The sequence below is a fragment of the Callorhinchus milii genome, unplaced genomic scaffold (assembly GCF_018977255.1).
Source record: "Callorhinchus milii isolate IMCB2004 unplaced genomic scaffold, IMCB_Cmil_1.0 Scaffold1, whole genome shotgun sequence".
NCBI classification, from domain to species: Eukaryota; Metazoa; Chordata; class Chondrichthyes; order Chimaeriformes; family Callorhinchidae; genus Callorhinchus; species Callorhinchus milii.
The window spans coordinates 87,663,312-87,795,380 of NW_024704742.1; the positions used below are offsets into that span (position 1 = coordinate 87,663,312).

The 132,069-nt window shown below is 40.5% G+C and overlaps 4 protein-coding genes across 4 annotated transcripts; all 4 read left to right on the forward strand.

The window, feature by feature from the left end:
• The first annotated feature begins 1,431 nt into the window (after window positions 1-1,431).
• Window positions 1,432-15,456, forward strand: LOC103172405 (very low-density lipoprotein receptor-like). Its single transcript, XM_042346790.1, has 17 exons — window positions 1,432-1,490; window positions 1,762-1,856; window positions 3,189-3,325; window positions 3,670-3,892; window positions 6,461-6,580; window positions 7,885-8,256; window positions 8,931-9,053; window positions 9,137-9,259; window positions 9,982-10,101; window positions 10,212-10,337; window positions 10,951-11,122; window positions 12,298-12,522; window positions 13,349-13,467; window positions 13,553-13,692; window positions 14,320-14,461; window positions 15,138-15,287; window positions 15,428-15,456. Exons 1-17 carry the CDS (start codon window positions 1,432-1,434, stop codon window positions 15,454-15,456), a joined length of 2,475 nt encoding a protein of 824 aa, XP_042202724.1.
• Window positions 15,457-16,175: 719 nt separating this feature from the next.
• On the forward strand, window positions 16,176-60,443 carry LOC103178122 (low-density lipoprotein receptor-related protein 2). The gene is given in 51 exon segments (XM_042346794.1): window positions 16,176-16,212; window positions 17,073-17,192; window positions 19,163-19,534; window positions 20,210-20,332; window positions 20,416-20,538; window positions 21,804-21,923; window positions 22,034-22,159; window positions 22,772-22,943; window positions 24,803-24,843; window positions 24,846-25,026; window positions 25,851-25,969; window positions 26,055-26,194; window positions 27,162-27,303; window positions 27,490-27,639; window positions 29,458-29,580; window positions 30,112-30,480; window positions 31,070-31,192; window positions 31,269-31,391; window positions 33,171-33,290; window positions 33,842-33,967; window positions 34,938-35,109; window positions 35,635-35,859; window positions 36,311-36,429; window positions 36,518-36,651; window positions 37,102-37,243; window positions 39,484-39,630; window positions 40,032-40,154; window positions 41,282-41,404; window positions 42,481-42,852; window positions 46,325-46,651; window positions 46,749-46,868; window positions 46,946-47,071; window positions 47,440-47,611; window positions 47,898-48,110; window positions 48,466-48,584; window positions 48,661-48,800; window positions 49,832-49,973; window positions 50,778-50,924; window positions 51,490-51,612; window positions 52,107-52,475; window positions 52,743-52,865; window positions 52,999-53,118; window positions 53,654-53,773; window positions 53,849-53,974; window positions 56,344-56,515; window positions 56,961-57,182; window positions 57,779-57,900; window positions 57,977-58,116; window positions 58,510-58,651; window positions 59,957-60,106; window positions 60,418-60,443. Coding segments are annotated over 51 exon segments (7,968 nt in total).
• A 44-nt stretch (window positions 60,444-60,487) lies between these two features.
• LOC121852901 (very low-density lipoprotein receptor-like) lies at window positions 60,488-72,867 on the forward strand. Its single transcript, XM_042346803.1, is given in 17 exon segments — window positions 60,488-60,514; window positions 61,009-61,099; window positions 61,102-61,131; window positions 62,140-62,262; window positions 63,508-63,879; window positions 65,108-65,230; window positions 65,321-65,440; window positions 65,521-65,646; window positions 66,003-66,122; window positions 66,212-66,337; window positions 67,980-68,151; window positions 69,241-69,462; window positions 70,421-70,539; window positions 70,624-70,763; window positions 71,132-71,273; window positions 71,385-71,528; window positions 72,701-72,867. Coding segments are annotated over 17 exon segments (2,364 nt in total).
• Window positions 72,868-75,509: 2,642 nt separating this feature from the next.
• On the forward strand, window positions 75,510-119,370 carry LOC103178095 (low-density lipoprotein receptor-related protein 1-like). The gene is made up of 43 exons (XM_042346809.1): window positions 75,510-75,546; window positions 82,168-82,278; window positions 84,574-84,696; window positions 85,601-85,723; window positions 86,689-87,060; window positions 87,985-88,101; window positions 88,650-88,772; window positions 90,428-90,547; window positions 90,623-90,748; window positions 91,146-91,317; window positions 93,183-93,395; window positions 93,912-94,030; window positions 94,108-94,247; window positions 94,870-95,008; window positions 95,429-95,575; window positions 96,288-96,416; window positions 96,503-96,871; window positions 97,271-97,399; window positions 97,474-97,590; window positions 98,621-98,740; window positions 98,836-98,961; window positions 99,490-99,661; window positions 99,899-100,123; window positions 101,163-101,281; window positions 101,367-101,506; window positions 102,502-102,643; window positions 104,325-104,474; window positions 106,068-106,190; window positions 107,134-107,256; window positions 107,984-108,355; window positions 109,344-109,466; window positions 109,679-109,801; window positions 110,499-110,618; window positions 110,695-110,820; window positions 111,666-111,840; window positions 112,324-112,548; window positions 113,465-113,580; window positions 113,659-113,798; window positions 115,120-115,261; window positions 116,114-116,263; window positions 117,051-117,155; window positions 119,009-119,086; window positions 119,264-119,370. The coding sequence occupies exons 1-43, from the start codon at window positions 75,510-75,512 to the stop codon at window positions 119,368-119,370; spliced, it is 6,468 nt and encodes a 2,155-aa protein (XP_042202743.1).
• The last annotated feature ends 12,699 nt before the right edge of the window (window positions 119,371-132,069 follow it).

The following is a 132,069-nucleotide window of genomic DNA, read 5'->3' on the forward strand; positions in this document are numbered from 1 at the left end:
CTTATTAAATGGCACCTCTTCACAAGTCCCTATGAATGCAGACTATGTTTAATGCCGGCATCAATAAATCACATGTCCGGAACAAAAAATCAATCTAGGTAATTTTAAAACGAACAATCCTACAACTTATGAAAAAGCTAAACCAATAACAGACAGAGTACTTGCAATGCATAACATAGAAGGAGAAGCTGCACTATATTCATTCAGATTCAGTTTCATGCATTATGCAGGAAGGGAAGCCTTTCTAGGCAGTTCACACACAATGGCAACAGTAATCTTGAGAAAGCATATCGACGCTATAAAGATTTGCAATTTTGCCTGTTTCAGTAATTTTGCAGTACAGTATTCTAAACTGCAGCTTCATGGTTTGATGCAAATGGTACAGTCAGCAAATACAACCAATCATTATATTGGCTCTAATTAGAAAACAAATTGTATTCTTCCCATGTAATTGGTTTATCAACATAGTGTTGTTAGGTTTCTCCACTTGATGTGATAGTTGACAAGTCAGACATCAATAATATAAATATAATCAATAATAATCCTTACATTTAATGTAGCGCCTCATCACCTTGTTGAGGTACCACAAAGTGTTTCACAAGATTTTCTGTAAAGTGGAGTGACTTTTTTTTGCAGGTGAACCCAGCAGCCAACCTACACACAGCAACAACATTCCACAAATAGCTATGAAGCAAAAGACCCATTTTGTCTGGGAGATTGTTGGTCAGAATACTACAAATATGTAGGAAATTAACTATTCCCACTGTTCAGAAGAATGTAAACTGTATCTAACTCAACAGTCAATCAATCCCCTCTGCCTAACCCTCCACCACAGACATTGATCACAACATAGACATTGCCCTAACACTGCATTGGGGACAGATTTAATATTTGTGTTCAGTTGCTCAGCAGCAGCTTGCTTCCAATTGCCCTAAAGTTTTTAACAAGGTATTTGGGTTCAGGACAAACCAGTCCACCAATTGTCCCAGACATGAGCCTGTTTCCTATCAGAGGAATAAAAGAACACATCAGTCAGTTGGGAGATGTTTGTCTGCTCCCCTTCGGTACTGTTTTTAAAAAAAAGTTAATATACTTTACAGTAATTGATTTGCAGTTTAGACTTCTGCTTTTGGCAGAATCAGTGATATGTTTCCTTTGCAATTGGCCACACTGCTGCTATTGGCATTATGGAAGCCATCTACCCAACTAAATCCCCATCAGCCAGGAAGGTACTGGCTTTGATTACTGTCAGTCAATGGTACCTGAGGAAGCTGCAGGGATGGTGCAATTGGCTTTTAAATCCATTGTTGCTGCTATAGCCTGCACTTGTAGTTTTATACTAGTCTTTTGTGCCTTGCAAAATCTCTTGCAAAAGCCCTTGAAGACCAGATATATGGGGATATCTTTCAGTGCATACCTCTTTGAAACACGATGCTGATCTGCAGGCAATACATCACTGATTTGCAGCCACAGCAGCTCTTGTGGGCAAAGTAAAATAATCGTTGCATTTGATAACAGTTCAGTATCACGGTGACTCTTCAACATAATGCATGCTTTGTGCTGCTCCAGTTATGTTTGGTAGTCTCTGATCCTCTTTATTGTGTGATTATCAGATTTTTCACCCAAAGAGGCGCACTGTTTTTTAGATGGCCTTTAAGTTACCAATTTTCTGATGGGCTTAAAAACTATCTAAGCAAATTCTAATTTGGGCTGAGAGCAGATCTTTCTTCTTAGTATTCTTAGTATTGTTTTGAAATACAGAAGTGCTGTAAAGCAACTCTATGGACCACCAGCTTCAGAATGGAAATGTGATGGAGAGGAAGACTGTAGTGATGGAAGTGATGAACATTTCTTTGGTAGGTGACTTGAGGGTTAAAGGTGTTCAGACTGACTGGCTGCTTGTATGTTTGAACTCTACATCCATTAACCAGCTACCAGCTACAACTACTTTTAAATTAGATTGGATTTTCTGCTAATTCAATACAATTTATCAATCAATCTGGGCTAAAAAGTTGCAGCGAAACGTATTTGTATAACCAACTCTTTTAATATGATCTGCAGCACAACAGAAGATGCTTGTAAATAAAGCTTATTCTTTGTGGAGGCGGGTGGGCATCTCGTGGAGCTGGTTTGAAATTGTGGAATTAAGACAACTCTTGTTGATGGAACTGGAAAGGGTAAGGTTCTTCCCACTTGCTCTTGTGAACCAACCCTGCAAGCCAAAGTACTAGCAGCTGCAAGTTTGCCAGCCAGCACTCTCAATGATGAGTTTGCTGTTTTAGATGACTAAGCTCCAGCAGTACTTCAACCACACTCTGGGGTCCCCAAGTCTTGGCTCTCACCAAACTGTATCTAATGCACTGGAGAATTGATTAAGTGACGTGTACCTCCAGAGAGTGCATTACTGGTTCCAGATGGAAATTTCCATTTGTAGGTGGCATGCATACGACATTCTGTCTGATTTGGTTACTAGTAATGCATTTCTAATTGTGCCAGACACCCAGCTGACCAAAAAAAGGATACTTACAAAACTAATAGAGAAGGCTTTCATAACACAAAGCGAATTAACAGGAAGTGTGGAAACGTGGATGTGAGAAGAGAGTTTTGCTCCCAGGGACTAGGATTGGTTGGGATGAAGTGATGTTCCTGTGTGTTTGCACCATAAACACATGATTGAACACGATGAGTGTTGGGGTGACATTTATGAAACAGTAGTAAAAATGTAGGCTTTAGAATAGGGGTGGAGGGATGACAGAGTTGGTATTGTTTAACTGGTCATTGTAAGAAGGGCAAAGAATTGTTTTGGAAGCACAACGTACCAAGATGTTGAATCTGTTAGAACAGAAATAGGCCATGCAGACAATTAGATTGGCAGTAGAGATGCTATGAATGTCTTTACTTCAGTTTGCGCATTAAATTAGACCTTTCCAGAAAACTTAAACTTTATCTTTATTAATGCGGAAAATAAGTAAATTTTGCAGCTTCAATTTAACTTTTAAAAATTTTAAAAATCGTAATGTGGAACCTCTTTAAAACTAGAATTAGTGTGTGGGGGAAGAAGGGAGAAGGAGAGCGGCGAATTAGAGGAAAGAAAAGGACTGAGTCTTGGGTGTTTCCAATTGAGACAAGTTGTCAAACGAGCGGAGCCAACAGATCTCAACGTTAAATGGTGATTTTGTCTTTTCCAGCCCAGTCCACTTGCAGTTCTCTAGAACTCACATGCTCCAGTGGCCGATGTGTTTCTCAGACTTTTGTGTGCAATGGGGAAGATGACTGTGGTGATGGAAGTGATGAACAAGGGTGTCGTACATCTATCTGGAGTCCTGTAGCTCAGTGGTTAGAGCACTCGCTTTGCAAGCGAGAGACCTGAGTTCAATTCCAGGCAGGTCAGGGCGAAACCTTGGGCAAGTTTCCTTACTCCACACAGAGCCTAATAATAATCCCTCCAAAATAAAAAACAATAATAAATTGGTCATTTTTCAATCTACGACTGTTTGTGGGACATTGCTGTGCGCAATTGGCTGCCGCGTTCGCCCACAAATATACAGTCAATTCACTTTACAGTCTATTCTGTGAAGCGCTTTGGGACGTCCTCCCGACGTGAAAAGCACTACATCAAATGCAAGGATTATTATTATTATTATTATCTGTGGGCCACATGAGTTTCAGTGCAAGAACTCTGAGTGTATCCCACTGACCTGGGTGTGTGACAACAATGCTGACTGCACTGATCGATCTGATGAATCTCGAGACAGCTGTGGCCATACCCTTCCTCCTCCTGTGACCTGTTCTCTGAGTGAAATGCCATGTGATTCAGGAGAATGTATCCACCACCTATGGTACTGCGATGGTGGGATTGACTGCAAAGATGGAAGTGATGAAGCTAATTGTTGTAAGTCGAAAATTCTATAAGCTTTAGGTATGTACATGTGGGAAGGGGCACATGAGGACAGATTTGTGGGTCTCCTAATTATCACAAGCCAGTTCTTTCTGCTCTGAATTCCATGCTGTTTGATGGGGTTGTTGTGCCAACAATCTGGTGAAAATCTTTCTGAGGAACTATTTGAAGGCTCTAGAACCTCATTTCATATCTTAGATCTTCATGGGAGTGAGTGGCTTTTACTCAGTAAAATACTGTAANTTTTTTCTGACTTTAGGACAATCGCTATAGCATAAGATGTTTTCTGCAAGCGAGGTAACTTCTGGGGATTGCATTATACATTGGGGATTTTGAGCCTTTCTTTGTTGAAACATGGAGGGAATGGTTGTCGTTCAAAAAGAATGGGGCAAATTGTGAACATTGCTAACCTATCGGAGCTCTTGTGGCTAGTTTTATAATAGTCAAGTCTTTACATTCAAATCGTTTGCATGCTAAATATTAATGTGAGAAGATTTCCTGCAACATTTCACTTCCATTTTTGTATCTGCTGCTCAAACGTGTAGACCAGGTCAGTTCAGATGTGGTAACAGCAGCTGCATCCCTGAAAGCTGGGAATGTAACAAAATGATGAACTGCATTGATGGCAGCGATGAGGTCAACTGCACGAAAGGTAGGTGTCCGATCTGAATTATAGGCTTCAAATGTTCAATAAATGTTCTCTCCTTAAACGTTTATCATTCTTTCCTCCACAAGTCAGACATCAATAATATAAATATAATCAATAATAATCCTTGCATTTAATGTAGCGCCTCATCACATTGTTGAGGTACCACAAAGTGTTTCACAAGATTTTCTGTAAAGTGTAGTGACTTTTTTTTGCAGGTGAACCCAGCAGCCAACCTACACACAGCAACAACATTCCACAAATAGCTATGAAGCAAAAGACCCATTTTGTCTGGGAGATTGTTGGTCAGAATACTACAAATATGTAGGAAATTAACTATTCCCACTTTCCTCACTGTTCAGAAGAACGTAAACTGTATCTAACTCAACAGTCAATCCCCTCTGCCTAACCCTCCACCACAGACGTTGGTTCCAACATAAACATTGCCTTAACACTGCATTGGGGACAGATTTAACGTTTGTGTTCAGTTGCTCAGCAGCAGCTTGCTTCCAATTGCCCTAAAGTTATTTAACAAGGTAATTGGGTTCAGGACAAACCAGTCCACCAATTGTCCCAGACATGAGCCTGTTTCCTATCAGAGGAATAAAAGAACACATCAGTCAGTTGGGAGATGTTTGTCTGCTCCCCTTCGGTACTGTTTTTAAAAAAGGAGAAGTTAATATACTTTACAGTAATTGATTTGCAATTTAGACTTCTGCTTTTGGCAGAATCGATGATATGATTCCTTTGCGATTGGCCACACTGCTGCTATTGGCAGTATGTTTATCCAAGTCAATAGATGGTGAGTAAGTGTTGGGTTTAAGATCTGATGTCTAGCTCAGCTGTGAGGGCTGTGCTGGAAACTCCTTTCCTACAGAAAGTAACCCTTGAACGTCTAAATATTTTGTTGCTCACAGGCTCCTGTCTGCTCTCATTCTTGAGAGTAAAACTAGTCCTGATCACTTGACCTGTTCAAGTCTCCACCTTCCTGCTGTGTTGTGGCTTCTTTCCCACCCATTTTAAAATGGTGAGATATTTACATGATTCTTGGGTTCAGTGGTTGTCGAGCACACGTCCCCATTGTTGTCCATCGCCACCTCGCCTGGGGGGGTGACAAACAACCAGCTGATCCGAAGTACGTTTAAAAATAGTTTTGTATCTCCAGCAGTGGCTCAATTGTAAGCCCCCTCCCCAGCTGAATCTCCATCAGCCAGGAAGGTACTGGCTTTGATTCCTGTCAGTCAATGGTACCTGAGGAAGCTGCAGGGATTGTGCAATTGGCTTTTAAATCCATTGTTGCTGCTATAGCCTGCACTTGTAGTTTTATACTAGTCTTTTGTGCCTTGCAATGCAAAATCTATTGCAAAAGCCTTTGAAGACCAGATGTGCAGGGATATCTTTCAGTGCATACCTCTTTGAAACACTATGCTGATTTGCAGGCAATACACCACTGATTTGCAGCCACAGCAGCTCTTGTGGACCCAATAAAATAGTAGTTTTTGCATTTGATAACAGTTCAGTATCATGATGACTCTTCAACATAATGTATGCTTTGTGCTGCTCCAGTTATGTTTGGTAGTCTCTGATCCTCTTTATTGTGTGATTATCATATTTTTCACCCAGAGAGGTGCATTTTTTTTAGATGGCCTTTAAGTTACCAATTTTCTGATGGGCTTAAAAAACATCTAAGCAAATTCTAATTTTGGCTGAGAGCAGATCTTTCTTCTTAGTATTCTTAGTATTGTTTTGAAATACAGTAATAATAATAATATTATTAATAATAATAGTGCTGTAAAGCGACTCTATGGACCACTGGCTTTTGTGACAATGAGCCTGATTGGAGTTCTGATTCTGTTAGGATCCTAGAACATAATCAAGTATGCATTTTTTTTTTAAAAATCTTTTTTTATCCCGAGGTTTACAAATTACGTGTGAGGAATATCAGTTTCAGTGCAAAAACAGACTCTGCATCCCTTCAGAGTGGAAATGTGATGGAGAAGAAGACTGTACTGATGGAAGTGATGAACATTTCTGTGGTAGGTGACTTTAGGGTTAAAGGTGTTCAGACTGACTGGCTGCTTGTATGTTTGAACTCTACATCCATTAACAGTGCTACCAACTACAAACTACTTTTAAATTAGATTGGATATTCTTCTAATTCAATACAATTTATCAAGCAATCTGGGCTAAAAAGTTGCAATGAACCGTATTTCTATAACCACAACAGAAGATGCTTGTAAATCAAGCTTATTCTTTGGGGAGGTGCGTGGGCATCTCGTGGAGCTCGACCACTGTTTTTTGCGACAATGAGGTTTGGATTTGTGGAATTAAGACAACTCTTATTGACAGAGCTTGAAAGGGCAAGGTTTCTTCCCACTTGCTCTTGTGAACCAACCCTGCAAGCCAAAGTACTAGCAGCTGCAAGTTTGCCAGCCAGCACTCTCAATGATGAGTTTGCTGTTTTAGACTATTGAGCTCCAGCAGTACCTCAACCACAATTTTAGGAACCCAAGTCTTGGCTCTCACCAAACTGTATCTAATGCACTGGAGAACTGATTAAGTGACGTGTACCTCCAGAGAGTGCATTACTGGTTCCAGATGGAAATTTCCATTTGTAGGTGGCATGCATACGACATTCTGTCTGATTTGGTTACTAGTAATGCATTTCTAATTGTGCCAGACACCCAGCTGACCAAAAAAAGGATACTTGCAAAACTAATGAGAAGGCTTTCATAACACAAAGCGAATTGACAGAAAGTGTGGAAATGTGGATGACAGAAGAGAGTTTCGCTCCCAGGGACTAGGATTGGTTGGGATGAAGTGATGTCCCTGAGTGTTTGCACCATAAACACATGATTGAACACAATGAGTGTTGGGATTACATTTATGAAACAGTAGTAAAAATCTGTGCTTTAGAATGGGGGTGGAGGGAGGAAAGAGGAGAGAGTTGGTATTGTTTAAAAGGTCATTGTAAGAAGGGCAAAGAATTGTTTTGGAAGCACAAAGTATCAAGATGTTGAATCTGTTAGAACAGAAATAGGCCATGCAGACAATTAGATTGGCAGTGGAGATGCTATCAATATCTTTATTTCATTATTAAATTAGACCTTTTCAAAAAAATGAAACTATCTTTATTAATGTGGAAAATAAGTAAATTTTACAGTTTCAATTTTAACTTTTAAAATCGTAATGTGGAACCTCTTTAAAACTAGGATTAGTTGGGGGGGGAAGAGGGGAGAAGCAGAGGGGCGAATTAGAGGAAAGAAAACAGCTGAGACTAGTTGTCAAACGAGCGGAAGCAACAGATCTCAACCTTACATGGTGAATTTGTCTTTTCCAGCCCAGTCCACTTGCAGTTCTCTAGAATTCACATGCTCCAGTGGCCGATGTGTTTCTCAGACTTTTGTGTGCAATGGGGAAGATGACTGTGGTGATGGAAGTGATGAACAAGGGTGTCGTACACCTATCTGTGGGCCACATGAGTTTCAGTGCAAGAACTCTGAGTGTATCCCACTGACCTGGGTGTGTGACAACAATGCTGACTGCACTGATCGATCTGATGAATCTCGAGACAGCTGTGGCCATACCCTTCCTCCTCCTGTGACCTGTTCTCCGAGTGAAATGCCATGTGATTCAGGAGAATGTATCCACCGCCTATGGTACTGCGATGGTGGGATTGACTGCAAAGATGGAAGTGATGAAGCTAATTGTTGTAAGTCGAAAGATCTATAAGCTTTAGGTCTCTACAGGTAAGAAGGGGCACATGACGACAGCTTTGCATAAGAACATAAGAAATAGGAGCAGGAGTAGGCAATTCGGTCCCTCGAGCCTGCCCCGCCATTTAATAAGATCATGGCTGATCTTCTAACCTAATTCCATTTACCCACCCTATCCCCATATCCCTTTAAGGGGTTGTTTGTGGGTCTCCTAATTATCACAAGCCAGTTCTTTCTGCTCTGATTCCATGCTGTTTGATGGGGTTGTTGTGCCAACAATCTGGTGAAAATCTTTCTGAGGAACTATTTGAAGGCTCTAGAACCTCATTTCATATCTTAGATCTTCATGGGAGTGAGTGGCTTTTACTCAGTAAAATACTGTAATTTGTTTCTGTCTTTAGGACAATCGCTATAGCATCAGATGTTTTCTGCAAGCGAGGTAACTTCTGGGGATTGCATTATACATTGGGGATTTTGAGCCTTTCTTTGTTGAAACATGGAGGGAATGGTTGTCGTTCAAAAAGAATGGGGCAAATTGTGAACATTGCTAACCTTTCGCAGCTCTTGTGACTCGTTCTATATAGTCAAGTCTTAACATTCAAATCGTTTGCATGCTAAATATTAATGTGAGAAGATTTCCTGCAACATTTCACTTCCATTTTTCTATCAGCTGCTCAAACGTGTAGACCAGATCAGTTCAGATGTGGTGATGGCAGCTGCATCCCTGAAAGCTGGGAATGTAACAAAATGATGAACTGCATTGATGGCAGCGATGAGGTCAACTGCACAAAAGGTAGGTGTCCAATCTGAATTATAGGCTTCAAAAGTTCAATAAATGTTCTCTCCTGAAACGTTTATCATTCTTTCCTCCAGAAGTTCCAACATGCACAGGGCCTACTGATTTCAAGTGCCAAAGCGGAGAATGCATACAAATACACCAAGTGTGTAACCGCTATCTGGACTGCAAGGACTGGAGTGATGAACCCTTCAAAAGTTGCCGTAAGTGTCTTGGGAGTGCTACGGATGTGCATCTAGTTTAAAATGTCAGCATCTGTTTTACAAGCATTTGTTTCTGACTAAGCCAATCAGTTTGATTATCAGTGCCTGAGATTCCATACAAAGGTGCTTTTCCTGAGTATCTATTGGGGTTTTGTGCACTGTTCCAATGTAACTCATGTAAAATGCCTGGATTGCCTTAACTGCTGATAATTACAGTCAGTGCAAGGTTCTCTTCCCAAGGGAACCTGTATTGAATGACCTTTGTGGGATTTGTCATAAACAGTGCAATGTGCATTTTAATCTTCCAAAACTGAAAACGATGTCTTGTGTTTCCTCTAAATTCCAGGAAGATTTGGAGTTTTTTTTGGGGGGGTGGGGGAAAGGGAAGAGAGGAATCCTTAAGGATTCCGATATGGTCTACTTCCAGAGCAGCCTTCTCATGGGTCCGTTTACCATGAGTTTCAGTGTGCATTAGACTCAAATACGTGCACTAGTCAGTGCACAGTTTCCACAAGCATTAACCTTTTGCTGTAATTCAATTCTAGAACTCGTTTGGGCTTTCATTCCCTTTCCTTGTGCCCCCCTTCACCGGGTGTAAAACCAGTTGTTTGAGTAAAGAGGGAGTATTAATTTGACCAAAGTGCTGCTTGGGTCATGTGGTAGGTATATGATGGGTCAAGCAGTGATCAGCTTTATTCTTCCTTGATCCTTTTAATCTGCAGATGTGAACGAATGCTTGGACAACAATGGTGGCTGCTCTCACCTGTGCAAGGATCTTCCCATTGGGTATGAATGTCATTGTCCTGATGGCTTTGAGTTGATTGACCAGAAAACATGTGGAGGCAAGTCAACTAACCCTTTGTTGTTGTTGTTAACTAATGGTACAAACTTACTTCTTTTCATGACGATAATGTTATAAACTTGCTCCTTTCATGAACCTCTTCCATTATAGATGTCGATGAGTGTCAGAAGCCTGGAACTTGCGGTCAAATTTGCATCAATCTGAAAGGAAGCTATAAATGTGAATGTCATACAGGCTATCACATTGATCCAACCACTGGAGTTTGCAAGGGAATAGGCAAGTAGAAAGTTAAGGAAAGTCCAAGTTCTCCCTGCCAGGATATTAGTGGGTAATCTGTTGTTTTTAAGGTAAGGAATGGAAACCTCTCTAGCCTTCTCCTCTTCCCCAAAGAAAATGTACTTCTGTGCCTGAAAACCGTGCAGTAATTAATCTTAGCATTCTTCTCTTCTCTCCCCCGAAATACTCTTCACTGTCTGCCCCATACCCAATGGTTCTCCCACTGATGGTGGGGGCGTGAAACAGTCTGCAGTCTTGTTCCCACCCCAGCTGTAGTTTCTATTTAAATCCTCAACTCCAAATGCTACAAAATATTCAAACCATACCCTTTCTGTATCTCCAATCCTTTAATACCATGGTACTTGCAGCTTTTGTCTTTTGATCTTCAATCCTTCTACCATGTAGATTTCCTTCTACCACATAAGATTTCAACACTGTCATCCTCTTTCTTGTCCAACTCCCTCATAGAATTGTATTTGACATGTAGTGTCCCAAACAAATATGTAGGACGGTGGAAGATGAACTGAATGGATCTTGATCTTTTGCCTAGCAAATTCTTATGTTATGTATTTCTCCATTCAAAGTTTGACTTCCTGTTGTATTACTCTACTAGGAACAGAGCCTTATCTATTCTTTACTGATCACCACGATATCAGGAAACTAGGACTTCACAGCAAGGAGTACACAAAGGTAGCTCTGGAACTGAGAAATGTGATATCGCTAGACACTGATATTGCTGCACAAAGAATCTTCTGGGGTGATTTGGGACAGAAGACAATTTTCAGGTAATGCAAACACTGTGGATTTAAGAATTACTATAAACTGTAACGCAGAGATAATTTATAAACCTGTTAACCTTCTCAGGTGCAGTAGTTGATACAGGTAGATACTGGCCAACACTCACCAGTTAGTTCTTGTATTACCCTAACCTAATTATCTGCCTATCTGCTGTTGGACCGACTTATCTTAATTTTTGGATGCACTGTCAACTGCTTCCCTGACCTGTTTTTCAAATATTGGCAAATCTAATTTGGAACCTGTCTTGTGACAGACGTCAAGATCCCTCATAAAATTTGTTAGCTATTTTCTTTCTAGAGAATAGTTAATGGAAGGTTAACTGAATGGACCCGAGCTCCTGTGGATCCAGTAGAAAGGCTTCCTCCAGCTCATGTGCAAAGTCCAGGATCAAGCAGTGAGGTGGATTTGTGGCAAACACGGGAATCATTTGCAAGGAGGAAGGGTGGGCTCTGTTCTATACAGACCCTGGAGGCTGTTGACTTTCCAGTGGGCACAACTGCTTGCCAAGGCTCCTCACAGTATTGCAGGTGCCTGGCTCATCAGCAAGACCTGGAAGGGCAGACCAGTCACTGGTGACAGGGACTCTTCCCACTCAGCTCCAATTAACCCCTGCAAGCCAAAGCCCTAAGACGAAGGGTGGTTCTAGCTAGCAAGAAGCAGACAAGCTTGCAGTGCTATCAATGGCATACTATGGGGTTTTAGCTGATTGTACCCAATGCACACTTTGAGGTCTCCAAATCTTGGCTCTTGCCAGAATGTGCCTAATGCTTTCTGGAATTAGGTAAGTTGAATTAGGTAAGGAGGGAGAGAGAGCGTATTCCCTTCCAAAAGTCTATCTCTGGAATTTCTATGTGGAGGTGGGATGCTTGGAGCTCCATTTAGTTTGGATATTCATAAGCACGGTGATTGGTTTCCACATGACACCTGGCTGACCCCAAAACAATCTTTCTAGAGAAGATATGGCATAATTATGTGTCCTCATCTTAGAAAGAGGTTACTATCTGATAATGGCATGGTCATATGTAACTCATTTCAACAAACTGATCAAATACGGTTCTGTTGTAGCAAATGCACAAATAGCTTTGCCATTAACTTTGGTTGACTCCATCTTTTCATTGAAGTCTGAGACTCCTAATTTAATGTGAACATCTCAATCTTTAAGTATGTCCATAGATAAACAAGAAGACAATCCCAGTGTATTCCAAGTTCTTAAGGGTTCCCATATTCCTGTGGGCATTGCTGTGGATTGGATCTACAAGCACATCTACTGGACTGATGCCAGCAATAAAACCATATCCGTGGCTACCTTTGATGGAATCAAAATGAAGATTCTCTTTGACACTGACCTCAGGGAGCCATCTTCTGTGGCAGTTGATCCACTATCCGGGTACTGATGGTTTATATCAAATTATGTATCCACAACCTGTCTTTCAACATATATGATGGTCTCTATATTAGAGGCAATTAAGCACCTTGGGCAGCCAGGTGGCTAATTGAGAGCAAGTCTAGTATACAGTCACAAAAGCTTTTATACTAGTTCTCCTTTCTTGCCATATTTTGTTCATACTGTTTATCTCATCTTTTCTTCCACCACAAAAATACCAAAGTGGAGAGGAAAATGTGCCGCATTCATTACTTCATTATATAAGACAATGAATTGGTGGCTCTAGAAAGGCCCACACTTTTATATTGTTATAGTTCTATATTGGCTAGGTATACACTATAGGCTGTACATACACTGTACTGGTTGCTCTGCCTGTATATACACTGTGTGCACAAGGGAATAACTAGATAAAGATGTAATAAGTAAATGTGCAGTTGCTGAACAAATTTCCCAAAGTTTTATTGCTGCAAGTGATTGGTGCATTGTTCTCTTNAAAAAAAACTAAGTGGCTAGTTAAATTAATGGCTAATCTCATGTGGAATGGTCCATTCCACCTAAATCTAGGGCTCTTTTTGATGTAAGCTCATCTGTGTATACCACTGAACTGTAGTCCAGGCAGTCATTGGCTTCCTCTATATATAATGGAAGGTGCTTAAGCATCCTTTATTCGTCTTGCTACTAGTTGTGGGGAATTTGGGTTTATTTTAATGTATACATCAATGTATCCTAAAATTAAGTCTGTGTGCCCCATGATGTTTGTCAGTTTAGATGTGGGGAAGGAAAACACCTGGAGTTTGTGCTAATTCACTGATATACTTTTATGTCGAAGGTTCATTTACTGGTCAGACTGGGGTGAACCAGCAGTAATAGAAAAAGCAGGGATGAACGGTGTTGATCGTCAGCTCCTGGTTACCCAAGATATTCAGTGGCCAAATGGCATTGCACTAGGTGAGCAGAGTGCTAAAGGTCCATTTTTTTCCCAACATTTGGATTGTCAAGTTGTTTCTTTAAGTGATTGCTCCCTTGTCTACAGACCTTGTGAATAGCCACCTTTATTGGGTTGATTCAAAGGTACACAGCCTGTCATGTGTAAGCTTAAATGGCCAGGATAGAAGAACCGTGCTACAGTCTCAGGAATTCCTTGCTCATCCTTTCAATCTCGCAATATTTGAGGTAAGGTTCATGTCCTTCAGGTGTGAATGTATGTAACTTTGAATTGAAGTAATATTCCTGGTGAGTGTTGGATGAGCAGAATACTTATTCCTTTGCACTGGTCTCTGGTCAACTTTAAAAGATAGTGGACCATTTATGTTCATTACAGAAATTTGTCCATCAATACTTCAATATATTGAGTAGATCACAGCATGCTAGAAAGCCACCCGATGCTCCTTCAAGCCTCTGGTTGTCTATGTGTCCAAGTTGTTAATGTTTAAAGTATATTGGTTGTATGGTGAAGGAAAACCCAAATCACTCCCTGTATAATGAAGGAAGTGGTCTGATATCTTAATAGCCATGAGAAGAGTAGAACTGTGTGGATCTGAAGCATGAGACACCATTACCCATACTTTACAGATGAATTTGGAACTAAACATGTAGATATAAAAGCAGCAACGTGAAACGCGACTACAAATGTAATCTTGTTTTTTGTTGTTGTTGTCATAGAGGGGTTTAATGGACCATAATATACACTACTTCAAATGCAATACTTCCTGGCAGTCTATAGAGCTGATATACCACTTCAATCAAAGAAGGAATGTTAGTGGGTGTTAGGTCTTGAAATGAAATTGATTTTGTTCGCAGGATCATGTCTTTTGGATTGATGGAGGGAATGAAGCTCTCTTTCGAGCCAGTAAACTAACAGGAGAGAATGTGGTGACTTTAGCTTCCAACCTGAAAGAACCTCGAGACATCATTGTGTACCATGAACTAATTCAGCCACCTGGTAAGAGCTCGAGCTGAAACATTTAATGGAATCAAACTTGATTAAAAACATCTCAATTTGTAAATCCTTGACATTTCCTCATTGTAGCACATTGTGTGGCTCTTCCTGAAGATAACCTGTTGAAATGCTATTATCTCAACTGTGCCTGGCTTCAGATCACACTTGCAAGACATTCCTCTTTGACTGTGCCTGCAGTCACCTGTTCCCTCCTCTTCTGGGCTCATCTTAAACTCTGCCATTGTTGTACACTCTGGCACTGACCCGTGTGATGAATGCTATCCAACTGGAAGCTGTATCAATACTGTAAATCAACTTAACTCAAACTCTTAATAACTAAGGTATGAGGGCACCTTGCTCCAGATGTACTTGAAACCCATACAGTATTTCTTGTATTTATTGATCATCATAGCACTTCTTTCCCTTTTTCTTAGCCCCCCCCCCCCCCCACACACACACACACAATTCACCCTTTGTCCACATTAATAGGACAGTTGTTCTCTCCAACCACTTTAACCAGTGTTTCATGTCTTCACTATGGGAACATCCATCGAGTAGGTTATAGCAGATCAGTTCTTGTTTCTGCAATCTATTTTTGTTCGGGCACAAATTTAGTTTACATTATTGAGCAGTTTGATTAGAACGGTGCTCCAGACAATCTATTGATTTTTGTCCACAGGCATAAATTGGTGCAATGACGGTGTTACGAATGGAGGCTGTGAATACCTGTGTCTCCCTGCTCCTCAGATCAACACTCAGTCCCTAAAATACTCCTGTGTGTGTCCCTCGGGGATGCAGTTGAAGGCAGGTGGACAAGTGTGTACAAATGGTAGGTTCTGCACTTCTCAACAATTCAAAGAAGATAATCTAATAACCTAGATAAATTCAACTGCTGGGTGATATACAGTAGGCCACATCTATGGAGCAGATATTGATATTGCAGTAACATTACTTAATATTTCTCCTCAGAGTCGTCTATTGCACTCATCAAGGTGTAATTTGTGGTAACTTGTGTTCCATCTCGAAAGAAATGGAAGTAAGTTTTGCTGACTTGCAGGAGTGCTGCAGTGTTGGAGCAGAGTTCCCGTGAGACTTGTAACTTGTTACCAAAAGGAGTCCCTGCTCGGTTTTCTTAAATCCCACTCAATCACAGCACAGACTTCATTGTCGTAAGGCGTCTAACACTTACATATTTCAAACCAATAACAGACAGAGTACTTGCAATGCTTTACATAGAAAGAGAAGCTGCATTATATTCATTCAGATTCAGTTTAATGCATTATGCAGGAAGGGAAGCCTTTCTAAACAGTTCACACACAATGACAAGAGTAATCTTGAGAAAGCCTATCGAAGTTATAAAGATTTGCAATTTTGCCTGTTTCAGTAATTTTACAGTAGAGTATTCTAAACTGCAGCTTCATGGTTTGTGTAAATGGTACAGTCAGCAAATAACACCGATCATTATTGGCTCTAATTAGAAAATGAATTGTATTTCTCCCATGTAACTGGTTTGTCAACGTTGTGTTGATCGGTTTCTCCACATGATGTGATAGTTGACAAGCATATAATAATATAATCAATAATAATCCTTGCATTTAATGTAACGCCTCATCACATTGTTGCGATCTCGCAAAGTGTTTCTGTAAAGCGTAGTGACTTCTTTGCAGGTGAATGCAGCAGCCAATCTACACACAGCAACAATATTCCACAAATAGCTATGAAGCAAAAGACCCATTTTGTCTGGGAGATTGTTGGTCAGAATACTACAAATATGTAGGAAATTAACTATTCCCACTTTCCTCACTGTTCAAAAGTGAGTTTACTGAATCTAATTCAAAAGTCGACCCGTCTGCCTCACCCTCCCCACAGACGTTGGTTGCAAAATAGACATTGCCCTAACACTGCATTCGGGACAGATTTAACATTTGTGTTCAGCTTCTCAGTTGCTCAGCAGCAACTTGCCACCAATTGCCCTATGCTATTTAACAAGGTAATTGGGTTCAGGCACAAACCAGTCCACCAATTGTCCCAGACATGAGCCTGCTTCCTATTAGAGGAATAAAAGAACACAGCAGTCAGTTGGGAGATGTTTGTCTGCTCCCCTTCAGTACTGTTTTAAAACAAACGGGAAAAAGTTGATATACTTTATAGTAATTGATTTGCATTTAGATTTCTGCTTTTGGCATAATCGATGATATGATTCCTTTGCGATGCATTTGATAACAGTTCAGTATCATGGTGACTCTTCAACATAATGCATGCATTGTGCTGCTCCAGTTATGTTTGGTAGTCTCTGATCCTCTTTATTGTGTGATTATCAGATTTTTCACCCAGGGAGGTGCATTTTTTTTAGATGGCCTTTAAGTTACCAATTTTCTGATGGGCTTAAAAACATCTAAGCAAATTCTAATTTGGGCTGAGAGCAGATCTTTCTTCTTAGTATTCTTAGTATCGTTTTGAAATACAGTAATAATAATAATAATAGTGCTGTAAAGCGACTCTATGGACCACTGGCTTTTGTGACAATGAGCCTGATTGGAGTTCTGATTCTGTTAGGATCCTAGAACATAATCAAGTATGCATTTTTTTTAAAAAATTCTTTTTTTATCCCAAGATTTACAAATTACGTGTGAGGAATATCAGTTTCAGTGCAAAAACAGACTTTGCATCCCTTCAGAGTGGAAATGTGATGGAGAAGAAGACTGTACTGATGGAAGTGATGAACATTTCTGTGGTAGGTGACTTTAGGGTTAAAGGTGTTCAGACTGACTGGCTGCTTGTATGTTTGAACTCTACATCCATTAACAATGCTACCAACTACAAACTACTTTTAAATTAGATTGGATATTCTTCTAATTCAATACAATTTATCAAGCAATCTGGGCTAAAAAGTTGCAATGAACCATATTTGTATAACCAACTTTTTTAATATGATCTGCAGCACAACAGAAGATGCTTGTAAATAAAGCTTATTCTTTGTGGAGGTGGGTGGGCATCTCGTGGAGCTGGTTTGGAATTGTGGAATTAAGAAAACTCTTGTTGATAGAACTGGAAAGGGCAAGGTTCTTCCCACTTGCTCTTGTGAACCAACCCTGCAAGCCAAAGTACTAGCAGCTGCAAGTTTGCCAGCCAGCACTCTCAATGATGAGTTTGCTGTTTTAGATGACTAAGCTCCAGCAGTACTTCAACCACACTCTGGGGTCCCCAAGTCTTGGCTCTCACCAAACTGTATCTAATGCACTGGAGAATTGATTAAGTGACGTGTACCTCCAGAGAGTGCATTACTGTGTTCCAGATGGAAATTTCCATTTGTAGGTGGCATGCATACGACATTCTGTCTGATTTGGTTACTAGTAATGCATTTCTAATTGTGCCAGACACCCAGCTGACCAAAAAAAGGATACTTACAAAACTAATAGAGAAGGCTTTCATAACACAAAGCGAATTAACAGGAAGTGTGGAAACGTGGATGTGAGAAGAGAGTTTTGCTCCCAGGGACTAGGATTGGTTGGGATGAAGTGATCTTCCTGTGTGTTTGCACCATAAACACATGATTGAACACGATGAGTGTTGGGGTGACATTTATGAAACAGTAGTAAAAATGTAGGCTTTAGAATAGGGGTGGAGGGATGACAGAGTTGGTATTGTTTAACTGGTCATTGTAAGAAGGGCAAATAATTGTTTTAGAAGCATAAAGTACCAAGCTGTTGAATCTGTTAGAACAGAAGTAGGCCATCTAGACAACTAGATTGGCAGTGGAGATGTTATGAATATCTTTACAACAACAACAACAAAATTACATTTATAGAGCGCCTTTCACATCAGGAGGACGTCCCAAAGCGCTGAACAGTCAGATGTCAGGACCCGAGCATGGGGGAGGGGTGGTGTAGGAGTGAGGAAAGGCAGAGAGTTGGGAGAGAGACCAAAGGCACGGTCGAAGAGAAGCGTCTTGAGACTGACATTGAAGGAGGCAAGGGAGGAAGTGAGGCGAAGGGACCGTGGGATGGAGTTCCAGAGTGTGGGGGCAGAGAGGCTGAAAGCCCGGCCACCAATTGTAGGGCGAGTCGAGTTTTGGATGATCTGCAGCTTGTGAAGGGAAGAGTTGGGAAGACCAATGAGGAGGGAGTTCCCGTAGTCGAGCCTTGATGTGACGAGTGCGTTCGTGAGGGTTTTGGCAGCCTGCGGGGTGAGGCAGTGGCGGAGTTTGGCAATGTTGCGGAGGTGGTGGTAGGCAGTGTCGGTCATGGCACGGATGTGGGGGAGAAAGGACAGTTCAGTGTCAAACAAGACACCCAGGTTCCTGACTGGCTTAGTGAGGTTGAGTGTGCAGCCGTGGAGGCTGATGCTGCCAGCGCCCGAGATGCGAACCAATCAGGAGGGCCTTGGTCTTGCTGATGTTGAGTTGGAGAAAGTTGGCCCTCGTCCAGGACTTGATGTCGGACTTTACTTCAGTTTGTGCATTAAATGAGACGTTTTCAGAAAATCTAAACTTTATATTTATTAACGTGGAACATAAGTAAATTTTGCAGCTTCATTTTAACTTTAAATTTCTAATATTAAACCTCTTTAAAACTAGAATTAGTGGGTGGGGGAAGAGGGGAGAAGGAGAGGGGCGAATTAGAGGAAAGAAAACAGCTGAGACTAGTTGTCAAACGAGCGGAGGCAACAGATCTCAACTTTAAATGGTGAATTTGTCTTTTCCAGCCCAGTCCACTTGCAGTTCTCTAGAATTCACATGCTCCAGTGGCCGATGTGTTTCTCAGACTTTTGTGTGCAATGGGGAAGATGACTGTGGTGATGGAAGTGATGAACAAGGGTGTCGTACACCTATCTGTGGGCCACATGAGTTTCAGTGCAAGAACTCTGAGTGTATCCCACTGACCTGGGTGTGTGACAACAATGCTGACTGCACTGATCGATCTGATGAATCTCGAGACAGCTGTGGCCATACCCTTCCTCCTCCTGTGACCTGTTCTCCGAGTGAAATGCCATGTGATTCAGGAGAATGTATCCACCGCCTATGGTACTGCGATGGTGGGATTGACTGCAAAGATGGAAGTGATGAAGCTAATTGTTGTAAGTCGAAAGATCTATAAGCTTTAGGTCTCTACAGGTGAGAAGGGGCACATGACGACAGCTTTACATAAGAACATAAGAAATAGGAGCAGGAGTAGGCAATTCGGTCCCTCGAGCCTGCCCCGCCATTTAATAAGATCATGGCTGATCTTCTAACCTAATTCCATTTACCCACCCTATCCCCATATCCCTTTAAGGGGTTGTTTGTGGGTCTCCTAATTATCACAAGCCAGTTCTTTCTGCTCTGAATTCCATGCTGTTTGATGGGGTTGTTGTGCCAACAATCTGGTGAAAATCTTTCTGAGGAACTATTTGAAGGCTCTAGAACCTCATTTCATATCTTAGATCTTCATGGGAGTGAGTGGCTTTTACTCAGTAAAATACTGTAATTTTTTTCTGTCTTTAGGACAATCGCTATAGCATAAGATGTTTTCTGCAAGCGAGGTAACTTCTGGGGATTGCATTATACATTGGGGATTTTGAGCCTTTCTTTGTTGAAACATGGAGGGAATGGTTGTCGTTCAAAAAGAATGGGGCAAATTGTGAACATTGCTAACCTTTCGCAGCTCTTGTGACTCGTTCTATATAGTCAAGTCTTAACATTCAAATCGTTTGCATGCTAAATATTAATGTGAGAAGATTTCCTGCAACATTTCACTTCCATTTTTCTATCAGCTGTTCAAACGTGTAGACCAGATCAGTTCAGATGTGGTGATGGCAGCTGCATCCCTGAAAGCTGGGAATGTAACAAAATGATGAACTGCATTGATGGCAGCGATGAGGTCAACTGCACAAAAGGTAGGTGTCCAATCTGAATTATAGGCTTCAAAAGTTCAATAAATGTTCTCTCCTGAAACGTTTATCATTCTTTCCTCCAGAAGTTCCAACATGCACAGGGCCTACTGATTTCAAGTGCCAAAGCGGAGAATGCATACAAATAAACCAAGTGTGTAACCGCTATCTGGACTGCAAGGACTGGAGTGATGAACCCTTCAAAAGTTGCCGTAAGTGTCTTGGGAGTGCTACGGATGTGCATCTAGTTTAAAATGTCAGCATCTGTTTTACAAGCATTTGTTTCTGACTAAGCCAATCAGTTTGATTATCAGTGCCTGAGATTCCATACAAAGGTGCTTTTCCTGAGTATCTATTGGGAACCCTGAGGGGTTTTGTGCACTGTTCCAATGTAACTCATGTAAAATGCCAGGATTGCCTTAACTGCTGATAATTACAGTCAGTGCAAGGTTCTCTTCCCAAGGGAACCTGTATTGAATGACCTTTGTGGGATTTGTCATAAACAGTGCAATGTGCATTTTAATCTTCCAAAACTGAAAACCATGTCTTGTGTTTCCTCTAAATTCCAGGAAGATTTGGAGTTTTTTTTGGGGGGTGGGGAAAGGGAAGAGAGGAATCCTTAAGGATTCCGATATGGTCTACTTCCAGAGCAGCCTTCTCATGGGTCCGTTTACCATGAGTTTCAGTGTGCATTAGACTCAAATACGTGCACTAGTCAGTTTTCCACAAGCATTAACCTTTTGCTGTAATTCAATTCTAGAACTCGTTTGGGCTTTCATTCCCTTTCCCTTGTGCCCCCCTTCACCGGGTGTAAAACCAGTTGTTTGAGTAAAGAGGGAGTATTAATTTGACCAAAGTGCTGCTTGGGTCATGTGGTAGGTATATGATGGGTCAAGCAGTGATCGGCTTTATTCTTCCTACATTTGTATCCGGAGTAGCTGAGAATAGATTTCCAGTCCACTGTCAATTGACAGTCCACTCTCGATTCTAAGTTGCCGAGTAGTTTGTATTAGATTTTTCTGGAAGATTTGCCTTTTGTTTTCTTTCAGTTAATAATAATAATCCTTGCATTTAATACAACACCTTTTCAGATCTTCCAGACGTCTCAAAGTGCTTCACAGAATATACTGCAAATTTGAATTGACTGTTTGTTTTGTGGGCGAAACGCGGCAGCCATTTGCACACAGCAATGTCCCACAAACAGTCGTGGATTGAATGACAAAATTTTGATTTATTTTATTTAAAGTGATTATTACTCCTGGGAAAAGTGATCCCCCAATCGAAAAACAACCGGGTTCCTACTTACTACTGGGTAAACAGCAGCATGTGGCATAAGGAAACTTGCCCAATGTTTCACCCTGCCCGGCAATCGAACACAGATCCTCTCGCTTGCGAGGCGAGTGCTCTAACCAATGAGCTACAGGACTCCACTGTAGTCTTTGAACTGCTGAAACAACTTGATCCTTTTAATCTGCAGATGTGAACGAATGCTTGGACAACAGTGGTGGCTGCTCTCACCTGTGCAAGGATCGTCCCATTGGGTATGAATGTCATTGTCCTGATGGCTTTGAGTTGATTGACCAGAAAACATGTGGAGGCAAGTCAACTAACCCTTTGTTGTTGTTGTTAACTAATGGTACAAACTTACTTCTTTACATGACGATAATGTTATAAACTTGCTCCTTTCATGAAACTCTTCCATTATAGATGTCGATGAGTGTCAGAAGCCTGGAACTTGCGGTCAAATTTGCATCAATCTGAAAGGAAGCTATAAATGTGAATGTCATACAGGCTATCACATTGATCCAACCACTGGAGTTTGCAAGGGAATAGGCAAGTAGAAAGTTAAGGAAAGTCCAAGTTCTCCCTGCCAGGATATTAGTGGGTAATCTGTTGTTTTTAAGGTAAGGAATGGAAACCTCTCTAGCCTTCTCCTCTTCCCCAAAGAAAATGTACTTCTGTGCCTGAAAACCGTGCAGTAATTAATCTTAGCATTCTTCTCTTCTCTCCCCCGAAATACTCTTCACTGTCTGCCCCATACCCAATGGTTCTCCCACTGATGGTGGGGGCGTGAAACAGTCTGCAGTCTTGTTCCCACCCCAGCTGTAGTTTCTATTTAAATCCTCAACTCCAAATGCTACAAAATATTCAAACCATACCCTTTCTGTATCTCCAATCCTTTAATACCATGGTACTTGCAGCTTTTGTCTTTTGATCTTCAATCCTTCTACCATGTAGATTTCCTTCTACCACATAAGATTTCAACACTGTCATCCTCTTTCTTGTCCAACCCCTCATAGAATTGTATTTGACATGTAGTGTCCCAAACAAATATGTAGGACGGTGGAAGATGAACTGAATGTATCTTGATCTTTTGCCTAGCAAATTCTTATGTTATGTATTTCTCCATTCAAAGTTTGACTTCCTGCTGTATTACTCTACTAGGAACAGAGCCTTATCTATTCTTTACTGATCACCACGATATCAGGAAACTAGGACTTCACAGCAAGGAGTACACAAAGGTAGCTCTGGAACTGAGAAATGTGATATCGCTAGACACTGATATTGCTGCACAAAGAATTTTCTGGGGTGATTTGGGACAGAAGACAATTTTCAGGTAATGCAAACACTGTGAATTTAAGAATTACTATAAACTGTAACGCAGAGAATTTATAAACCTGTTAACACTTCTCAGGTGCAGTAGTTGATACAGGTATAAGGTTTTGTTTTTTATCTGCATATAATCTATTCAAACCTATTAGATACTGGCCAACACTCACCAGTTAGTTCTTGTATTACCCTAACCTAATTATCTGCCTATCTGCTGTTGGACCTACTTATCTTAATTTTTGGATGCACTGTCAACTGCTTCCCTGACCTGTTTTTCAAATATTGGCAAATCTAATTTGGAAACTGTCTTGTGACAGACTTGAAGATCCCTCATAAAAATTGTTAGCTATTTCATTTCTAGAGAATATTTAATGGAAGGTTAACTGAATGGATCCGAGCTCCTGTGGATCCAGTAGAAAGGCTTCCTCCAGCCCATGTGCAACGTCCAGGATCAAGCAGTGTGGTGGATTTGTGGCAAACGCGGGAAGCATTTGCAAGGAGGGAGGGGGGGCTCTGTCCTCTACTGACCCTGGAGACTGTTGACTTCACAGTGGACACCACTATTTGCCAAGGCTCCTCACCTGGAATGAGTAGCTGACACTGAGTAACCTGTTATGCAGCGTTGGACTTGAACCTTGAAGGTTGGCACAGTACAAGCTGTCCTGTAAAGGTCTGGCCACCATGCTGAAGGCAGATGTCTGCCAGTTAGCTGATGAGGAAATTCTAAAACTTGGGGCAACAGCTGCTGGAACATTCTGAAGTCTGAGTTTGCAAATACATGTTTGTACATACAGCGCCTGGGATCCACATTGATTGGTTTACAGAGAGGTCAGCAGCTGCTGGTTAAGTTCGCACTTCCAATTGGTGGACCATCACTCAATGGGATGGGACACATTTCTGAGTTGTGGGAAGGAAGATGGTGGTAATACTCTCACACGTGTCATGCTGAGCTGCGCTGCATACCAGGAAGCTTGCAGGGAGTTCCTTGTACCTACCATGCACCTAGTGAGGGTTCAAACCTGTGCTTGTTGGATGTCAAATAACCAACTAGTGACGTTCCTCCAGTGGATGTGAGGGAGGTAAGCAGGGTCTCTTTGGAGCTGAACTGGCTCCAAGGCGACGCGTTTGGCAACAATATGTCGTAATCAAGCCCACCCTCTGTGGCGGTCTCAGTTTTCCGGTTCCTGAGGCTGGCAGATTTGCAGTATTCCAGGGTACTGCAAAGCCAGCCTGGCTCATCAGCAGGACCTGGAAGGCCAGACCAGTCACTGGGGGCAGGGACTCTTCCCACTCAGCTCCAATTAAGCCCTGCAAGCCAAAGCCCAAAGACGAAGAGAGGTCCTAGCTGGCAAGCTTGCCAGACAGTGCTATCGATGGCAAACTATGGGGTTTTAGCTGATTGTACTTGAGCAGTACCCCAATGCACATGATGAGATCTCCAAATCTTGGCTCTTGCCAGAATGTGCCTAATGCTTTCTGGAATTAGGTAAGTTGAATTAGGTAAGGAGGGAGAGAGAGCGTATTCCCTTCCAAAAGCCTATCTTTGGAATTTCTATGTGGAGGTGGGATGCTTGGAGCTCCATTTAGTTTGGATATTCATAAGCACAGTGATTGGTTGCCACATGACACCTGGCTGACCCCAAAACAATCTTTCTAGAGAAGATATGGCATAATTATGTGTCCTCATCTTAGAAAGAGGTTACTATCTGATAATGGCATGGTCATATGTAACTCATTTCAACAAACTGATCAAATACGGTTCTGTTGTAGCAAATGCACAAATAGCTTTGCCATTAACTTTGGTTGACTCCATCTTTTCATGAAGTCTGAGACTCCTAATTTAATGTGAACATCTCAATCTTTAAGTATGTCCATAGATAAACAAGAAGACAACCCAGTGTATTCCAAGTTCTTAAGGGTTCCCATATTCCTGTGGGCATTGCTGTGGATTGGATCTACAAGCACATCTACTGGACTGATGCCAGCAATAAAACCATATCCGTGGCTACCTTTGATGGAATCAAAATGAAGATTCTCTTTGACACTGACCTCAGGGAGCCATCTTCTGTGGCAGTTGATCCACTATCCGGGTACTGATGGTTTATATCAAATTATGTATCCACAACCTGTCTTTCAACATATATGATGGTCTCTATATTAGAGGCAATTAAGCACCTTGGGCAGCCAGGTGGCTAATTGAGAGCAAGTCTAGTATACAGTCACAAAAGCTTTTATACTAGTTCTCCTTTCTTGCCATATTTTGTTCATACTGTTTATCTCATCTTTTCTTCCACCACAAAAATACCAAAGTGGAGAGGAAAATGTGCCGCATTCATTACTTCATTATATAAGACAATGAATTGGTGGCTCTAGAAAGGCCCACACTTTTATATTGTTATAGTTCTATATTGGCTAGGTATACACTATAGGCTGTACATACACTGTACTGGTTGCTCTGCCTGTATATACACTGTGTGCACAAGGGAATAACTAGATAAAGATGTAATAAGTAAATGTGCAGTTGCTGAACAAATTTCCCAAAGTTTTATTGCTGCAAGTGATTGGTGCATTGTTCTCTTAAAAAAACTAAGTGGCTAGTTAAATTAATGGCTAATCTCATGTGGAATGGTCCATTCCACCTAAATCTAGGGCTCTTTTTGATGTAAGCTCATCTGTGTATACCACTGAACTGTAGTCCAGGCAGTCATTGGCTTCCTCTATATATAATGGAAGGTGCTTAAGCATCCTTTATTCGTCTTGCTACTAGTTGTGGGGAATTTGGGTTTATTTTAATGTATACATCAATGTATCCTAAAATTAAGTCTGTGTGCCCCATGATGTTTCTCAGTTTAGACGTGGGAAAGGAAAACACCTGAAGTTTGTGCTAATTCACTGATATACTTTTATGTCGAAGGTTCATTTACTGGTCAGACTGGGGTGAACCAGCAGTAATAGAAAAAGCAGGGATGAACGGTGTTGATCGTCAGCTCCTGGTTACCCAAGATATTCAGTGGCCAAATGGCATTGCACTAGGTGAGCAGAGTGCTAAAGGTCCATTTTTTTCCCAACGTTTGGATTGTCAAGTCGTTTCTTTAAGTGATTGCTCCCTTGTCTACAGACCTTGTGAATAGCCACCTTTATTGGGTTGATTCAAAAGTACACAGCCTGTCATGTGTAAGCTTAAATGGCCAGGATAGAAGAACCGTGCTACAGTCTCAGGAATTCCTTGCTCATCCTTTCAGTCTCGCAATATTTGAGGTAAGGTTCATGTCCTTCAGGTGTGAATGTATGTAACTTTGAATTGAAGTAATATTCCTGGTGAGTGTTGGATGAGCAGAATACTTATTCCTTTGCACTGGTCTCTGGTCAACTTTAAAAGATAGTGGACCATTTATGTTCATTACAGAAATTTGTCCATCAATACTTCAATATATTGAGTAGATCACAGCATGCTAGAAAGCCACCCGATGCTCCTTCAAGCCTCTGGTTGTCTATGTGTCCAAGTTGTTAATGTTTAAAGTATATTGGTTGTATGGTGAAGGAAAACCCAAATCACTCCCTGTATAATGAAGGAAGTGGTCTGATATCTTAATAGCCTTCAGAAGAGTAGAACTGGTTTAACAAAACATTGTGTGGATCTGAAGCATGAGACTCCATTACCCATATTTTATAGATGAATTTGGAACTAAACATCTAGATATAAAAGCAGTGATAAACTACATTCTTATCAAATGTAGCAATTATTTTGGTTATTTCTCTATTTGTTGCTCGAGCCTCAGTTTGACTGAGCACATGGAATAGTGTAAGCATTGACTGTCATTGGCGAGAGAGCCTTCAGCCACTCTGCCCTCAACCTCTGGAACTCCATCCCCCAGTCACTCCACCTCACCACCTCCTTAGCCTCCTTCAAGTCCCGCCTCAAGACCCTCCTCTTCAACCATGACTTCGGCCACCATCTTCCTCTCCCCTTTTCCCCCCCTGACCCCAGCTCAGGTCTGAAATGCTGTACATTGTCCAGCACCTTGGGATATCCTCCCAACGTGAAAGGCGCTGTACAAATGTAATCTTGTTTTTTGTTGTTATCATAGAGGGATTTAATGGACCATAATATACACTTAAGAATTGCAATACTTCCTGGCAGTCTATAGAGCTGATATACCACTTCAATCAAAGAAGGAATGTTAGTGGGTGTTAGGTCTTGAAATGAAATTGATTTTGTTCGCAGGATCATGTCTTCTGGATTGATGGAGGGAATGAAGCTCTCTTTCGAGCCAGTAAGCTAACAGGAGAGAATGTGGTGACTTTAGCTTCCAACCTGAAAGAACCTCGAGACATCATTGTGTACCATGAACTAATTCAGCCACCTGGTAAGAGCTCGAGCTGAAACATTTAATGGAATCAAACTTGATTAAAAACTTCTCAATTTGTAAATCCTTGACATTTCCTCATTGTAGCATGTTGTAGCATTTTTGTTCGGGCACAAACTTGGTTTACATTATTGAGCAGTTTGATTAGAACGGTGCTCCAGACAATCTATTGATTTTTGTCCACAGGCATAAATTGGTGCAATGACGGTGTTACGAATGGAGGCTGTGAATACCTGTGTCTCCCTGCTCCTCAGATCAACACTCAGTCCCTAAAATACTCCTGTGTGTGTCCCTCTGGGATGCAGTTGAAGGCAGATGGACAAGTGTGTACAAATGGTAGGTTCTGCACTTCTCAACAATTCAAAGAAGATAATCTAATAACCTGGATAATTCAACTGCTTCATTGTCATAAGTCTTCTAACACTTGCATATTTCAAACTGGAGATTTATGTATTATAAAAACAGTGGCTTAGTGAATTCTAATTGAATACGTCAATGCAATATTTAAAATTGGCTCATAGTCCCCTCCCTGAACTAACTTCTTTTAGACGATTAAGACATTTAAAAACAGATTATTGCATATTTCAAGACAACTCTAATATCCAGAAGGTAGGTAGGCCAATGTATAGGCAGACATTGACTTGCCTGCTCTGAGCCTCCTCAGTGAAGTGTTGAAATCTGGTTTCAAGTTTGGCTTCAACCTGTACTCTCATGTCCATGATATTTAAACATCTTGTCCTCTTCCTCTCTGGGTTTGAAAGCTATAAATAGCTTTCCAGACCTGGAGCTGTCCTGGTTAAGATTAACTTCCTGTGACTTATTTGAATGAAATGTTTTAAGTACTGCCATGGAAACAGTGACGAGAACTGGGTATTGAGATTGAAGCTCTACTGGCATCATGCTTAAGTTGATGTTGTCTTTCGGCTGCCTTCTGTGCAGGTAGTACTTCAAAATCACTCTGTATTCTAAATCCTCCTCTAGCTGATCTAAAATGCATTGGGGTTGCCTCTACCTGCATTGGAGTACAACCTTCCCTCATTTGACTCTTAAAATGCTTGTGAACCAGTCTTCCCATTTGCCTTGCCTGGCTTAATTATCCTGTTCATTTTCTCTTGTCTGTAGTTTTCTTGTTATTCCATGCTGTAGGCAACACTTGGCTTGTTGCCTTCCTGAACAGTTGTCTATTCTATGAATGGCCACATTGACAGCCTTAGTTATGGACATGAATTTTGAAAATATTTGCAATTGAAACCAGTCTTCAATCTACCCATTACTAGAGTCTCCCTGTGCAGATCTGTTCCTATGCATTTCGCCTATGTAAGCTGACAGCTTGGTAATAAAATCCAGAAGACAACTTAACATTCAAGTGTAAACTGAATTGAGCTGGAAACATTTAGATGCTTAACATCTAAAATAAGGCATTAAATCCAGGTTCTTGATTCTTTCTCAGCAAGTCATGAAAAAACACACATTCTCAATGGCCGTGAGTAGTAGATTTGAGTTGGCCCTATTTGGATGGATGAGCTTTACTGGGTCATGATATGCAGCACAATAGAAAATATAGGACAGACACCCTGAGGTGAGTTAGTTGTGTCCAAATCAGAAGTGGCAATTAATGATGCTGAGAACTGTCAGCCTATTGCTCCATCTGGTCTACAATTGACTTCTCATAATGGAGTAGCTGGAAACCAAGGATGATTGATGAAGTGACATGGCTACTGCTCTCTTCCTCCATACAGTTCTTGCAATGTTTACTTCCGTGCAATCCGTAAAAGAATGGCAAATAACAGTGCTTTGCTGGCAACAAATGTTCAAAACTTTTGATTTGCAGAAGGTTGAGATAGCTTTAAGAAACCTTTTTTCAAGCCAATGAGTAGACTTCTCTCATATTAGACAACCACAGGTACACTTCCTTGTCCCATTGAATTATGCTAACTAGAGGAAAGACAATAGATGTAGATTTTTGTCATAATTGCCATCTCCAAAATATGGGGTGAATTACATGTTTGACTCTTCACTTTCCCCCCCTCCCCATCCGCTCCAAATGTCCCATAGCTTTTTTTGGGGGGTGGGGTGGCATACAGCTCATGCATTTTATTTTAACTTCCATAGTTACTCAGTCAGAAGAAATGTTTTAATATTGTGATGTTTCAGATACCAGTAGATGCCATGTCAATGAATTCAGCTGTGGTGCTGGATCTCTTCGTTGTATTCCTGTCTCCTGGAAATGTAATGGAGGAAAGGACTGTGATGACAGCAGTGACGAGGATAATTGTGGTAGGTTCTTTATAAACATTTAGCTAAAGAGAGAGCAACTTCATCTAAAACACAGCTGTCAGAAAAGCTTTCAAGTTGCCAATAAAGATGAAAATAAGCAAGTGACCACTTGAATTCAGTGATGTGATTGTAAACTCTTACTGGATCAGCATCAACAATGGACCAATTTTTAAATCCTTGCCCAGTCTTAAACAACATTAATTATTTTTTGAGGGGGGGAATAAACCTCTGGATCCAGCCTATTGAATGGAACATGTGGGACATTAAGTAAATAAAAAGTAATTCAACTATTCTTTGGAATGAGATCGACAAACTCATCAAAGACAACTTGGGTCTATTTGAATAGGACCTACCTATTCAGATTAAGCTTCACCATTCTGCTTTGCATCAAAGGAAATCTTATATTTGATATATATTTCCCATTGTTCAAAAGTATCCAAAGAATTTGGAGAAGAGCACACGCAAACTAGAATTTACTTAGTGATGAAGAAAACCTCATGGCTAATGGTCTCATTTAATTTTATCTTTCAGCCCAGCCTTCTTGCAATCCATTAGAATTCACATGCTCCAGTGGGCGTTGTGTTTCCAAGACCTTTGTTTGCAATGGGGAGGATGACTGTGATGATGGAAGTGACGAACAAGGGTGTCGTACACCTACCTGTGGGCCACATGAGTTTCAGTGTAATAATTTGGAGTGTATCCCACTGACCTGGGTGTGTGATACCAAAAATGACTGTTCAGATGACTCTGATGAATCTGCAAGCTTCTGTATGCGCACCCTTTCTCCTGTAACCTGTTCTCCTAGTGACTTCCAGTGTAGTTCAGGTGAATGCGTTCACCACCTCTGGCACTGTGACGGAGACCTTGACTGTAAAGATGGAAGTGATGAAGTGAGCTGCCGTAAGTAGCTTTATTTTCTGTCCGGAATCACCTTTTTTGTATTTGTAAAGTACAGGCTGCCATTAAATATTTCCCTATACACTCAGTTTAAACGAGTTGTATTGAGTTAGTGCAGCGACTATAATCCAATAGACTTTTCTGATTTTTAAATCATGTGCTGAAGATGTTCCATCCTTGTAAATTCTTAGTATAAGCCAATTTCAAGAGTGCATTTGCCTTCTCTAAATGTAGCACTCTTGATACTTCAAAATAAGACATTTCGACCTTTCAATTCTTGCAATGTGAAACTATTTCTGTTCTTTAAATGAAATTTGCATCTCGCTTCCACAAAACTGAGTCACCTATTTCAAGTTGATGTTCCATAATGCAGACTTTTACTGAAGCAATATGTCAAAGAGGCTGCTGGTGTGACAGTAGTTCTGCCTGGGGAAACCAAGCACACTCACCACTGCCTGGCTGAATGTACTTGCTCAGATCAGGCTGGTACTCTAGTGCTTTGCTGGGGGAGTGTCGAATTGTCTGAAGTACCATCCTTTGGAATGAGATGTTAAATCTCTCATCTGCCTGAACTTTTATCCTGATTTTTCAGCAACTCAAACATGTAGACCAGATTACTTTAGATGTGATGACGGCAACTGTATTCATGGAAGAAGGAAATGTGATGAGTTTAAGGACTGCAATGATGGCAGTGACGAGGTCAACTGCAAGAATGGTGAGCACCCAATTAAATGAAGCAACGTTAGGCTTTCATTTCCAAGCCAAAAGTTTGATCTTTGTTTTTTCTGCAGTTTCAGAGTGCAAGGGACCAAATGACTTCAAGTGTCAAAGTGGAGAATGTATAGACATCGCCAAAGTATGTAACCGTATTCAGGACTGTAGGGACTGGAGTGATGAGCCCTTTAATGGATGTAGTAAGTGCTTAAGGCTTGTAGTTATTGCTATTTTCTGTTCAATCATAAAGCAAAGTCTCAAGTATGTTGTATATCATTGAAGTTGATCTTTGATCTGGCAATTTTCTAAGCATCTAAACATCTTCTCATCACTCAGCAGTTTAATTCTGTGCCTGGTGTGGTACTAAATGGAGGGAAATAATTGCTTTGCTAGAGGACTTGCTCGGTGGCAACTCTTTCAGCCACTGTGCCCCGAAATTCTGGAACACTCTTGGTCTATCCCTTCATCTTGACCCTTTCCCATCTTCAGGTCATGCTAGAAGACCTTCCTCTTTGACCGGGCCTACGGTCACCTCTGGCTCGGCGTCGTGCTCTGCCACTGTTGAGCGCACTAGGATGCTACCCTGCATGAAGGGCATTTTATGTTGACTCTTATAAACAGATTTTTTTCACATCCACTACTCGTTTCATTCATCCACAAGATTCCGTTTGAGCCTCAAACAAGGAGACGTAAATGTAAGATGGACAAATTTTGGAGGAACTTCCTATAGAGGGTAGGAGAGAATATGGAACTTGCTGCTGGAAGCTGCGGTTGAAATAGAAAGAATTCTTTAAGAGGAAATTTGATGCTACATAAGGAAATGGAGGGATTGGGTAGAGGCTCAGAGTATAAGTATTAACATGGGCTGGTTGAGCCAAAATGGCCTATTTCTGTGCTGTATGTGCAATGTTAGTGCATTGCTACGTTTCCCTTCATTTGTCATCCATATTTATATGGTACATTTCACATCAGGAGAATGTCTCAAAGCACTTTACACAGCTGATTGGGCAGCCAAGAGGGGTGGGGAAATGACTGAAGGGCAGCCCCAGTGAGATTTATCTACATAATGAATATAATGATTAAACGCTCTGAGATGCTACCTTGCTATAATTTCAGAACTAGTTTTCATCCCTTATAGACTTGATTGCTTGTGTCTTTTCAATAAGTGTTTGGAATGTTTATGGCATGCTTCAAAACCAGATAGATTTGGGGTTTGTGGAGAAGGAAGGGGAGTGAAACCTGACTCGTAACCTGTCAGTATTTGTTCTCTAGCCTACTACTGCTGTCTTCAACTGACTGGAGCTTATTAAACTTCAAATACTTTTTTCCCCATTCTGCAAGAAGTTTGCAAACTTTAAATTGTTGGCTGTAGTTGGCTCAAATTGATTTTTTTGGCAAAATGTCTCTTGTGCATTTGGAATCTGTCCATCTCTTCAGTTGGTTCACGTCAGGAAAGCACCAATGTGCTCTTTGGTTTAGTTTCATAAACCCATGTTCTTAAAGCGCACATGTTTGTGTGTGTTCCTTCTTTAGAGAAAGACTGCACTACAAAGCTACTGCAGCAATAATAATTAATTTTCTGCTGTTTAAAACCTGGGATTTAATCAGTTGACTTGGCTATCAAAAATCCTTGTGTGTGATTATCGAGTCTGGTGGTCAAATGACCAGAAGACTTCATTGTTTCATCAAAAAGGTCAATAAGTTTTCTTCCATAAGCAATATGTCAAAATTATTTATATTAAAACAAAAGTAAGTTCCAAGCAGCATATGTCAGAAGTAGCATCTAGTTTGTCAAATTGGCATCAAATGCTGATCTTGGCTTCAGAAACTATCGTTGCAACCAACTAATTTTTGCAAGGGTTAAGGTTGCCAAAAGCTGTGTTGCCATAGCATATGTTAATTAATGTGGCATCTGTTCTTTTCTGCTCCCAAAAGCCATTTGAAACTATTGTACTGAAATGTGAGGTTTCTCTCTGTAGAGTTGAATGAGTGCCTGGTGAACAATGGTGGCTGCTCTGACATCTGCAAGAATCTGGTCCTTGGTTACGAATGTGATTGCCCATCTGGTTTGGAGTTGGTTGATGGAAAGAACTGTGGTGGTAAGTTGGCTGATTCATAACCAGATTCAAGAGATTTGACCTCATTTTATGTAACTATTCCATTGCCACCAGGCTCCATGACCCCACCCCTTGCCCGACTCCACTGGCTCCCCATGCCCCAGAGGATTGAGTTCAAGATCCTCGTCCTCACCTTTAAGGCCATCCATGGCCTTGCCCCCTCCTACCTCTCTGATCTGCTGACTCCCTACCAACCTGCCCGCTCCCTCTGTTCATCGGGCTCCGGTCTGCTCCATGTCTACCGCCCTACCATTGGTGGCCGGGCTTTCAGCCTTTCTGCCCCCACACTCTGGAACTCCATCCCATGGTCCCTTTGCCTCACTTCCTCCCTTGCCTCCTTCGAGGCCGGTCTCAAGACCCTTCTCTTCGACCGTGCCTTTGGTCTCCCTCCCAACTCTCTGCCTTCTCTCACCCCTACACCACCCCTCCCCCATGCTCGGGCCCTGACATCTGACTGTTCAGCGCTTTGGGACGTCCTCCCGATGTGAAAGGCGCTCTATAAATGTAATGTTATTGTTGCTAATTTTTTGCAGATATTGATGAGTGCCAAAACCCTGGAACCTGCAGTCAACTTTGCATCAATTTAAAAGGAAGTTATAAATGTGAATGTCGTGCAGGATACCGCATGGATCCAGCTTCCGGATTTTGCAAGGCAGTAGGTGGGTATGTTTTCAACAAGCAGTGACTTTCAGCTAAACACTATTGCCAATTGCTAGGGGTACAAATCTATGGGTGCTGGGGAAAGCCCACTTGTGCTTGATAGATTATTAGAACTATTGCCATTCCTTATCTAAGTCTCCAATTCTGTGCAGCTTTCTCCTGTCTTGGATCTGATGCAATTCCAGTCAATCTTTCCAGTGTTTGTCTATTATGATAATTGCCGCTTCTTCTCTCCTATTAGCCAAGTATTGGTCCCATTTTAATATTGGTTTATCATAGAATTATACAGCACAGGAGGAGGACAATTTGATGTGTGAAAAAAATTCTCCACCTCCTATTTTTTTAAGAACTATTTTAAATCGGTGTCCTCGGGTTACCGACCCACCCGCCAGTGGAAATAGTTTCCTCTTGTTCACCCTATTGAATCCCCTCATAATTTTGAATTCTTATTAATTCTCCTCTTAACCTTCTCTGCTCCAAGGAGAATAATCCTGGCTTCTCTAGCCTCTCCTGATAACTGAAGTCCCTCATTCCTGGTACCATCCTTGGCACTGCCTCCAATACTTGACATCCTTCCTAAAGTGTGGTGCCCAGAACTGAACACAATACTCTAGCTGAAGCCTAACTAATGTTTTATAATTGTGTTTTACAGCACGATTCCTTAAACATGTTCCAAAGCATGGATACAACCTACCTAAATGTGGACTGAGTGTTCTAAATTATTGATCCAATTGAATTTAAATTATACTTCAGGAATAATAGACAATTCAATGTGTTGCACATTTCTGTACAGTACATACTTGAAAGTGTTGTGAATGCAAACATGTTGAATATCAATGAAGGATCTTGATTAAAATAAAGTACTAATATGATTTTAATTGTGCTCTTCACAAATCACTGCTAAGAGTATTCCAGAATTCACCATAGGAATTGATAACCTTTGCACTAAATCTTTGACCTTTCTGATAGGAAAGGAACCCTACCTGATCTTCACTAATCGCCATGACATTAGGAAACTGGGACTCCACCACAAAGAGTACACCCAGATAGCTGTGCAGCTGCGAAATGCAGTGGCGTTAGATGCTGACATTGCTGCACAGAGGATTTTCTGGCCTGACTTGGGAGAGCAGGCGATTTTCAGGTAGGTAAATATTTGAATACAGCAATTGTATTCCTGAAACTACTTTGCAATACTGAAATGCCCGTCCACAATACTTAAACTCCTATCATAGCTTTTTTTTTTAGCTGTGGTAGTTAATGCACAACACGTGGCCATGTGGTGGATTATTTGAACATGTCACCAGGCTTAACTTTAAATGATTAAGTATGATTCTTCATCCAAGCCTGAACATAGCTGAATTTGTTACATCTAATTGAGCTGCTGGGTTATATTCAGGCCAAAGAACTGTGAACTTGCATCTGTGCACCATGAGACATTATTGCTATGGGCTTAATATTGGTACATTTGACAATGATCCAAGAGATTAGTTCAAAAGAATTCCACGATAACCCCATCACTTTTCTTTCTACATGTATGACAATTTTGTCTTTCCAAAATATTTTTCGGGAGTTTCATTAAAGTTGAGCAAAGTTAAATTGCTCTTATGAGCAATTTCCAATGTAGTGTACAGAATTAGATCTTCATGCTATGTCCTTTCTTTTGCAGCATGTCCATGGATAAGTGGGAAGGCACAGCTGGTATACCCAGACTGGTCAAGGGTGCCCAAATGCCTGTGGGAATTGCTGTGGACTGGATCTACAAACACATCTACTGGACTGATCGTGGGACTAAAACCATATCTGTGGCTACCTTTGATGGAACCAAATCTAAGATTCTTTTTGACACTGACTTGAGGGAACTAGCTTCTGTAGCAGTTGATCCGCTAACAGGGTATTGAACTTTACTAACGTTGGGTGTTCCTTGGTGTAAATACAACATGAGGTTTGTTTAAAAAAAAGTCCTGCCTAAATACATATCTTATTGTGGTATTATTTACTATAAAGTATTGTAAGTAAATATCTCGGGTTTCAAAATTCTAATATTAAAGTATTAGGCTGGGTCAGCAAAAAAAAAGCTAAGGGGGAAGAAATTACTAGGATGGGTAAAAGCGGCCTAGATGTGTTTGGAATTCTGGGGCCGAAGGAGTTGATAGCATTGCTTTACTTCCCTCAACCAGGTCACGTTTTTACATTACAGAAGGTGGCAAGTCACCAAAAGTTGCTAATAAGACTGATTGGGATGTTTTGCTTAACTGCATTGCCGTACCAAACTTTAATCCCAAAGTACTTTCTAAATATGTACATCAAAACCTTTACTTGCAAAATTATCTATTATGTTGCAGATTCATTTACTGGTCTGACCTGGGAGAACAAGCTGCCATTGAAAAAGCAGGAATGAATGGTGGTCATCGCCAACTCCTGGTTAACACCAACATTCAATGGCCAAATGGCATTGCCCTTGGTAAGTTACGTTAAACCAGTAGAGGGAGCACTTTTCCAATGTTTCACATAAATAAAGCCTGGTTTATCCACTGCTATTTTCTCCACAGATTTTGTGAAAAGCCGCCTCTATTGGGTTGACTCCAAACTGCATATGGTATCGAGTGTGGACCTAAATGGTCAAAATAGAATTGACCTCTTCTCCCAGTTCCTCGTTCATCCTTATGCTGTAGCGTTCTATGAGGTGAGATGTGTTTGGCTGGAAAAAGGTGGAATCAAAGTAGGATGTGAACCGTTGCCCTTTGATGTATGATGAGAGCTGAATTTTTGGGGCTCACTTTTCAGACATAAAATATAACATTTTAGCTTCTAAGAAATCACAGATCTTCACTAACTTTACCATTGACTTAAGAAAAAGCATCCTCTCTGCTCAAATTTTAAGATTAAACTTTATTAAGTACTAACGATTAGACTAACTTCAACAGATATCCTGTCCTATGTGTGTTTAATATTATTAACTAAGTTTTCTGACAAGCCAGATAGACACAATATTATGTTCCTATTCAGAACAGATGGCCTCTGAATAGTATTCAGTCCAACTGAACATTCAATTCCAGTGATCAACAAATGATCATAATTTCAGCAGTGGTTAAATGATACTTGCCTTGGAACAAACTGTAATTTTTTGCTGTAGGATCGTATCTTCTGGACTGATGGGGAGAATAACACCATCTATGAAGCCAACAAATTCACAGGAGCGGATGTGGTGGTTTTAGCTTCTAGCCTTAAAGAACCTCGGGGCATCATTGTCTATCATGAGCTGATGCAACCATCTGGTAGGAATTCAAATCTGGGGTGTAATATTTGATTTTTTTTTTAAATGTAGGAAGATTATGCCTATCTTTCCTTAGGTTAAGTCATTTATACTCTAGTGCAATTCTGCCCCCCTCCCCCCACAGTCTGGTGCACTAGTTTAAACTGGTGGCTTGCACCAGAATGGCTTCAATGTCGTGAATCGGCTCGGCAAGATTCCACACGTCGTGATTTAATATTGCTGAATGCTGCCTTGACTTGATAGATGCTACCAGTTGTTTTTTTCATCCTTGCCTATTTCATTGAATATCTATTGATGTTTATTACCAAGCAGATTTTTTTAACTCCTGCTCCATTTGACGGATAGGTCTTCAGATGTATTTTTTTTAAAAAATTGATGCAGAATATTTAATATTGGAAGATCCCTTCAAAGTATTGGTCATTGTTAGGCCTGCTAGCTTTTGCAAAACAAGAAATTGTTAGGAATTGGAAGTGCAGGAAAATGAATGAATTCTGATTTTCTCTCCAAGGTTATCTCTGAAGCAGTTCTCGGGTTCATCCATGCATTTTGCACTGATTTGCCATAAAATGCAATGCAATAATGGGAGAGGCATCTGAGCACTAAATCTGCCATTTATTTATTAAATTTGTTAACCTGTGTAGTTTTATTTTCTATATAGTGGATCTACTGCAGAATGCAACTTGTGAAATTCTAAGCCAGAATCAGCTTAATGAACCACAAAATTTGCTAATATTTATAACACTGATTGTGACCTTCAGTTTGAATATCTTTAAAAGAGGTAGCTTATGCGATAGTGGAGGCCTTATGTCTGTTCTTCCAAAATTCCTTGGATTCTGGAACAGTCCCCATGGATTGGAAGATCGCAAATGTCACACCACTATTTAAAAAGGTGGAAAAGAAAAGATGGGGAACTCTAGGCCAGTTAGTCTCACATCAGTGATAGGAAAAATTTTAGAATCATTGATTAAGGATGTGATAGTGCGGTATTTAGGGGAGCACAATATAATTAGGCCAAGTCAACATGGCTTTACAAAAGGGAAGTCATGTTTGACAAATCTCATAGAGTTTTTTGAGGACATTTCAAGTAAACTAGATAAGGGTGGATCAGTGGATGTGGTCGATTTGGACTTCCAGAAGGCATTCGATAAGGTGCCGCATAAAAGGTTAGTCCAAAAAATAAGGGCCCATGGAATTGGGGGGAGCATATTAACGTGGATTGGGGAATGGTTAACGGGTAGGAAACAAAGAGTAGGGATAAACGGGTCCTTTTCGGATTGGTGGGATGTGACTAGTGGAGTGCCACAAGGATCAGTCCTTGGGCCTCAGCTATTTACCATCTACATCAACGATCTAGATCAGGACATCAAAGTTAATATCTAAATTCGCGGATGACACAAAACTAGGAAGAAGTGCCAACACAGAGGACGACATTAAAAAAATGCAGCAAGACATAGATAGGTTAGGTGATTGGGCAGGTAGGTGGCAGATGAAGTATAATTTAGGGAAGTGCGAAGTCATCCACCTGGGTAGCAAAAACAGTAGAGCGGGTTATTTTTTAGAAGGGGAGAGATTGGAATGTGTTAGCGTCCAGAGGGACTTGGGTGTCCTTGTACACCAATCACAGAAAGTTAGTCTGCAGGTGCAGCAGCAATTAGGAAGGCGAACGGTATGTTAGCATTCATTATGAAAGGATTAGAGTATAAGAGTAGGGAAGTCTTGCTGCAACTGTATAGGGCCCTGGTGAGACCACACCTGGAATACTGTGTCCAGTTTTGGTCTCCTCATTTAAGGAAGGACGTACTTGCCTTGGAGGGGGTGCAGCGTAGATTTACTAGGTTAGTGCCAGGGATGAAGGGGATGAGTTACGAGGATAGGCTGACCAATTTGGGCCTATATTCTCTAGAATATAGAAGAATTAGAGGGATCTTATAGAAACCTATAAGATCATCAAAGGGCATGATAGAGTAGATAGTGGGAGATTGTTTCCCCTGGTTGGAGAAACTAAAACCAGGGGTCACAAACTTAAAATCAGAGGCCAGCCCTTTCGCACTGAGTTGAGGAAGAACTTCTTCACTCAAAGGGTGGTAAATGTATGGTACTCACTACCCCAAAGGGCTGTTGACGCTCAGTCCTTGAACATATTCCTAAAGTTATTCTTTAGATTTATCTTCCTTCTTATACGCACTCTAGCTGGTAACCTTCAATTCAGTGGCAGTTATTGTAACAAACTCTTATTTACAGGCAGAAACTGGTGCAATGAGAGCTTGCAGAATGGAGGCTGTGAATTCCTGTGTCTCCCTGCTCCTCAGATCAACAGTCATTCCCCAAAATACACTTGTGTCTGTCCATCAGGAAAGAACCCAGATAAAGGGGAACCATGTAGAACTGGTAAATAGTTTCAGGTTTTTTTTCTCCATCTCGCCCGCACCCTCCACTCTCCTTCCGAATGTCCTACATGGTTCATTGATTGAATATATCAGATCTACTTACACTTCACTGTTGCCAAAACTGGTCATGGGTGTTATTGTATTTGAAAAGTGGATGAGCTAGTATCATCTGGGGGTAAATGATATTCAGAGAATTAACATTTACAAGCATGTGTATAGCTGGTGTCAAATTACAACTAAAGATTGAATGAGAAACTATTGTCTAGGTTTAATTCCTGATTTCCGCTAACTTTCTAATTGATGCCATGTTTCATAAACAAACTGGTGAATAGGCATTATCAATTTGCAGTTCCTAGTTGCAAAGTTTTACTAGTTCTGTACCGTATGACTTTTCTCCACCAGCCAAGGTTACTTGCAGAGAGTCTGACTTCAGGTGCCACAATGGAAGATGTGTAATTGGGAAATGGCGGTGTGATGGGAATCCTGACTGCGAGGATGGATCTGATGAATATCCAGAACTCTGTCGTAAGTATCCCTATAGGAACGCGTTTTTTTTGTGACTCATTTGTTCTCTGTAAATGCTCAAACATTCAAAGAGCCTACACTGCATTGGATGACACAAGCTCTCCTAAATGTCTGAACAATCTAGAATCCATAACTTGCCCCTGGTAAGTCTTTTCAGTGACTGCAACAGCAATTGCTGTCTTCGACACATGTAACGACTATTCCTTGCTGAACATCTTGTAAAAGCAGTAGTTATGAGTGGAAAATGTTCGTCTCGCCCCCAGTCGATTTATTCGTTCCATTTGTTCAAAGAGCTGGGAATGAATGGTACTTTCAACTCAAGGTTACCAGAGATGTTATGCATTGTCCCTTGAAGAAGGCAAGTATGCTTTGTTTGAACAGCTTTGGATACACTTTTCAGAATAGTGTAATGAAACTAGTGAAAAACAGAATTACTGGCATCTGTGCTAAAATTCTTTGAATGTATTTTTCCCCCCTCAGGGCTATGCCTTAGAAAGGTATATTCAATACTTGAACATAAATGCCAATATTAAGTATTCATTGGTATGTAACAGTTTCTGTATTCTAATCTACCTAATCTATCTCGTGGAGTCCTGTAGCTCAGTGGTTAGAGCACTCGCTTTGCAAGTGAGAGACCTGAGTTCAATTCCAGGCAGAGGGCGAAACCTTGGGCAAGTTTCCTTACTCCACACAGAGCCTAATAATAATCCCTCCAAAACTAAAAACAATAATTAAATTGGTCATTTTCAATCTACGACTGTTTGTGGGACATTGCTGTGCGCAATTGGCTGCCGCGTTCGCCCACAAATATACAGTCAATTCACTTTACAGTGTGTTCTGTGAAGCGCTTTGGGACGTCCTCCCGACGTGAAAAGCGCTATATCAAATGCAAGGATTATTATTATTATTATTATTATTAAAAGGCAGGGCAGGAAATCACTGAGCGAGCGATAACAAAATAGCTTAATCCTGACTTTTAGGAAAGGTTTACAAATATTATAAACCTTGCTGGTATATTAATTGTCTAATTATGTACCCTTCCAGTGTTGACTTGAACTGTGTAGCTACGCCCCTGTGCTGTGACAAGTGCTCTTTGCAGTTAACCGGAGTGCAATCTGCTTTTTCAGAGACTAGTTCATGCAATATCAATGAAATTGCCTGTGGCCCTGGATCTCTTCATTGTATTCCTGTCTCCTGGAAATGTGATGGAGAAAAGGACTGTGATGATGGCAGTGACGAGGAGAACTGCGGTAAGCAGATGAGACTTCTTTTGATTTTTTAAATGTTTCAAGACCTTTACTGTTCTTAAATGCTTGTGTTCAGAATAGTCAATTGAGTTTATTTAAGTTGCCATGATGTAGTTCTAAGTGGATCAGCACTAGATTTTGGCATCCTGAGGTTGTGCCTTGTGAAAGCACTTTAGGGTATCAAACTTTCGCCTTGCTCAGTACCTTTGTGGTCTAATTATATGGTCATGGTTTGGCTCACACATAGTCCAGGCTGACACTCCAGTGCAATCCTGGAGGAGTGCTGTGTTATCAGACATGCTATCCTTTAGATGAGATGTTAAAGTCCCTTCTACCTGATGGTAAAGATCATGTGACTCTTTGAAAAAGAGTTTCTGTGTCCTGGCTAATATAATGTATAATAATAATCCTTGCATTTAATATAGTGCCTTATCATACCATCTAGATGTCTCAAAGCGCTTCACAGGGCATATTGTAAAGTGAATTGACTGTATATTTTATGGCCAAAATGCAGCAGCCAATTGCGCACAGCAGTGTCCCAAATGGTCGTGGATTAAAGGACCATATTTTTTTTTAAGGGATTATTATGCCCTGGAAAAGCGATCCGCCAATAGGCTAACAACTAGTTAGTTAAACTGGTGGCTCCCCTAATTAAATTGGTCGCTCACTTCATAATTGTTTCTGGGATAGTGTGGCATGAAATTAGTTGTTGCCTGCATCACTTACAAGATAGTCAATAACATCAAAGTAAATTCTGTGAAGCTCAGATTTCCTCCTGACATGAAACGCTGTCAAATGATATAAGAGCTATATCTTGAATCATGTTAGAATATCTCTGATCAAGGAGATCCCATTGGCAGTCAGGAATTAAGCTAACCTATCTAGTCCACTTGACGTCAATGGTATCTCTGCAGTCTAGCTATGCAAAATTCATCAACTTCACGTCAAGCTGGAGTTTTTTCAAATTGTTCAAAAGTTTGCAAAGATAATTTTGCTGCCTTAAATTAGGGCTATTTGAATGGTTGGTAGTGGTTCTGACTGAAATTGAATTGGGTGATTTTTTTTGTTTCATTTTTCAGCCCCACTTACTTGCAGTCCATTGGAGTTCACATGCTCCAGTGGTCGATGTGTTTCAAAGACCTTTGTCTGCAATGGGGAGGACGACTGTGGTGATGGAAGTGATGAATACAACTGCGTTCTTCTGGCCTGTGGCCCTCACCAATTTCAGTGCAGCAGTTCTGACTGTATCCCACTGAACTGGGTGTGTGATGACAATGCTGACTGTACAGACAAGTCTGACGAGTCTCCAGCCTTCTGTGGGCACACACTTCCCCCTCTTGTCACCTGTTCTCTGAATGAGGTTCAGTGTGGTTCAGGGGAATGTCTCCACCGGCAATGGTATTGTGATGGCGACGCTGACTGCAAAGATGGAAGTGATGAAGTTGATTGTCGTAAGTGGCTCTCTCTTATAGTGCAGGATTTGCTGAGTGATCGTGCTTTACCAGAAGTAGTGTTTCACGCGTTGGCTCAAGGTCAACATGTAGATTGTTGTTGTAGGTTGATGCTTCCTGCGTACTATATGCAGGAAGTGCCACAAATGTTGCTTCCTGCATGTAGCATGCATAGCAAGTGTGTAAAGTGATGACCTGGAAGACGGTCTTTTTTGTGCTTTGTATCAATATGGGGTCTTGGTATTAGGAGATTGGCCTGTACTTAGCGTGAGGGAATACTTTGATTCAAAACATTTCTTCCATTTCCCATAATTCTTGCCTTTTGAAATAGCGAGAAAATCTCAAAGTTCTTTACAAAGAATCTGAGCTGGAACGAATTGGAGCAGGGATGGGAGGTGGCCATAGGTGCAGTCTGAGAGAGGTTTTTGAAACGGGTGGAGGGAGAGGTGGAAGGTTGTTGGAAGAATTCCAAAGGTGTGGGCAAAGTGTCTGAAAGCTTCACCATTGGTGGGACATTGTGGAAAGGATATGAAATAGCCATCAATCAATTCTGGGCCATATGTTCACCAGGCTGGTTCTAGCACAGAGCTTAGATTTGACTACAAAGGTACCACGGTGTATTAGTATGATTCAGCCAGCTATGGTAGTCAACAGAGGCGAGATTTAAGCCTTGTGCTCTCTGATGCACTGGCAGAGGTGACTGCTGAGAGGGTAGAAGTGATTGGTGTACCAGGGACATTGGCAGAGATACAAAGCAGTTCAGGATTTGATGGTTGAGGCAGGGTATTGAGTAAGTTGACTAGCACAATAAAAGCAGTGTGCTCCTGATGAGCAAGGTAGGATTTACAATAAATCGGTTTTCATGTCCTCCCCCGATATGAAAGGCGTTTTACAAATGTAATTTTGTTGTTGTTGTATTTTAGTGTAAGCTATATTTATAACTTTTTTCCAATTTTGGAAGCTTAAAAACTAATTCAAGGTCAAGGAATGGATGTGGGGGAGGAAGGATAACTGGGGATTGAACCTGACGCCTAAGTTGCACCCAAGTTCAGAGAGTTTTAAGGACAGGTCGGGTAGGTTGAGGAGATCGGAACCATGGGACAGAAGACGTTGACGGGAGTCAAAGCGTATGTCTTCTGTCTTGTTAATGTTTAACTGCAGAAAATTCGCATTCATCCAGCTCTTGATGTCTGACAGACAAGCTGACAAACATCAGGGGACTGGGGGTCACAGCTGGAGGTGGAAAAGAGGAGTTGAGTGTCATCCGCATACATGTGGAAATTAATCCAGTATCTGCGGATGACATCACCGAGAGGGAGCATATAGATGAGGAAGAGAAGGGGCCCAAGGATGGATCCTTGGGGTACCCCGCAGGTTACCAGGTAGAAGCAAGAAGAAAAGCCATTTGCAGAAATGTGGTGCTGGCAGTTTGTAAGGTAGGACTCAAACAAAGCAAGTGCGGTCCCACTGAGGTGGATGTTGGAGGACAGGCGATGGGGAAGGATGGCATGATTGACTGTGTCGAACGCAGCGGAGAGGTCCAGTGACTTTCACGAGCGCTGTCTCTGTATTGTGGGCAGGGCGGAAACCAGACTGGAGGGGTTCGAGTAGGGTGCAGAGGGAGAGGTGTGCAAGAAGTTGGTTGCAACAATGCATTCCAGAGCTTTGGCAAGGAAGGACAGGTTTGAGATAGGGGAGTAGTGGCTGAGGTTGGAGGAATCGAGGGTAGGTTTTTTAAGGAGGGGGTTGATGACTGCAGTTTTGAGGGGAAGTGGGACTGATCCAGAGGAGAGAGACTGATTAATAGTGTCTGCCAGCAGTGGGCAGAGGAGGGGGAGCTGAGTGATCAGCTGCAGGCTGGGGAAAGGGTTGAGGCAGCAGGTGGTGAGAGAGATGGAATGGAGGTGGTGATAGGTGACACAAGGCAGAAGGAAGGAGCTGCCAGGCGGATGTTGTCAATTTTAGAGGTAAGGAAGTACATGACCTCTTCGCACTTGCCATTAGATGTGATTATTGAGGGGGCCATGGAGGAGGTGGTGGGAAGTGGAGAATAGGATTTGGGAGTTATTGTTGTCCTCCAGTATAATGGTTGAGTCTTGCGCCGTTTTTGCTTGCGGTAGTTGTGAAGATGTTCAAGCCACAGCTGGTGATGACCCATGAGGCTTGTTTTCTGCCACCCGCATTCGAGCAGCCGGGTCTTGGATTTTAGGGAGCGGAGATGGCTGTTGTACTGGGGGAACGGGTGGCTTTGGAGACGGTCCTGGATTTCAGGGGGACAAGGGAGGTGGAGGATGGGTGATCATGGAGCAGCTTGACGGCTGCTTCAGGGTCGCTGTAGGTGGATAGGAGGTCTGAGGATGAGGGCCTTTGTGAGAGTCTGTGGGAGGAGGGAAGCCTTTTCCATGGGTGGAAAAGTATGGTTGACGGCTTGATGAAGGAAAGGGGGATGAGAGAGGAGATGAGGAAGTGGTCTGAGATGGCTTTGTCCGTGATGCACAGGTCAGAAATGTCGAGGCCATGTGTGATGACGAGGTCGAGGAGGTGGCCACAGTTGTGGGTCGACGAGCTGATGTGGAGGGTAAGGTTTAGGGAGGAGAGGAAGGCAGTGAAGCCTGAGGATGTTGTACAAGGGGAGTTTAGGTGGAGGTTGAAGTCACCCTAATATGAGCAGGCATTCTGAACAGAGGAACAGGGAGGAGAGGAGAGCGGAAATATCAGCAAGAAAGGAGCCAGAGGTTTTGGGGGGCGATAAACCAGAAGAATTTTGAGTGAGAAAGGAGGGATGGTAGAGGATGAGATGCTCAAATGAAGAGAAGCAGCCAGAGGAATAAGGGGATAGACTGAGGGAAGCTTGGTAGATGAGGACCACCCCACTGCCACGTTGGTTAGGTGGGGGATGTGGTGAAAAATGTGGCCAGGAGGGGAAGCTTCAACTAGGTCACTGGGGGAGAGACAGGTTTCTGTAAGCCCAAGAATATCCATGTGCTCATCCAGGATGAGGTCATCGATAGTGAGGGCTTTATTGGAGAGGGAGCAGACATTTTGCAGGGAAATGCAGATTGGTTTGCTGGTGCAGGGTGATGGAGGAGGGAGTGGCATGGAAAGGATTTGGGGTCATGGGGGAGAAATGACTGGAGTTTGAGGAGCAGGGAGAGTTGGAGACAGTATGGATGAGGGAGGGGGAAGGGGTGTTTGTCTTTCAGAGACAATTGGCGCGGAGTGAGTAAGCGATGGGACAGTTGGGGTGGCTGCTCTGAGGCAACCAACGCTGGGAGCCATGATGGGCCTGGCGGAGGATGCCCAGGCAGGAGCAGAGGGAGGTAATGGTGGGATCCAGGAGAGAGAAAAGACGGGGAGGGCGGTGGGAGAAAAGGACAGAGTGGGAGTAGCGGATAGAGGGAAGTAGAAGGAGGAGTATTACTAAACTAAGTTTAAATACCTATTAATTCCAAATCCTTTCTCTGAATTTCAGCTCCAAAAACGTGTCGCCCAGATCACTTCCGATGTAGTGATGGCAGCTGTTTCCCTCAAAACAAAAAATGCAACGGATTTCAAGATTGTGTTGATGGCAGTGATGAAGTTGATTGTGAAAATGGCAAGTATATAAATCCACAAGTTAACCTTGACTTATGAACTGTTAATTTTGAAGCTCTTAACTAGCTTGTTCTTTCTGCAGCTGTAGAGTGTACAGGGCCAACACTATTTGAGTGTGGGAGTGGCGAATGTATAGACTTTAACCTAGTATGTAACCGTCGCCAGGATTGCAGGGACTGGAGTGATGAACCCCTCAAAACATGTAGTAAGTGGGGTTGGTCTTTCAAGCCCTTATTTGAAAATATTCAAGAACAGAGACGAGAGCAGCAATAATGGAACACAATTTTACTTTACTTCTGCAGATGTGAATGAATGTTTTGTGAGCAATGGTGGCTGCTCCCACGTCTGCAGAGACCTGGTCATTGGTTATGAATGCGGGTGCCCTATTGGTTTTGAGTTGGTTGATGAAAGAAACTGTGACGGTAAGAGGACTTGATCTTGATGAGGTTGGAATTAGCTTATTTTACAATGCTGAAGTTGTTTTTATTGATTGTTGCAGATATTGATGAATGTCTCAACCCTGGAACCTGTAGTCAAATTTGCATCAACTCAAAAGGAAGCTATAAATGTGAATGCCAAGCAGGATTTCGCATGGATTCAGCTAATGAGACATGCAAGGCAGTAGGTAAGTGCATTTTGGAAGCAACGCTTAACTGTACACTTATCAGTGAATATTGCATTACTATTAAGATTGACCCTGATTCTCCCTCCACCCTAGCTCGGGTGTCCACAGTTGGCTGTGTAAAGAGTTTTGAAACATCTTTCTGATGTGAAGGGTGCTAAATGTAAATTGTATTGGAATAAGGATGTCTGTCCCTTCTATTTAACAACTGCAAATGATATGTATAATACTTCTGTATTTTTTGCATTGTATGCAAACAGAATTTTATATTTGAGATTCATGATTAATCTTTGCCATTCACACCCTGAGACTGTATAAACATTGGAATGAACTTGTAGTTTACATTCAGTATGTAAATTGTTCCTTTAAAGGAAAAGAGCCCACCTTGATCTTCACTAATCATCATGACATCAGGAAACTAGGTCTGCATCACAAAGAGTACACTCAGGTCGCTGTACACATGAGAAATGTTGTGGCGCTGGATGCTGATGTTGCAGCCCAAATGATCTTCTGGGCTGACCTAGGAGAGTGTGCAATTTTCAGGTATGAATCTGTTCAAGCTCAACATTACACTTAATGTGGAATTGGTCCTAATGTCTTCGGTAAGACCTTGTAACTACACAAACGATAAGTCCTTCCTTGATTCCCGATGATTGCTTCATCCATTTAATGGAGAAATAATTATTTGAAGNAAAAAACCTTGAATTTGAAGTCCCAGGCCCATTACCCATGTATAACAAGTTTGGCTTGAATGAAGTTGTGCTTTTGATTCACTTACACTGAATATACCTACACATCTGAGTTACAACCATTGTCTTCTGTTGTACAGATTGTCCATGGCTAAATGGGAAGGAGTTTCCAAAATAATTGATGCCCAAATGCCTGTGGGAATTGCTGTGGACTGGATCTACAAGCACATCTACTGGACTGATCGTAGCGCTAAAACAATATCTGTGGCTACCTTTGATGGAACCAAGATGACGATTCTTTTTGACACTGACCTAACGGAACCAGCTTCTGTAGCAGTTGATCCTCTATCGGGGTATTTTACCTTTGTGTAACTTAGTAAGAGAGGGCTGCTCTTGTAGCGTGCTGCATTCTGCTCTGCAATTCAAAAACTACAATGTCTGGTGCTTAGTTCCAAGGCTGGAGGCAAGAGGATTCTTCCATCCTCCTAACTGATTCTTCGGAGCTGATGCTGTATTACAATGGATTCTAATTTTTTTTAAATATAGGAGAATTAGAATCTGGTAGTCATCTAAAGGCTCATTTTTTTCTAATTCATTGTATTAAATGTAATACATCAAGCTGCTTTGTAATGTTGGGGAATGTTAATGCATTCTCTTCACCTAAATTCTTCCAATTCAAGACTTCTTTTGTGCTTCTTGGCTTTAAAGGTTCATTTACTGGTCAGACTGCGGTGAACCAGCAAAGATTGAAAAATCGGGCATGAACGGTGTTGATCGTCAGCTTCTAGTTGCCAAAGAGATTCAGTGTCCAACTGGCATTGCATTAGGTAAGTAGGATAAAATACCACCTTCTAGCCTTCTAGGTTACTAAATCCTGGCTGGTAAATTCTACTTTGTCCACAGATCTTGTGAAAAGCCGCCTCTATTGGGTAGATTCAAAGCTGCATACTTTGTCAAGTGTGGACCTCAATGGACATGTTAGAAGAACCGTGATCCAGTCTAAAGATTCCCTTATTCATCCATATGCTGTTTCTGTGTTTGAGGTAAGATCAATCTTGTTTCTTCTGTACAATACTTTCTGTATTTTTAAATGCAACAGTTTAATAGAATCTAATGTTAATGTGAAATGGAAACTCACTGGCAAGGGAAACTGATTGATACACTGTAACTTGCATTTAACTTTTAGGGTTTTTTAAACCTTTTTCTGGCTGAAATAAAGTTTGTAATCTGACTGGTCCTTATTGGGCCACAGGAAATTAGTGCTGGATGTCAGCCAAATTTAGAACTTTGCCTGTTGCATTTAGTTCTGTTTAGTTGAACCATAGCCGAATTCAATAGTGTGGATACAATATTTGCTTGCAGTACAGAAAAGGGACATTTCACCTTTACCGTCTCAAATGCCATGTAGACCTTAGAGATTGAAATAGGATGTGTTCAAGTGATGTGATGTATTGAGGGGCCAACGTGTATCTCCTGCAACTGGGAACAGGTTTGATAGACTTGCTGTTGCAGTGAGCTTTGTTCTGCCTTTGCACAAGGAGAGGAAATTCATAAAAAATACCCATGTTACCCATGCACAAGTTTACAGCAGCCTAGACTGGTTTAAGGCCTTGAACAGTCTGGAGCTGTACATATTGTAGGCGATTTAGAGAGCGCATCAGTGCTCAAAGGTTTCAGATGTAGTTGTTTAGATGCTTAACTCTCAATTCTCATTGGCAGTTTTCATACTACAGCATCCAGTGAAATCCATCTCAATCCATTCTTGTTTGCCAACTGCTGTGTCAAATATAATGTGTAATCTGGACATTAATGGTTCAACTCTTATGTTTTCTATCAAAATATTTCTGTAACCCAACTATTTAGGACTAATTATTGTATAGACTGAAAAGAATTGACCAAAAAGCTTAACAAAAACAACGCAGTATAATTTTTTAGCTTAGTTTTGTGTACAAGATGGTCTCTTTTTGGTAACATTTTAAATATCTTCCGTTAATTACTGTAATCTAATTTTAATTTTATTTAAAAATTAATAGTAAGTATTTAAAGTCATGTCTTGAATCTGCATTTGTTCCAGGATCAAGTCTTTTGGACAGATGGGGAGAATGGAACCATATATGGAGCCAACAAATATACAGGAGAAGATCTGGTGGCTTTAGCCTCTAACCTTAAGGAACCTCAGGATCTTATTGTTTATCATGAGCTAATACAACCAATTGGTAGGATCATTTTCTTTTGTTCCAAAAAGAAAAGACAATTTGTTATAATAAATAATAATGCTTGCATTTCATATAGCTCCTTATTACGTTGTTGAGATGTCTCAAAGTGTTTCACAGAATATATTGTAAAGTGAATTGACTATGTTGTGGGCGAAAGATTATGATTCAGGATTTCTTGGCCAGTATGGAAAATAGCCCAATAGATCTTCAATCTTCAAGATGTGTGCAGAAATTGGTCCCCTTTTGCACTGTTAATGCCATGTTAATGTCTAATTCATCAAGCATGTCGCAATGACTTGTTTTGAAACTTCAGGTATCAGCATAGACTCATAGAATCGTACAGCACAAAAAGAGGCCATTCGGCCCATCGAGTCTGTGCCGGCTCTTTGAAAAGAGCAATGCAATTGAGAAGCTTGTTTTGTGTCAAGCAATTCCAGATAGATACCTGCTTGAAAGAGCCCAGTGATTAAAGGGCCTGTCTCTTTGGGGATTACAGATAGTCTGAGGTGAATTTTTTTGTGGGGTGGAAGGGGAGAAAATATGTCCTGGAAAGAGTTGTGATAGTCCTGTGAGGATTAAGGGAAAATTTCAAAGAGCAAGGATGAAAGCCTGCTTGCCCATCAATTGTCTGAGGTGACCTTACAGACAATAAAGCAAGCCTCTGTCTGCAGAACATTGGGGTAGATGGAGAGAGCCGGACTGCAGGAGATCAGAAATAGGTCAAGGGCATATGTTGAGGAAGGGATAGAGCTGATGAGCATTGTATTCCACACGTCTGAATGTTGAGAATTTTCATGTTCACAGGCATAAACTGGTGCAATGAAAGTTTGAAGAATGGAGACTGTGAATATCTCTGTCTCCCTGCTCCTCAGATCAATGGTCACTCTCCAAAATATGCTTGTGCATGTCCATCTGGCATGCATCTGGAGGATGGACAGAGGTGTGGATTGGGTATGTTTCAACAAGGTGATTTAGGCTGGGATACGACTGCAAAGATAACTAACATTATTCATTCTGGTCTGGGGCCATTTGCTTATGTGGAGATCATCATGCCTGATGCTGACCTTGCAACATAGAAGTCATTGATATCCCCATTATTGCTATAGATGAGAGTAATTAACAACTAAGACAGTTATCTAAGAAGGGTGGTTGAAGCCAGGGCACTAGACTTGTTTTTTTTAAAAAAAAAGTTCGATGCTGTAATGGGAAAATGGTAGGTGGGTCAACTGGAAGATGAGATGAAATGAGCCTGAGGGCCTTTTTCATCAGAATAAATTGTGATCCATGAACTCAGTACAAACTAGGGATCAATCACATGTTGCATTTACTCAAGGCTAGGGGTGCCCTGAGCTGTTTGGTATAAGGAATTGTGTAGTAGAATGCTATTCAGAACGTGTGTTAAGGCAATGTAGCAAGTCAATCATCCAATAGCAATAACTGAATTTCTAATATAAATTCAATCACGTTTTCACAAGAATTTAATGTGAGGGAGTACTTAAATCAGTCTTCCTTTCAGACATAAGAGCTTGTCCTATCAATAAGCTGAGCTGTGACCCTGAATCTGTACACTGCATTCCTGTTGCCTGGAAATGTGATGGAGAAAAGGACTGTGAAAATGGAAGTGATGAGGAAAACTGTGGTATGTTTCGTTTTTGTTCATTCACAATGAATAGATCTTTCCCATCCAACTTAAACTTGAAAAAACTCAAACAATTAACTGTGAGTAGGAATGGACAAAATTAGTGGGTGGGGGTTAAGTTAGGATGTGTTTTTAGTGAAAGCTACCGTAAGATTGTGTTTTGGCTACTGAAATGTTTTGCAAATGCCTTTTAGCTACAAAATAAAATGTCACCATAAGGTATAAAATTTCAAAATGTATTATTGTAGTGATTATTAAAGTGTTATAAAATTCTTCCATTTGACATGGCATCTTTCACATTAGGACTCAAACACTACATAGGATTTACTGTAATGTGGTGACTTTGTACCATTGAACCATAAACTTTAAAGCACAGAAGGTTATTTGGCCCATCAAGTCTGTGCTGGCTCTTAAGATCAATTCTTTCCCCACATCCCTGTAGCTTACTACATATATAAAGTCTTGTATATAATCATCCTTTGTTTATTTTTTAGCCCAGCCAACTTGCAGTCCACTAGAATTCATGTGCTTCAGTGGTCGATGTGTTTCTAAGACCTTTGTGTGCAATGGGGAAGATGACTGTGGTGATGGAAGTGATGAACAAGAATGTCGTACACCTATTTGTGGGTCACATGAGTTTCAGTGCAAGAATTCTGAGTGTATCCCACTGACCTGGGTGTGTGATGACAATGCTGACTGCACTGACCAGTCTGATGAATCTCTAGATAACTGTGGACATACCCTTCCTCCTGTCATGTGTTCCTTTAGTGAGACCCAGTGTGGTTCTGGTGAATGTGTCCACCACAAGTGGTACTGTGATGGAGATGCTGACTGTAAAGATGGGAGTGACGAAGTGAATTGTCGTAAGTTTAGCACATTGATTCCCTTAATTGCACATGCAATGTACATTTTCCTAGCCAGACCAAGAGAAGCAATGCTGTATATAGCTAGAGAGGATAGGGAATTTATGCTAAAGAGAAGTAACTGGCTATTTTTGAAACTTGCACAAGTTATGATTTTCTAAAACTGCCCTGAACAAACTCTAAACTAAAAAGTGATGTGTTAATCTTAATCATACGAATGATACATTTTTTAAATAAGTACTGACAATATGACTACCTTTATTCCAGCTCCTCGCACATGTAGACCCGATCAGTTCACATGTAGTGATGGCACTTGTATCCGTGAGGACTGGAGGTGCAATGAAATGTGGGATTGTGTTGATGGCAGTGATGAAGTTAACTGTACAAATGGTAAGTGTATGTATGGATGGCACTGTATTGGGTTTGACAGATATAAACTGCAATGAGATTATTGACGGCAGAGGAGGTCAACTGTGCTGAGCATGTCCATTGTCTTATCTTAATTTCAACTTGTCTTCTGTAGCTGCTGAGTGTCTTGGCCCATTTGACTTCAAGTGTCAAAATGGAGAATGCATAGCTGTTACCCAAGTGTGCAACCAACAGCTTGACTGTCAGGATTGGAGTGATGAACCTTTGTATTGTAGTAAGTGGCAAATCATGGACATGCAAGTTGAATGTTAGTTGTTTACTTGCTCTGGTAAAGGATAAAATGTGTTACCTCAGTTTCAAAACGTGGCCTGATGGCTTTACAAGCTTCATATTACAAAGCACAGAATTACTAGATTGAAAAGCAATGCTGGTCTCAAAATATAGCTGCCGATCCTATTGATATGGCTAGCTACACTTTATCGGATCCTTATTCTCGAGTGCATTGTGGTCTACAATCTTCCATTTGCCTCTTCTGATGTAACCTCACAATATCCGAGTACTCTGGAACATAGTATAGCAAATGCTTCAGGTTTTACAAATTCACATTTTGCTACAGTAAATGTATTCCTGAGCAATTCCAATCTTGCTTATGCAATAGAAGGGTATAAGAATTTGCATATATAGTTAAACTGAATGAATACAAAAGTTGCTTGGAAGTTTTTGTATTCAGGTATATGAAGCAATGAGGATACTTAACTTAAATTATGTCCTGGGAAATAGATATTGAAATTCCTCTCTCTGCTCTACAGATCTGAATGAATGCTTGGTAGACAATGGTGGCTGCTCCCATGTATGTAGAGATCTCCCTATTGGCTCAGAATGTGATTGCCCATCTGGTTTCAAGCTGGTTGATGGGAAAACATGTGGAGGTGAGAAGGATGGCCTAATCTATAAAAATCATGACAATTCGATACTATTTTACAGAATGTGGCTTTTTCTTTCAGATGTTGATGAATGCCTGAGCCCTGGGACCTGCAGTCAAATTTGCATCAATTTAAAAGGAAGTTATAAATGTGATTGTCATGCAGGATATCTTCTGGATCCAGCTACTGGGCTTTGTAAAGCAGCAGGTAGGCCAGTCTTTGTTTGGACACGAGGGGTCATCGTCGTGAATGCTGGGTTGATCCCGTCTCAAATGTTCCACCTTCAAACCATTCCACCCTACCTGCTTCCTTTGAGCAGTGGTCACCAGCCTGCTTCATGTCCCCTGCCCCACTATTGGCAGTCGGACTGTGCCTCTGCTCAAATCCATCCTGGAGTCCCTCCATCTCCACCCTACCTCACCTTTTAAGGTCCATCTCAAGACCTCCTTCTTCTGGTGCCTTTGGTCCTCTTTCCACTCCTCAGCTCCCACCTCCAGATTGTATACTAATTTAGGACTGTCGAGCACCTTGGGCATCTTCCCGATACGAAAGGTACTGTATAAATTTGTATCTGTATTCTACGCAAAGTCCAGTTAGTGGAAGAGCCTACAACACTACTGTTATATGAAAGGCGCTATACAAATGTAATATGTTGTTGTGTCGCAAAATGTTTTGTAACTCTTGTAATTTTTTTGTATTCTTATCCTGTGCTGCCAAAATAATTCAGCATTTCAACATCTGCTTATGTGCATGTCAGGTCTTGGCAACTATGACTTTGCTTCTGAACCTTCAGATTATTAAAAATGTTGCGATACAACAACGAATTACATTTGTATAGCGCCTTTCATATAAGAGTAGTAACCTACATTGTGAAAAGATAAACAATAATATTGTAAAGTAGGCCTACGCATTCAATAGAGATAGTCAATTAAATCGTAACTCTCTGGGTATCATAGTGTCAGTGAACAATCTTAGTTTTTTAAGTTATGGGTCATCTTGAACGCAAGGTATCGTTGTAAAGCTCGGAAGAACATACAGTTCATCACTGCCTAAACAAGGGTTGACAGTTGTGACAAAGTAAATAGTGATCATAAATTGAGATGTATCACGTGTAGTAGAATTGAGGCTGTACGTGGCAGTAATAGACCCAATAAATGACAAAATGAATAATCCCAAAATGCTGAAAACAATCACAGGACAGTTTGATTTAGCACAATGTGCGAAAATTAACTGCACAAAGCAGAATAGAATACCAGCTAGAAATATTTGGCATAAAACCTTATTGTACATAATATGAGCATGAACATTGTCGAAACAACCAAGAATCATTAAGCAGGAATTATATGATTGATGAAGTAAAATGACCCAAATTATGGCTTGATGCATATTCAACCGTACCAACGAAAAAAAACTGATCAAGCAGAGACCCCACAAAAAAAATAAGAAAAAAACAAGGTACAATGTGAAACAAGTTTCCAATGATTGCCCGTGTCATTCATGGTGAATGCAACGAGATGATCTGAAAAACACCTAATGAAGATAATAATGATGGTTAAAAACGTTTGTGATAGAAGGAATTATAATAATAATTCTTGCATTTGATATATTGCCTTATAACGTCTTTGAGACGTTTCAAAGCGGTTCACAAGATAAACTGTAAAGTGAATTGACTATATATTGTGGACAAAATTAAGAAGGAAGGAAAGTGAACCCTGACCAGGTTGACTCACAGAATGACCTTCACTGGTGTTGGGGGTGGCAGTGAGAGAGAGGGTAAGAATTGTTTAATTGTAAATACAGGAGCAACAAAAAGACAAATAAGAGCAGAAAAGGCATTGCTTTAATATGTTTTGTGTGAAACCCTGGAAATTCTATGATTTACCAGAAAGCAGACAGAATGGAAGACCAATTGTTTTTTCTCCCTGGTCATCATTTGATGGATAATATCGCGAGGTCATTTCTAAAAAGTTTTTGTATTCCGTAGAGTTCTGTATCACATGCCCTGATGCTGTGGTATGACTGAGTGCTGAGACGTAGCTCCCAGTGTGGATTGCTTGGTTCGTTGTATCCTGGTACAATAATAACAATGATAATCCTTGCATTTGATATAACGCTTTTCACGTCTTCTCGACATCTCAAAGCGCTTCACAGAATAGACTGTAAAGTGAATTAACCGTATATTTGTGGGCGAAACGCGGCAGCCAATTGCGCACAGCAGTGTCCCACAAACAGTCGTGGCTTGAAAATGACCAATTTATTATTGTTTTGTTTTTGGAGGGATTATTATTAGGCGTGTGGAGTAAGGAAACTTGCCCAAGGTTTTGCCCTGCCTGGAAATGGACCCTGGTGTCTCGCTTGCCAGGCGAGTGCTCTAACCACTGAGCTACAGGACTCCACGATAGAATAATGGTCCAGTGTTCATGCATAAAGTTGGAAAGATGGTTATTATTCTTCCATATGTCTGTTTTGTCAAGCCCCTTTGTATAATCAAATCTGCTTGATTATCCCAATAGAAGTAACATATTTGTTCCGTGTCAGTAAGTTCTCATTCTCTTTACCATTTGCCTTTTTCACAGGAAAAGAGCCTTATTTAATCTTCACTAATCGCCATGACATCAGGAAACTAGGAGTCCACCACAAAGAGTACACCCAGATAGCTGTCCAGCTGAGAAATGCAGTGGCGTTAGATGCTGACATTATTGAACAGAGGATCTTCTGGGCTGACTTGGCAGAGCGGGCAATTTTCAGGCAAGTCTAATTTGGCTGCAGTAGTGCAAGATGTGGCATTTTTAGTTGTAGTAATCTCTACATTTGATCATCTACCAACATGTTATCCATCTGAACTGAATAATTTAGCCTCCTTAAGTATCTATAAATATTTTCATCTGGCAGGAGCATATACCAATGTGCATGTTGATTGCCTTCCTAGGCGTCCTTCAAATCAGCTTAAATTGATCATAACTAAATGAAAATTACACTTTGAATCATGAGTAAAGCAGTGAGATCACTTCATGGGAGAAGTCATCTCCAATTGTTTACAAGTAAAACTAATTTTAATATAATTCATTTTGCACCTGTGTAGTGTCAAGCCAATTGTTAGGCAGAACATTAAATTTTCACTCAATTCAGTAATGTAATCTTTTTTTAAAAAAAAAGTTTTCACTACTTTTCTGACTTTTTTTCCCTCCTGCAGCATGTCCATGGATAAGCAAAGTACCAATGGTGTTTTCAAAGTCATTAGTGGTGTACAAATCCATGTGGGTCTCGCTGTGGACTGGATCTATAAGCACATTTACTGGACCAGTTTGGATATTCAGGCAATATCTATGGCTACTTTTGATGGAAACAAAGTGAAGACTCTCTTTGACACTGACCTAAGGGAACCAGCTTCTATAGCAGTTGATCCAATATCAGGGTATTGAAGGCTACTGTTATCTCGTGTTGATTTCAGAAGGGTTTAATGAGTGAGGAGGCATCTTACAATTTGAAGGCTATCTTCCCAGGTAGCCCAGAATATTGGGACCAGGTTGTCCATTTGAATCCCAGCGAGTTAACTCTGCCTTGCAATCAAAGTTGAGTACAGTATTAAAGCAATGCATGTCTATAGGGCTGCTATGAACTCAAAGAATTATTGGTGCGTGATCACCTTATGTGGCTTACCCACAAGAGTTGGATGCACATTTGTCTTCTACCCTATGAGCTTAAACCACCCCATTGTTTACATAGCTGAACACATTTACCAATCACACTTGAACCAGATTGCTAACTGGCTCTAAATGCAATGTTGAGCCAACCATTGAATGTACTCTCCAATCTCACAACTTGAGATATTGCATAAAGTGCAAATTTCAATTGATGTGTGCTTTGGTTGAATTAATAAAGGCACTACCTCACTCTTTAAAGTACACCTTCAAATGCCAAAATTTAAACAAGTGTTACTATTCAAAATGCACCAAAGGACTTCAATGTTTAAGACTAAAGCTTTCATTTTGACTATTTGCATTTTTCAAGGTTCATTTACTGGTCAGACTGTGGTGAGCCAGCAACAATTGAGAAAGCAGGAATGAATGGTGCTGGTGGTCGCCAGCTCCTAGTTACCAAAGGGATTCAGTGGCCAAACGACATTACCCTTGGTAAGTAAAATGCTTGTAATTCTCTGGCTCTTAAGTTGCTAGACTAGGACTTAATTCAACACTTTCTTTAAACCAGATCTTGTGAAAAGCCGTCTCTACTGGGTTGACTCAAAGATGCACATATTGTCCAGTGTGGACTTAAATGGACAGGATAGAAGAACGGTGGTCCAATCAAAGGAATTCCTCACTCATCCTTTCGGTGTTGCAATATTTGAGGTAGGTTTTCTGGGCAAAATATTTCGCAAATGTATAGAGTAGTTTCTACAACCTAATTCATATTGGCTGCTCCAATATGAGTATATGCAAGAGTTTCAAACAGTGTGGGAGGGTGGTGTTGTTGGAACCAACCCCAGTAGAATGGAAATGGTTCTTTACTTCAGGAAAGTGAACCATCAGATCATAAATTGCTGAGAAAAATGAAATTATTTGATTGAATCCCAGGCACTATTGCCAAACCATTGGAAAGAGTAATATATTATAACCATAGAAATTTATAGCTCAGAAAGCCACTGAGCCCACTTTTCTGTGCTGGATTCAAAAGACAGATCATGAATTTAAGTGAATCTTTAAGGTAGCAGTTTAACACAGGCCCTAACAATCTTGTTTCAGGACCATGTTTTCTGGACAGATTGGGAGAAAAAATCTGTCTACGGAGCCAATAAGTTCACCGGTGAGGACATTGTGAATTTAGCCTCAAACCTTAAGGAACCTCAAGACATCATTATTTATCATGAGCTAACTCAGCCACCAGGTAGGATGTCATCTTAATGCAAAAACAATTGTGGTATTAGATGGCGAGAATAAGCATGAATCCGAAAAAGTCAAATTGCCACTTTATATAGCAGTTGTTTTCTGCCGACTGATGGCCTCTGCTGTCACAATGTATACTGGTGCCATTGCTAACTTTGGGATGTCCTCCTGACATGAAAGACGGTATACAAATTTTGTTTGTTAGCTTGATGACCTTCAACAGAACTTGCTCTAAAAGAAGCTGCATCTCTGCTTTTTTTTTGTACTCCATGGCATTTGTACTAAACTTTTTACACGTTTATCTACATTGAGGGAAACAATATCACAGGAGGTGAGTCTATATGGAGAGAAGTGAACTGACTGCTCGATTTCACCCCGCACATTTGATCTTTAAAGGACATTCAATTGGCTGCATACTGCTCTCCCGCACCTTTTTAATGATGGCATTTTGAAGATTTAGTGCTTGCTCTAGTTTCTACTGACTGAAAATTAAGGAATTTGCTTACCTTCACATCTCCTAAACTATCAATTAAGATGTGAGATTTATAAATTTGAGTGGGTTTCATGCATTTGTAGAATTTTATATAAATAAGTGTCCTGACTGAGGATCTTGAATTTGATGCAAGAAATTAAAGATCCTTGATTTTCCAGGTGTCGGTGGTGTTACCTCTTGTAAAGGACAGTCATTTCTACAAAGATTTCTTGCTCTTATCCTGTTTCTCCTCCTCACCAACGTGAAACCAGTGTTTATTTGACTTCAGTTGAGTTGCAATGTAGGCAATAGTTTAGCCCCAAACTGTTTTGTGGCACCTGAACAAATTAGAATTTGGATTAAAATAAGGTACCATTATAATGTAAAATCTGATGGGAACCAGTTTTAAAACTATGGGATTTTAATCACACAGTATCACATTTTCTCTCAGCTTTTTATTCTGGGAAACTCTTTCCCCTGATTACATTTTCTCCTTGTGCCTACCTCTCAAGATCAAAAGTAGAAAATACTTGCTTGCAATTCACTTTAAGACTAAAATGAGATTCCAACAGCAACTTCTTTCAAGTATGTTTTTGGAGCTCTCTAAGCATTTATGTGCCAGACATTTGTTTGAACGTTGGCCCGTATAAGTTGCATTTCCATAACCGGTGCATCCCACCCTCACAAACTCCAAATCCTTCAGACTTGCCACTGTAATAGCTGTTGTCAAAAGCTGGTTCCCTTTTTGTGTAAATCAAAACTCCTCATTACCCAAGAATATACTTTAGCATAAATGTCAGAGGATCCTGTTTTAGTATATTCTTTTTTAAACAGGTGAAAACTGGTGCAATAAGCACTTTATGAATGGAGGCTGTGAATACCTCTGTCTCCCTGCTCCTCAAGTACATGGTTATTCTCCAAAATACACCTGTGTGTGTCCACCTGGAATGGAACTAGAACACGATGAAAAACATTGTAAAGCAGGTAAATGTGAAGCAGTTGTTTCCACACTCACACTTGTATAGGTGGCCACTTCCATGTGCATAATTCACAAGATGTGCAACTGCAAAGCAGAGTCGTCAAGGGCAGGAAGCTGAGCAGCTGCTTGGGCTCTTGGTCAAGAAAGCAGTCATTCCAATGAAATACCATTGGTCCTCATCTGAAGCCAGCCTGTTAAAGTTTGAAATGTGCACTGTAATTGATCGAAAGGTTACAAGGCTTGTAATGCACACATTTAGGCTAGAGTATAGTAGATCAGGAATTACTTCATAATTTGTTTCTGTGTAACTTCCCAGTTAAGACTAAGTCATCTATCTGGTAAATCTTTGAAATAAACTATTCTGAGATTTGATTGAATTTGTCAGCATGTCCGGGGAAGGACCTTTAACAAGAGTTTTTTAATGGAACTTTCCAAGTGTCCACTTCAATACTTGATATTTAAATAATCCTTTTTAAAAAAAATTGGGTGACTCAATCCACGACTGTTTGTAGGCGATTGGCTGCCGCATTTCGCCCACAAATATACAGTCTTTACAGTATATCTGAAGTGCTTTGAAACTTCTTGAAGACATGATGAGGCACTATGTCAAATGCAAGGATTATTATTACTGTTCTCAAATCTGGGTGCACTATAACTCTGCATTAGGAACAGTCTGCTCTGTCCCAGTTGTGGCTGGTGTTGGAACATTGTAAACCCAGATTCTAGTTTTGAGGAAAGAAAACGGTAAGATCTCAGCTCAGGAGTTTATGTTTATGATGTTCTTATTGGGTTTCCTATTCCAGCAGCAGTGTATTTCATAAACACGGCCATTATTTTGTTGTGCAGTCAATTGTCTTAAGGCAATTTGGAATGTTCGTTTTACAGACTTGTGTCTTATTTCATTTAGTTAAATCTACCTGCACAATATCAGACTTCATGTGCCACAATGGCCAATGTGTGCCTGATAGGTGGCAGTGTGATGGGAATACTGACTGTGCTGATGGATCTGATGAAAGTCCAGAAATCTGCCGTAAGTTCTATTTTGAACTATTCCCGCCTTATGAGAACGATTTGAGAGAGAGAGAGAGAGATAAACTTCTTCGTTCTATTTAGTCGTCAACCTGTTTAGTGTTTTTACCAGAGGTTATGCACTGCTCTGCAGTGGTTGTCTAACCCTCTGCTTTGCACTTCAAGGCTTTACCCAGCGTGAAGAGTGCTATATAAATGTTTGTTATGACAATACTCTATGAAATGCAAACGTTACAGTACATTATAATACCTGCATTTGAACCTGCAAATAACAGTTGATGGAGATGCATCTTGTATTTTAGATAGGTCTAAGGCATCTTTGGTTTCAGCAAACCAACTTATCCAAACTTTTAATGATTAAGGTGTAAACTTATGACTTCTTCAAACTAAATTGGCTTAGTTTTTATCTTTTCAATCATTCCCAAAGCTATTAAACATGTAGCTAATGTTCTTGTGCCTGATCTTTGAATGCCCCTTATGACTTTTATTGTTGTGGTTTCAATTGCACACCTGCTATTAACTCAGTTAAGTACTGAATGGTAGCAGTAGTATATCTGGCATGTTGATGGATAGTGAGGGTAAATGTTTATCAACCCCAAACTCTAATAGATGAGATAATTCTAGCTGCCAAATATTGTGGTGATCTACGAATGTAGTTTTGGTTGGAGTTTCAGCTATTGCCTAGTGGTGCAGAATGTATATATCAGATACTCCTGAGAACCATAATTGGCTGATGTGAAGTGTTGTCTAATACCAAGGCTGTGAATAATTGAGATCTTGCATTTGCTGTGTGATTCAAGCTGTTTTGTGTTGATTTCATGCTTAGAATGGCATCCCAGTTTGAACAAATACTTATCTAAACTCCAAATGTGCATGTTTTAATGACTGTTAACAAGGCATAGCTTATATTTTTTTAAAAAGTTGGTTGTTCGCTATTTACAACAACTTTGCTGTTTCCTTCCTGAATTGATGCAGCACTAACTGGAACCTGGATATAATTCTCTTTCAGATATGAAGAAGTGTCCCATAAATGAGATCAGCTGTGGTCCTGGATCATTGCAGTGTATCCCAGTTGCTTGGAAATGTAATGGGGAGATAGACTGTGAAACAGGTAGTGACGAGAGAGACTGTGGTACGTTAAGAAACTATTTTCTCTGCCCCAGGATAAAGCCCTTCATTCTCCTCCTCTTTCCCTCTGCTCCCCCGCCCACTATGAGCGTGTGTAAATGTCAGCTTATCTAATTGTTTGGGAAAGAGGGAGAATTTTGCATTTCATTAAGAAACATTACAGACCAGGGATTTGCTAGTTCAAATCCCTGACGGCTCAGTCAGCTGGAGCTGTATGGGGGAACCTAAACCCCTATAGGTTTCCAGATGTGGCAGTCAAGCTCAACTGGGACACCTACAGTGAAGTGGCCTCCAATACTCGCTGCCCAGGTTCACAAATGAATGGGTATCTTGGTAGGGTACTGGAGGGGAACTATACCCCAGCATGAGGAGGCTGGAGCAAAATCAATCAAAGAGAAAATTGGACATCAAAATTTAGAACAATTACTTATGTTCAGCGTTACACAAAATTAGAGTAATGCACCAGAATAGCCTCCTCATGCAAAATATCAGTAGACATTTATAATTAAATTGTCTATAGTGCATCTGGTTCTCAAAAGCAGAAGCGCAGGTAGACATTGCTATTTAAAACCTTCCAGGTTTACATCCAGGGATAATAAGGAATAAACCAATATCTTGCAATTTTGGAATCCTTATTTTTTGGCTCTGTTGAACACTGCATGTAGTTTTGTAGGAAGTACACAAGTGTTCAGTGGAAAGAAGACACTGATGTGGGTTATAATTAAGATGAAACAGAAGGTTAAAGGGGGAGGATTCCAAATTACGGATTCTTTGGTAAATCAGTAGCAAGAGAACATACTCTTCTGTGGTGCATTTATTACAGCTGGGTGGCTTGCTTGATCAACCTCAAAGGGCAGAATGCAAGTGGCAAGGATGGCACATTTCCTTCCCTGAAGGGCATTAGAAAACCAATGGGGTTTGCAATCTGGCAGACTAGTATTTTTCTGTTGCTGACTCAAATTACCAACCTCCCAACAGCACAGCTGAGATCAAGAACTTGTGAATAGGGACTTTTCTTCATGTGTTTTGAATTGTATCCCAAAGCCTTTTGCAAGTGCAACTTATCTACACTTATATAGAGTTAACTATAATGAGTTCCTGTGAATCAGTTGGACTTGCTTCTGGTAAGGCGCATGACTAATTAACAAATCTTGTGATGTATTGCAAATTAATTTAAATCCTATTTGTTTAAAGGCACTGTCTTAATTTCCTTTTACAAAAAGTTCTTTTTTTCTTCACTTCCTGTTAGGTCGCTTTACTTGCAGTCCAGTAGAGTTCACGTGCTCCAGTGGTCGATGTGTTTCCAAGACCTTCGTCTGCAATGGGGAGGACGACTGTGGTGATGAAAGTGATGAACAAGGCTGTGCTGATTCTCAGTGTGGCCCGCATGAATTTCAGTGCAGCACTTCTGAGTGTATCCCTGTGAACTGGGTGTGTGACAACAATGTTGACTGTACTGATCAGTCTGACGAATCTCCAGGGCACTGTGGATACACACTCCCCCCTCCTGTGTTATGTTCTTCAAATCAAATGCAGTGTGATTCTGGTGAATGTATCCACCGCCAATGGTACTGTGATGGTGACACCGATTGCAAGGATGGAACTGACGAAATTGACTGCCGTAAGTAATTTGTTTTTTCAATCCTATGCTCCTAATATTTCCAGAAGTGCTCTGTTCACTCCCTGCTCTGATAGCTGTGGTTCACCGCTGCTCAAGTTCACCCAGATTCTTCTTGATGGGAAGCTTCTGTTCAATGAGCATGAAAATATTTTGTATAGAGCCTTGTATGTTGCAAAGTATCATGTGCTAACAGCTATGAGGTGAATTACTAATCTGAATTTTCATTAGGAGCAGAGATTCTTCTCATTCAACTACTCTTAATCCTGCAAATCAAATTCATGATGGTAGTGTAATCCTAGCAGCAGGAAACAGTGTTTGAGATGGCAAATTATTGCAGTTTTAACTCATTAAGCTACATCAGAACCCCAATGCACCCTCTGGGGTGTCTAAGCGTTGCCTTTTGCCAACTTGTGCTTAAAATACTCCAAACCTGAGCAAGCCGTAAGTGTCTCTGGGGAGAGTTCCCGTGCAACTTTACCTTTTCAATGACATGGATCAAGAAGGCACAATGTCAGTTTAACATCTCATCTAAAGGACTGCACCTCTGATTACTCAGCACTCTCCATCTACAGCATGCTACAACAAGGATAGTAAGCCTTTGACTGTCAGAATTCCAGAGTCTCTTAAGCTAGATGGTGCTTGATGCTTGTGATCTGCAGAGGCATTGTGGAGTCCTGTAGCTCAGTGGTTAGAGCACTCGCCTTGCAAGAGAGACACCTGGGTTCAATTCCAGGCCGGGCGAAACCTTGGGCAAGTTTCCTTACTCCACACGCCTAATAATAATCCTTCCAAAACAAAACAACAATAATAAAAAAAAATTGGTCATTTTCAATCCACGACTGTTTGTGGGACACTGCTGTATGCAATTGGCTGCTGCATTTTGCCCACAAATATTCGGTCAATTCACTTCACAGTCTATTCTGTAAAGCACTTTGAGACATCTAGAAGACGTGAAAAGCGCTATATCAAATGCAAGGATTATTATTATCTTCCCTTGTTTAGTACTTCTCTCACCAATGCTTAGTAACAGTCTAATGGACAAATGTACAAGTGGTAAATTTGGATCATACTTAAATGTGACCATTCCAATTGCAGAAATATTAACTCTGTATGCTGCAATACTTCTGTATGATAATGGTTTAATTGGCTGGCTGTTTATAGCAAAATTTCCAAGTACATATCTTAAATTGTTCTGTAATCTTCAATGCCTATGCTCTCATGATTTCAGCTCCTCGAACATGTAGACCTGATCAATTCAGGTGTAATGATGGCAGCTGTATTGTTGGAAGTGACCAATGCAATGGAATTGGGGATTGTACGGATGGGAGTGATGAAGTCGACTGTGTGAAAGGTAAGTTTGTAACTGCATTGCAAGTGACCAGCTCATGAATTGATTTATAATCTGACCCCATTTCTAACTGAATTTAATGTCTGATTTTAGCTCAAGTGTGCAGACCTGATCAATTCAGGTGTGGTGATGGTATTTGCATTGTTGGAAACATGCAATGCAATGGAATTGGGGATTGTACAGATGGGAGTGACGAAGTCAACTGTGGACAGAGTAAGTATACAATTGCATTGCTTTAGTGACTAATCTTGTGGTTGTTTCCATAGCATAAAGAAACTTTTTTTTCCTTTCAGTTGTTGCAAAGTGCACAGGACCTGCTAACTTCAAGTGTCTGAGTGGAGAATGTATAAATATGACACAAGTATGCAACCAACACCAGGACTGCAAGGATTGGAGTGATGAGCTACTCAAGAAATGTTGTAAGTGATTTGGAAGGTTCCAAAAGAACAAATGAACTTGATTTGTGTACAATCTTATTTCCTTCCCCTACTTTTTAAACTGAACATTTACTGATGTACAACAACAAATTACATTTGTATCGCACCTTTCATGTCGGGAGGACACCCCAAGGCGCTGGACAGTTAGGGATATGGACCCGAGCAGGGGTTTGCGATCAGGAGGGGTGGGAGGCAGGGAGGGCAGGAGTAGGAGGGTGACCAAAGACGCGGTCGAAGAAGAGTTTTGAGATGTGCCTTGAAAAGGGAGGGAGCGAGGCGAAGGGACTGTTGGATTCTTTGACCAATTCATTGATTCGCTTGCTTTATCCTTTCTGTAGACGTCAACGAGTGCTTGGACAACAATGGTGGCTGCTCTGACATCTGCAGGGACCTGGTCATTGGTTATGAATGTGAATGCCCTTCTGGCTTTGAATTGGTTGAAACCAAAATGTGTGAAGGCAAGTTAACTGATCCTGTTTCTTATACAGTAGTGTAAAGAAAACGGGTAATTTGTACACTGAAGAAATATTGTAACTTTTCTATGCAGATATTGATGAATGCCAAACCCCTGAAATTTGCAGTCAAATCTGCACCAACCGAAAAGGAAGCTATATATGTGAATGTCATGCAGGATATCACATGGATCAAGTTGATGGGGTTTGTAAGACAGTAGGTAAGTAAAGCTGATGGGTGTTGGACAACTATCTTGCATAGTTCACGACTGACTTTTCCATCATTTTTATGATTGGTTGATTTGAGGTTGGAATCTAGCATTAATCAATGCGACTTCTACACTCCCTTCAACTTCAGCTAAAAATTGGTCATCCAAGCTCCCTTAGTGACATCAGAAATATATATATACATCTTATAGTGCTTTGGGACATCCTAACATGAAAGGCGCTACACAAATACAACTTGTTGTTGTTATACAAATGTACAAAGCCAGCTAATAGAGCCTCCTATAACTTTAGTGGGACGCATCTGGTTTGACATGATGAACCCTCTGCCTCCATGCAATTTAATAAATCCTAAAAGGCCCACCCCTCCTATTCCCTTTTCTTTTAAATACATTGTTTTTTTTCTTCAACCATAGCTTTCACATTCTCATTCCTTTCAAATTTTCCTTCTAAACTACCTTTAAGACCTACTAGCCATATCAGATTTATGCATTTTATTCTGAATACTTGTCAATTTCAGGCACTTGTTAAATGACTTGTGTTTTCAAATTTTGAACTGCTAGAGGCAAAACATCAGATCTTTTAAAAGTAGATTCAGCTTTTATAGGTCAAACTAAAATGTACTGATTAAGTACAATAAATCAAGAATTTAACTATTAATTCTCAATTAGGGATATATATGTAAATTGCTAGTTGCATAATCCTTGCATTTGGTGTATTTTCATGTAATTGGAATGTCTGAAATTACTTTACAGGGTTTACTGTGCAGTGAGTAGTGACAACTTGCATCAATCTTTCATGTAGGATAACGACCTATACCTTTGTACACAACAGCCAATTTGTGCACAGCGATGTTCCACAAACAGCCATGAAGGGAGTCAATGTCCAGATTTTTGTATCTGGAGATTATTGGCCAGCACACCTGTCTATACATGCTTCTCCTCTGTATTATATTTTATATATTGTGTGTGTGTATATATATATATATATATATAGCAATCCTTAGTTGTTAGAGTACTCACCTCTCAAATGAGAAACCTGGGTTTGCCTGGCAGGCGAAATGTTGGGCAAGTTTTCTTACTCCACACGCCTCTGTTTACCTGGCAATAAGGAACCCGGTTATTAGTTGATTGGTGGATTGCTTTTCCGGTGGTAATAATTCCTTCAAAAAAATAATAATAAATTGGTCACTCATCAACAACTGTTTGTGAGACAATGCTGTGCATAACTGGCTGCCACGTTTCACCCACAAAATATACAGAAAATTCACTTTAAGATCTATTCTGTGAAGCACTTTGAGATGTCTTGAAGACATGAGGTGCTATATCAAATGCAGGGATTATTATCATCTTGCATTCTGCATGCTTTCAGCTTGCTTGATCATTTTACGAGATCAATTATCCTACCATCTTTGCACATCTGATTCCTTATTTGGAACCCAAAGGGGCAATATGGAAACTCGGATGGCGTGGCTGTAATTTGATTGCCTGACCATTTTGATAAATAATAATTGATAGTCAAGATCTTTTGAAAACACACCTTGAAATTAAATCATTCCATGACCGAAAAAAAATCTCTTCAATATGACTGCTTCTTAAATCAAGAGTGGTTTCTTAATCTGTAAATTGTATTGTATAGGAAAAGAGCCCTTTTTGATCTTCACGAATCGCCATGATATCAGGAAACTGGGACTCCACCACAAAGAGTACACCCAGGTAGCTGTGCAGCTGAGAAATGTAGTGGCATTAGATGCTGACATTGCTGACCAGAGGATCTTCTGGGCTGACTTGGGAGAGCAGGCAATTTTCAGGTAATTCAAGTTATGATTGCTGAGCTATAACTAGGTTTGCCTCAACTGTACAGTGTGCATTCAGCACAACACTAACAGAATTTCACAACAGTAATTGGAAACTTGCTATTCAGGTCAACTTTCTTTCCATCTCTTCTCTCCCAACCATCCCAGATATTTACTACTGCTGCTAATTTGCTTCCTGGCCAGCAGAGACTAATTTGATCACTCAATGAATGATGGGTGAATCCATTGCATTGGGTAGTTCTGTGAACAACCATCATTCACAGTCATGTCTGGCAGTTGCTGTCACTTCTGAAAATCCTCCAGTCTTTGGCTAGTTACAGAAATCACAACCTGATTCTGCCCTAATTACTTGATGCCTCACCAATTTACTGTTCACTACTTGCAATGCTATACTGCATTAATGCAAGGGAAATTGTGCATTTGTTTATAAACCTTTCTCAATGCATCATTGTCGATATATATTCATTTGGAACCTGTGACAAATGTTGCTAATGGGGAAACTTGCTAATGAGAGAGAGGCCGATGTGTTGACTTTCTGTCCTTAATGTTTTCATCATAGTAGTTCAACTAAACTATTTTGTTAATGGTCTTAAAGCTGCAATGCTATTATAAACTTCAATGCCAAGTGGTTTTCTTCCATTATAAATGTTACATTTTTATTTTTGTTCAAATTCCACTTTTCAAAAATCCTCCACGTAAATATTTATATAACCTTAAAGTATGGAAAATGGAATACCTAGTCTTACTAAAATCCACTGTTGATAGTCATTCCGTACACCTTGTGAAATTATCAGATTATTTGCAGGTGTCTGGCCCACATTAATTCTAGCTGTGGTCTGTTGAAGCTTTAAGTAGCTGGGTGAAAGATATGGAAAAGCTTGATGTTGACTGAACTATAAATAATTACTTTCTGATATAGTACCTTTCCTGTTGGGAGGACATATTGAAGTACTTCACAGGAGTTGCTGTAAAAAAATTCTATTTAATAGCCTAAATCAACAGCCTATTTGCACATAGCAAACTGCCATGAAGCAAGTGGTCCTGTGAAGGGAATGGTACCTAACCACTGAAACCACTTTACAGTGTGTCCATGGATAAACGGGAAGGTGAAGTCAGCATTTCCAGACTTGTCGACGTTGAAATGCCTGTCGGAATTGCCGTGGACTGGGTCTACAAACACATCTACTGGACTGATCGTGGCACCAAAACCATATCTCTGGCTACTTTCGATGGAACCAAAAAGATGATGCTCATTGGCACCGATCTAAGAGAACCAGCTTCAGTAGCAGTTGATCCAATAACCGGGTACTTATTAACTGTCATTTTGATGTAATTCCAAGAAATGACTTTTACAGTTGAACATTTTGTTAGAAAATCTATCCAATAAACGAATGCAAAGTTTTGGTTGTGGGATGACTGCAGTGAAGGTCTAAGGACTGATCCTCTGCTAATTGAACTGCTAATTATTCAGCCACTTGTGCTATTTGCAGCAAATCTAAGCAGTGTATTCGGCCTGTAGGGCAAGGCAAAGTGAGGGTCTGTTTCAAGGCATACAAAATGTCTCTTGTCAGGTTAAATGTGGCTGCATTAGCTTTGGTCTACTATATTCCAGCTGATAGTTGTATGAATGCAAGGAGATGATAGGGATACAATGGGAGGTCAACCAAGTTCAATGTGTCTAATTAATTTTGCAATAGAGATTTTCAGTCTGTTTGCAGTGGCTTACAAACCTCACCTTTGCCAGCTCTGTCAGCTTCCCTATCAATTAAAATGGTTGAAAGATCATGTCAAAGTTCTGAAATGGGTTAGTTTCTCCTGGGATTAGAGTTCCCTTTCTTCAGGAATTTGTTGGTTAAATTCAACGAAATCTTTAAGTGCTCCAGGGCTTTGTCCTATGAAGGGTGCTGTGAGGTTTGTATGGAATTTTTATTATACATTTACTAAGAAGTTTGTATGGAACTTTTACTTATGCATTGGTGCCTCCCACTGAATTGTTTGCATTTAAACTAAGTTGTGAAATTGAATAGTCTCTCTATATGCAGCAACAAAACTGTTAATCTACAAAGATGTTTTTGTAGTAATGCAATAGCTATTGTCACCATGTTTGATTTAGCACTTTTTATGACAAAGGGCCATCTCAAAGTGCTTTGTGTAATAACTAACTAATTAGTATTGTAGATTAAAGTGATGTATGCAATTGTAGGTGATAAAACAACGTTGTGTTCAAAGGTCATTTGTAATTTGAACNTTTTTTGTCTTAAAGGTTTATTTATTGGTCAGACTGGGGTGAGCCAGCAGCAATTGAAAAAGCAGGCTTGAATGGTGGTGATCGCCAGCTCTTAGTTAACAAAAAAATTCAATGGCCAAATGGCATCGCACTAGGTAAGTAGAGTAGATTTTTTTAAACAAGTTTGAATCTTCAATTACTGGTGTTTGGTTTTGAAATGATTCATACTTTGCCTCCAGATTATGTGAAAAGCCGCCTGTATTGGGTTGACTCAAAACTGCACACCTTGTCTAGTGTGGGCCTAGATGGTCAAGATAGAAGAACAGTGCTCCATTCTCCACAATTCCTTGCTCATCCTTCTGCTGTCTCGTTGTTTGAGGTAAGGCGTAACTTTCCAAAACATGTGACTGAAAGTATTTCTTATGAAGATGATGTTTAACTTGGTTATATCAGCATCCAATTTCAAGCTATAGTCCTGTAGCCATCAGATGTACCAATGTGACTGAAGAATTTATGAGGTGGTTGAGAAGCATTAATATGTTGGTAAATCAAGTCTCGTTAACTCTACATTCATATCTCGGCAGAGTTTGGAAGAATATGGCTTGCATCCATTATTTGTGCTGCTTTTAGCTTAACTGAACTTGAACTGGGGACACAATGTTTGTAGTTGCACAAGGGAATCTTTCTTGGAGAGCATTTGCTTATCAGCATTTTCCTGGAATAAACTTTAAAATGGTCTTCTCCTAGGATCGTGCCTTCTGGATTGATGAGGAGAGTAAAGCTATCTATGCAAGCAACAAGTTTACAGGAGACGATGTGTTGATTTTAGCCTCCAACCTGAACGAACCTCAGGACATCATTGTTTTTCATGAGCAGGTTCAACTATCTGGTAAGGAATTCAACAATGGGGAATTTTTGCTTCTCGTGAGAATCATCCTGATTGTTACATTGGATGGAATTTGTATGTGAGGTATGTCAATCCTCAATGTTTTATTCACAGGCAAAAACGGGTGCACCAATTTTAAGAATGGAAGCTGTGAATACTTCTGTCTCCCCGCTCCTTTGTCTAATGGTCTTTCAGCAAAATATGTCTGTGTGTGTCCGTCTGGAATGGAGTTGTACAATGGACTACAATGTAGAACTGGTAGGCAAAATTTTTAGCTAACTGTACAGAGAAATTACTTAATCTGAAGGTGTATTGAAGGGATATTTGTCGGTGAGTCTTTGCTTTGGCATATTGAACTAGAAATTCTATTTATCCCACGATGACATTTTTAGGACTGTTTAAGTATTGGAAGTTAAAATGCTACCAACGTAATAATAATAATCCTTGCATTTGATATAGCGCTTTTCACGTCGGGAGGACGTCCCAAAGCGCTTCACAGAACACACTGTAAAGTGAATTGACTGTATATTTGTGGGCAAACGCGGCAGCCAATTGTGCACGGCAATGTCCCACAAACAGTCGTGGATTGAAAATGACCAATTTATTATTGTTTTTGGTTTTGGAGGGATTATTATTACAACTGTACTGATGCCAAACTTTATAGAAAATGTTTTGCATATTACATTATGCTGAATAATTATCAAGCTAATAAAATGGGCCATTTGAAGATAACTGGATGCAGATGTTTCTCTACCTAGTCAGATGTGTGATGGTCCTGTAGATCTCTGGCATTGCAGAAGGACTCTGGGATGGAGTTCCAGAGAACAAGGGCTGAATGGCTGAAAGCTTGTCTTCTGATAGTGGGGAGATGAGGCAGGGGCATTGTACATTCCTGCTCTCAACCAGGTTTCTACGATTGGTCGTCCATAGGTTTGGCGCAGCAACTTGTATTTAATACTGAGCAACATCTTTTGACTATAGTTTCTGAATTTCTAGCATCAGTGATTTTAGGAAGCATTGTGCAGATTGTAGAGCTGAAGAGGTGTGGGCATACTAAAATGGAATAAAGCGAATTGTATAAGCAAATGCCCAGCATTTTGAAAATCTGAATGTTTAGTTCCATCAGAGCCAAAATGAATTGAATTATTATGCAGCTCTATAATGGTGACTAGACTGGTTGAACTTTTTTTTTAAAAAAAGCATTTTAGTTAAATTGTCTTCCTCTAAATGTTTACTCTAGTCAATCGACGGAAGGTGTTAAGTTATTTTTCTTTATTTTCAGTATCAAAAGCAATGACTTTGGCTCCTGCTGGTCTTACAAAGTTAACACAATCCAGAAGTATACAAAGCATATAAGTCTCAAATTATTTAACCTCAAGTCTTAGTCAAGTCTATTCATCCAGCAACTAAGTTACATTTCATTTTTTCAGCATCTATACACTATACTGCTGCATCGATAAACACTACTGGACAAACTACAGCAATTTCAATTTCTGAAGGGACTTCAACTGAACTCGCTTCCAATTTCCAAAGAACACTTCCGACCGTTTTGCCCAATTCCAGAGGTAATATAATAATCACTGATCAGCAGCAGTAATTAAGACAAAAAAACATTTACACTAACTTTTTCCACTCCATGACCACTTTCACCAAGAGACTTCTTCCAGACCATGCAAGTTTATCGTCTCCTTTTAAACAATTTAATTGCCATAGTTTTTTCATTGGAAAAATTCTTTCATAAATGAGGTGATGTAGCTTTATATTGTTTTCTTTTCCTTCAGAAAATACAACTCGAGATCTTTCTCCTTGCTTTCAAATACTCACCAACTCCCCTACCCTTTGTACCCTGGTTGCTCCCTGTGCTAAGCAGTTTCCTTTCCCACCTTAATACTTTACAACTGCTTTTATTTTCTCCCTTTCTTTTTCCTCCCCAACTCTCCACAAAGTTCAGGCTTCCTTTAGCTGTATGAAGCACTTTGAAATGTCATGACACTGAGAATCTATCAATAAATTGCAAAAAAATACATTTTATTTCCAGATTTGAATCCAGGTGCTTCAGTTCATAAATCAGGAAATTCTACTGTTGCTGGCTGGGTTGTCTTTATCATGAGTAAGTACAGTTCATAGAAAACTTTATTTTTCTGATGTCAACATAATTTTGTTTCATTGAAAGCATAACTGCTTTTGTTAAGGAACTCGAGCTTAAGTTAGTCAGTTATTCCTTGACAAATGCAAGGATTTACTAAGTCCTTCTGACCAGTCTTTCCCCTGTATTTCAGTGTTAGTGGCAATAGTTGGTGTAGCTGGCTATCTGAAATGGCGAAGCTGGCGAAGTAGGACACACCAGAGCATGAGCTTTGAGAATCCAGTCTTTCATCGTGATGATGTTGAAGAGAAATAAATAAAATAAAAATTCAGTTTTAAAGTATCTTGACTGTTTAATTGTTACTTTTTTTATATAGAATCAAATTGTGGTAGATGTACTGAAACTACTGCAAGATCAACATTGCCCTGAACTCTGTTCAGGTGGATATTAAAAGATCCTGTGGCATCCTTTGAAAAGCAAAGGGAGTTTCTCCGAGTGTCCTGACCAACAATCCTCCCAATAGTAATTTATCCATCGTTGTTCGTCAGATATTGCTGTGTGCAACTTGGTTGCTCTGTCACTTACAAATATTCACTCGAAAGTACTTTTGATATGTTTCAGTGTGATCATGTGCTGCACTAACAACAACAACTTGCATTTCTATAGCGCCCCTCACTCAGGGTAGTGTCCCAGAGAGCTTAAAACACTAAAAGCAAGAAACTCTTCCCACAAATACCTTCTCAGAATTGACGAAAGAGCACCAGACAAATTTGTCCTATTCTAGTTATGACCTGAAAATTGTCTGCAGCTTGGAGTTGCTGCTCTACAAAGCAATTCTTATTTGACACTAGTGCGTATTTCTGATTTCAGCCAAAAGGTGGGAAAATTGATTTAACTAACAAGAATTTATTTTCCACATTCATTTGTTTAGAATGTTTAACCACAGAGATCCAGGTTACTGCACAATGCACAGATGGTCTGGCATTGTAAAAATGCAAGTTCTTTCCACCTCTATTTACTTAAGCACAATAGCTGAGATTAACCCTGCATAATTAAACGTGTTCATTAAAATCTCACACTGAATATTGTATTGGATACCTTGAGTGAGGCAAACACACTAAGTTCCCAATAGTATTGTACACCATGTTATAGGAGCAAGGGCAGTGTGTATTATGATCATTCATCAAGGAACATTCAGCAGTGTTTCCAGGGGGAGGGGGAGCAATTAAAATTACCAAGAACTGCCCTCGGCACACAATGAAGTAGCAAATGAACAATAAGTAGTACCTGTTGGAACCTGATGATTTCTGGTATCTAGGATTCCCAATGTTCTTTACCTCCCTTTATGAACAGATTGAGAGTGAGTCAGCTTGGCTCAGCTGGTAAAACTCTCACCTCAATGAGTTCCAGACCCATGTCGGAGTTTGGAAGTCATTGCATTGGCTGATATTCCACTGCAATGCTGGGGTTTGCTGGGAGGTGCCATTCTTCGGATGAGACTTTAATTGATGCCCCGTTAATCTGTTCAGGTGGATGGTAAAGATCCAACGGCCCTACTCAAGAGAAGGGAGCTTCTCCCTGTATCGTGGCCAACAATCCCCCAGCTAAAATTAGTCATTCACTTCACTGGAGTTTGTGGGACAATTACTGTGGCAAATTGGCTGCTGCATTCACCCACACAAACTCCACTTTACAGTACAGTAAAATTTGTATACGTCAGGACCATAATATTTAATGTGACTTGCATAAAGTATGAGTTACAGACAAACTTGCATAAGTAGTATAAAATCTGATTTAATCAATCTACACTGCATGTGTACTTCAATGCAGTCAGTAAGTGCACATCCATCGACGGATCAGAACTTCATTTCCTGCGAATCAATGCAACCGGTAAGTGCGGTAGCAGGGTTAGTAGTTAGGAGATGATTTGAAAATACTAGCTGTTTCCATTGCTGCTTCGCTTGCAACCAAAGGATCCAATATGGAATGCAGACAGGCATTTCATCTTGATGCTCGTCTTGGAGTATAGATTTCTTTTGGGCGGACACTGCGTTTTAATAATGTAATTTTGTTGTGGTTACCGCGGCTTAGCTTCGTCTATGTTCTTTATTGTGATCCAACCGCTTGGCTACGTGTGTGCTCTGTGACGCAGGATGCCACAGCGCCACAGTCAGCTGGCGTGCCCACCAGGTATGACTGCAGTGTGTTGATAAGGTATGTACACAGTGATGCATGATGCAACAGCGTCACTTTGACTTGGTGGCCACTAGGTGTAACTGCAGCAAAAACACAAAACTGAAAATAATTCATGAATGATAGGAGATACCCAAAAGCAAATATGCCCATGTTACTCCCAGTATCAAGACCTTTCCGATGAGGTATAAATCAGTCTCTGTGTTAATCGGTTATTGAGATCCTATTTGAAGCGCAGATAGACATTGTCGTTTTATTAGTATAAGATAGAAGTAGAAAGATAATGACTAATGCAAATAAATTAAGTGGTGTTTGGTAGGATACAGAATGGGACTCAGATGCATGTACAATTTCATCAATTGTATGATTTATAAAGGTATTACCATTTATCCTGTGAAACACTTTAAGACTTCCTCCTGACATAAAAAGTGCTCCACCACTTGTAAGGATTATTATAAATTATACATATTTTTAAAAACAAAGCTTTGTATAAAAGCATTTTTTTTGCAGAGGGAAAAACATCCACTCTCTCCATTCAGTGGCTAAAGGCCATTTGGAGTAAATTATTACAAAATTATTTTTGGATATAAACTAATACTGCAAGCCAGTATTTTTCATGGGCCATGTCATTTTGTATATTATGCAGAAATTTTTATGCAGAATTAAATGGGCCGTGAAAAAATAAATTAAAAATGACCTTCAATGGGATTGACGAGTGCTACTATTGGGTGAAAATAGTGGGCCGCAAAGCAAGAGTTGGGGCCAAAAATAGGGCTCCAAATTAAATGGATTTACAGTATGGAAGTTGTAGAAAGGCCATTCAATTCTAGGATGCAACAATGAAAATGATTGAATATAATTATAATTCTTTCATTTGATATTGTGCCTTATCAAGTCATTGAGAAGTCTCAAAACACTTCACAAGATATACTGTAATATTAATAATCCTTGCATTTGACATTGTGCCTTATCACATCTTTGAGATGTTTCAAATCACTTCACAGCATATACTGTAAAGTGAATTGACTATATTGTGAATAATAAATGTAAATGTCTCCATTAACATTTATTTTGACGTCAACAAACAGCACTGGGCTGTCAAATCGCAACAGAGATAGTGAGATGGAAAGGTGGACTAAATGTTGACAAGCCGGAAGCCACACTCTGGCTCCCATCAATGTCTTCTGTCCTGCGACTCTGACCTCTTCAACCTCCCCGGTCTATCTCTCAGACTCACCAAAACTGTGCACAACCTAGGAGTCGGGTTTGTCCTTCCTTCCCCACATCCGGTCCCTGACTAGGATCACCCTCCTCTGCCACAGTGCCAGCCTCCGACCATACGTTACCCAAGATGCAGCAGAAACCTTCATCCATGCGTTCATCACATCCCAACTCAACTTTTCGAGTGGCATCTTCTCCGGTCTCCGTTCGACTTTTCTCCAACCTCCTGATTGTCCCTCATGGCCTCCATTCCACCATCGGTGGCCGAACTTGCAGCCACTAGGCCCTGAAATTCTGGAATAATTTTTCTCTATCCCTCTGCCTTTCCCCTTCCTTCTCCATCTTTAGATCATGCCTGAGGACCTTCCTCTTTGACTGTGCCTATGGTCAACTCCCTCCGGTTTGGCGTTGTGCTCTGCCACTGTCAAGCGCTCTGGGACACTATCTTGTGTGAGGGGCATTGTACAATTGCAAGTTGTTGTTTAGGATCAGTGTTGACAGAGGCTGGGCACTAGGTTGCCTGCCCACCTTCCCAGCCACAAGTAATGTTTAATCATTGGTAGAGCAGAAGGGGAAGGAATGTTATTTAAATGTACAGACTCTCAGTCTACAATGAAACCTGTCAGTCTAACTGTAAAATATTTTTAGATTTCATTTTAATTCTTTACTAATGAGAACACTTGCTTTCCCCACCCTCCCACCCCCTATTCCTAGCTTACAAAATGGACCATTCACTTTGATTACTTCTGCAGACAGTCCACCACACTCTAAATTAAGGACAGATGAACGTCAAAGACCCCATGGCACAATTCAGAAAGAGAAAGGAGTTTTTCCTCTTGTCCTGGCCAACAATATTCCAAATAAAATTGGATATTTACTCCATGGCTATTTTTGCAACATTGCTGTGTGCAAACTGGCTGCAGAATTTGCCTCCATGTTCACTACACTTTGCAGCACATCCTGGAAAACACTGAGGTGTTTTGATGATGTGAGTAGGGGCTATATCAAATGCAAATTTTAATGTGACCAAAAGCGTTTTCTTTCACCTACAAAATAGTCAATCCACTTTATAGTATATCCTGTGAAGCGCTTTGAGACATCTCAATGACATAAGCCAAGGATTATTATTAATNAAAAAAGTTAGATTATCTTTAAATGAGGCCTTGCAGGTCCATGAGGAATAGAAAACCAATGTAATAAAGGTAATATTGAGCCTGGGAAGAGGATCTTAATGAGCTGGGTGTGCAGTGTGTGAGTTGTAAAGGATCTGCAATGGAAAGAAATAACTGATAACTGAGAGATTAAAAAATATATTAAAAATATAACAACATTCATTCACTATATGAACAACTGGTTTCACAAAATATGTAAGTGTGGTGACAGTTCATAAATTAATGAGGGAAGATGATTTCTGAATTTCTGATTGAAGCTGAACAGTAGCTGCAAGAGGAACACTCTCTACATTATTAAAGAATAATTAATTGCCACTATACTTGTCAAATCTGGACTGTTCACCTTCTGAAAACAGTACTAAAATGGGTTGTGCGATACATCTGTCCACTTTCTGAATTTCAAATGCAGTTAAAAATTAACCACTGAGTAACTGACTTTCTGACAAATTGCAGCACTGTATCTGAGACAGCCCAACACACACTCTGGAGTCCCCAAGTCTTGGCTCTTGGTTACCTGTGCCTAATACTTTCTGGAATTAGATAAGCAGGATGCGTCCCTCCAGAGAGAGAGTGCGCATTCCATTCCAACAATCTTTCTCTGAGATTTCCATGTGTAGGTGGGATGCATGGAAATATCAACTTGGTTTGGATACTCTTAAGCATGGTGATGGGTTTCTGCTGACCAAAACAAAATCTGAGACATCTTTTAGCTATTTAAAACCCAAGGAGCATGGGGCAGACTGGAAAATAGCGCACAGGCTGGAGTGTGTTTGAATAGGAGGTTGAAGGTCCTGAAAATTATGTGTTGAAGGTTAGACAGCCGTTGGAGCTTTGTGAGTACAGAGAGTAAGGGTGGGGTATTTCAACAGCAGCCTTTCTATCTCCTGAGGGAGTTTCTCTTTCCTGGTGTCCTGGCCAACAATCCCCCATCATAATAATAATCCTTGCCTTATCACATCTTTGAGACGTCTCCAAGCTCTTCGCAGAATATACTATGAAGTGAATTGACAAAAGGTGCTGATCTGGCCAGTCTGCACGTGAAAGAGAGCGGTTATACTAGCAGAAGGGTAAATCTGCATTTGGGCAAAGCTGCTTTCAAAAGCACGTCTGTACAATACATGACACAATAAAATATTCATAAAACGCTGTAAATTCATCACACAGCAATCAATGACTCAGTTAGTGTTCAAGTGCTTCTTGGCTGCATTGCAACCAACCCACAGAGAAATGTGATGAACTGTTAACACTCATTTAATTAAAAGTAATTAATTTTAACATAATGGGTGAATATTACCAAAACTCATGAATATGATTCATATGTGACATGTGGCTGACTGTAGCTCTTTTGTGGCTAAATGTTCCTAAGGCTTATAATAATACAATAATAATCCTTGCATTTGATATAGCACTTTATCATGTCATTGAGACATCTGAAACGGGCTTCACAGAATATACAGTAAAGTGAATTGACTGTATTGACTTTGTGGGTGAAATATAACTCACTGTACTGTTGAGATAATAATGATATATCTAATTCTTTCTCAGATATAATGGTACAATATTTGAAGCTAATCTCCCTCACACACTTGTTTCAAATACAGAAATATCATGACCTGTATTATATTCGGTGGCAAAAAATAACTAACTTCTCAAAACAAATAAAAACACTGTTTGCATGCCACATATTTCTAAAGTGTAATTGAAAACAATTTTGAGAAGACTGAAATTTTTACACACAAACTTGCCTAATATACCTATCATCTTCTTAGCTGCAAGTGATAATAATATCATCATCATAATAATAACAGTTGATGTATGATGTTGAGTACATCTCAGAGCACCTTACATTTCTGAGGAATGTATTTTGTAGAAAAAGGCAGAGGCCAATTTGTGCACAGCAATGTCCTACAAACACCCACAAAGTGAATAACCAATTTTATCTGGGGGATTACCAGCCAGAACACCAGGAAAAATTCCCTTCTCTTTTTCAAGTAGCGCCACAAGATCTTTCACATCCACCTGAACAGATAGATGGGACTTTAGTTAATAAGTCATCTGAAGGACAGATCCTCTGACAATACACCCTGCACCACATTTGAGTGCCATCTTAGCCTGTGAGTTCAAAGACCAAATGCGGAGCTTGAATCTCTCAAGTGACACTTGGCTGTGGCAGAATAGAAGGGAACATGTTATGTGTTCGGCAACACTTCCCTTATTTACAGCACCTCCCCATATAGTTTGGTGTATGGTGATAAATTATAATGTGTGGATGAATTTGTTATGTCAATATCAAGAGTGGGAAATTGAACCAAGATTTATTTAAATTAACAGCAATATATGAGAAAGTATGACTTTCAGTCTGTTAGAGTATTAATAATAATAATCCTTGCATTTAATATAGCACTTTTCACGTCTAGACGTCTCAAAGTGCTTCATAAAATAGACTGTAAAGTGAATTGACTGTATATTTGTGGGCGAAACGCGGCAGCCAATTCCGCACAGCAGTGTCCCACAAACAGTCGTGGATTGAAATGACCAATTTTTTTTAATACTTTTGTATTGACATTGAATGTATCATATTTCTATATAAACAGGCACATCCTTACGTTCATATAGACCTGATTTTCATTTTGCTCAGGAAATGCTCTGTAAATGCATTTATAGAACAACCAGCTGATAATATTCAGGCGGATAAAGACTCAAAACTTTCATCAGTTCCACTTACTTTGCAATATCTTAAGTTCAACCAACATTGTAAATTGAAAAGAAATCACAAGAGATCACTTGTATGTAGAAAGTCCCTCCACTTATTTGATCTCATCTTTCCAAAATACCCATCTTGTTTTCCTCCCATCACAGCATCAAGTTGTACATCATTGGAGTCAGTCTCTTTCGGTGAACCTTCAACCATAAGCATTGTTAAAAAAAAAAATAAACACCCCATTGCAATCTGCAGTGAAAATGAACTGACCAACAATGAACACAGTAATCGTATCAGGTACTCAGCCTTCTGTGGACGGTCTGCAAGCAGTAATGTAGGTGACCTGACTGATAGGCGTTCACCATGCAGTTATTTAACAAGGTAATTGAGTTGGTATGTTCACACCGGCAGCTAGTTGTGCTATGATTGCTTACACTGGTATAAAATCGCGTTGCTGCTGCAGCTGGCTGTAACTCTCAGTTCAATGAAAAGGGATCTCGACAAGTAAGCAGATTTAGGACATCTGCTTCCATCAGAGCTGTGAAATGATACCTTTTCGAGTCCCTTTGCTATTCTTGTTGGCTGCATGTTTATATTTCAACAACTGCGTGTACGGTAAGTGACTTTCTTAATCCTGGGCTCGTGTGCAAACTGCTTCACTTGGATTCTCTTATGTTAATGTGAGGGTTTTTTTTGAGCAATAAAAATTGCTCAGCGAGAATGCACAATGATTTGCACCTTAAAGTGATGGATCTATTTGGAGCTGCCAATAAATATGCATTGGATTCCGCGAGCTCAACACGTATCAAACAATAGGTTTGTTTTGTGTAAGACTCTTAGGTACATGCGGTAAAGTGCATGGTCTAACTGCTAACATGACTTGCTGCAATTATCCATTCAATGAAAGATTTCAACACCGAGACCTAATGTGTTAAATATTGCATGAATCGCATAATCTGGGTCATTCAATTAGAGCAACCTAGCTCCAAGCCTGCATTGTGTCCACTTCAATAAATTGTTCTCATTGTACGTGGACAGTTTGTATTGCACGTTGTTCTGCATAATTCAAATAGAAAAAAAATAAATGCACGTATTGCAAGCTTTTTAAATGCGGTTCCAGTATCCTTCTGACACCATCTCTTGTTTCTTTCCTCCCTTTTCTTCCACCCCTATTCTTTAACAATATCAGTTGGATTTCGAAATAGATTTCCACTATAGCACTGAGTAGGAGCTGTACTCTTGTGAAGCTGGAGCTGATAGTTATATGATAGTTAGGAATGCAGAGCTATTGAATACTTTGTATTCAGCAAAATATTTCTTAAAAAAATGTAAGTGTGGAAAACTATGCTCCCAAGGATATCTTTAAGCTAAACAATAAATTGAAGTGTGTATTACTTATATCTGTCCCTCTTTACATCTAACTTTAACTAAAGTCTGCTTTTTGGTAGGGTGTAAACTGAAGCATCAAATGAAACTGTTGCTTTTCTGCTCTTAATCCTGCTAATGACTTCTTTTCATTCGCAGGGTCTTGTGACATAACTCAGTTTCAGTGCAGAAGTGGACACTGCATCGCTTTACAGTGGAGATGTGATGGAGATGATGACTGTACTGATGGGAGTGATGAAAGTTTATGTGGTGAGTTGTTGGATTCTTAATTCCTCACACTGCACCATCTCTATTCTTTGATTCCTGTTAGCTTTGGCCCTCTTTCTAGTGAAACATGTCATTTAAGTTCCGTTCTTAACTGCTGTTATCCCTTTGCCAATGAAATAGCCGCTTGCATACAATGTAGATTATAACAAGTGCAGTATTTCTCTGTTGTTGTGTTTCATTATATACAGAAGAATATTAACTATTTGAATCCTTAACAAATTCTAGTGTCGAGTAGTGAATGACTTCCTTTCCTAAAGGTAGTTAAGGCTATGGAGTTCAGTTATTCAACAGCAATGCTAAACTTGTCAGCCAGAAGTACACTGTAACCCTATTGCTTTTTGATTAAACTATGGCTCCTGTAACAATTTTGGAATATGTGTTCTCTATTCCTCTATTGACCTGTACCAGGGGTGTCAAACATGCAGTCGCTGACAGCCCGTGAGGTGATGTTTAGCAGCCCACACCATTAGTTTCTAAAATCGCATTGCATGAGTGACATTCTCATTAAGTCATTGCCAGTTCACAGTGTTAGTAAGAATAGCCAATTAGAGTGCTCATGTATACATAATAACTGCGCACACAACTGCATTGAGTAGAATTGTGAAGTCGTATTACAACTTTCTTTTACTTAAGTACAGTATTATGCAACAACAAAATTACATTTATAGAGCATCTTTCACGTTGGGAGGACATCCCAAAGCACTGAAAAGTCAGGTGTCGGGGCCCGAGTATGGGGGAGGGGTGGTGTAAGGGTGAGGGAAGGCAGAGAGGTGGGAGGGAGACCAAAGGCACGGTCAAAGAGAAGGGTCTTGAGACCGGCCTTGAAGGAGGCAAGGGAGGAAGCGAGGCGAAGGGACCGTGGAATGGAGTTCCAGAGTGTGGGGGCAGAGAGGCTGAAAGCCCGGCCACTGATGGTCGTGCGGGAGACATGGAGCAGGCCGGAGCCTGATGAGCGGAGGGAGCGGGCAGGTTGGTAGGGAGTCAGCAGGTCAGAGAGGTAGGAGGGGGCAAGGTATGGATGGCCTTAAAGATGAGGACGAGGTTCTTGAACTCAATCCTCTGGGGGATGGGAGCCAGTGGAGTCAGGAGAGTGGGAGTGATGGGATCGCGGAGCCTAGTGCGTGAGAGTACATGAGCTGCAACTTTATTGTGGTTCAGCCCACCAAGTGAATAGTGACTTAAATGACACTTGAGGCCAGATGAGTTTGAAACTCTTGTCCTAGACTTGTATATAAAGATGTGGTGCCTCTCGCTGAGCTTAAGATGATGCTGGACACGGTGGGTGTTGGGAGGAGGGAAGGTGACTAAGAATGGTTCAGGAAGTAGATTTGAATGGGAGTTCCGGTCACTGCAGTGTTGGACTAGATTGATTTTAATGTGGTACTTGAACCCATTGCTTTCAGACCCCAGAGGTGAGTATGCTACCAACTGGTTCAAGATGACATTTCTTCCCCAGAATATTATGATTTGGCAAGATTGCCAAGATGTAGTGATGATGATAATGAATAATAAATATTAATAATAATCCTTGCATTTGATATAACACATTATTACATTGTTGAGACATCTCAAAGTGCTTCACAGAATATGTTGTGAAGTGGATTGACTGTATTTTTGTGGGCAAAATGCCCAGTTGTACTGGCAAGTTGACAGGGAGCTGAGCATAACACTAGCTGATGCAGTAAATGTTTTGCTGGGAAATTTACCAAGCCCTAAATCTAGAACACCTGATGGGTTGAACGACCTCCTGTTTCCTATCTTCCTAAGCGAAGAAACTGGATGTTTTTAAAGTTGAGAGCCAAGGGGTGTGGAGGGAAGTTCAACTTTACATCCAACTATCTCTAATCTAACATGGGTGTGCATGCCAATGAGAACAAATGTTGGCAATTTTAGGTACTTTTTGGGAGGAGGGGAATTAGTTTTGCGTATGTAAGAATTTAGATGCTTGCAGTTGATGTACAATAATGCTTCTGCCCACCAACTTTTTTTTAAAAAAGTGAGTATTAGTCTAGTATCGTATGTAGTGACTTCACCCTACAAAAGTTGCATTTTGTTTTAGATGCAGGTGTCCTTATTGAATGAACTTTAGTGGCTTAATAAGCTTGGAGTACAGCTGCTAGTGTAATTCAAAGGGGATTGTAAGGATGGAAATCCCATCAAATGACTTCAAAAAGTCCAGTGTAAGAAGACTGTCTTTGATGGTTGTGTTCCTCATATTAAACTGATAGATTAAGATCACCTGCATGAATCTTAAAATATATTCTCCTGTTTACTCAGCTAAGACTACTTGCGGACCATCTGACTTTGTGTGCCACAATGGAAAATGCCTCCCTCTTAAGTGGGTGTGTGATGGTACATCGGACTGTGAAGATGGATCTGATGAAAGTCTGCAAGTGTGTCGTAAGTATTTTGGGGTAGAAATGAGACAACAACAAATTGCATTTATAGAGCAACTTTCACATCGGGAGACTAGTCCAAGGCCCTGAACAGTGAAGGTTTGCACCCTAGCTGGGGATTGGAATCTAGAGGGGTGGAGGGCAAAAGGGATGGAAAGGTGACTAAAGGCATAGTCAAAGAGGAAGGTCTTGAGATGGGCCTTGGATGGAGGCAGAGGGGCACTAGGATGGAGTTCCAGAGGGTAGGGGCAGAAAGGCTGAAGGCCTGACTGCCAATGGTGGAGTTGGCACAGTGGGAGATGTGGAGCAGACAAGTGTCTACCGAGGACAGGGAGCTGATGGGTTGGTAAAGAACATGTGTGTGTAACACATTTCTTGTGTCCTTTCCTTAGGTTTCCCACCTAGTCCTAGTACTTCTAATGGCATTTTTGCTTATTTTACATTTTTGGCCAACCTCCTCATGCTAGTTCACTTGTAGCATGGTTGACTCATGGTATCTCTGAAGTTCAGTTCACTTGTTACACTTCTAGCTTCTGTGTATTCTGTGCACAACCTGTGCTGAATAAGTATTTTTATTGCATGCTTCATTATAATGTGGGGTCTAAGTTTACTCCTTGGGTTAGCACCTGCCAGATAAGTTCCCCTGTTGCGATTCACTTGTGGTGCACTGACCACAGCCAAATCTCACTCATAATTTAGGGACTCTTAACGGAAGATTTGAGATCCTAGCAACAGCTATGCCTTCAGCCTGCTATTGCTTGGGATTGGTATTGCAGTACTTCTGATCTGAGGAGTTTCATCTGCCCTCACAAAGAGGAAGTGGAGATGTGCACAACCTGTGCTGAATAAGTATTTTTGTCAACTCAAGGGTTAAGGAAAGACATTGATTTTGTTTTCTTCTTCCCCAGACAGTAAAACTTGTCCAGCCAATGAAATGAGCTGTGGCCCAAGATCTCTTCATTGTATTCCCATTTTGTGGAAATGTGATGGAAGAAAGGACTGTGATGATGGCAGTGATGAGATTAATTGTGGTACGTTTTAGTTTGGCAACTATCCTAGACAATTTTCAAGGAAGGGAGTTAAAAATAAATTGTCAGTTCCCCTTAAGCCCCACAAAATATACAGTCAATTCACTTTACAGTATATTCTGTGAAGTGCTTTGAGACATCTTGAAGATGTAATAAGGTACTATATCAAATGCTGTTATTATTTTTAAAAATTATGTAATGCCGCATAAGCCATACAGACCTAAGGTTCAAGTTTTGGCCAGATTCTTTCTAAATCTTATAAATCTGATTACAAATTGAGTTAAAGAGAAAATGTGATTAAGTTGCACAAAAAAATGACTTAAACTATTTTAGGCTCCAGGCTTAATATTTTTCTCTGAGAAACTCCATACATTGCACCCATATTTACTGGTGAAGATCTTCACACCAAAGTACATAGTGTGGCATTTGTAATCCAGCTGTGCATTCAATGCAAATGTCAATACTATTGTACATGAGAAAAATCTATAAAAGCTCAATGTTAATTATCCTTGCATTTGATATAGCATCTTTACATAGAAACAGGAGTAGGCCAATCAGACCCCTGTTTTTCCCCCATTCTATAAGATCGTGGCTGATCTGTACCTCGAGTCTAATTACCCTCCCTAACCCGGTATCCCTTAATATCTCACTATCTAACCATCTAGGTCTTCAAAATATGAATGGATCCAGCATCTGCAGGCTTTTGGGAAAGAGAGTTCCAGATTTCCACTACGATTTGGGTGAAAAACTGCCTCCTAATTTCACTCCTAAATGGCCTAGCTCTAATTTTAAGATTATGCCCATTGTTCTGGATTCCCCTACCAGAGGAAATAGTTTCTCTGTATCTACACTTTCAAATCCCTTTTGATAAATTGTTTGTCATAATATCTCAAAGTACTTCACAGACTATACTTTAAAATTGTAACTATTTTGTACCTTGTATCTAACAAGATTCTACCATCTCTCAGGTCAGATAACTTGCAGTCCCCTGGAGTTCACGTGCTCCAGTGGCCGGTGTGTTTCCAAGACCTTTGTCTGCAATGGGGAGGACGACTGTGGTGATGGAAGTGATGAACAAACCTGTCATTCATCTTCCTGTGGTCCACATGAGTTTCAGTGCAAGAATTCTGAGTGTATCCCCTTGAGCTGGGTGTGTGATAACAATGCCGACTGCATGGACGAGTCTGATGAAACTGCAACAAGTTGTGGGCATACGCTGCCACCTCTCGTGGACTGTTCTTTTAATGAGATCCAGTGTGGTTCAGGCGAATGTATCCATCGCCAGTGGTACTGCGATGGAGATGTGGACTGCAAAGATGGAAGCGATGAGAAACACTGTCGTAAGTTGATCAACTCTTCTTCCATTGTGGAGATTAATGTATTTCCTTTCAGTTCCCACTGACGAGAAATAAGTTAACATTAACAACAAAATTACATTTGTAAGGCACCTTTCACATGCCTTACAAGGAGTACATCCCAAGGCTGAACAGTAAGGGATGCAGACCCGAGTGTGGGGGGGCAGGATTGGGATGAGGGAGGCCAGAAGGGGTAGGAGAGCAGCTGAAGGCACGGTTAAAAAGGAGGGTCTTGAGTCATGCCTTGAAGGAGGCAAGAGAGGGGGCAAGGCAAAGAGATTATGGGGTGGAGTTCCAAAGAGTGGGGACAGAGAAGCTGAAAGCTCGGCCGTGGATGGTAGGGTGGGTTAGGCTGGGGACCTGGACCAAGCCGGAATCTGCTGAGCGGAGGGTGTGGACAGGTTGTTTGAGGGTCAGTACATCAGATGTAGGACGGGCAAGACCATGGAAGGCCTTGAAAGTGACTGCTTGGAAATTAACTGGTTAATAAATAAACTTTCTTAATGTCTGTGAAAGCACACAAGTTCCTGACTTTATTTAGACTTGTGATAGGCTATCATGACCAAGCTGAGGCAAGAAAGTTTGTTTATGATACACATTCACCATCTATTGGGAATTCACACATATACACACAAACTATAACCTTTCGCATATTTGTAATACAAATATAATATTCCTACTCTTTAAAATTTCCATTTGAATTAATGGAAGAATGGAAATTCTGATATAAGCTAAAATGATTACAAAGCCTTCAACGAGAAGGTGAACCACTCCATTAAGAATAACTATTGCAATCAAATGACTCTGGTCCTCCTCTAGAAATATTATTGCACCCTAATTCGCCTAGCACATTACTTAGAATAGGTCCATGCCAATTTTAATCTTAATTGTGATGCATTTAACTTTTAGCTCAGACGTGTGGACCTGGTCACTTCAGGTGTAGTGATGGTAGCTGTATTCCTGAAAACAAGAAGTGCAATGGATATCAGGACTGCAGTGACGGCAGTGATGAGAACTGCAACAATGGTAATGGCATAAATCAACAACTTGTGTTCATATAGCGCTCTTCACACAGGTAGGATCTCGAAGTGCTTAACAGTAGCATATCTTGATGCCTAGCCGGGAGGGGACATGACCAAAGGCACAGCCAAAGAGGAAAGTATCCAGGTGTGACTTGAAGATGGGCAAGATTGAGGCAAGGAGTTTCCAAGATTCAGATAATCTTGGATAAGTGTACATATGGGAATGTTCAACTGGTATCTGGCATATGAACACTTCACCTCACAGCTAGGACAGAACCTCAGTGTCTTGTTTGACTCCATTGTCCTTTTAAACCCCACATCCATGCTCTGACCCATTTAGCCTTTCCCCCATCCTCTCCATTACTTCTCCCCTAAGGTCACCAATACCTTTATCCATGCTTTCAAATGTCCAGGCTAGACTAGGCCAACTCTCCGCTCACCGGACTTCCCAATTCTTACCTCCACAGGTTGCAGAGCATCCAGAAGTCTACAGCTCACCTCCTTTCCTGCACTAGGCTCACTGAGCCTAATCAATCATTTTCTCTTCAGCAGGCATAGAATGTACAGGACCAACTGACTTCAAATGTCAAAGTGGAGAATGTATACACTTTACCAAAGTGTGTAACCACCATCAGGACTGCAAAGATGGGAGTGATGAGCCCCTCAAAACCTGCGGTAATGCCTTTTTCTAACATTGTTTGACTGAGACTTAATCCAGATTAAAATGTACACTGTTCACATGATATGGTATTTGCACCTGAGATGTATATTGCTTTCTGTTAATGCTTGAAGGGCGAATTGTTGTTCTGTCACTTCTGCTGTATGATTTCATTTCACTCATCAAAATGCTTCCATTGGATTCTGTCTAAAATCATGTACTGGGTTCCAATATCCATCAACTAAATGTGATCGATGCCTTACTGTGTGAAACCCTATCCCACATCATTGAAGTTTCTTGCATCCAATTAGAGTAAAAAAAATGCTTCAAGGTAAAGGATGGTATATTTAAAGATCCAAGTCTTCTCTTTCAACTGACGCACAACTTTTACTTCATGAGTACATCAACTTCACGACTGACTTCAAAAAAGAAATATTTTTGGATGACTCTAAAATTAGTCTAAAAGGATGTCCTGATTCTGTAGTTCATGTTTCACAGCTGCCATCGGATAGCATTGTTCTGGTTCATATATGGAATGGAATTTTGCCTACAAAAGTCACTACATGAAATCACACAGCCAGAAGTGACAGAACAATAACTCACCCTTCAAGTAATAGACGCTTAAAAAATATAATAATTTGCTCATTTAATCCACAACTGCTTGTTGGACACTGTTGTGCGCAATTGGCTACTGGTTTAGCCCACAAAATATACAGTCAATTCACCTTACAGTATAATCTGTGAAGCGCTTTGAGATGTCTAGAGGACATGATAAGTTGCTATATCAAATGCTATTATTACACTTAATATAGTAAATCCTGTAAAGCTCTTTGAGACATCCTCCAAAGTAAAAGTTGGTATATCAGGTGTATCAAGTTTTTATGTAGCATTGGGGGTGGGGGGGTTCTGGGAGGGTTTGCTCCTTGTCATACATTTGCTGTTCTGCCAAGCTGCCAACTAATGTATCTTCTCTAACCATCCTTGATCTGATAACTATTTTGCTCCAAGTATTGTTGTAAGCCTTGACAAGGCATCAGATGTCTACCAAACAAACATTTCCATTTCACAATAGGCAGTTCATGTGTAAACACGATATTTGCTGCCATAAATGGCAGCCATGAAACTTCTAACTGCAGTGTTTCGTGATTCCACACACGCCTGTTTACCGAGCAGTAAGTAAGAACCCAGTTGTGAGTTGATTGATTGATGGATCACTTTCCAGGGGTAATAATCCCTCCAATAAAATGACGATAATTTGGTCACTCAATCCATGACTGTTAATGGGACACTGCTGTGCCCAATTGGCTGCTGTGTTTCGCGCACAAAGTATCTAGTCTTTATATTCTCTGAAGTGTTTTGAGACGCCTCAACAATGTGATAAGGCCCTATATCAAATGCAAGGATTATTATTTCAGAATATCCTTTAAATAATTTTATTGTCATTTCCTTACTCCATTCATGTTGAATGTTGATGTCTACCAGCAACAGACGGGGAATCAAGTTGACATCTCATCCAAATGATGGTACTTTCTGATAGTGTGTTCAGATAGCTTTCAATGAGTGTTTCCTTCACTTCACACTCCATCATGTACTGCCCTCTCCTCCCTACCTCGTCCTCAATTAAGCAGCTACTAAAGTAAGTGCTGAAATGTGGGATCTTCCTGTTTTCTAGATGTCAATGAATGTTTGATGAGCAATGGCGGCTGCTCTCATACCTGCCTCAATCTTATCATTGGACACAAGTGTGACTGCCCTGTTGGCTTTGAGTTGGTTGATGGGAAAACTTGTGGTGGTAAGTTGACTGACCTGTTAATAAGATGAAACATTCTGGTGAAAAGATTCTAATTCTATATTACTGACTCTTCAGATATTGATGAGTGCCAACAACCTGGAACCTGCAGTCAAATTTGCATCAACGTAAAGGGAAGTTATAAATGTGAATGTCGTGAGGGATATCACATGGATCCAGCTCATGGGGATTGCAAGGCAGTAGGTAAGAAATGAGAGCAGGAACTTTGGGAATAGATGAGAATGCCCTCTGTTAACTTCTATTGTGTCCCAATTGTTCAGAATACAATTAGCAAATGCACAGTGTGTAAATTGGCAATATGTTACTTTGTGACCAGGGAGTTTGAATTGAATGCAAATGTGTCAGTCTTATGGCTAGCTTTTATCCTGTACCTTCACCAGATATTTTGCCCTAGTTGACACAATATTCAAATTGTTTCATTTTCTTGAACGGAGAACACTAAACTTTAATATCTTGCATTCCCCACTGCTTTTTTGGGTGAGATTTGTCTTGAAGTGTAGTCGACCATTTAATTTCCTCTCGCCCCTTCCTGCCCCAATGTTCTGTTATCTTGGGTTAAGAGAATATATCTTGCACGCAGGGAAAGAAGCGCATTTGATCTTCACTAATCGCCATGACATCAGGAAAATAGGACTACTCCACAAAGAGTACACCCAGGTAGCTGTCCAGCTGAGAAATGCTGTGGCAGTAGATGCTGACATTGTTGCACAGAGAATCTTTTGGGCTGACTTGGGAGAGCGGGCAATATTCAGGCAAGTTAAATACTAACTTAAAATTCTCTAATAATAATCCTTGCATTTGATATAGCATCTTATCACATCTGCGAGATGTCTGAAAGCACTTCACAGAATATACTGCAAAGTGAATTGACGGTATATTTTGTGGGTGAAACGCAGCAGCCAATTGCACACAGCAGTGTCCCACAAGCAGTCATGGATTGAAGTGACCAATTTTTTTTAATATATAGTCAGCTTAGTGCCTCAAAGGGCAGTCAAACAGCCCACACAGAACTTACCTATCACTGCAATGTCCAAGCACAGTCAACACAACTAATTTGAGTTACAATTTGCTTATTTCAGCTATAATTGCACAGTGTAATACTATGAATTCCTCAATAATATAATATGGAATATAAGACCAGTGAGTGTTATACTTAGAACCAAGATTCATTTTAGATTAACTAAGCTCCGAGACACTATCCTGTGTGTGGATGGTGCTATATAAGTGCAAGTTGTTGTTTTATTTTTGCTCACCCTCCCTCAATAGTGATACAGGCCATTAATGTTCTATGCTCAGTCTCAAGTCTGTGATAAGTTAGTCAATTTCACCAGGCACAGAAGAGCAAGGTTAACAATTAACCTCAATATCCCTAGCTAGAGATGGGAAAACCCATCAATAGCCTATATTTCCCAGTCCTAATAATTGTCAATTTGAATGGTGTCAGCAGACTGGCTGAAGTGAGAAGATCCTAACATTTTTCACCGGTATATCTCACCAACAGGAAGACATAAAACTATCTTCCCCCAATAAAGCTAATATTGTTAAGAGTAATAATTGTAACTTAATATCACTTTACCAAACTAAAAAAATAATGGGTTTAAACTGAGGATGCAAAAAACCTGAATAATTTTTTTCAACAATTGTTGACTTGTTTTTTGGTCTGCAAGCAAATCTGCTTTAAACAAAATTCTTAGGCATTCAATTTGGATTTGCACTATTACACCATTATAGATGTACATGTGTATGCACAACACCAGAATAGGTCAATAAACCTCTTTCTAATGGATAACTATACAAACATTCCTGTAACTCATCTGTCAAAGTATAAGTTGCTTAAGAACAAAATTACAGGTCAGGAGGACGTTCCAAGGCCCTGGACAGTCAGTGTTTCAGACCCGAGCTGAGGGTCAGGATTGGGGAGGGTGGGAGGGAAACAGGTTGATCGAAAGCACGGTTGAAGAGAAGGGTCTTGAGTTGGGTCTTGAAGGAAGAGGGGGAGGACTAAGTGATGGAATTTCAGAGGGTAGGGGCAGAGTGCCAGAAGGCCCATCCACCAATTGTGGGGTGGGGGGCGTGAAGCAGGCCAGAGCCCACTAAGTGGAGGGAACAAGCAGGATGGTAGGGGGTTAGGAGGTCGCAGAGGGGGAGCAAGGCCATGGAGGACTTTGAAGGTGAGGACCAGGATTTTGAACTGTATCCTCTGTGTGATGGGAAGCCACTGAAGTCGGGTGAGAATGAGGATGATAGGATCACAGAGCCTGGTGAGGGAGAAGAACGGGAGAGCATCATTAGTAATGGTGTAAAAGTAGCTACGCTCTCGTACTAGCATTTCTGTGCTCTTCCATGATGCAATAAATCCTGAGGGAAATATGAGTGTATGATCTAATATGAGATGACTTAATTTCCCCCCCACACAAAAAAAACAACTCTCTGCTGCTTATGAGCAAATGTAGATCAGCCAGAGAAAAATTAGTCCTTCCCATTCTTTAGGTTTAAGTGCACAACTAGTGCTTAAACTCATTTTGATTTTCAATGTCTTTGTTCCTCAACATATCGACAAAGTTTTGTTGTACTGCAGTTGCTCGATGCTCTTACCATGGTTTCCTTCTGTTTATAGTCTGTCCATGGATAAATGGGACGGTATCTCCAAAATTGTTGATGTCCAAACACCTGTGGGAATTGCTGTGGACTGGGTCTACAAGCACATCTACTGGACCGATCAGAGCGCTAAAACAATATCTGTGGCTACCTTTGATGGAACTAAAAGGACGACTCTTTTTGACACTGAACTAAGGGAACCAGCTTCTGTAGCAGTTGATCCACTACTTGGGTAGTGCAATTTAATATTGGATCTTGCTGGGATTGCAGATGCGTGAGACTTGAAATTTACTCAAAGTGGGGGGTGGGGTGAATACATGTGCTGTCTCAATATTGAATTATATTGGCAATGACAGTGCTCATTCATAGAAAGAATGGTATCCTCTGCTCCTAAAATGTCCTAACGTGGCTCCATGACTTGTTTAGATTATTTTGTAGAATATTACTAAAGTGATTCTACAACTAAATTTGGTGAATTGCACAACAAAAATGAAGGGCATACAAACAGAGAATATAACTTTACAGTCTATACCTAAAATGAAAATCTTGCCTATAGAAGCCATATTAACAATAGCCCATCAATTCTTCATTCCACTTTTTTGGCTCATTACATCAGGCTAATAGAAAATGCATTACCATGTCGAAAATGCTGTTGGCTCTTAATGTTGATGCAATAGCTCCACTCATTCATCTGAATATATTAATTAATAGCAATTTAACAGACTTTTTTTGCTTTTTTTTTTTAAAGCTTCATTTACTGGTCAGACTTTGGTGAACCAGCAAAGATTGAGAAAGCTGGAATGAATGGTGTTAATCGCCATGTTCTAGTTACCACAGACATCCAGCGGCCAAATGGAATAGCACTTGGTGAGTGAATATAGTAAACCAACAGTAAGACCAGTGTTCAGCATAAGCTGCCTGCTAACAAAAATCACTATTTCTAGATCTTGTGAATGGTCGTCTCTATTGGGTTGACTCAAAGCTGCACACGCTGTCCAGCATAGAGCTAAATGGGTACAATCGCAGAACTCTGCTTCAGTCACACGAGTTCCTTGCTCACCCTTACGGAGTTGCAATATTTGAGGTAGGGCATTGATACTTCACTGTGACAAATTCTGCTGAAGTTGTGAGTAATGGCTCCTCCACAGAGTGTTGGAGGCATTCAATACTAGCTCTACATCTATGTCTTTAAGTGTGGGAAACTACAGGCCTTGTTAAAAATCTTTGGCTCAATGAATGGATAATTCTTTATTGTCCCGAGTAATGTAAAACAGCAAGGTTTAAAATTTTACTTGTAGTGTACACCAAACTAACTAAGGTTGTAATATTAAGAACAAATTGTGTCCTGTATCTACTCGATAGTGAATCTTCTCTGAAATTGCATAATTCTCGTAGATAAGAATGATGCTTGATTATATCACCTTGTGTCTTACCTCGGAGCATTTCACAGAATTTTACTGGGACATGTAATGACTATTTTGTAGATAAACTAATGATTCATTAGAGCAAAATTTAAATATTAAGGAATCTATATTGAATAGATTCAGTGCCTTTTGCCCGAAAACTAATATTAAATCATGACCATGCTATATTTGTATGTCATATATGAAGAAAAATGTTGTCTGGAGTACCTGGTTGTATATTGACTGCTGTGGAATAATAGCTGATTCTTGGCCTAAGTAACTTGAGCTTATAAATTTCTCTAGGATCACATTTTCTGGACTGATGGACAGAATAAAGCCATCTACAGTACCAATAAATTCACAGGAAATCTAAGGTCTTTAGCCTCCAAACTTGAGGAGCCTCAGGACCTTATTGTTTATCATGAGCTAATACAGCCATCTGGTAAGATATTAATTCTGTTCGACTTGAGTGACTTGTTTCTGGTCAACTTGCTCAGAGCTCGATTGTATTTACTGGGCAGTTGTATGTATTGGTCAATGAAGATCAAGTTAAAGATTAACTTAATTATACAGACGATATAGTTCTGCTGTAGTAATCAACTCCTTTTCCTTCCACCCACATCCCAGGAGTGGAGCGGTATTATGGCACTACATTATTGACCTTTAGTGTTTATCGCTGTTCACTCTTTTATTGTTAATTGGCTCCTAATGCTCTTACTGAAAGCCCAAATATTGATTGACATCAAATAAATGCTTCCAGCAGTGCACTTAATATTCAGTACCCTGTACTAATTTGGCAAAAATGGCATGATGGGTGAGGTGCTGCAAATTGTATACTGAGATTGTTCAAATTGCTTTACAGGCAGAAACTGGTGCAATGACTCCCTGGAGAATGGAGGCTGTGAATACCTATGCCTCCCTGCTCCTCAGATCAATATTCACACCCTCAAGTACACCTGTGCTTGTCCCCCTGGAGTGCAGTTGGAGCATGGAAAACAATGCAGAAAAGGTACCCATTTCTTACTTGCATTTCCCAGTTTGTATCCAGCATAACCAGGGTTTCATTGCAACTGAGCATCTTTGAACTTGTAGCCTCTTGGAGTTCTTCCTCTTATGTTGTGCTTTTCCTCTGTGTGTTGTGGATCTGAGTCCCCCATCTGTAGTCTACATTCAGTCTAGGCTGGTGTTCCAATGCAGTGCTGGTGGTGTAGTTCTTGAGATGAGGCCAAGGTTCTGTCTGCCTGTTCAGGTGGACAGTAAAGATCTCATTTCCCTATATGAGCAGGGAGACCATATTTCTGCTGGTGTCCTGGTCAACAATCTCCCAAACAGTCATTCCCTTCATAGCTGTATGTGGAACATTGCTGTATGCAAATAGGCTGCCACATTTTCCCACGATATAGTTGTTTTACTCTAAAGTATCATATGAAATGCTTTGAGACATCCTAACATGGACGCAATCAAATGTTATGTAGCATTTAGTGTTAGTCCTTAGTGCATTTGGTATACTGCCTGACTAAGTTTTTTTTATATTAAAAAAAAGCTGAACAGATTGGGTGGTCTTGTAAACTGTCTTGCCCTCTTACTATTGTTGTAACTAAAGGAACAGTAGCTTTTTTTGTGCCCTTTGGCTTGATTTGGTATAAAGGGTCTTTTCTAAACTATGTGCTGATCTTCTCTTTACTGGAAGAAATTACTTTCTGGATTGTACTTTTTGTCAGATGACCAAACTGGAACCTGCGGTCTCAATAAATTTGCCTGTGGCCTCGGATCTCTTCAGTGTATTCCAAACTCTTGGAGGTGTGATGGAGAAAAAGATTGTGATAATGGTGGTGATGAGGTGAACTGTGGTAGGTTGCCATCTGTCATTTAGATCAAGCTTTGCTGGACTAGGTATAGATGCTTTTGTTGAAAGCTCACCCAATTGTCTTTTCAGCACCACTTACTTGCAGTCCACTGGAGTTCACATGCTCCAGTGGCCGATGTGTTTCCAAGAACTTTGTCTGCAATGGAGAGGATGACTGTGGTGACGGAAGTGATGAACATGGGTGTCATCCACCTATCTGTGGACCTCATGAGTTTCAGTGTAATAATTCTGAGTGTATCCCAATGAATTGGCTGTGTGATGACAACAATGACTGTTCTGACCAATCTGATGAATCTGAAGAGAATTGTGGGGAGCCTTTTGTACTTGTTACGTGCACACCTGGGGAGATCCAGTGTATTTCGGGACAATGTATTCATGAACAGTGGTACTGTGATGGAGACGCAGACTGCAAAGATGGAAGCGATGAGACTGACTGTCGTAAGTAGACTAACATTGCTCATCTAGGGCTTAAGTTCTCTGTACAAGTAGATGATATACCCCTTCCCACCCCCAGAAAAAGACAGTGTGAACCAAAAAATTGCCAAGAAGCCAGCTATTTTAAAGGAAGACTAAAGAGCTGGCAGATGGGCTAAATGATGGTAGGGTGGATGGAATCAAGGCTATAACTCAAAAAATGCTTTTGTGATGGGCTAGACATTAAGAGTATCTTAAACAAAACTGAGCTTGAGCTGCTTTTTTTAAGAGATTCAAGGATAATATCAGAATACAAAAATTGCCTTAATAAAAATCATTGAGATGCTACTTTTCACGCCTTTAAATGAATGAAATTGAGGATGGATTATTTCAGTGGATAAAAATGTGCTTCTGCTTAACCAGTTCCTAGAACGTGTGGCCCAGATCACTTCAGATGTACCGATGGGAGCTGTATCCAGGAAATCAGGAAATGCAATGGCTTTATGGACTGCAGTGATGGTGGTGATGAGACTGAATGCAAGATGGGTGAGTGTCATTCATTTCCTGTGTGTGGTATTGGTTCTTATTATTGGTTCTTGTTTCAATTGTCTTCTCCTCCACATCAGATTGCACAGGGCCAACTGACTTCAAATGTCAAAGTGGAGAATGTATAGACATCACTCTAGTGTGTAACAGCCATCAGGACTGCAGGGATTCAAGTGATGAACCATTGAAAGAATGTAGTAAGTAGAATGTAAATGGAGCACCTATCGTTTTCAATCTGCCTGCTTCAATTAGAATTTTTCCATTGAGCTGTAAAATAGCTTTACTCACTACAGTAAAATTTGTATAATCACTTAAGTCATACATCTGTCCACATTCTATTCAAGAGCTTATATTCTATGCATGTTTGACATGACTCATTTTGCATAAATCATATTAAATGTATGGTTCCAACTGATACAACTTATGTGAGTTTTACTGTATTTAAACCTTAAAAGGTGCCAAAATGGGACATTGTTTCAAATGTCAACCCAAAAAGTCAGCTTACAAGCTGTAGGTTTTGCCTGGGTACCAGTTTACTCAATACTAGTTGACACAAAGATTCAAAGTAAAAGATCTTTATTCACTCAGCAACAGACTCTGCATTAACATTAATATTATCACATCAGCATACAGTTTTATCTAGCATAACAACTGAAACGTATGTTTCCCACGGTAACATCACACTTCAGTTGGAGAAAGCCTTGCTCCTTCCTCCTCTGCTCCTCTGGATCTTGTCCTATATACTCTTTCTTGATCATGTTCTATTACCGTGACAAAGGGACTGTTTCACATGCTTGACCTATGTGCCCCTTACTCATACCTTTCTGTAAATATAACTTCATACAGGGATCTATTATTCCTACTGTTTCACTTATTTATCTGTCTACTTCCTTATCTATGTCTCAAGCTGAGCTGCTGGCAGTTATTGTGGTTATGGCAAGCTTAGCTTTTCGTATGGCGCAAATAACTTTTACATTGAAATCTTTAACCCTTTCAAAGCTCTTCCCCACTGTACTATGTTAAACTCACAGGGGCTTAGCAATAGACCTACTGTCAGCTTTCTCTGTAACAAAGCTTGCATGCTGCTTTCTGTCAAACCATTTGTAGAATGTTGTTACAGTTGGATAGTTTTTGGTGTATTCATATACGATGTACAATCTTGCTATTGTACTTGCACGCAGAAGGATTGTCGTTATTGATGGTCAATAACAATCTTCTTCTCTAAAGACATCAACGAATGCCTGGTGTATAATGGTGGATGTTCTCACATCTGCAAGAATCTTGTGATTGGCTACAAATGTGACTGTCCTGCTGGCTTTGAGCTGGCTGGGAGGAAAACGTGTAAAGGTAAGTTGACTCCATTTATACAAATAAAAGTTGGCTGACCTCTTATATGCAAGGATGATTATTATATAATCAACCCACTTTCTTTCCATTGCCAGATATTGATGAGTGCCAAAATACTGAGACATGCAGTCAAATTTGCATCAATTCAAAAGGAAGCTATAAATGTGAATGTCGCACAGGATACATTATGGATTCAGCCAATGGTCACTGCAAAGCAGTAGGCAAGTACAATGTTGCACTCATTAACTCAGCTCAATGGATATTTGTCTTGGCATTGCTTGTAAGTTTCTTAAACTACCTCCACAAAATGCATATGTTTAGTGCCCGATATATGGTAAGGAGAAGTCTCATTTCATAAGTTATAGCACTTGATTTTTGGGACTTGGGTTTCCATGTGCATATAAACAACTTGCATTTATATAGTTGCTATTCACATGGGGTAGCATCTTGGATTGCTTAACCATGACAAAGTCTGGTGCCAATCCAGGGTAGAGAGATCACTGTAAAATGGTGTTAATCTAATCATGTTTTCCATATTGATACTATTTGGCCACCATACTACTTTTAAATTACGGAAAAGAGGAGTGAACTCCCTTTGTTTTGGTCTGTCTTGAATCCTGCTTAAAAAGCATTTGGTATATCAAGAGTAAACATGCTAGTGATGCTCTTGCAATCTGCTTTCAAAATATCAAAACATTTCAACTGATTTTCCTTTTATGCACTTCTAAAGGGATTTTCTTTCTGTACAGGTAAAGAGCCATACTTAATGTTCACTGATCACCATGATCTCAGAAAGCTAGGACTCCACCACAAAGAGTACACCCAGGTTGTTGTACAGTTGAGAAATGCAGTGGCACTGGATGCTGACATTGCAGCACAGAAGATCTTCTGGATTGACCTGGGACAGCAAGGAATCTTCTGGTAATGCAAGACTTTTCTGTAAATTAAAACAAGCTTTTATATTTCAAGTAAATTCCCTTCCACTCCCCTCTCGTGAACTGAACTTTAATGCAGATGCCTTTTATTTTCTCATTTAGTAAATGAAAACTGAGTGGTACTATTGCTGTCCAAATATTACTGATCAATGTGCCTCTTGAGATATGTTTTGGTTGGTGCTCATCACCTGCAAGCTCCACATTACCTCTGATCTCCTTCCAGTGCATCCATGGATCAACACGGCGAGTCAGCTGGTATCTACAGAGTTGTCCAAAATACCCAAATGCCTGTGGGAATTGCTGTGGACTGGATCTACAAGCACATCTACTGGACTGATCGTAGAGCTAAAACAATATCTGTGGCTACCTTTGATGGTACCAAAACAAAGATTCTTTTTGACACTGACCTAAGGGAACCAGCTTCTGTAGCTGTTGATCCTCTATCGGGGTATAGTATGAAATGTGTTTTATCATTGAAAGCTTGTACCATTGTACAAGACATTTGCTTGATTTCAAAAAGCAAACCAGTTGAATGCTTAGACTGAAATGTTTGGGTAGCAAAGTGCTTTCCTCCAATCTTGGACCATCATACATGCTAACTTGATATTTTGTTGTTGAATATTCAGATGCATGTTCAGTTATGAATGTCAACCCAGCTCATTTGGCATCAGTCTCATCTCTCAGTCAATGTTGTAGGTTTAGGCTCCATGGCTGACTTTGGCAAGAATTCTATCAAAATGATCTGCCATAAGTGAACAATATAATACTAGACCAGGCTTAGTGCTTGCAGTGCAAGTCAAATAATGGAATATAGGCCTAAGGTTAAAGTTATTTCAGTTGACTTATCTTAATTACAATACTCTGCATACTTGTATGAGCATGAAAGGAAATAATAATAATAATAATCCTTGCATTTGATATAGCGCTTTTCACGTCGGGATGTCGTCCCAAAGCGCTTCACAGAACACACTGTAAAGTGAATTGATTGTATATTTGTGGGCGAACGCGGCAGCCAATTGCACACAGCAATGTTCCACAAACAGTCGTAGATTGAAAAAGATAAATTTTTATTATTGTTTTTGGTTTTGGAGGGATTATTATTAGGCGTGTGGAGTAAGGAAACTTGCCCAAGGTTTCGCCCTGCCTGGAATTGAACTCGGGTCTCTCGCTTGCAAAGCGAGTGCTCTAACCACTGAGCTACAGGATTCCACAATACACAATAGTTCAATTATGCTTGGTCTAGTTGTAACAGTGCAGCTAAACTAAACACAAGATCTGCTGTATTGTGTACATAGCCAATCTGAATACAACCTCAAATAAAAATGATTTGTGAAACCTCTGGATTCTCTCCATTAGTTTATAAAATTGCACTGATGGATCAATATTTGTACTCATGTATTAGCAACTGGATGGCAAAAAATTCTGTTTCACAGGAATATTCATCACTTTTGTGCATTAGTGATTTTTTTTTCTCATTGGCTTTAAAGATTCATTTACTGGTCAGACTGGGGTGAACCTGCAAAGATTGAAAAAGCAGGAATGAATGGTGTTGCCCGCAGACTCCTAGTTACCAGAGAAATTCAGAGGCCAAATGGCATTACACTTGGTAAGCAGACACAGAAACATGAAGGCTAATTCCAGTATACTGTTTGGATTGTCAATACTAACGCTTCCCTACTTTTAATCCATAGATCTTGTGAAAAATCGTCTTTATTGGGTTGACTCAAAACTGCATTGCTTATCTAGTGTGGACCTAGGTGGAGAGGATAGAAGAACAATACTATTGTCACAGAAATTCCTTACTCAACCACTTGGGATTGCAATATTTGAGGTAAAGTAATTTCTTCATACCTCAATACAGTAGCAATTAACTTCTACAGAGCTATTAATTCTACTTCAGACTGCCACAGTACATTCAGGTAAATTGGAGAAATTATTTGACATGCTGTAATGGTCTAGTACTGTGAATTTGCTTGGTAAGCAAACTCTTCGACATTGGTTGTCAGTCTATTGAACAAAGTTCAGTGGAATAAATGGATTCATCTTCCACCAAAGTACAAGATGAAACTTGCAAGAACCATGTGATCTGAAAGGCATGGAATTCTTGATTTTTTACTTCAAATTCCTTGGTTAAAAGGAGCAATGTTAAGATTAGATTTTCCGGCATAGGTAGATTTGCTTCCCTCTCCACCCATTAGTGGCCATCTATAGGATGGAATATTCAAGTCTCTTGGCTGAGTTGGTATTCTCCAATATTAATAATCCTTGCATTTTATGCAGCACCTTATTACTTCTTCGAGGTGTCTCAGAGCACTTCAAATTTACTGTAAAGTGAATTGACTATATTTTGTGGGCAAAAAGCAAAATTGAGCTGTTTTGGGTTTGTTTCCCCCCCTTCCCTAAATGGCAAACCTAAATGGCTCCAGTAACATTTCAGACAATCCCTGCCTGTTTGTGTGCCCATGTGCTTTAGGAACCTTCAATTCCCAGCATTATTTAGGATAAATTTCTCCTACCCATCTGCCATTTTCCATGGTATGAAATTGGATGCTTCAAGACTATCAAACTTTTCAAAAACTTTCTACTAGGGGAAGCAGTTCTACATGGAAATATTAGAATAATTAGGGCTTCACAATTAAAGGTATTGCTAGGGTCAGTGACTTCTAGTGCATGAATTGAGCAACAAACTGGCTGAAGGTTTCTTTTTTTACTGTGCTGCTGAAGAGAATATTTTAGCACGTATTAACCTCTTGTTACCTTGGGCAAGGATCACCTGATGTGCATATTTCTGAATAGCTTTTTAATTCCTCTTAAATGTCTTGATAGGATCGCATCTTCTGGATTGATGGGGACAGTAAAGCCATCTATGGAGCCAATAAATTCACAGGAATGGATATAGCAACTTTCGCCTCCAACCTTAAGGATCCTCATGATATCATTGCTTACCATGAGTTAACACAGCCAACAGGTAAGAAACTGGTAAGCTAACATCACAAGGAAGGGCAATGCTAACTACAGTTTACAAACCAAAGGCAATGTCTGACCAAAAATCCTTTAGATTAAGTAGCTGTAATATTTCTCATTCTAAAAGGCCTTTCTAATCCTATCCCTAGCTGTGTATGTGCTGCCATCCTTTCAGTTCCCTAGCTATGCATATAATAACCCTTGCATTTGATATAGTGTTTTTCACGCCTTCTAGACATCACAATGCGCTTCACAGAATATACTGTAAAGTGAATTGACTGTATATTTGTGGGCAACACGCGGCAGCCAATTGTGCACAGCAGTTGTGGATTGAAGTGACCAATTTTATTTTTTATTCTTGAGGGATTATTATCAGGCGTGTGGAGTAAGGAAACTTGTCCAAGGTTTCGCCCTGCTGGGAATCAAACCCAGGTCCCTCGCTTGCAAGGCGAGTGCTCTAACCACTGAGCTACAGGACACATGGTGTAACACTTCTCTTTTTCTAATATACCTTACTTGACATCACTTTTTCATTTGTAATTTCATATTCGCTTCATATTTTAATTCTTCAAATTAATTTCATTTTTTTATTACATATTTCAATACCTCACATTTTAATGTCACATTTATTTCAGATTTTACAATGCCTCACAACAGGATATACTGTAAAGTGGATGACTGTATTTTGTAAGCAAAACGTGGCAGCCAGTTCTGCACAGCAATGTACCATGGATTGGGTGACCAATTTTTATTTGGGGGATTGTTGGCCAGGACACTGGGCGACATTCTCTTCGAATCCTTTACGATCACCTGGACAGGCAGACAGGACCTTGATTTAATATAANTTTTTTCTTTCTGTAAAGCATTTGGTATGATGGGCACTTGTTGAGTGCTTGGTAGCACTGGCTGCAACCAACAGACCTCTTTATTGACCAGATTACGCACATACAGTACTGTTGCCAAACTGCTTTCTAAGTGCTAGTATCTCGCCCCGTAAATGTTGCAGCTGCACCAATAGCCTGGAACTATGTTCCCATGAGTACTTTCTCTGTACAGTCACCTGTACAATAGCTACCCACCTTAAGGAATGTGGATAGAACAATAAAGTTGGTTGTGAGCAGAATGCTAGTCCCTCAAATTCCTTGTGGCTGATTTTATTCAACATATTAATGTGCTAGTCTAGAACCCAATGATCCCCATGAGCACTTCAATAAATACAACAAAATTACATTTCTATGGTGCCTTTCATGTTGGAAGTGCGTTCCAAGCGCTGGACAGTTAAGGGTTTGCACCCGAGCTCAGGGTTGCAATTGAAAGGGTTGGAGGGTAGTGGGGTGGGAATGTGATCAAAGAGGAAGGTCTTGAGTTGAGCCTTGGAGAGGCAAGGCAGAGGGATTCAAGTTAGAGGGTGGAGGCAGAAAAGCTGAAGGCCCGATTGCCAATGGTGGAGCAGACGGGGTGGGAAACGTGATGCAGGCTAATGCATGTCAAACAGATGGGTTGGTATGGTGTTAAGAGGTCACAGAGGTAGGGAGGAGCATGATCGTGGAAAAATCTTAAAAGAATACAATAATTTTGCAGATAGTTGCCAGGCCTGGTAATAAAATTACTTGACTGTAGGGATTTGTGTGCAAATCACCAAGTCCTGTTTATCTAAAATTAACTTTTGGAAACTTTTTTTGCAGGCAATAAGTTGTGCAATGAGGATTTACAGAATGGAGGCTGTGAATTCCTGTGCCTCCCAGCTCCTCAGCTCACTGTTCATTCCTCACAATATGTCTGTTTGTGTCCTACTGACATGGAACTTGAGCAGGATAGACATCGCTGTAAAATAGGTACATTTAGGCTTCTTGTTGCCCTTTATTTAAAAAATATATAGTGGACGCTTAACTCGCTTGTGACTCCACCTGGGTAGATGGATGGCTGGACAGCAATGCAGATTTTAAAATTACTCTTTTACTAATGGAAGTACAATACTATACAGTGCATTCAAATCTGAAACTAGTTATGTCAGCTAGACACTGAAATAGGACATAGCTGTTCTTTAGGAGTATTTTGTAATGCCATCAAAACTGATCTGGGCCTGAAGTAACCTGAATTTGTAAGCATCTGTACAGATTTATGTCACTGCACACATTCCAAATTTCTTGTGTTGGAGTGATGCCCTCAGTAAACAAATTGGTCCAAGATCCAGAGTTTTGGCTTTTCAATTGTTTTAAGCCAACATTCCATCAATCTCTCAAACTTGTTTTTAAGACTTACACTTAATGTGATTCCACTATGTTTGAGCAATGTGCAACAATTACAAGCCAGGCCCTTCTGTCTTGAATGTCTCAGAAGAGACCTTATAAAAATGAGTAACCTTTTTTTAAATGGGTCTGAAAGCAAGCCCAGAACAACTTTCAGATGTGCTGATAGAACAAAAGGGCATAATTTCTAGATTGCAAATGACCAAATTAAGGATGGACCTGTGGGTAAATGACAAACTGGTTCCCAAATAGGGTGGCTTGATGAACACTACCCTCAGTTTAAAATAACTTGCTGTGGAAGGACTGTAAGATGGGTATCTGAAATATCAAAAAACATTTTTCATCCAAATTTCTTGTGGAAAGTGACTCCCCATCTAGTGATGCTGAAACTGGGACTTAAATATTTGTGGAGGATAATTTGGATTAATGTACCCTGGTATAGTTACTTGAACCATATTTTTAGAATCTTCAGTGGCCTCCACTTTCAAACTTACAGCTGAATTTTAATATAGTAAATGCACTTAAACCTGCCCAATTTTTTGTATTGGTGGGGGGAAGGATTGGAAATGGAATTAAACTTGCATCCGAATACCACAATTTCCTCTCCTTCAAATTTTAGAACAGTATCAGTCCTTCCTCTTCACATTTCACTGTCAAACAGCTTTTTGCAGAATCCAAATATTGATCAGATATCATTATGTACTTTTTTTACATATACCAGCCTACTGCCTGTTCATGAATAATTCAATACAATAGCTTTTCAGTTTAACAGTCTGTCTTGCCAGCAGCAGTCTTGTTTACTTGCTATACACAAATGCAAACAATAACCCTGTACAACAGCTTGTGCAGGATGCTTAAAGTGCAGAATTCTAGATAATCTGTAATTAAGTTAATGTATTCAATCCATACCACTGCTTGTAGTGGTTATTTAAAAGGTTTAAATCTAGTTTTTCTTTGGGTAAATATGAGCGAGGTATGTTTTTTTTTAAAAAAAGGATTGGAAGAGTAAAGCCATGTGTAGGTGCCATACGTATGTGTAATTATGTGTAACTTGGATTCTAAGCATAGTGACGGGTTTCCACATGTCTGACACCTACCTGACTAAAAATTATTGCCTAGACTTGCAATAACTCCTGCATTATAATTCTTGGCTTCAACAAATTATTTGATTTCATTTAGTTAATGCTACTTGTGGAGCATTTGACTTCATGTGCAACAACGGACAATGTGTGCCTGCAAGGTGGCAGTGTGATGAGAACGATGACTGTGGAGATGGATCAGATGAAAGCCCAGAAGTCTGCCGTAAGTATTGCCTTCGATAATCAAAGCAACATCTCTTTACACATTTGTTTTAATATCTTGAAATGCTTTGGTACATGCACTTTGGGTTTCAGTATAGCTTAAATTGTCAGCGCATTTAATTTGTGTATAATGTCCAGCTCTGATTTCTTTTTCTAGGTTTAATCTTAAATTCCACCATCCAGGGATTTTTTCAATTTCACTTGCTCACAAAATGCAATTTCTACACTTTACAATAAATCCTGTACTTGGGCTTTGTGGCATGTGTGCTTTATCAAATGCTGTTACACTGAATGATCAGTGCTCTGTATAGTCCACTGAATTCTTGCATGTGTAGATTTGACTTGTACATCTTGTAATTTAGTCTGACCAGCTTGCACACTACCATCCTGAATGTTGCATTTAATACAATAGTTGAATAGCCCCTTAACTTTCTCAGAATAGCTTGTACAGCTAAGGTTGGCTCATGCTGAATCCACTTGACCATTGCAATGACTAATAGTAAAGGAGCCAATCCCATAGCATATTGGTTAGCGCACTGGCCCACAAGTGAGAAGACTCGGATTCAATTCCCAGTTGGGGCAAAACCTTAAGCAAGTTTCCTTATTCCACACGCCTCTGTTTACCCAGTAGTAAGTAGGAACCCAGTTGTTCAATTGGCGGATCACTTTTTGGGGATAATCCCTCTTTATATAAAAAAAATTTGGGTTACTCAATCCACAACTCTTTGTGGGACACCACTGTGCCCAATTATCTGCCACATTTGACCCACAACATAGTCAATTCACTTTATAATATATTCTACAAGTGCTTTCAAAAGCCTCAACGATGTGATAAGGCACATGTCAAATGCAAGGATTATTATTGGATGTAAAAGGCTAATCACGAGTATCCTGCCTCTGCTCAGTATGCATAAACTAAAGAGTGCTTGAAATGCTTGTTTCAGATATGAAAGGATGTGGCCTGAATGAGATCAGCTGTGGACCTGGATCGCTCCACTGTATTCCAGTCTCCTGGAAATGTGATGGACAGTCAGATTGTGACAATGGCCATGATGAAGAGGGCTGTGGTATGAACCATCAATAACCATTAACACTCAAAAGGGGGGTAGGGGAGATGGGAATTAACCTCAAGGGGGAAGAGGATGGAAGAAAAAGCAAGAAAACTCCATGGTCATAAAATGGCTAAGTGGGTGCAAGTCCCAAGCATCTAGGTTATGCCAAATAGTACAGCTATAGTATATTTCATGGACAGAACCTCTCAGTACCTCATCTGGGATTTCCAGTTCATCTGAGGCATGGGCACAATGTTCATCTCTGCAGCAGCTGTACTACTGCTTTGGGTGTTGCCTATGTAATTGTTTAAATGTAGGTTGTCAATCAATTGGCGAATTGCTTTCCTGGGTAATAATCCCTCCAAAACAGTCATTCAATCTGTGACTGTTTATGGGATATTGTTGTGTGCAATTGGCTGCCGCATTTCACCCACAAAATACACTGTCAATCTACTTTACAATATATTCTGCAAAGCTTTGAGATGTCTCAAAGGCATGATAAGGCGTTATAATCATGCAAGGATTATTTATCTGGGGGAAGAACACATTTTGCTTGCAACTTAAATCACTGAACATATCACAAACCAGCTCAAGTGCATAAGATATCCAGGCAAGAAGCTCATTTTTCGGGTTGCATGCTGAAAAACTTTTACAACAAAACAACTTTAGGGGCCATCAGTGTTTGGTTGTCTACTAGGATGAACTTTGTTTTAGGTATTAAGTACCAAATGGCATTTTTCAGGCATTCCTACTTGCAGTCCACTGGAGTTCGCTTGCATCACTGGTCAATGCGTCTCCAAGACCTTTGTCTGCAATGGAAAGGAAGACTGTGCTGATGGAAGTGATGAACACCACTGTGCTGCATATTCCTGTGGTCCACATGAGTTTCAGTGCAATAATGCAGAGTGCATCCCATCAAACTGGGTGTGTGACAACAATATTGACTGTTCAGACAAGTCTGATGAAACTCCAGACCGCTGTGGGCACACCCCTCCCTCTCCTGTAATTTGCTCCCCCAGTGAGTTCAGATGTGCTTCAGGAGAATGCATCCACTACCAAATGTATTGTGATGGAGATACTGACTGCAGTGATGCAAGTGATGAAACTAATTGTCGTAAGTATATCAACTTTTTGCATTCACTTCTTCACGCACAGGCTCTTACAACTTATGAGCCAGTTTGGTTCTATGTGTTCCTACTATTGAAATGTTGGTTATTTTGGTCAGCTGGGTGTCCATTGCCAAGTTACAAGTATCTAACTCGACTGGATACCACATACGCCAACTACGCATGGCAGTTTCCTGGAATAGAATATACAAATCTATCATCAAGACAACAGAGGATTCACTTATTTTGTAGCCAAGCCGATCACCTTGAAGCTCCAAGGAGACCATCCTTACCTTTTTCTTTACCCCCTTCCCCTGTAACAGTCATCTGAGCACTCCAGATTATGTAACTCAAATCTCTTGGGTGGGTCACCTTTATTTTAAACTAGTTTAAGGGCACCATTAAAATTCAAATACTGTATTAGTAACTTCTAGACATTGCCCAGTGGTGTTGTGCTGGAATTTGATTTAACCCAAATCTTTGGACAAGTGTCCCAAAATCAATGTCATGACCCTATGGCTCAATAATTGACAGTAGGGATGGTATGATGTCTGTTTACTTCTTGGTGGACAAATTGGCACTGGTGGAATAGCGGTTTCACTTTCACATGTTAAATATTTTTAGAGATCTGCACTATAGGATGCAAACTGCAGAAACTCTTCTCCTTTCCTAGCTAAAGTCTACTGACTGAAACTTCATCAAAATAACTTTATACACATGCTGTTGGAGTTTCTTTTGAAGCTGAAAATTTATCTATACACTGCACTTTTAATGCAATGGTCCAACTTCGAGTACCACGTCTCATGAAAATGGTAATTGAGCACCTAAATGAGTGGAGGTGGTTCACTTCAGGATCTAGTCAATTGTTTCCACCTTTGGACCAAATAGATCATAGATGTTGCATTTTTCATTCCTTGTTCGGTACAATACTGAATTCAAGCGAGGTTTGGGTGTATGAGCTATACTAAGGTATCAATCACCTGATTTAACTTTCAGCTCGTCGAAAATGCAGACTTGATGACTTCAAATGTGGTGATGGTAGCTGTATTGCTGCAAGCCAGAAATGCAATAAGTTTAGGGACTGTACCGATGGCAGTGATGAAATGAACTGTACAACTCGTAAGTGCACCATTTAACCTATTCTACTGTGTCATTAGATGTACTGCTGTTCAGAATTAGCTGCTACATTTCACCCACAAAATGCAGTCAATTCACTTTATAATATTCTGTGAAGCACTTTGAGACGTCTCAATGATGTGATGAGGCGCTATATCAAATGAAAGGATTATATTATACTTCAAGCTTAACTTTTTTTGCTTTTTCTTCTGCAGCTGCAGTCTGTGAAGGGATCCATGACTTCCAATGTCAAAGTGGAGAATGCATTGACTTGGCCAAAGTGTGTAACCGACTGCAGGACTGTGCAGACTGGAGTGATGAACTGCTTGCAGAGTGTGGTAAGTGGCTTCGAGTTGTGGATTACATTGTCCCATTTATTGGACCATAAATAAATAACTGGAGTTTCTGTTTAACTTCTTTTTGCAATTGATTTCCATATTGGTAACTTGTATGAATTGAAATACCTTGTATTTCTAGTATGAGACACAATGTGTGATGAGTAAGCTTCCCACTACATGAACTAGCTTTGACCTCCCTTGCTATATATAATTTGAGCATTCCCTGTACATTTACCCATTTTACCCCATTATGCTTGCCTCGTTTATATTAAAAAAAATTGAGATCTGCCAAGTTGTGAAGTTGATTTGGCCTTGCTGTTTCCAAGCATGTAACTAGAAAACGATACAAACTTGTATTTATATAGTGCCTTTTAAGTCAAGCACTCCCAAAGTGCTTAATAATTGCTTGGCACCTAAACTAGTAAGCGTAGGTCTTGAGACGGACCTTCATGCAGAGAGAGCAAAGAACTGGTGGCGAGAGCTATTTGAGCAAAGTAGCGGTGCACAAAATGAGTGTTGCCACTCTACAGACTATTAACTACACGCCCAACTATAACTTTATCAAAATAGCTTTCTCATGCACATACTGTTGGAGTTTCTTTTGTTGCGGCTGTACAGTAACAGATTAAGCTCACTGCTCTAATGTCTATTGTCCTGGGATATAAAATGCTCAACTAAAATTTTGTTCTCTGTGCAGATATCGATGAATGTCAAATGGACAATGGTGGCTGTTCTCACATCTGCCAGGATCTTCATATTGGTTATGAATGTGACTGCCCTGTTGGCTTTCAGTTACTTGATGAGCTAATGTGTGAAGGCAAGTCGACTGACTAGTTATTAACTGGAGAAATTGTCTTTCTTTACAGCTAAAGGATATTAACTTATCTCTGCAGATATCAATGAATGTAGGAATCCTGGGACCTGCAGTCACATCTGCATCAATCTGAAGGGAAGCTACAAATGTACATGTAATGAAGGCTACCATATGGACCCAGCTACAGGGAGTTGCAAGGCAGTAGGTAAGTAGACTTGCTCCACTTTGCACCTGTTCGGGTAAATAACCATTTTCAATCCCACTGCACTTCCTATGACACTCCAATAGTACAACAACAAAATTACATTTGTAAAGTGCCATTCACACGAGCCAATCAGGAGAGCCTCAGTCTTGCTGAAATTCAGCTGTAGAAAGTTGGCTCTCATCCAGGACTTGATGTCTGATAGACAGGATGTCAGTAAATTGAGTAGTTAGAATCCTTTAATGGGATCTTGAACAATACATAATTGCTTTTAACAAACCTATTGTGCAGAAACGTTGTAACTGCTCAATTTGTGCAATTGTCTTTGCACTCTTTCATGCCTCTAATAGCTGAAGAGCAATTTGTAGGAAGGATTGGCTGGACATGGGTCTAATTTTCAGGCCACTGATATTGTAATTGATGGTTGGAAGGCTTATTCTGGATGATATTTTCAGGATAAATGGAGACTTTCCCAATATCTCACTAACACCAGTGTAATGTTAAGGTTCTGTTGGAAACAATGTGGTAGCTCAAAGGTTTACTACAAGGTCCCAGTTGCCCCCCAGTGATTCCTATGTACAAACATTATCTATCTAAGACACCAGAGTTACAGGCAGCTAGGTTTGCAATCCTGCTCCCCTCTATGCCTCGCTCTGATTCCTGGCTATTAAGTGAGATGTCTCTCCACCATCCAATATAGCCAGACCACAGACTTGTTTGTCCTGTTCTGAGGGCATATGCTACAGAGCAGAGAACATTTGAACTAATCGTGCAAGGCTCGACAATCATCCAATGAAGAACACTTCATTGATGCCGGTAGGGACTGACTTAATTTATTTCCTACCTAGGAGGAAAAGAGCCCTACTTGATCTTCACTGATCACCATGACATCAGGAAAATAGGAGTCTACCACAAAGAATACATCACAATAGTTGAGCAGCAGAGAAGTGCTGTGGCACTAGATGCTGATGCTATAGAACAGAAAATCTTCTGGTCTGATGTGGGGAAGAAGGCAATTTTCAGGTAACTTAGAGGCATGAATTCAAAACTCGACTAAAGGCATGAAATCTCTCATGATCTTGAGGCTTAAGATTCTTTTCAAAATAATTTTCTATGATTCTGTAGTGATGGAAGTTTTGGAAGCTTTTCCAAACCAGAATAGATTAAGTTTAACATTCTACAGATCATAAGATTTTTGTCTTACAAAGTTTTTGTTGTCTTAAAACAAAGCAATAGACTTTTCATGTATTTGCAGGTTCAGTCAATTAAAAATTAGTTGTGCAAATCTGGCCACCCATTTGCCTTGCCAGAATTAGAATATGACCTGTACTACATGTCTTAATTTAGTCCTGATTGTTTGGATCTAAGTGGGTTATAGCTAAATTGTACTCATTAATTGTACTGTAACTTGTTCAGTTTTACTGTTTGTCTACAGCAAACCAAACATTAAAATAGTGAATGTTCATTATAACTGATCAACTTTTTGTCTTGCCACTAACCTTGCAGTTTGTCCATGGATAAAACGAAAGCTGCAACTAATATTTCCAGAATTATCAAGGATGTTCAAATGCCTGTGGGAATTGCTGTAGACTGGGTCTACAAGCACATCTACTGGACTGATCGTGGCACTAAAACCATATCTGTGGCTACCTTCGATGGAACCAAAAGGACCACTCTCTTTGACAAAGATCTGAGTGAACCTGATTCTATTGCAGTTGATCCAATAAATGGGTATTGTTAAATTAGCCTTACTGTGTTAAAAACAACAACTTGACCTGCATCTTCTAAATCATCCCAATGCTATATTTGGCATTTTTTAAAAATCTAATGCTATTAATTGGAAATCTCTAATCAGGTTAGCATCTTCTGCATACTAAGAGCCTAATACAATGTGCACATGGGCTGATTTCCAAACAAAGTACAATAAAATGAATGGAAGGCACTGCATATAGGAGGCAAATACTGTATTGATGTGATAGATCATGGGGGCAGAGGGAGAAACAAAGATCTCAAGGTGTTGGTCAACATTATTCACCATGTTGATGCAGAAAGTAAACCAGATGCTGAAGTATATTGCCAAATCAGTTAAAATTCCTAAATACTTGAGCTACAATTTTCTGATTAGGTTGTACCTAGAGTGCCAGATATAGTCTGGTTGACTGAAGGGGATTGCCCAGATTCTAAAGGTGATACAGAAAAGTATAGTAATGCGACTTTCATAGCAGCAAATGAGGAATAATGAGTGTAGAGCAAACAACAGATAAAAGGGTTAGAGGTGAGGATCCTCTATTTTAGAGCTAAGAGTAGATGTATATCCCACAGACATGTTCACAAATATTTTTGATCAGCCGGGTGTCTGACACGTGCAGAAATCCATCACCATACTTAAGAATATCCAAACCAAACTGACAATTCCATGCATCCCAAGCTACACATGGAAATCTCAGAGATAGATTGTTGGAATGCAATGCACTCTCTCTCCCTGGAGGGAAGCATCCTGTAAACTTTCAAACTGCTACACTTTTTAAAGTGCCTCAAGATGGTTTCATGCACAGATAATTGTGCTCTTCAGATCTGCTTTACTTGAGCATGTGTTCACGATTAAGCAGGATTTCTTAGTTGTGACTAGTGTTCTTTCCTTTTAAAGGTTCATGTACTGGTCAGATAAAGGTGAAGTGACAAAAATTGAAAAAGCAGGAATGAATGGTGTTGATCGCCAAATTCTAGTTAAAGGTACACCAAAGCCGAATGGTATTGCACTTGGTAAGTAATACTAATTCCGTGTGTACTAAAAAAGGGCACTTTGTCAGTCTGGTTTTATATCCATGCTATTCTTCTCAGATCTCGTAAAGAACCGCCTCTATTGGGTTGATGTAAAGCTCCACACGTTGTTTAGTATAGACCTAAATGGTAAGGACAGAAGAACTGTACTGGAGTCACAGAAGCTACTTGCTTATCCTTCTGCTGTTGTATTATTGGAGGTAATGTCTCAATTGTGTTCTGAAATATTAGCAGCAGGCTTGTCTGGTTGAAAATATAACCCAGTTCTTCTAATGAAGAATGTTTGCTTATAGTCCCAAATCTTTGTATACAATGGATTATTTGAATGTGCCAACTGATTTAAGGCACAGTCAAAACTATTATCTTAAATTTAAGATAATTGGCAAAAGAACCAGAGGAGATTTTTTTATATACGGAATTGTTTGGAGTCCTGCAGCTCAGTGGTTAGAGCACTCGCTTTGCAAGTGAGAGACCTGAGTTCAATTCCAGGCAGAGGGCGAAACCTTGGGCAAGTTTCCTTACTCCACACGCCTAATAATAATCCCTCCAAAAACCAAAAACAATAATAAATTGGTCATTTTCAATCTACGACTGTTTGTGGGACATTGCTGTGCGCAATTGGCTACTGCGTTCGCCCACAAATATACAGTCAATTCACTTTACAGTGTGTTCTGTGAAGCGCTTTGGGACGTCCTCCGGATGTGAAAAGCGCTATATCAAATGCAAGGAATATTATTATATTATTACACCCTGGCATGAACTAACTGAAATGGTGGTGGAAATGGATTCAATAACTTTCAAAAGGGAATTAGATAGGTACTTAAAGAAAAAAATTGCAAGCATTTGGGGAAAGAGCAGGGGAGTGGGGCTGATTGGGTAACTCTTCCAAAGAGCAGGCATGATGGGTCGAATGGCCTCCTTCTGTGCTGTATAATATTCTATGATCTATTAAATAGTTGTAGCTGATTTGTCAGATGAGGTATCACTTCTCCTTGCAAATAGGACAAGATATTCCATGAATTTGCCTCTTGTTCACAATGTCATGTCCAGTTTGGGTTCTCAATCCTGCCAAGTACAGTGGTGATGAAGTTGAAACTATTTACAATGTTTGGTGGAAAGGTTTGCCTGAAGCACTAGTGATTCATGGCTCTGCCTAGTGTAGTGCCCATCTTTTACAAGCTCAGGGCACTAGTTGAAGCACTTTTAGCCTCAGAACCCCTTGAATTAAGGACCCAATTCCTGATCACTGTAAAGATCCTTACAACACTGGAAGAGTTTTCTTCTTCAGCCAAGTGGCTTGTTGGTGCTCACTATTTAAGGGTAACCATGAAAAATGGTCACTTGGGTATAACCTGCTTAGTTCACCTCCAGACAAATTAAGTGCAATGAGTCGCTCCATACATCTATCTACTTGAATGAACTTTTAAAGCATGGGTGTTGAAGTTATGTAAACTGTTAGAGAATCTCTGTAAGAAACTATAGATGTAGTAGTAAAATTTGTATTTGCTCTAACAATTCTAGGATTATGTCTTCTGGGCTGATGGAATTAACAAAGCCATCTACAGAGCCAACAAATTCACAGGAGAATCTGTGGTCGTTTTGGCCTCTCATCTGAACAACCCTCAAGATATCATTGTTTATTCTGAGATTATTCAGCCAGCAGGTAAGCAATCTCTTGGCATGTAAATGGTGTTGCAGTAAAACTGTTCTGGTAATGTAGGTGAAAAGCTAAACATACAAGGTTAATGCTAACAAGGCTTATGTATGGCTGGTTACCAGAATCTGACTTTGATCTGTATGAATAAACATGATTTGAGATTTATCTTGTTATGAAGGCATTTTTATTCCATACTTTGAAATTGAATAATATTGCTAAAACGTATTAGAGTTGGAGGTGGGCTGCACACCACACAGATCAGGAAAGTGGTGCAGCCTAACTCCCTCACCAAATACTGCTGTGACACACAGCAGTCTGGTGATCCTTTGAGTGGGGCTAATAAAAGTTCTTCCCTCCAACTCAATACACTTGAAGTAGACATTGTGCCAAGTGGCTGTGCATTGAAGCCATGCCAATGTTGTAGTAGCTTTAAGTCCTGTAGCTCAGTGGTTAGAGCACTTGCCCCACAAGCAAGAAACCTGGTTTTGATTCCCGGCACGGTGAAACGTTGGGCAAGTTTCCTTACTCCACACGCCTCTGTTTACCGAGCAGTAAGTGGGAACCCAGTTGATAGTCGATTGGCAGATCGCTTTTCCGGGGGGTAATAATTCCTTGAAAATACATTTTAAAATAAATAAATAAAGTGTCACTCAATCAAAGGCTGTTTGTGGGATACTGCTGTGTGCAATTGGCTGCTGCTTTTGCCCACAAAATATTCACTTTACAGTATATTCTGTGAAGCACTTTGAGACAAATGCAAGGATTATTAACATAATAAAATGGGCAGGGGGAGGTCTCTAAAATGTATCTGGTATAAGTCATTAAGAGTTTTTAGGACACTTTGTTGACTTCTTCTAGGCAAAGACTGGTGCAACCAAAAGATCAAGGATGGAGGTTGTGAATACCTATGTCTTCCTGCTCCTCAAATTAACAGTCACTCGCCCAAATATATCTGTGCATGTCCATCAGAAATGGAACTCCAAGAGGATGAACAACACTGCAAAATAGGTACACAATCTTCTGAAACTATGATGCTCTAATACATGAGCCAGCATCAGCTTTTATCACACTAATACTTGATGGCTACAGTAGGAAGTCTCAAGAAATAGCTGGATAATTAAAGGTAGTCAATGGAGGATAGCTATAAACTCTTCAAAGTTTGAATCAAGCCCTCCAGGATCTATTTTAAGACCTTCGTAAGCTTAATGTGCAACAATATTAAACTTTTAACCGTGATGCCCAAATCAGAAGACTTCAATATCAGGGATTTAGACTGGTAAGTATCTATCTGACAGATTCAGTGTGCATAACTCTTGTGTAGGACCCAGAACTAATGGACTAAAAGGAATGTTAATCAGTGTCTGGACTCAGCCACTTTAACCTGCTCCAGCTGTCCTGCAACTTGTTCCCTTTCACTCTGGTGGGATCTTTCTCTTGTACCATTTTACCAGGTACTCTTTTGGGAAAAAAAAACCCGCTAATGTAGGGCTCCAGCAATTCTTCCTAAGCCTAAATCCATTTAACTGGGTTGTTGCCATGAGTCCATCTCTAGACTTTGAACATTGCTCCTCACAGCAGATCTTTAAGTCTCTCGTCTATCATTTTACTGAGATCTGAGGTAATGCGTTGTAGTTATACCCCTGTTTTGATGAATGCAGACCAATTGCCTATAAACTGCATTGATCAATTTTTGTCTTCATTTTTGGCTCAAAGCATGGTCAGAACCCTTCAGTCTTGCAAAGTAATGAGACAACCTGCTGTTAATGTAAAATGTTGTCTTCCCTTTTCTTTCCAGTAACTCAGTATAGAATAAGACCCTCTGCTTTACCTACACTTGCTTCTAATGACTCCACAAAAGGCATCCGTTCCAGTCTGCAAACAGTTTTGCCAAGTTCTAAAGGTAATTAAATTTTGATTTGAATTTGTGCTCGACATGGTGTGACTTGTATTTCAAGCTTCAACCAAACGTATAATTCTTATTGGATTTTGTTAGGTAAAATGTTACCTATATGAGCTAATAACTAGGATATGGAGAGAATCCTACTATAATAGCCTGCCAGGTTAAGAAATCTTGGAACCAACTTTGAATCTGCTGAGTTGTAGATGAGTTTCCCACATTGCGTTGGATAACTTTAGTAAATACCCAGTTTTCCAGACTAAGGTATGTGGAATTCAAGCCAAGCCGGCCTGGACCCAAAGCCTAAACTAAATTTCAGTGGCTGCATGTAGACTCCCACCAGCCCAGCGCTCCCTACGCACACCAATGCTCCACTAAGCAGCCTTTCAGATGGGGATATCGACTTAGACTCGGATTGTTTGAATCCCACAAACAGAAAACTGGCTTATTTGCTATTCTCTGCTTGTGGGACTCAAACAATTACAAGGCTGGTACCAGCATTTTTGACAAATGTCAATACCAGCATTGTAATTACACTTAATCAGAAATTCCAGCTTGCCAGATCTCCTCTTTATTCTATTTTCTTTCCCCTCCTACCACCATCAGTCTGGTGAGCCTGGATTGGACTCTTTTGAATTTCAAGCTAGATTGTAACCTTGATTCTTGACCCCATGATTCACTGAATGTTTTTGTGAACCTTTACTGTGTTTACTTTACTAAAACTTTACTATGAGATTCCTCCATGTTCAGAGCAGAACTGAAATAGGTCAATCAGGTGTTGGTACAAACAACAACAACAAACTTACATTTATAGAGCGCCTTTCACGTCGGAAGAACATCCCAAAGCGCTGAACAGTCAGGTGTCGGGGCCCGAGCATGGCGGGGGGGTGGTGTGAGGGAAGACAGAGAGGTGGGAGGGATACCAAAGGCACGGTCAAAGAAAAGGGTCTTGAGACCGGCCTTGAAGTGGAGTCCTGTAGCTCAGTGGTTAGAGCACTCACCTTGCAAGCGAGACACCTGGGTTCAATTCCAGGCAGGGCAAAACCTTGGGCAAGTTTCCTTACTCCACACGCCTAATAATAATCCCTCCAAAAAACCAATAATAAATTGGTCATTTTCAATCTGCGACTGTTTGTGGGACACTGCTGTGCGCAATTGGCTGCTGCGTTTCGCCCACAAATATACAGTCAATTCACTTTACAGCATATTCTGTGAAGCGCTTTGAGACGTCTAGAAGATGTGAAAAGCGCTATATCGAATGCAAGGATTATTATTATTGAAGGTTGCAAAGGAGGAAGTGAGGCGAAGGGACCGTGGGATGGAGTTCCAGAGTGTGGGGGCAGAGAGGCTGAAAGCCCGGCCACCAATGGTAAGGCATGTCGGGTGGGAGACATGGAGCTGACCAGAGCCTGATGAACAGAGGGAGTGGGCAGGTTGGTAGGGAGTCAGCAGGTTAGAGAGGTAGGAGGGGGCAAGGCCATGGATGGCCTTAAAGGTGAGGATGAGGATCTTGAACTCAATCCTCTGGGGGATGGGGAGCCAGTGGAGTCGGGGGAGGGTGGGAGTGATGGGGTCACGGAGCCTGGTGAGAGTACACGAGCTGCAGAGTTTTGGATGATCTGCATCGTGTGAAGGGAAGAGTTCGGAAGGCCGATGAGGAAGGAGTTCCTGTAATCAAGCCTTGAGGTGACAAACTGCTGTCAACAATTCACCAAGTCTGGTTTATTGTTATTATTTACTTGGTTTTGGCATTGGCTATCTTGACACTAGCTGCCCTTTAGAAATGTTTTTAATGAGGTTTTTCTTGCATAAGGTATTACTTTGTGGAAATGCTTTACGTTTCCCTTAACTTTCAGATGTAAATTCAGGTACCTCTTACAAAGATGAGAAGCCTGGCAAAGGAGCTGCAGTTGGCTGGTTTATCCTTGCTATCCGTAAGTTGATAACTACTTTTGACTGTCTTAAACCATCTACCAAAATAGCTTAATCTTGTGGACATGTTAGTTCAGTAAGTGCTCATTGTACTTTGTGTTCTACAAAGGTTCTTGACTTTGTTTAAGGGTGTTTCTAATATAGGGTAAAATATTAAGCCTCTCTGATTTTTCTTTCAGTGCTCTTGGCTGTAGCTTGTATAGCTGGTTACCTCAAATGGCAAGACTTGCAAAAGAAGAGCCTGCAGACAAATAGCTTTGAGAACCCATTGTTTCAGAATGAATAATTGTATGAAATAAAAATGATTTTACACTAAATTTGGTGCCTTGGTTAATGGTAATCATTATGTAGATAGGAGGGGAAGATCCTAGAAGATAGTTTATTTCAGGTTTTGAACCGTTTCTGCATCCCACTGGGGTGAGGGGAACGCATTTAAAGTAAATGTGCAAATATATTTCAGTTGATCTTAGTCTACTCATGGTCATGTATTTCATTTATTCAACATGCATGTTGCATGGTAGACTTTACAGGGGTGAAGTGGAGATCTAATACTTGATAAAGGATTTACAAAACCCCTTAAACTGGTTGCATTTTCAGGGTAGCTTTTTATGATGATAATCCTTGCATTTGGTATAGCGCCTTATCAAATCTTCAAGAAGTTTCAAAGTGCTTCACAATATACTGTAAAATGAATTGACTGTATATTTTGTGGGTGAAATGCAGCAGCCAATTGCACACAGCAGTGTCCCACAAACAGACGTGGATTAAATGACCATTTTTTTTGAAGGGATTGTTACCCCCGGAAAAGCCAATCGACTGACAACCGGGTTCCTATTTACTGCTCTCTTACTGTAATCAGGGGCAGATGGAGTAAGGAAACTTGCCAAATGTTTCACCCTGCCTGGAAATCAAACCCAGGTCCTCTCTTGCTTGCAAGGCAAGTGCTCTAACCAATCTTTTCAGCCACCTTTCAAAAAGGTGTCCTGTAGAATATTTGTCTACATATCCAACGTGTGGTTGGTTGCTCATCTGGTTCTTGAAATGAGTGAATTGTGTACAACTTCAAGACTTGTAAATGTGACCATACGATGCCACAATTCAACTGTAGTCTGTTGTACATCCTACAGCACATGCTCTCAACTGCAATTCACTTATTTTTTCCCCCTCAAGACTGCAATTCTGTCTTCTCACAGCAGGTGGTGCTGTTGCAAATGCTGATGCCTTTCAATTTACTATCACTGAACAAATGCTAATGTTGTTGTTGTAGTGAGGGCATTAGGAAGTTTTTCTTTCTTTATCCTTCTCCCTATATTAATCACTCCTTTTTTGACTGCAAAAGCATATTCAATTAAGAAGTACATTCCTTTTTAATTTTTTAGCTCCAGTAATCAAATGTTCCTGACAATAGACTCCACTCCTGAAACTAACATGCTAAAATGTAAAGCTTAATTATTATAAACTTTAATTCATCAAACTGCCATTTTGCAATACATTATGCCTACATCAACATGCCTGTGGCAAATTAGATTTGATTAACTTCTCCCTGATGTCCTCTGAACAGTAATCTTTCCAGTGAGCCTGTGGCATTGTGGAGATTAGACTCCATGGTAACCATCCTGGACAGTGCAGCTTTAATGCATATAATTCTGAGATGTCTGCTTTAAATGGATATAGCAAAAGATGGAATATGAACTTTAAGCTGTGGAGGATAGCGCCTGCCTAATGGCTTTGTCATTAGCTGTCCCTTCAATATTTATTTTCTTCCCCACGTAAGATGTCTTGAAACACATTCATGGATAAACATGTGATCTAAGTGTACATACACGACAGAAAATGTGAAAGTTCAGTGAATTGCTATCTAAACTGAATACCAAAACAAATGCAAATCTCTTTGACCTAAACTATCTGCAATAATCTCTCTAGGAATTTGGAAGTGCAGCTTTAAAAGTACATATTGATGTAATATTCAAGGATGTCACAATACTGTAATGGATAAGTTTAAAATTCAGGTCACATCTGTACTGTTTTGAGTAGGGCCGGTTTAAGGTGAAGGCGGTTCTCGGCAAAGGTTGAACTAGGGACTTCCGAATTAAATTTGATGCAGATTTCAGAGGCTCAACTAAGCCAAGAGCACAAAGAAGTCAATTTTATTGAAATTGGAAAGCTCCTCCATCAATAACTAACAGATTTGGTTTATCCATAATGGGTGGAACAGATTGTATATTTCAAGACAGCTTATTATTGTCTCAAAACATTCAGATTTGCAGCTGGATTGTTGGGATTGGGGAAATAATATAGCAAACCATTTCCAGTAGAAAATCATTAAAACTAAACAACACAGTTGTGGCTTTTACATAGTTTTTTTTTAAATATTTTCTAATCTTACAACTGTTCAGGGAGCCTATAACTACCTGACTCATGAGCTATTTTTTACAGAGGGAAATTTAGAGTTTGAGACCATAGTTCCTGATTGTTAAGAGTAACCACAGGTCCCTAAGCTCCATGAGCAGAGGCCGACACTTAAAGGTTCTGGTTTTCCAGGATATTATTGCTTAAGCAAAGGTATGGATGGCTGCTGGTTCTGCACTGTGCATAACTGCACAATTGAACCCACAAACTTCTTCCTCTAAGACCTTGCTACCAATTGAGCCAGACATGAGCCTTGTGTTAAGTAAGATGTGGGATGTGTTCTGTAATACTGCAAATTTTGCCTCAAAGTACAGTTCATAATTAAATTTAGTATACAATATTCACTTCAATGCCCATTTTGCTCATTCGGTGGATAGAGCATGTGATTAGTTTTCCGCAATATTTCATAATTGCAGGCAACTGAAATTAGCATTGTGGAGTATGCATAAATTTGAGAAGCTTTGCAATTTTCATTGATGGCAATACTCCATGGGGATCAGACTTGGAATTTGATTTTATCTAGCCACTGTACATTTTGCTGATGATCATACATTTCCCTCAAAATGCTGTGATATTTCAAAAAATATTACAATGTCCTCGTACTCAGGATCTCAGAATGGTTTGTTGATTAATTAATTGTGTAAATGCAAGTGATCTGATGCCTTGGGTTAACCACCTGTGGTCCTAAGTACAGCATGCTGGAGTTTAACCAACTAATAAAGCCATTATAAACACTGGCAAAATTCCTGTTGCTTGTCCAGCAAGAACTTCACTTATACTTTTGGGCTTTGGCTTGCAGATGGGAAGAATCCTAGCTCCAGCAAAATCCACTTTTTTGAGTTTTGCAAAAAAAGAAATCCAGCAAACAATTAGATGTTTCTGACCTGCTTGAATTTTACTCAGCTGGCAATCTCCATTTTAACTTTAAAAGGCAGATTACCATCAAAGAAGGTGCCTGACAGGAGAGCCAGAAGGAATTTGGGCTGAATTCCTGACAGGACCTGCAGGATTCACTATTTACAAATCGATTTCCAAATATCACAATTTACTCCTCATTAATTTCTATGTTCCTGGCACTTGCAGGAATATCTGTGGAGGGAACAAAAACAAGTTTGAATGTGGAGATGAATCAATATTCTAGAGATAGCAAGTACGCATGATGAGGTGAGTGTGGTGTGGGTGGAGTGAAGTCTGTGATAGGGTGAGTTTGATGTGGTTAGAGTGAGTGAGGTTCCATCTCATGAGACATTGAACTGAGATCCCCGTCTACCTGTTCATGTAGACGTTAAAGATCCTGTGGCACTAGACAAAAGGAGAAGGGAGTTTCTCCCAGTGTCATGGCCAACAATCCTCCAAAATAAATTGATCAATCACACTTTATGGCTGTTTCTCAGCGCTTTGGGACGTCCTCCCGACGTGAAAGGCGCTCTATAAATGTAATTTTGTTGTTTGTTGTTGAGGGACATTGTTGTGCACAAAATTAGCTGGCGCATTTCCCTATAAATACATAGTCACTGCACTTCTGCTGTAAATCCTGTGAAGCGCTTTCAGACATCATCCCGACATGAAAGATGCCACACCTAATGTAAGGATTGTAATTATTTGAGAAACGTCATGAAAAAGGTCTGAACAACCCTCTCTCTCCTTTCCCAATGACTGCTGAATGACAAGTGGCACCAAACCCAGCTGAAAAGCCTTGGGCGCTATCTTGGATTCCAACCTTGTGGGGATCATTTTCAGAGGTTACTGGCATAGCTCCATTAAGGTTGATCTGAATCCTGTGCATATACCCAGAGAGACCATTTGTAATCCTTAATTTTATTTTTAAAAATTAGGCCACTGTATGGCATTTTTCCTCTTTGGTTACTCAAATCCAAGCTTCCCACTCAACCTGTGTCCTGCAAGCAGCCTCAGATAATGACTTGCCCCTTTATTGTTTTACATAAACCAGATAAAATTCGTCATTCAATTTGTGGCTGTTTGTGGGATTCGACCATGTGCAAATTAGCTGCTGTTTTTGCCCACAAATAGACAGCCACTGCATTTTACAGTAAAATCCTATGAAGCAAGTAGGATTATTATTGCTGATTTTTTGAAAAAGGAAAGAAAGCTGCACATATTATACTGTAAATGGATTACAGAAGGATGTTGTATCTTATGGAGAATGCATAAGATGCCATCCTCCTGATGTGAAAAGTGCTATATAAATGTAATTTGTTGGTGGTGGTGTGTCCGCGTGCAAACCCGGTTTTGGAGTCTGAGCCACACAGTGCATTGACTAACTTTGACATTTCACATGACTGTTGTTAAAGGTCCAAAAAGGGAGGCCAAGGGGGACAAAGGCAGTCATGTTCCTCTAATCTAGAAATAGGCTTTATTCTTCAAAGGTTCTTTGCAACTTCTATTTAGCACCTCCACCATCCAAAAGGCAGATCGTAGGTATAAACTGTAACAGCTAATAAAGTGGGCAGGCTTTGTTAAAGACTTACAGGTTGTCCAAAGGAAAAAGATTTGAAATGGGTGGCAAAAGTCATAGATTTCACTGCTCAAAGGTCGAAGGGTCATTGTTGAGGTGCACTGCCAACAAACTCAAAATTACATTGGCAAGAGGACAAGGTTTGCAAAGCTCTGAAAATGATAACAGTGAGTGAAAGGTCAGGCCTAGAGTACCAGATGTTTTATCCACAAATATACAGTCAATTCACTTTATAGTAGATTCTTTGAAGCGCTTTGAGACGTCTAGAAGACATGAAAAGCGCTATATCAAATGCAAGTATTATAGATTTAATTTACATGTTCTCTGTTCATGAAGTCTGCTAAAATAGTAAAGGTTGTTTGCAAAGCATCATATTTTAAGCAATGTGCCTATGCACATCTCTAAAGTTTCTAACGTACAAGCAGATGGTCTTCTAAACACTACTGCTATCATTCATCCACCTGCATTTATAACTTTCCTCCAAAATGATGTTTATATGTCTGTCTCGAGTTCCAGTGTCCATTGTAAGTAATCAATGCAGATCACTAGTTGAAGGATGTTATACAAAATGCACGTTGTTGCCTATCTGTGTGCAGCCACTGAATACTATCCACCTAGGAAGACGAGGTCATAATCTACAGCCGAGTGGCAGGAAGACCCAAGACTTGCAGCTGGATGTGGCCATGAGACTCTGTATCTGGTGAATCAACAATTACGGCTGCAGATGGCAGCCATTATTTGCTTTGGTGAAGCAGACTATGTGCCTGCCTAAGCAGACCTGTAGGCAATGTGCACATCGATGTGTGATCTGACAACACTGCTTTGGTTCATCTGAGTAGCATTATGCAGTTGGGCTGAGCACAGGTGGTGGACCAGATGGGCTCTGTAGTCAATTCATTCGCAACACTAGTACAGAGTCCTCTTTACCCACCTGTTGGTGTTTGATTTTAAAATCTATGCACATTGACCTTTCAAAAGTCAAGTGTCCAAAAACATGGCCAAAACAACTGGTTATATATCAATAGGTGAGTAAACTGATGAGACACCATCCATTATTATTATTGATTTGTATGATTATTCTGATTATTTCTATTGTTAGTGTAATGGCTAGTCCCCTCAGAGGAAACTCCTCCCCATGGTCACTTGTCTCCTCCCCTCTTAGAGAAGGCTCCTTCCCCATGATCACCCAGCTCCTCCCAGAGAGGAGGCACAACTGATTCACAAGAGGGGCAGGGGAAGTTAAGGGTTAAAAGACATCCCTGGAGAGGAAACAGACTGCACAGGAGAGAGGAGGTAACAGAGGAGGCCTGAGGACTAACACTGAGGCTGTATCAAGGCTGAGAGACATGTTGGGTTGAGGGTGGTGCTTTAAGGACAGCAACAAGATTACAATTGTACAGCGCCTTTCACGTTGCGCTGGACAGTGTACAGCATTTCAGACCCGAGCTGGGGTCTGGGGGGGGAAGGGAGAGGAGGGGAAGGGGTGTGGCCCATGACATGGTTGAAGAGGAGGGTCTTGAGGCGGGACTTGAAGGAGGTGGCGAGGTGGAGTGACTGGGGGATGGAATTCCAGAGGTTGGGGGGCAGAGTGGCTGAAGGCTCTTCCACCAATGGTGGGTCGGGGGATGAGGAGCAGGCCAGAGCCGGCTGAGTGGAAGGAATGGGCGGGTTGATAGGGGGTTAGGAGGTCACAGAGGTAGGGTGGGGCGAGGCCATGGAGGGCTTTGTATGTGAGGACCAGGATCTTGAACTGGATCCTCTGAAGGATAGGGAGCCAGTGGAGTCGGGCGAGAGTGGGGGAGATGAGATCAAGGAGTTTTGTGCGGGAGAGGACACGAGCTGCAGAGTTCTGGATTATCTGCAGTCTGTGGAGGGAGGAGTTGGGAAGGCCGACAAGCAGGGCGTTTGCATAGTCGAGCCTGGAGGTGATGAAGACATGAACGAGTTTCAGTGGCCTGAGGGGTGAGGTAGTGGCGGAGTCGGGCAATGTTACAGAGGTGAGGGAAGGCTGAGCGGGTCATGGCTTGGATGTGGGGAAGAAGACAGTTGAGGGTTGACCTAGGTTCCTGACTGGATTATAATATATATATGCTAGATGGTGGAGTTGACAGAGAAACACATCCTGCCACCAGCTTCAGAGAGATCATGCACCAGAGCTACGTCAATCAACACTCGCTGCTAGTCATCCAAGTCATCTCTCATTGTGAGATAAAATATACCCTTATAAAATATATAATACAGTTTATCCTTAAAAGGTTCAGAAGCTCTACCCTGCATGCAGGGTGCTATATAATAATAAATATTTTATTATTATTTTATTGCCTTCACAATCTTCCCATTTTAGCATCCATCTCTTCTTAAGTCCAGCATCCTAGCCCCAGCCCAGTAACCTGTTCCACCTTTTAGATAACCTCTGTGTAAAGACATATTTCCTGGTGATAAGTGCAGGCTTGCTTCCACAGTTGCTATTGGACTTTACATGTTTAACCTGGTCATTTGCATCTTAAGATGGACACTGGAGTACCTCTGACAAAAGGTCATCGACCTGAAACGTTAACTCATTTTCCTCTCTTCATAGATGCTGCCTATCCTGCTGCGTGTTCCCAGTGACTTCTGTTTTTATTGTTGGAATACTTCTAATCTCTTAACAACAATAATAACTCTGGTTTAAGACTGAGTGTTTCTTAAATGCTGTGATATTGTACTTGTCAATATACGAATGATATATTTCCATGCATAATCTTGGTGTATATAGTATTTTGGTATATATTATATTGTGTTGATGTATTATTTTGGGGAGTAAAGGATTAAATTGTTGTCGGCTTTAAAAAACCTCTTGAGAGGTGAGGAAGCAAGCTTCTAGGCAGTGCAAACAACTATCGAAAGGATTAGAGATTTAGCCTTCAAGAGAAGTGTCGTCGCCTTAAATTAAAGAAATCGGGGGTAAAAAAATCCAGCAATATAATAAATACCACCAGGGATAATTATCATATCAATGTTATGAAACATTGAAATGTTGCATTTTTGGGGTGTTACACTCGAGGACAGGATATGAGCTGTGAAAGTCTTCAGATCCCACCTGAAGACTCTCCTCTATGATCATTCCTTTGGTCACTTCAATTTTCTTCCTTGCTCCGCGTCAAACTGCACCATTTTTATGCGCTCCGAGGCTCCACTCTGCATGCAGGGCGCTACATAAATGCACTTTGTTGTTGTTGTTGCTGTTGTGTCAGCCTGGTGCAGTGGTAGCGCTCTCACCTCTTTAGTCAGAAGGTTGTGAGTTCAACAACAACAACAACAAGATTCAATTTATTGAGCGCCTTTCACGTCGGGAGGACGTCCCAAGGCGCTGTACAGTTGGGTCAGGACCCGAGCAGGGGGGAAATGGTCAGGGTGAGGGGAGGGGAGGGAGCGAGGAGGGGGTAGAGAGTCGAGAGGGGAGCTGAAGGTACGGTCAAAGGGAAAGGTCTTGAGACCGGCCTTGAAGGAGGAAAGGGAGGAAGCGGCGAAGGCACTGGGGGATGGAGTTCCAGAGCCTCGGGGCTGAGAGGCTGAAGGCCCGGCCACCGATGGTAGGGCGGTTGGGGCGGGGGATGTGGAGCAGACCGGAGCCAGAGGAACGGAGGGTACGGGCAGGTAGGTAGGGGGATAGTAGGTCGGAGAGGTAGGGGGGAGCAAGGCCGTGAATGGCCTTGTAGGTGAGGATGAGGATCTTGAATTCGATCCTCTGGGGGATGGGGAGCCAGTGGAGGCGAGCGAGGGTGGGAGTGATGTGGTCCCGAAGCCTGGTGCGGGACAGTACACGAGCTGCAGAGTTCTGAATGACCTGCAGCTTGTGGAGGGAGGTGCCGGGAAGGCCGGTGAGGAGAGAGTTCCCATAGTCCAGCCTTGAGGTGATAAAGGCGTGGACCAGAGTTTCAGCAGCGTGAGGGGTGAGGTAGTGCCGTAGTCTGGCGACATTCCGGAGGTGATGGAAGGCGGTGCCAGTTGTGGCGCGGATATGGGGAGAAAGGACAGCTCAGGGTCGAACAGAACCCCGAGGTTCCTGACCGGCTTTGAGAGGTGGAGAGTGCAGCCTTGGATGCTGATGCTGTCAGCGCCTGAGGTGCGGAGGCGCTGACGTGAGCCAATCAGGAGGGCCTCAGTTTTGCGTACGTTGAGCTGGAGAAAGTTATCTCTCGTCCAGGACTCGATGTCGGACAGGCAGCTGTCAGGACATCGGTGGTCGTGGAGTTGAGGGTAGAGGAGGAAAGGTAGAGTTGGGTGTCATCCGCATACATGTGGAAGTTAACCCCATGTCTGCGGATGATGTCACCGAGGGGGAGCATATAGAGGGTGAAGAGGAGGGGACCGAGGACAGAGCCTTGAGGAACACCGCACGAGACAGTGCGGGGGCCGGAGGAAAAACCATTTGTGGAGACAAAGTGAAGACGGTGGGAGAGGTACGACCTAAACCAGTCAAGGACAGGGCCTTGAAGGTTTAGGTGGGAGGACAAGCGGTGGAGGAGGATAGCATGGTTGACCGTATCGAATGCTGCCGATAGGTCGAGGAGGTCGAGGAGGCAGAGGGAGCCCTGGTCACAGATGGTCAGGATGTCATTGGTGACCTTGACCAGGGCAGTTTCTGTGCTATGGGCAGCACGGAAACCCGAATGAAGGGTTGGGTTACCCCTATACATCAAATGCAAGGATTATTATTGTAGCCACAGAATGGCTTGGATGAGAAGTTTGTACAAATCTGGGTTGTTCTTCCGAAGTTTAGTTTCAGGTATATCGCTCGAATGTTCAAGGGGAGGGAAATTTACTCTGCAAATTAACCCTGGGTATCTGACCAGGTGGTGCTAAACGCATGCTCTACTTCTCTGTGCTAATATCCTTCACCTCCGTGAACAGCACATCCAACTAAAAATAAAAGCTTTCTCTACATTTGTAAAAAAGAGAGTACAAACCCTTTCGAAAATGCATAATGTATTGATGATGAAGAACATGGCAAATGTTATGCAACATCATAGAAGCAAGATCAATGAACAAGCAATTAGCATAACCAAGACAAGAGAGTCACAGTACACTCACAAGGGTAGCAGTGCTTGTGGAAGGGAAGTACATTAATAATGTATAGTGGACAGATGTTGTGTTACAAGCTATTATGTAACACCATACATTCAAGAAGCTGTTTACAAACAATGAATAACCCAACCACACACCACAGAGGCTACACTTGTCTCAAAATCATAACCTTGCAGCACCTGCAGCAGAAGAGGCTAATGCGATTGGCATAAAGAAAGATTATGTGTGGTATTTCTTACTAATCGTGGACCGGGACAGGGTGTGATAACCCTGCAGCACAGTGTGTAGTCAAACAGGCTTATGAGCTCCCCTCAACATTTGCAATACAAAGTATATTAAAGTCCGCTAATAGTAAATTCACAGGTGGGATTTTATTTGGAAAACATGAATGTTTCTATGCTAATACGTCAAACCATTAGCAATCTATACCAGAACTGTTGGTAATTATCTGTCATGTTGAACGGTAGCTCGCTAAAATAATTTGTTTCAAAATCAGATCAACACACTTGTTCAAAAAGAAGTGCGGGCCAATGTTTTCAAGTTAACAATGACAAAACAAATTACCAAAACAGGCAGAGAATAAGGAACTGCAAAGAGTTCAAAAAGGAATAGGACAGGTTTCTGGAAATTTGAAAGGCAAATGTGTCGAAAGAGAAGAGAGGGGTGAGTGAGATAGATCAATATGTGGAGTTCTGTAACTCAGTGGTTAGAGCACTCGCCTCACAAGCGAGAGACCTGGGTTTGATTCTCAGCAGGGTGAAACTTTGGGCAAGTATCCTTACTCCACACGCCCAATAATAATCCCTCAGGAAAAAAAAACAATAACAAATTGGTCAGTTCAATCGATGACTGTTTGTGGGCCACTGCTGTGCGCAATCGGCTGCCAGGTTTTGCCCTTTAGTATATTCTGTGAAGACGTGAAAAAGCAAGGATTATTATTTATATTAATAATGATCCCTCCAAAAAAATTCCTAAAATGTCTGTGGGACATTGGCTGCAGCAGTCATATCACTTTACAGTATATTCTGTGAAACGCTTTGAGATGTCTCAATGAGATGATAGGTGCTATATCAAATGTAAGGATTATTATTATATTTTTCTCCCTTCTGTGACTGTCACTGTGCTGCTTCATTTCTGTCATAATGGAGGGAAAAAATTGTACTTTTGTACATTTCATAACAGATTTGACATGACAATTATCACATTGAATTTCTTGTGAAATGTCTCATTTTATGTCTCATCTTACTTTGTAAAGATTCAAAGAGACATAAGGCCAGATGTATCCGTGTGCAATATTATGTTTGTCTCAGCATTTGACGTACTGCCTTTCATGTTGGGAAGACATCTCAAAGCGCTTCACAGGATTCACTGTAAAGTGAAGATATGGTGTATTTTGTAGTCAAACTTGACAGCTAATTTGTGCTCATCAATGTCCCACAGCAAGAAGTGAATGCCCAACTTTCATCGGGCAATTTTTTGCCAGGAAGCCAGAAGAAACTGCCTTTGTTTGCATTGTAACGCAATAAATTCAAAACCCTTTCGTGTTTCATTCCCTTGTTGCTGTATATTTTATTAACAATAAAAAGCGCTTTTCATATCACCATATGTAAACATTGGTTGAATTTTCTTCGAAACTCTGGTCCTATAAATATGTGCTTTCACTCAACTGCAACCAACGCCAACCACGATTTAAAGCAGAGTCAACATTGTTTAAAGACAGTGATGCCATACTTACAGAACCATCAACTCATAGGGAGACACAATGAGGGAATTGTTTTTCGATTGGGCTCCAGAAACTGAGCGTGTGGACCCTAGAATGAAGTCAGTGCTGGTCTCTGCCTATCCTCTGATGCGCTGTGTCACATACAGAACACATGCAGGTCTGTTCAAGGGAGGATGTCCAGTTCATTTTAGCCCTTATTGAGAGGCATGCAGAGCTGAGAGAAGGGAATATTTATGTGAAGCTATCCAAAGGAGATAGAGCAGTAAATATTACTTTCAGTATTATGACTGTAATGGGAAATCCAACTCATGACTGACCCCACCAAAAGTACTGCACGTAACACGGCCTGGAATTTTTACCCAAAACATACCTTGTCACAAATTTCAATGAAACAACTCTTGGGTAAAAATTCCTTCTCTTTCCAAATAGTTTTTGAGGCGCATTGAAAAATTCTAGGTGTAGTATCAAATGCAAGGATTATTGTCGTATATTAAAAAAATCCTCACTTGGCTGTTTGTGGGACAATTGTTGGGTAAAAATTGGCTGCAGTGTTTGTGCAAATACAGTCACTGCACTTTACAGTAAAATAACCTGTGAAGAGATTTGAGACATTTTGTCAACGTGATAAGGCACTACGTCAAATACAAGGATTATATTATCCTTTCTACAATACTTCCCATCCAGCACCATTCTTTCCAAGTGACAGACACATAGGATTGACAACCAACCATTCCAGGCCATTCAGGAGAAGATTGTCCATCAACAAACTACTAATGGTACAGTAAATTATCTAGGTCGCTTTCTTTTTTAAAAAAATATTATTAATGATAATAATCCCTACATTTGGTATATTGCCTTTCACATTGGAAGAGCACCCCAAATCGCTTCACAGGATATACTGTAAAGTGTGCAAAATTGTTTGTGGTAAATATGGTCTGTAGGTCCACGAACAGATGTTTATTTTCTTGCTTTAAAAATAACTTATTTCAATTTTCCTTCAAGGACACAATATTTTTTTTCCCTTGGGCTTTCGGAGAAAGTAATCACAGTAGTCTGTTCCTGGCACTGGACCAGGAAACAATACTGTATGGGAAAGGTCACTCAATCTCTGGCATTAAATAAGCAACCTGCACGTTCAAGGCACATCTGAAAATGTACATCTTTGAACGTGCGTTCAGTTATATTTCCCCTTGGCTCCCATCCCCAGCTTCCAAGCTTCATTAAAGCATTTTGTGATGTCCTCTTGATGTGAGAGGCGTAATAAAAAAAGACTTGCTCAGTTTGCATTGTTTTCTCTTTTGGATGATAAT

Coding starts and splice junctions, on each gene's coding strand:
- LOC103172405 (XM_042346790.1), top strand. CDS start 1,432: ATGCTGATCTGCAGGCAATACATCACTGATTTGCAGCCACAGCAGCTC. Junction 1,491..1,761: donor CAGCAGCTCTTGTGGGCAAA/GTAAAATAATCG, acceptor TTTGAAATACAG/AAGTGCTGTAAAGCAACTCT. Junction 6,581..7,884: donor AAGTGATGAACATTTCTGTG/GTAGGTGACTTT, acceptor TGTCTTTTCCAG/CCCAGTCCACTTGCAGTTCT.
- LOC103178095 (XM_042346809.1), top strand. CDS start 75,510: ATGCCACAGCGCCACAGTCAGCTGGCGTGCCCACCAG. Junction 91,318..93,182: donor GGAGAGCGGGCAATATTCAG/GCAAGTTAAATA, acceptor TTCTGTTTATAG/TCTGTCCATGGATAAATGGG. Junction 109,802..110,498: donor TGAACTGCTTGCAGAGTGTG/GTAAGTGGCTTC, acceptor TTCTCTGTGCAG/ATATCGATGAATGTCAAATG.